The sequence below is a fragment of the Pinus tabuliformis genome, chromosome X (genome assembly GCF_031772625.1).
Source record: "Pinus tabuliformis cultivar Carrire ecotype Pingquan chromosome X, CPIR1, whole genome shotgun sequence".
NCBI classification, from domain to species: Eukaryota; Viridiplantae; Streptophyta; class Pinopsida; order Pinales; family Pinaceae; genus Pinus; species Pinus tabuliformis.
Window position 1 is genome coordinate 1,723,333,785 of NC_142308.1, and position 121,896 is coordinate 1,723,455,680.

General features: G+C 39.6%; 1 protein-coding gene across 1 annotated transcript; it reads right to left on the minus strand.

Annotated features, from left to right (window-relative positions):
• Positions 1-19,170: 19,170 nt before the first annotated feature.
• LOC149146657 (ADP-ribosylation factor 1) lies at positions 19,171-119,971 on the minus strand. The gene is made up of 8 exons (XM_089453255.1): positions 119,584-119,971; positions 119,281-119,319; positions 117,727-117,789; positions 58,817-58,835; positions 27,581-27,692; positions 26,545-26,592; positions 19,866-19,996; positions 19,171-19,538 (listed from the first exon to the last, which is right to left on the minus strand). The coding sequence occupies exons 1-8, from the start codon at positions 119,684-119,686 to the stop codon at positions 19,505-19,507; spliced, it is 549 nt and encodes a 182-aa protein (XP_089309381.1). The 5' UTR covers positions 119,687-119,971; the 3' UTR covers positions 19,171-19,504.
• Between the last annotated feature and the right edge of the window lie 1,925 nt (positions 119,972-121,896).

Below are 121,896 nucleotides of genomic sequence, written 5' to 3' on the forward strand. Positions count from 1 at the left end.
CCACCTACTGCAAAAATCCATCCAGTTTTCCATGTATCGTGCCTCAAGAAAGTGATCGGGAACAATTGCCGAGTTCAAACCAGTCTACCTGAATTGGACGAAGAAGGGTCAATCTGGCTTCAACCTGAACAGGTTCTAGACACAAGAGACAAACACCTGCGTGGTCGCATGATTAAGGAAGTCCTCGTCAAATGGAAAGACACCTCTCCGGAAGATGCAACTTGGGAACCAGCCACTATTCTTCAGCAGTTTCCGCAGCTTCAGCCTTGAGGACAAGGCTAGTCTTAAGGGGGAGGGCATGTTAGGGTCCCACCCTAACCCCCTTATTTATGTCATGGGATCACGTCATAGTCAAGAGTCAAGAAAGCCCATATTAATATTTGTAAGTGGTTAACCCGCAATTAATGACGGGACCACAGTTAGTTGCAAATGGGTCGTGGTATTAGATAGATGGTATTAATAAAACCCACTGTATTGGCCCGTGGTATTGCATGTATGAGTCATATATAAAGGATAGAGACTCCCTGCGAGGAGTATCGTGTCTTATTTTGTAATCGAGCTCTGCTCTATTGGAGGTTGCCCCCTCGAAGAGGCAAGTGAACATTACTCTCAGAATAATAAAATCATTGCTATTCTGTGTTCTGGGTATCTTTTCTTCGCATATTCTGTATTGGGTATCATTTTGCAGGTTAAGAGCATAACAGAAAAATATCACGGGTGCACCCCATGTTGAAATGTTAAGCATAATAAGTCCCTAGTCTAGAAGTTTCAACTACATATGTTGTTCACAAAGTTCTAAAGCTATAATCCTATAAGGTACCTTGGAGATTTTTTCGTGCTATAGTTTAGCTCAATTGTAAAATCAAGCTCTCTCTCAAGAGGAAAACCAAGGATCTCTTGTTGAAAAATTTCCTTGGACTTGGATAACAAGGCTTTGATTTAAGGAGGGCCCTTTTTCTTCACTTAATTCCCCAACCACATATAGTTGACACTCCTTCCTTACATAATGTTTAACTTTCATTGTCGAGATGAAACATAAAGATGCATTTTTGTTGAGACTCTAGACCTGAATTATCCTACCTCCATCTAAACAAAACACTCTTTCCTTCAAGTAATCTAAGAAATCTCAATGGGATTCCATACCAATCATGAGGTCAAATGACCCAAGGATAGTCATGTACAATTTCAACTGAGTAGTACACACCCTATATCTACAAAATATTCTTTGATAATAGATCCTACCACCTACTTCACAACATAGGTCGTTCCAACCATTGTAAAAGCATTGTGCTCATACGATGCCAACCCAAATTTATTTAATGTAAATGGAAAAATAAAACTATATGTTGCATCAAATATCAGCTAAGATTTAAGTTTAACACTTTATTTTTCCTAAAGATTCCACCATAGTAGATTAATACTATATCTAACAATTATAGAATGTTGCATAAATACAATGGTTGTGCCCTAAATTTTTTGTTCGGGACATTCCCCCTCTATACATAAGACCCAACCATGACCATGGATAATTACTCTATAAATGAGAACCTCCAAACCCCCAACAAGCAATGTGGGTTGAGTTTCACTTTGAGATTTATACAATTGGTTCCTTTCCCCTAAATGTACTATCATTTTAAGAGTTCCCTAAGAACATCTATGTGTCTCTTGTGCCTTTGATGTTTATTGTGACAACACATTTATTTCCATAACAATACCTATTTTAGCACCTTTGGGTGTAGCCTTATTTCCATAAGTAGGTGGCCTAAAACTATATCCCCTAGAGAAATTCCAAGGGGCCTCCCCCTACAAATGTTGAATAATAGGAAATTGATGATCACATGCCCCCTGTTTGAGTGCCCCTAGCATCACTAAATTGTTTTACATACAATCATATTATAAGGCCTCGAATCTTATGGTTTAGTATGTGCACAAAGTACACTAGCTAGTGCTCATCATTGTCCCTATGGAAAACATATTTCACTGACTTCATTAGCCTCATCTCATATTCCTCCATAATACCTCGTATTCCTTTCGACCTCCCTAAACCTAGTTCTTTTCATCGCCATAAATCATTTACCTATTTTCCTCTCCCACTCCCAACCAACTAGTGTAAGAAGCTCTAAGAATGGAGGCTAGGGCTTCAAAAGGAATCTCATGGTCATGATAAGGGGCTTCTCATATATTCCTATGTTTCACAACCCTTCTTTTTTCTTGTTTGTTTCTATTTGAAGTTGCCTCATTTTTTTATGGTTTATTGCATGATTAATGAAGTGAAATATCTCCCATTCTACTCATGGAAAATTTTGTGAAGGAATGGAGGGAAAATAATTGTTTACAAATAGAATTCTCTTCATCCTTCTCTAAATTTCTCTTCCGTTATTATTGTTAGTGAAATTTGTTTTCTTTTTATCACTAACAAACTCTCAATTTTTTAAGGAAAGTTTTGGGAAAATTGTCAATTTGTTTCAGAATCTAACAAAACCAAACATGTAATATGAATCAGGGCTTCGATGTCCACTTGAAGCTTTTTATCCTTGATTTTATTATATATTAGATAGGAAATGTTGAAAATGGCAAAACTTCTTTATTTCTATTAAACTTATTTATTTGCAATTTTTATATTTTTGACTTGGGAATTTTTTTATGGGTTTTCATTTTCAACTATTTTATTTTTCTTTGTAGCTCACACAACCAAAACAGGTGTAAAATAGTTCTAGTAGAGTTGCACAATTACTAGCTTTGTTAAGTACATCTACCCCTATTATAAGGAATTTCATGGATTTCATATGTAGGTTGTCATGTGTGGTTTGCCACTTTCCTCGTGATATCTTAGCGTGAGCTCCTTCCTCCCTAGTTCAAAAGTTTAGAGACTCTTAATCTCATTCATGACCTCAATAACTCTAGAAATTTTTCAATTAGTGGTTTTAGTTATTTTATTTTTCTATTTAATTCTTTTTGGTGGTGAGTGTTGGAAAACAAGAAAGGCAGAAAGATTTTCTTATGATGATAATTACTTGTGATATTATTATGTTCTTATTAAATTTCTTATGTTCTTCTTTTATCTTTGTTTCATCAAGCAATTATCAAATACAAAACATGAAGATCGAGGACACCAGATGTAGGTAGAAAAACCCCTATACAGGGGAAAACCTAGTAAACAACTCTTCCTTTAGTAGTTTCACAAGACAAGACGAGATAATCTATGACTCTTTGACCTAGACACAAAATTTCTCCGATCACCAAGTCCGTCCTTCCTTCCTCTTCAAATGATAACCTTCCAGCAACAACTTCGACCTAGTTGCAGTAGTACTTCGACTTGGTAGCAACAACAGAACTTCGACCTCTCAAACAGCAGAACTTCAACCTCTCAAGCAGCAGAACTTCGACTTATCCAGTAGAAGAACTTTGACCTCTCCAGCAGCAGAACTTCAACTTCTCTAGTAGCATATTTTCGACCTCTCTAGTAGCAAAACTTCAACTTCTCCAGTAGTTTCACTTCGACCTCTCTCGCAGCAGAAATTTGACCCCAGCAATAGCCTAGTAACTTCGCATGAGACAGAGATAACCTAAAATCTTTGATCTTGTCCTTCTGTTGTAATTATCCTTCTTCTTTAAGAACTTCACACTTTTTCCGCTCCTCCTTCTTGCGTATCAAACTTCTTTGTAAGTGAGTAAATGAATCGAACCACATTTCTTTATATAGTCTCTTTTGTGGGTCGAATTACCCTAATGTAGGGCCAACTTGGTGTGGAGGTGACACATGACTTATTTGACTCAATAATAATTTTGGGAATCACGATTGTCATTACACCAAAACTCGCAGGTGTTAGTCAACGATCACATCGCCAGAGTAACTTCGCATGAGAGAGAGATAGCGTAAAATCTTTGATCTTGTCCTTCTGTTGTAATTATCCTTCTTCTTTAAGAACTTCACACTTTTTCCACTCCTCCTTCTTGCATATCAAACTTCTTTGTAAGTGAGTAAATGGATCGAACCACATTTCTTTATATAGTCTCTTTTGTGGGTCGAATTACCCTAATGTAGGGCCAACTTGGTGTGGAGGTGACACATGACTTATTTGACTCAATAATAATTTTGGGAATCACGATTGTCGTTACACCAAAACTCGCAGGTGTTAGTCAACGATCGCATCGCCAGAGATAAGGATCCACGAGAGGCGGTTAGTCCATTCATGAAACACATGAGGAGCGTTGGTTTATCCAATGTCCAACAATCTCCCCCCCAACACGATTCAGGTGTGTATCGAACTCATGACCTATGCTCTGATACCACTTGTTGGGAATCACGATTGTCGTTACACCAAAACCTGTAGGTGTTAGGCAATGATCGCATCACCATAGATAAGGATCCATGAGAGGTGGTTAGTCCATGTCGCGTGTAACGAATAAAATATATAAATAATATAAATATAATGTAAATGATAATAATCATAAATAATAATTAGTTAAGTAGTAATTAGGTTGAAGAGACATGGCTAAATGAGACATGACTCTTCATGAAGAGACACTTGCTTGATATATAAGCAAGCCTCTCATTCTCATTGTAAATCATTCTCATTCAATCATTCTTATTCATCCATTTAATATATAATATTTGTATCCTCATGGATATATTTATATTCCAAGTCTTCTAGAGTAATTAATCTGTAGAAGGAACTTTGTTCACTTCATTGGTATCAAATCCTCTCGCCTGTGCTAGTTTCACGCATCCATCCACTGCTGGTTTCACGCATCTATCCACTTCTATCACTGCACTTATCTTCTGCTGCCATACTCACTACCGACACCCTGTCTACGCACTTCCTGCCTGGACTACTCTCGCTGTGCATATTTCACCTTGAGTGATACGCTAAAACATCAGCAGAACCAGGGAAGTGACATGCTGAATCAACAAGACTTCTGTGTTGTTTTTCCTGGGTTCCATTGTGTGGGCTTTGCGGATACGCTGAACCGTCATTTTTCTTCTACCTGTGGTGATAACGCTAAATTTCGGTGTTCCTTTTATTTGCGGTGATAACGCGGAAGCGGACAGGGATAATAACGCGAAAAACAAAACAAATAAAAAACAAAACAAAAAAAACAAAGGGTTTCAACAGTCAACGGTTGACATTTCTGTGTGGACGTGACTGTCCATTACGTGACTTTCCATTCGATTATTTAAAAAAAAAAAGTATTACATATCACATACATGTAATTAAATTAATTATATAGAATTAAAACTATATAATAAAATTTACATATATGTGAGTAATATTAGTTAATTAAAATAATATTTTCATTTTATATATATATAATATCTTTTGATTATTAAAAAAAAATTATTAAAATTTTAAGCTGGCAGATAAATACACGCCCCCGCAAACCCGCTCAATGTCGACAATGACAATGGTGGATTTCCAAAAAATTGTTGGACTCAGAGCATAAGATAAATAACAACCACGATGAGGTCAGTAAAAGATTAGATGAATTCAAGATCAAGCTTGAGGGGCAGGCTGACCAAATAAAAAATCTTCATGATACGACAAATCGAATAGAAATAAAGATGGAAAATCAACATGTCCAAACAGAAGCAGACATTAAAGAGGTCTTAACAATGCTGAAAATTCTGTGTAAAAAGGTGAATTGTACACCTGAACAAATACTAAAAGAAAATGAAGAGAATCAAGAACACATCTCATCAGATTCAACAAAGTCAACAGACTCTCATGAAAAAGTTGAATCCCCAAAAAATCAGCGACACCCCACCAAGAAGTGAGTAATGCAACCCTTACAAACAAGCAACTTTGGGATACCTTTACTAATCAACACCCCTTTTTCGCTCAACCATTAGCAAAATACCAATGAAGGGCAAAAGTCGAGATGCCTAAATTCGATGGAAACGAAAAAAACAATGTTGCATGGATAAATAAAGCGGAAGAATACTTTGAGATATATGACATCAATGACGATGACGAAAAGCTTAGGCACGCATCCATGAAAATGGAAGGAGAAGCATATAATTGGTATATGTGGTGGAAAAAGACAACACATGTCATTAGTTGGAGAAAATTTAAGGATGCATTCTTTAAAAGATTCCAAGGTGTAAAGGAAGAAGAGTTCTTTTCAAAACTCATCAAATTACGACAAAAAGGAAGTGTGGACGAATACACTCAAGAATGGGAGACCTTAGTAACACGAGTACCTGGGTTATCAGAATCTCGTCTAATTCAATCATACGTCTCGGGACTCAAAACCCATTTACAAGTAGAACTTGAGATGCATGACATTACATCAATAGAAGTAGCAAGACGAAAAGCAAAAATAGCCGAAAAGAAATCCGAACCAATATTTTGGTCAAAAGCGGAAAAAACATATTCAAGACGAAGGATACCCCAGTATGTGGACTCAAATAATACGAGATATGTTCCACCACATCGTCGTGAAGATGAAAAATCTAATGTGGAAATGCAAAGGATAAAAGAGGTTAAATGTAAACATTGTGGTGAGAAGTGGGACCCCAAACATAGATGCACTAAAGGAAAAGAACCAAAGAACCTATATAATTGTGAAGCAACCAATGATTCAAACAGTGAAGATTATGACATAGAAGAAATAGAAGATGCCCCAGAATTCTCACCAGAATTAGATGACGGAAGTATTTCGCAAGTGTCACTATCTGCTATGACAGGTATATCACAACCTCAGACCTTAAAGTTAAAAGGACACATAAAGAAGAACAACGTAGTGGTTCTCATCGACTCTGGTAGCACACACAATTTTTTAGATGCAACCGTGGCAAAGAGACTCAATATCTTTTCATTTCCCTTACCAAACATGAAAGTGATGGTAGCTAACGGTAAGAAGATTGAAAAGGTGGGGAAATGCCATAAGGTCAATTTGCAGATTCAAGACTTTAATCTAGAGTCTCCATTCTTCACGGTACCGTTAGGAGGAGTAGATGTAGTCTTAGGTATCCAATGGCTACGAACTTTAGGTACTTATGCCGCCAACCATCAAGTACAATTTATAAAATTCAAATGGGGAGGTTAGAAGTACAAACTACACGGATTCCAAGCACCAAAAAATCAAGTTGTATCATCATCTCAGATGATGAAGCTAAGTCGAAAAGGAGCACCTGCTTATGTAGTACAATGTCACCAATTAGAAATGTTATCTGCAAATATGACCAGTGAAGAGTCACCAGAGATACAAGATTTAATTCAGAAGCATGAAAAAGTATTTCAAGACCTACCTATGGAGATGCCACCTAATAGGGAAATTAAACATACAATAGAAGTCAAGGCAAGGTCAAACCCTATCAACATCAAGCCATACCGATATCCACATCACCAAAAAACTGAACTTGAGAGATTAATCCAAGACCTTTTAAAGTGTGAGACCTTGATCATCTTGGAATGTCTGATCAAGTGGAAGGACTTACCCGAAGAAGACGCTTTCTAGGAGAATGAATCATTCTTGAACAACATACATCGTTACTTATGCTTTGAGGACAAAGCATTCTTTCGAGAGGAATGCAATGTTATGTAAAAAATTAGTTAATTTTAGGTTTAATTAGACGAAAGGGCACAATCATAAGATCATGCCCTTTCCCAAAGGGTGCCCATGGCGGTATATAAGCCAGGAACCCCATTGTAACAATCATCATCTGTCAATTCATCTTTTTAATAAAATATTTATAAATATCCAGTCACAAAAGGTCAAGTTGAAAATAAGGGAACGAATATCGATCCGGTGAATATGACAACTCAAGAAGACAGGTTAGTTGAAGAAGTGACACACTTAGATGTTGCAGTTCAAACAATGGACATCCCAAGTGAATGTTCCATAACCAATTCAACAACATCTTCACCAAAAGAAAATCTAAAAACTTTATATCGGCATCCGAATCACGAGAGTAGACAAATCAACCAGGCTACATATCAGGACCATTCAAACCAAAGACAAAAAATTAATGTTTCAGAGAATAATGATGTAACATCCATCCCGTCTTACGCTGACAAGTCATTACAAAATTCCAGTGATCAGAACACTATACAGAAAATTAATCTGGGATGGTCTGATCCCTTCTCAATGCGACAATTCTGTTTGTCACTAAGAATATCATATCAGTTTGTATCGACGAAGATGACTATTCCAAGAGAGAAAGACTTTCAAAGCCGAAAAAGAGATCAAGCCTTTTTTCATCAACAAGCTTTGAGGACAAAGCTTTTTTAGGAAGGAGGCAATGTAACGAATAAAATATATAAATAATATAAATATAATGTAAATGATAATAATCATAAAAGTTAAGTAGTAATTAGGTTGAAGAAACATGTCTAAATGAGACATGACTCTTCATGAAGAGACGTTTGATATATAAGCAAGCCTCTCATTCTCATTGTAAATCATTCTCATTCAATCATTCTTATTTATACATTTAATATATAATATTTGTATCCTCATGGATATATTTATATTCCAAGCCTTCTGGAGTAATTAATCTGTAGAAGGAACTTTGTTCGCTTCATCGCAAAACACATGGGGAGCGTTGGTTTATCCAATGTCCAACAAATAATTCTTTTTAAATGATTCAAAAGCCCATGAAGGGTCTCATAAAATGAGCATTGACTCTAATGACTCCGGATAAAACCTAGAAATCCTCAATGGGAACTTTGACCTAAAACATGATAACCCAAGCATGAAACCTATGATTTAATAAGTCATCATAATAAAATTATATTTCTTTCTTTTGATAAATACATTTCATTATGACTCAAATACAATTATGAAGACTGAACCTAGTTACATTTTTCAACACTCCCTCTTAACTAGGGAGGTATTCATAATTACACATATATATGTATACAAGTACACACATATATATGAACCATGAAGAGTTTAGGCACGCATGGTGCCACGAACTAGATTCTTGGCCAGGGAAATTTATCTTGGTGGGACTAAGATGGACTAAATCTTTCAGCGACTCTAAGTACCAGCAAGCTTACTTGCTAACAATCAACCCAGAGAACTAGGTGCCTAATGCAAAGTCAAAGCTCTATGGCAAACGCCACCCTCTCTACTTCGGGAACTAGACATCAACATACAGGTCAGTCATATGTCCTCCCAGGAATTTTGTATTACACACAATGCCTCAACACATCAAACATCTCTCAATCAAACAGATCGGCATTATCAAGAATGCTTCCAAAACTTCAAGAGATTTACCTGAACAATCACAACCTCAATCAGTAACAAACTCTCAAATGCATAAGTAAACGCAAGTCTTCAGGGTCTTCAAACATCTTGATGTTGCCTTGATTGTCTCAATTTATTACAGTAGGGCTTAAAGACTTCCCAAATGAATATTGATAAAATTTTCCTCAACCATACAACTTCCTTCACATCCAACAACATATTTTACAACCAAATCTTGCTTTTCTTCTTTCAACAACACCTCACTATACATTCTCCAATTTCTTCTTCAAGGTGTTCATCATGACTATAATATGACCTCCCTCTCAACTTGGGATATATATCCTTTCTTTTATCCAGGCTCCCTCTTAACTTAGGGAGATCAACTACTTTCTATGACATCAGAGAATATTTCATGGCTTCAATCCTTCGTATCAGAGTCATTTTGATCGTCATCATTCATCATGCTTGCCAATCAAGTCAACTTTTCTTATGAATATCTTTAACATCTAGAAGATTACGTACCTACACAACTTAAACAACAAGTACAACCAAATACATATATAGAACCATGAAGTTAACTATATCATAATCATACAATAATTGAAGCATTAGACATCAAATACCTAAACTTAGTTAGGCTCATAATATACAAATACTTCTATAATACTTCAACTTCTTGCTCGGGTTTGGTTATAAACCCTAGATCACATCATTTAAAGTAACTCACTCAAGATATTAGTCCCATTATATATAGGGTCTCAATATTTCTTTCAAAGATATGACAAACTCTTCTTATAATATATTGCAAGCCCTATAAGCAGTTCAAACAAGTACAATTCTACAATGCATCTAACAATTTTCAGAATTTATATGTTAGATTTTGACTAGGATTCAATGCAAACCCTAGATTCCATCTCTGAGAAACTATGCCTTAGATATCATCAAAAACAATTATAATACAATATAAGGTTTCAACAATATTACGAACTCTTTGTAAGCACTAGACTTTATCATCATATCTGAAACAATAACACCATATTCTAGAGTATCAAACCTCTACTAAGGTTTAGTTACAAACCCTAGAATTTACATACTATGAGCATCAACACTTAGGTTAACATATATACATATCTAGGATTTCATGCACAAGCATATCACAACAACAGTTATCAAGCAATCCAAGATACAAACATTTAAAGTTAGACATACAGAAAACCTGATTCGGTTAGGGTTTTGATTAGACAGACAAACATACACCTAGGGTTTTGTTCCTAGGAATTTACTATAGATATTATAAGGGCTTTGCCTGTAAACCCTAATTTACCAAAATCCTAAAGATCTAGGATTTCAATAGACAATAAACCATAAAGGACTAGGGTTCCTATAATGGTATCAAAACCCTAAACATCAAAAGAATAGTCTTTTCTAGATTTCATCAATAACCCTAACTAGACTAGGATTTCATAATCAATATCAACACACCCTTAGGTTAGGGTTTTACAAAGAAAAATTTTAGGGTTCCACAAAAGTGATGAAGGATTTTAATGAGGGTAGTTTCAATCTAATGATTAATCACCCAAATAAGAACCTTTATGATTCAAAGGTCCTAGATATGATGATGTTAGTAATGTAAAGTAGAATTTAAAAGAAATGAATATACCTTTGTTATGAAGAGAACAAAGCTTATGGTCTAAGACATACCTTTGATTTGTTACTTAACAAACCTTGTACGACATTAACCCTTGAAGAAATTTCTTAGCAACATAACTTATGTTATGCTTTGTCTTGTGAGGTCTTCTCCATAACCCTTGAGCATATCAGCAAGCTTTTCCTTAACAAGGAAAATATGAAAAGAAATGTTATTATCATCTAATACAAACACATCTAGATAAGAGAGAGAAACCAAATATAAAAAGGATAATGAGTAAGATACTTATCTTTGGTAAAATGGCGAGGGGTCCCTCTTAATCAAATCTTGAGGGATACCGATAACAGCTCAAATATGTTCTTCCAAAGCATGCTAGACTTACAAGTACTAGAAATCAAAACATAAAGGAAAACAATTCAAAACTTAGAGTAGAAGGATATGTGAGGGATAAAGTCCCTAAGAGGCCCTAGCAAATAGGTCTTTGACTTTGGATCCTTCCATATTGTTCTTCTTTGGTGAACCTTCATTGGCAAAGTTTGCTTGATCCCTATCTCTTCTTTCATTCCTTGGATTCTCAGGACAATTACTTTTATAGTGACCCATCTTGTGACAATTGTAGCATTGAATATTGGATAGGTTTGTCTTCTTCCTTGGCCCTATAGACTTCTTGAAGTTTCCTTTATTCTTGTGATGAGTGGAATAAGCATTCAAGAAATCAATGCTAGATTTTCCCTTCTTCACTCTCCTTATTGCTCACCAAAGGTATTTTGACTTCTTCTTGTCTACATGCATTCCATAATTGCTCGAATGTAGGAGTATCCTTCCAAATATCTTGAGCGGAATATATGTTGGATATATGGGATGAGGTTGTCCTTTATTCCATCCAGTATTAGGCTCATGGCCAATATTTTTGTTTCTCTAAACTATGCTTTCTCTGCTTCACTTGATTCATCTGTAGGCTTCTTTACTTTTCCTTTGACTAGATTCAAGACTTTATTCTTGAGGATGAGATCTATCTTTGTTTTCCATGCCCTGTAATTATAGGCTCCTTCTGATTTTTTCTCCCTTCAATGAGTATGGTTCTTGAAGATAGTAGGCTTGCATCCTTATATGATTTTGATGACCCTTATTCAACTTCTTAAAACTTCTTATTATCCTTTCAATAGATATTCAGGCTTCCTTTTTCCTTCTTCACCTTAGCTCTGATACCATGTTGGAAAATTAGAAAGGCAGAAATATTTTCTTATGATGATAATTACTTTTGATATTCCTTTATTCTACTTAACTTTCTTATGTTCTTCTTTTATCTTTGTTTTATTAAGCAATTATCAAATACAAAACATGAAGATCAGGGACACCAGATGTACGCAGACAGCGAGGGAAAAACCCCTATACAAGTGAAAACCCAATCAACAACTCTTCCGTCAGTAGTTTCACAAGACAAGATGAGATAATCTAAGACTCTTTGACCTAGACACAAACTTGCTCCAATCACCAAGTCAGCCTGTCCTTCCTTTTCAAATGATAATCTTCCAGTAGCAACTTCGACCTAGAAATTCGACCTTGCAGTAGCAAAACTTTGACCTAGTAGCAGTAATACTTTGACTTGGTAGCAACGCAAAACTTCGACCTCCCAAGCAACAAAACTTCGACTTCTCTAGTAGCATAACTTCGACTACTCAAGTAGCAGAACTTCGACTTCTCCAGTAGCAGAACTTCGACCTCTCCAGCAGCAGAACTTTGACCCCAACAATAGTCCAATAACTTCACACGAGAGAGAGAGAGAAAGCCCAAAAACTTCAATCTTGTCCTTCTCCTACAATTCTCCTTCTTCTCTAAGAACTTCACAGTTCATCTGATGCTCCTTATGTATCAAACTTATTTTGTAAGTGAGTAAATGGATCGAACTGTACTTCTATATATAGCCTCTTCTGTGGGTTGAATTACCCTAATGTAGGCCGATATCATCAGGTAAGGGCCGACTTAGTGTGGATGTGACAAATGACTTATTTAACTCAATAATAATCATTTTTACATGATTCAAAAGCCCAAGAAGGGTCTCATAAAATGGACAATGACTCTAATGATTCCATATAAAACTGAGAAGTCCTTAATGGGGACTTTGACCTAAAACATGATGACCCAAGCATGAAACCCATGGTTTAATAAGTCATAATAATAATAATAATAAATTTTTCTTTTTCTTTCTTTTGATAAATACATTTCAATATAATTATGAAGACTGAACCTAGTTACATTTTTCAATAGTGAATTTGTCGTAAAATCTATTGGGAATCATGATTGTCATTAGACCAAAACCTGCAAGTTGTTAGTCAATGGTTGCATCACCAAAGATATGGATCCACGAGAGGCGGTTAGTCCATGTCGCAAACACACGGGGAGCGTTGATTTATGCAATGTCCAAAGATATCCCCCCTAGCGTGAGTCAAGTGTGTATCGAACTTGTGACCTACACTTTGATACCACTTGTTGGGAATCACGATTGTCGTTAGACCAAAAACCACAGGTTGTTAGTCAACAATTGCATCGCCAAAGATAAGGATCCATGAGAGGTTGTTAGTACATGTCGTGAAACAAACGAGGAATGTTGGTTTATGCAATGTCCAACCTAATCATGTTATAAGCTTTTCAAGGTGAATAAAGTTATAATCAATGTAACCTATGGAGGCTACAAGCAATCCACTATGCTTTGTTATTGTAAGTTGCATTAAATTTCATAAGGAAGCCTTCTTGTTACAAGTCTTGCTATTTTGTACTAAATGACTTCATGTTTCCAAAAATATTTTCCCGAAATATCTGGAGAGATCCACCCGAAGGAATCACTTCCCGCCAACTTATTAGCAAAGCCTAATCCTAAGGACGTCAAGGAGAATTGACCTTGTGAGCTCCAATTAGCGAGGTGCTTTTAGTGGCAAGAACTCGACCAATTGAGCTAACCCTCGGGTGTATTCATGTTTCCAATATTGATTAGTGGATTATTTCAATTTCATTTTGCTTTTTCTTGACTTTTTATGCAATTCTTAGTTTCAAAATAAAGATTGCAATTATCCTAGGAGAATTGTATTCGTATTTCCTTCTATCATCACTTATTCATGTTTAGGTTTTTTTATTAGCAACCTTTCTCACAACTATTGATTTTTGCAAATTCAAGCACTCTATTTTATTTAAAATTTAGTTTACCCTAGCAAAACCCACTTGGGGGAAAAACCCAACAACCTTTTCCCTAGATAAATTCTTCAATTCAACAAAAGGGACACCTAGTTACGTTAGTCAATATGATGGTAAAACTGACCTATAATGCAATGGTCAAACTTCCCTCTCGTGAAGCCCAACAAACTCGACCATGTTTGATTTACCTAGGACGAAATTTTGCCTCCCAGGAAATCTGCCCTTTTGCCCAGAATATATTGCCCATAATTTCCGCCCTACTGCCCAAACACTGATGCCCAGAAGTTCGGCCTGCTACCTAGAATATGCCTAGAAAGTCACATGTGCGAAGTGAGAGAGAGATATACTTATGATGAATTCGTCCTTCTTCTTATTCTCTTGGATGCCCAAAATATATCTTGTTGTGTGTGAGATTGAATGGTGCCTTGTGGAGGAGGTTGAGTGCTTTATATATAGTGTTATGCCTGTATGAATGAGTGTATCTCCATTGGGGCGCCAACCTGACAAATTTGGAGCCAAAAATTCAAAATTTGAAATCCTCTTTTGAAACCGACATGAAGAGCATGTTTTATATTAATTATTTCAAGGGTTAATCAATTAAAATGACACGAAGAACACGTCTTACATTTTCATTATATATTTCAAGGGCTAAAACATTAAAAATGAAGACCGACCATAGCTACAAAATTCAACAAATAGATGTTATTAAGGCACAATTTGTAATAATGATAACCAGTTCGAAACCCTATGAGTTGCCCCAATATGTAGCCTTCAAAAAAATCTATTAAATTGATTTTCTAAATGTCCCTTTTATAACCTTTACAATACAAGGTAGCCTTAAGGCCCCACTTTTTAAAATCATAGTATAGTCATTCAAGCCCCACTTTTTAAAATCATAGTATGGCCTTCAAGCCCCAATGTTTAAGCTATAGCTCTAATACCACTTTTCGCACCCATCCCAAGGTTAAATAACCCTAACAAAAATACTATGATATAATTTCTCATTGCAAATTATATATTTTTTCCTTACAAAACCTATATTTCTAATGTTGAATATGATAAAATGAAGGAAAATGAATTTATTATTTTATTTTTATTTTGCAATGTAATGTGCCTTTGTTCTTGCAAAAAACTTGTTTTTGTGTTTATGCTCATAATAAGAATTAAGATCATATCCAATAAACATTCTCATTAAAATAATGGTTATATCTTTAATATGTAGATATAATAATTTCAAAGAAACTCAGCAATATACATATTTTATGGTTTTAATCAACCATCAAAGTGTTTGTGTTCATAACCAAAATTAAGATCACATCCAATAAATGTTATATTTAATACAGTGGTTAAATCTCCAATATAATCATTTCAAGGAAACTTTAATCAAGATAAATAAGAAAATGCACCTATTTTATGATTTTAAGCAGACATTATAGTAAATAACTAGGGAAATACATTTGTAGTTGGTTTTGTATTTTATCAATTGTAGTTTACTCAAGCCAACAAAAAGGCAACTCTAGATCTTCACTCACCACTTGCTCATAGTGGAACAATAATCCTTCCTACCAACCAAACACCTAGCCGACTTCCCAACTCCAAGAAACCACTTTGATTTCCTAGCCCACCATACACAGGGCTCCAAGAACAATAACACATAAATAATCACTCCAATAGAATGTATCCATAATCAATCCCCAACACTTCAAGTTTTCCAACTCTCGAGACAAAGAACCAAATATAGGAACCCTTGAATACTCATTTGTTCCCCCTATTTATCCCCTCTATGCCCATCCTTCCCCACAAAATATTTATAGCCCCCACACAATAACATCACCATATCTAATTTGACTCTCCTTTCAAGGCTCCTTGGGGATGTAGTCAAACCTTATTATCCACTAGGATGATGATCTTATCCTTAAGTTTATAGGTAATAACTAAATAATAAAATGTACAAGGCCTTCAATCACCTACCAACCATCAATATATGTGACATTTACTTCAAAATTAATTACAACAAACCATACTCCAGACCAACCAATTAATAAAATAATTAACCTTAGTTAGTAATTAGTTTCATTACCTCTTCATACCAGTGAACATGTGCCAAGGTGGAATGGCTAACATTTACATACCTCATGCATCTACTTAAAAAATTAACAATCAATGTTTCTCGTGTACATTTTCCTTCTAGCATGCATAGCATTAAATAAATAATACATTATTTACTATTTTGATAAATAAAATAATACATTATTTACTATTTTCATGAACAAAAATCGTGATGACTTAATAAACATGCTATGTAAATAATCACATGACAATGATAAAAAATGGACTATACAAGTATTTTAGATGCCGTAAGTAAATTATTATGACACTAATTCCTATCAGGGCCCCAACCAACTCATAATCACCCTTAAACACCTTATAATCTCTACTTCCACATGTAACGGTAAAAATCATATACAACTAATGCATAAGTAATATCAAATAGGTCAAAATGTCAACATATCAAATGCCTTTATCAATATAGCCAAAGTCTAAACAAACGCTAAGTAAATGAAATACTTCTCTGGGTGAAAATAGAGTTTTAGCCAAAGGCCAACATGTAGGTTGTTATAATCATTTTTTTTATAAAAGTTCATGTTGATATCCTACAAGCCATCCTTGATTCAAGAGAATATCAAGCCTAGGTTATAGGACTTTTGACATAGTGATCTCATGGCTCATAATTTTTTTGTCATTCTTGTTGACTTCTTTAGGTTGTTCTTCGTGTCAAGTCACAAACATAATTCACCCTTACATGTTAAGCAAGTTAAGGTGTCTTCTTTTGCGACCTAGCAAAACTCTAGCAACATACTATAGATTCCTACATTTAGGCAATTTAGAACCATGGTCATTTGCATCATTTTTCGAGTGCCCTACCCTCCCTGACAAATTTTCTCTCTTTAACCATTTCTCAAGTGATTTCACAAAAATGACAAATAACAACAAAACACCTTATTCCCTTTCCTATGCTCTAAATTTCAAGAAATAAAATGATTCTTTTCTTTATTTTTCATGCCCAAACTAAAATAAACTTGCATGTTTTTCTCTCTTTTTAACCATTTCCCAAGTGATTTCACAAAAATGGAAAATAACAACAAAACACCTTATTCCCTTTCCTATGTTCTAAATTTCAAGAAATAAATACTTATTTTCTTTATTTTCCATGCCCAAACTAAAATAAACTGGCATGTTTAAATTCATATGCACACCAGCATGATATGTTCTCTTCAACTTCTCACAACGTCACATGTTTAGCTCTTCAATCTTCATTAACAAACACTTACATTAACTATGTGCATTCGTAGTCCAAACTACACTATTCTCTTTTGGAAATGCCATATTTGATCTTTAGAATCAAATATACACCATTTGAACCTATAAAAACACAATACATATGGAAAAAATGATAAATGTAGATGAAATAGTATGTTGCAACAACACATGACGGGAGACAATGGAATCGCGATGGGCTACCCAATGTGAACCCACCACACTATCTTATGTATCTGATCTTCGATTCAGTCATATATAGAATCCAATGCGAACCCACCGCACTATCTAATGTATCTGATCTTAGATTCAGTCATATATAAAACCCCAATGACTGTTAGATCATAAAACCACCCAACCAACCTTTTAATCAACAACATTATTTATTATTTAACAACATTATTAATTATGTTATTATTTAACATGGCCGAATTAGTACATTAAAATATTAAGTATATTCTGAACTTTATGTCCAAGCTTGTATTCAAATTTTTGTCCTTCCACAACAATGCTCTAATTTTCAAATGACTAAAGGATTCAATACATAAATTTCTTATTTTTTATTGGCAAAAAAATTATTGGCCATAAAATAGTAGGTTGGATGTTCAAACACATGCTAATTGCTTTGATGCATTATTGCAATGTATTTAGAAATTGGATGTTCTAAGACATACTAGTTGCTTTCGTGCATTATTGCAGCGTATTTAGAAAATATTCGTATAGCTGAAGAATTAACCCCCAAAAACACTTTTTCAAATTTATCAATTTAAAAATTTAGTATCTCGTTAAAACTTTGTACCTTCGGATGTAGTTGCTTTCGTGCATTATTGCAGCGTATTTCGAAAATATTCGTATAGCTGAAGAATTAACCCCACAAAAACACTCTTTCAAATTTATCAATTTAAAAATTTAGTATCTCGTTAAAACTTCGTACCTTCGGTTCACCTTTAACATGAAGCGGGTCGATGGATCATTGTTATAACTACGCTTTCGTGACAAATATGTTGCAACCTCTATGAAATGGTATTACAATCTCTTGTTATTTATCTGTATTACCATTTCAAGCTCTTGATCTGTACCTGTATCTTTCAGATTCTTTCTACATCGAGGTCAGGGTAATACGTAGGGCTATACCGCAGAGCTGACAGTGCGACAAAGTTCAGACACCGTTCTAATTGGTGAAAGAAAATTGCATGAAAAAAGTACAATATAAATTCCGAAGGCGGGAAACATACTCCAAGCAAAATGCAATCCAAAAGGAGGAAACATATTACACAGACAACACTGATCTTAGGATATGTTAAGTGAACCATAGGTAGAAACCACGTCGTTGACAAATTGCCAATGAACCTATAAGTTTACGCCATGCATTGTGTAAAATTTGTTCCCTCTAGCCCAGGAATGTGTGAAATGTATGAAGTCGCAACATTCAAATTGCACCATACATAGTATGGTGGACGCATCCAGATCCAATATTCAATGTAAAAAATCTTCCTAGCTGAACAAAACACTAACTAGTAAATTTGGGAAAAAAAAACATATAGAAGAGATTAGATGACATACACCAACTACAGTGCAGTCCAATATTCTATATTGCATTAACCGGAGATAAAAGACATGGACTTCAAATGGCCGATGAACAATCCGTTATAATAGACGGACATATTTACCCACACTTCATTCGAATCCAAATATTTCCCGTTGGACTCGGATAGAATCCAGAATCTCGAGAAAATGCTCCCTTCAACTATATTGTGTCCAGACATTCAATAGAAATTTGAAAAAACAGAGCTCTACATGGAAAGATACTGAACAGAGACTAAATCAACGTCCGAATTTTCTTGAAAAAGTTCCCTTGCCGGGAGAACACGAGAGTAACAATGAAACTCAATAATGCAACATTATCCAAGTGGAGCAAAAATGTAACTATTTAGCATAGGTCAATCTCCCTCAATAGCAAGGTAGCGTTTCAAAATCTTCCACGAGAATGATATCACATGCTGCTCTTAGAAAGGAAATTAAAAGAACTGAATTAAACTAGGAAAACTCTCCTGCAGATCAATCCAAGTAATCACTAAACACTCATATGATCCTCATGTTACATGGGACGCATTTTAGGATAGTCCCTACCATTGAGAAAATTCATGTTAAAAATTATCTCCCGCCAGCTTTAAGCGTATTGCTTAACCTGCATTACACGATGATCAGATCAAAGCATTCAGATTGCCTGTAGGCTTATATAGTTAATTAACAAATTGTTAACAGTCTAGGAACAAAAATTATCACTGGCTGTGCTTCAAAGAATAGATGTTCAAAAATCTAAGAAACAGATAGATGATGCCTATGTGCAGAGGTAAGGAACCTCAAATATCTCATTTCAAAGCATGAAGTTACAATATTTTCTAAATAAGTTTCCCTATTGATTGATTGCAATTTAGCAGCAAACTCAGAACTGGTTGCTTAACTTGAGGTTAAGATCATGCAGATGCAAAATTTGTGAGGTAAGAGTACTTACCAATCCAATCCTTCAAACAAGCCTTCACCCTTTATTGCTGAAGTCTTGAATATAGCCCATTGCCGACTTTTGATCTTGTGCAGTTCGAGAGCCTCAGTTACTGCAGCATCGTCGAGGGCACCTGGGAGATCCTGTGTAGACAAGTAACAGAAAAAGGTAAAATCAAAAACAAAATTTCCTAAACAGCGTATAGACTACTGTAGAGGAATCTCCGTGCTCCTCTTCTCCCTTGTTTCTATGAAAAATTCTCTATATAGCCTACTGTAGAGGAATTGTCTGCTTTTCAGCAAAGTTTGTCATTGAAAGTATGAAAGATAAACTACATATAAGACACTTACGCATAAGGGCACATAAGGGATATATATATTCAGGTTTTTGGAAAGGCAGGTATGGGAATTTCTCGTTTTTCATAAGAAACACTTTTTTTCTGTTTTGACTGCAATTACAGCACATGCAAAATGTAATTTCCATTCTCATATTCATATAATTTCATCATTTAATAAATATTTTTACATTATTCCAACATGGAATATTTTAATTATAAACTTGTTTGTAACATTGGTATCAGAGCAATGATTGGGTGCCAAGTCAAGCGGCCCGTACTTACATTTTCATCACTAGTATTCAAGCTGCCACACACAACAACCATATCTTACCAGTGTACACCAAACCAATCCCCCAATACTGTACAGTGATCAAACTCAGCTCGGCCAGCAGTCAATTACCATATAATGAAGTAATTATAACATTTAAGGATGTTGGATCTGCAAGGAGGAAGAAACTGGTAACCATCGATGAACTGGTAACCATCGATGAAGTCCAAGGGGACATTCAAAGATACAGTGATGAAGTAAACTCTGTTAAAAACCCTTTCAAGGATATCAAACAAGAGCAAAAGGAATTTCAAGAAAAATTAACCAAGCAAGTAGAGGAAGCCAGTCATCGATGGAATAATTTAGTGCTATGGACAGAAGAAGACAACGCCAAGAGTACGCAAAATGATTTGGTGACTAACAGGATACTACAAAGATTAAACAAGCTTAGAGCTAGACCATTAAATTTTCAAAAACCACCAGAAAAGACAAATCCATTCCACAATAGTAACACAAGAAATCAGAAAAACGTGAGAGATCATGATAGCACGTAGTTCTTCAATAAAATAAAAATGGTATGACTGAATATAATGAGGACAATAAAAGGGTCATCATTTTGGTCAATAAAATGGAAGGAATCTTCACATCAAATCCACTACCTTCTGAGAAGGAAATGATAAGGAGAACCTCACATTATTTGAAAGCTATGTTGCAGGAAATGCCACTTCAGGTGCCATACCAGGCATGTTTCTGTACGGAAACATGGAAGCCCATGTGGTTCGGCCTTGAAATGCATTTTCGGCCATCTGAATGCATCCCATGTGTCAGAAACACAATTATACAGCCAGAAATGCATTTCTGAGCCATACTAGCAACTGTATGACACATTTCCATTACTGAATCCGTGTATTTTGACTTGGTTTGACAAGGTTTTTGACTAGGTTTGACCAAAAATGTTGAAAATTAATGCTAATGTTAGATTATTTCCTTAAACTTTCTATCTTTCCTAAGTTGGTGTTGCCTTTATTTTTCATTTTTATCCTTCTACTTAAATTTTTAACATTACCATTAATTGTTTCAAGATGTTTGAGAGTGGATCCAACCTCATCGGACGTCATACGGGGAAGGAATAATTTCATATCCCATTCAAAATTCAGTAGAATTAACAGTTTTCGAGATTTCATGATTCATAAGATTGCACCATTTTCATTGGATTCTAATCACATATGAGGATAGGGGATTGGCATTTAACCAAAACCAACAAGCCTTTTTAGTGTTTGTTAAATTCCTCTATCATGGCATTAGCAAAAATGTACCCTTTGCTCAAATCAATATCATTGATTAGGAATGTTAAGATTTTTCTACCATATTTTAAGGCTTGAAATAGGTTGTTTCATCAAAATTGGGTGATGCTTATCACTGTCCCTAGAAGATTGAGGTAGAGGCAAATGCTAGACAAGAGAGAGTGATAATAATGCTGAGGATCCCAATATAATTGGATGGTTGAACATTGCTTGTCATTTATGTTTCTCATTTTAAATGTTCATTCTCATTTATTCATAATGCTTTCTTTCTAAGTTTCAATATATATATACACATATATATTGCACGGTTTCCAAATTTTTGGGGTGTCGCATTTCTAACATGTTTTCATTTCAGAAACTTGTACCCATTTCCCAGTATCATGTACCTTAGTTTGGGAGGAGAAGCTTAAGATTGGTTCTTGTGATGGTATAAAAGATGTGGTGGATTCTCAATAAATTGCAAAATGTTCACCCACCTAACCAAACAGGGAGCAGTGGGCAAATACACTTATGAATGGAAAGTCCTTGCAACAAGAAAGTCTAGAGTCACAAATACCCAATTACTAAAAATGTGCACTGCAAGAATGAAGAACAGTGTCTGATGAATTTAAACTATGGAAACCTCAGAATGTGAATGGGGCCAAAAGTTAGCAATGCTGATCGAAAGAAAAAACCTCGGTCAACAAAGGGTAGCTTTTCAACCACCATAGAAGACAACTAGTGGTAACCCACAAAACCAACACAACAACAATAAATTCCACCACTTTGAAAGGGACAAAATGAAGAAAAACAGTTGCCACCACTGTGGTCAGAAATGGTTTCCAGGGCACCAACGTGTAGAAAAGCCTCTACGATATTGTAAAATAATGAACAGTAAAGGAGATAGAAATCCAAGAATTAAAAAATGAAATCACTATTGGGTACAAGTCAAAATCCAATAATTGATGTAACCAGGCCCAAATTATCACAGCTACCATGGCATTCACCAAGCAACCTTGAAGGGAAGGAAAAATACTACCCCCAAAAGTTATAGAACATAGTGTAAAATATATTTGATCTCACCTAACGAATATCATAAAACTAAGGATCCAAGAAAAGAACCAAAGAACCTACAATCTGTGTTGCATTGACGTTAAGAAATTTGTAGCGAAGGACTCTAAAATTAAGAGTCGTAAAATTAGGGATGTAACAATACTAGTAGATGCTAGCAGCACAATAGCTGCATATGTTAGCCTGTGGTGTACGGTGTACCTTACCAATCAGTAAGTCTCTTGTCCCCCTTAAGTTGTAATATTCCTTTAGGATAATAGTAATTTATCCTCAAGTGATGACTAAATGATTTAGTTAAGATTGCCTAGCCTAGTCGTCAAGCAAGGTGTTAGGATCTAGAGCAAATCCCTCTTAAGAGTTGGCATCACCTGTTGTACTATATATTTGGAGCTTTGGTGTGAATATAAAATGGGTTCACCAATTTACCTTTTCCGTCAAATTGTTGATCCTATCTTGTGCTCTATATCTTGATTCTTAACATGGTATGCAAGCTCATTTATTGTTAAGGGCGTGATGTCTTCATGGTAGTTTTCCATGAAGGTGGGAAATTCAAGCTTCAAGGTAGTGATCCAGGAACAATTCAAAAATTTGAAGAAATTTTAGAGTCGTATTCACTCGTTAAAACTTAAATCCCATAGGAGCTCGGAAGATAAGAAAAATCTTTGATTCAATAAAGATAACTATAATGTAAATTTAGTTGGTAGACCTGTAGTTTTGAGATCGACATATCGTAGATATGGTAGATCTAATCAAATTTGAGTAAGGCTGGCAACATGTAGCATGGACCTGATCCAACCTCTGTAACATGTAGATTAAGCTCTCATTGCAATATTTAGATCGTTTGCATCCCTTGTACCTGAATCCCCCCCTTGGCAGTGGTGGTGGTAATATTAATTGGACCTTGTGATCATCTGATTTGATTTTTCAACAATTTGGACATTGTGGTCTTTTTTGTTGTCTAGTTCTGGCGAAGAGAAAGGAACAGCTAATGGAATCTCGATCTTCCCACCCACCAAATATTGGCATTGCCATTCTTGCCCCTTAATTTTGATGTCTGACCTTAACCTTCAAACCCTAAATTATCAGTTCTAAACACAAACCTCATTACGTTCTGTCGAACACTAGTAATACAGGTTACCTGCATTTCCTCTCTCATCACAAGTCATGGAATGAATTAATTTACTTTTCTGCAAACTGAACATTCATCCATACTCTACCCAATTTGCAGAGGTGCAAAGAAATCAAACCTACATTACAAGAGAATCGAACCCATTCATGAAATTCCCCGGATAGAAGCACAAATCTACAAGGATATACAACCACATCCAAATTGGATGCTCCTTGCTATTATGGCAGTTGTTTATAGGACCTTCTCAAGATAGGTCACAAGTTTGAATGGTCAAACCATTATCTCAAGAAACTACGAATTGTGGCACGAGAGTTTCTGTAACATTCCTAATAGGAAAATACAGGAAATAATAGAGGCTATGAACTAACTGCAAACTACAATCTCAAAAACAGGCAAGCACAGGAATTAAACACCAAAAATATGAACCGAAGCTCTGAACCATTTTATTAATATGAGCAGAATGGGTACAATAAATGGTAATAGTAGAACCTGGGCTTGCTACAAGCAAACAACGCAAAAATCAGGTGATTATAATGAATCCCAAGTGTTGTAGAAGCTCCTCCCCAATTTCTGTGCTGACCCAATAAATTTCTGCTACTGCTGCCAGATAGCAAATGGAAAATCTGCCCTCAAAAGTGCTCAGAAAATTCTGAAAAATTTGTTGGTGCACTTTCTCAACAAGGCCAACAAAACCCACAAAGGGATTGGCCCCAAACCAACTCATGTGCATTTTGAGTTTATACATTTATGGGTTTTGCAATGTAAAATTTATTTGTGTGACGAAGGTTTCATGGTGAAACTTGTGAATTTCGATTAAATGGATTTACCACATAATTTCTGAAGAAAAATTCTGAGAAAATTGGCCAAATAATTTTTGGTACATTACACATCTCTACCTGATTCAGGTACCAGAACCAGCAATGCTTATCCATCTTCATCAAAGAGATCTTCAACCACAAATATCAATTCTTGCACACCATGCCATGCCTTGGGATAACCATGATGACCACCTAATACTTTCATGTGGATCCATGAGATCAAAACCACAAGCAACGAGTGAAATGTCACATTGCACAAAACAATAGAAGGGTGAGATCTTAGGTCTCTTCTCAGCCTCCCCCTCTGGGGGATCGATAGATATCATCAAGACCAATTTGGCAATGTCGAAATGTACATTAGTTCAACTTCACATGTCCTTAGAGCACTAGAGGGACAAATTCTAGGCAATTCCAGAGCAAGGCACTCTCAACCCGTATGCTATGTCACAAGGTTCGTCGAACTTTAACCTTGAGGTTTGAATTTTGGCGAACCTTAAAAAAAAATTGAGGTTCGGCGAACCTCATCAAACCTCATAGCCATTGACCAAGTCTATAGATCAAAACTCATAACTTCATGTCACAACTCAAGCTTGTAATTTATCCTTGCAGTTCCATGTCTGAGATAGCATTTTTTATGTTTACTGAAGTTGATTTCTTACTATTTTATCCTATAATTCATTTTAAATTAATATAGGTTCGTTTATATATATATATATATATATATGAACCTAATGACGAACCTCATCAAAAAATCTGAACTCAAATCGAACCTAATCATTGTCGAACCCGGACTCGAACCCGAACCATGTGACATTTCCCATATGATTACCTCCCAATTCCATAGGAGTATCGTACGAGTTTCTTTCTTTCAACCTCAGATGTTAGGACTATCCCTCCCTCCTACATCCTCCCCAAGATCATACGAAAAACCCCACCTTTGGTTCTAGGGGACTTTTACAGCGAGCCAATGCCTAATTCGCCCCACTCACCATCAGTCATGAGACTCAAGAGACCTTGACACCCTTAGCTCCATTGCCAAATTTTCCTATCTCACTCATTCTTTCTTGGCAAGCTATTGATTATTTTGTATAGTGCCACGGTTTTTTATAGGTGTGTAGCAGTAGCACCATTACTTGTTTCTTTCTTTCTTTATGTTATTTTCAGCATTTTCTAGGAGTTGTGCTTGCACTCCCACATTGTATTCATATTGATTGTACTCTTCTTCAATCCCATTGACCTACTTTTGTGGTCATTTATTGGACATTAATAAAATCATCTTATCTTATCACATTGTGTAGGGCTTAATCCACCCTAAAGTTAATTTTCTTCAAAATTGTATCATGCAACATTTGATGAGAACTTTGATTTTTATTTTCAGTATACCTTTGGATACAAGTTGAATTGCCATCTTGGTATCTAGGAATATGAACCAAGTTTATTTCCATCAATGTTTGCATGTTAATTGTTAGCCATGACAACCCACGTGATTAGGGTGATGATAGGGGCTAGCAATTGAGCTTCCTTTAATATACAGGAGACAAAAATTGACGCTTTACTATGCACTGGTGTGTCAACACCCAAATATAACTTTTTCAGCTATGGATGGTCTTCAATTGTAACTGGATCTGTAAGTATCATTTTGTAAGTATAAATCTTCGCTACTACACAATTCATTTATCTGTTACATCTATGAGATTTCCCCTATCCATCGTTTGAAAACCAACAACCTATTGCACCTATCTATAACAACTACAATAATTTATCATTATAAATTATTGCAATCACCTGCTTGTTTGCATAAATGAGTACAACTGCTCCCTTCAGTTCCTCCTCCTGCCAAAAGTTCAAGCAGCAGTATGAGACTACCAACAAAAACAAAGCTAGAATAAACATACAATTAGAAATTTATTTAAACAACTAGATATCTACTATCTACAGATAATGAACATTGAATTGACCAAAATGTCAAAATATCAGCAAAGCTATTGCAGGCTGAGCTTTCAACTTCATAGTGAGTATATCAAGTGTCAGATGCATATGTGATTGTCCACCTATCTCATTCACAGGTTCCAGTAAGCCAAAACTGGTGGTACACAACAACCATATTTGTATATGCCTAGTTACCTATACTTTAATATCTGCAGTATGAAAAAGTCAAAACAGTACACATACACATTAGCAAGCACCATATTTACTTATTATGATTCTTTCCAACAGGGGTGACAGTTTTTCACCTCGTTACTGTTTTTAGCTTCAGTTTCTCACGTCCCTTGTAGAGAGTGACTTCTATTGCTCTCTTAAATCAAGCGTACATGTTTAACTTTGTGACTGTTGCCAAAATAACTATGTTATTCAATAGTGAAACTCGTTTTGCTCCAATCCCATACTCCAGTTGCCCTAATCAATATTCTATTTAACAGCCTTCCAGTTTCTACCCAATATCTTCATGCCAATATCCACAACATACGGTTTCCTAATTTAACACCATGTTGTTTGCAATTGTCCTATACATGGGGTTTATCTCATATGTTTACCCGTGTATTTTTCATTTTTATTTATCCTTATTTTTATCCCTAAGAATTACCTTCAGCATTCCCACATTACCGTCACGACTCTGGTAGTTTCTAGTTCCACTGAACTACTTTGGTCATCTGTGAACAATTTCTTTCTTTCTACTATGTATTTCCCTTTGAATTGTAAGCCTGGACCTACTTTCTAACTGTCAATGCCAACAACGAGAGCTTTTTGAAATATTTTAAGAAAGATTTTTAAAGCTCTGATCAGGTAGTGTTCAGAAAATATTTTTGCCCAAAAGACATACCTCCAAAATAGAATGAAATTCATCTTTGGCTGTGACCAATCTCTCAGTATCACTCGAATCAACAACATAGATAACTGCCTGAGTGTTTGGGAAATAACACCGCCAATAGGGCCTTCAAACACGAAGTTAAAATTCGTCAGCTACTATAAGCGCACAAACACAGAAAAGCACAAGAATTTTCATTATATGAAAGAACTATATGAAAGTCAAAAACTGCTGTGAAACTATTCTAATTCAATATGTCATGCACCTATGTAGAAGGTGCATCTGTATTGCATTTGATGTGCATATATTATGAAATACTATTTGTTTAACTTAAATAATCCTTAAAGATCTGGCATCACAATCCTACTAATGAAACGAAAATCTAGGCCTGATAGTTATTAAATCTCATGAATAACAACTGACATTTATTTACAAACTTCATAAATGCTTACAACAGTCAACCAAAAAATACTTAAGTAAATCAATGCCAAATTTAGCAATTGCACAGTCTCACTATCTTACATAATTTAAAATTCTGGTCACCCAAAACAAACCTTGATAACCTAAGGCATTTTTATGTTAAATTATTCACCAAGAGTAGTAAGCATTTCTAATATTTTAGTAACAGCCTAGTCAATACTCCTGTCAAATGATTGTCACAATATAGCCCCGTTTAGTGATATGACTAAGACAGGAAAGGTGGATGGATAGATAGATAATTACCGTGATTACATGTAATCAATACAATTTTAAAGTTTCTATTTTACAGCAATTTTATTACTTTTTATTATTTACAAATTATCTCAAAAAACCCTTTTTTGGGCACAATATTTACTCTTGAATTCCTACGAACATCATGCAAAGATCTTCACCCTCAATGACTTTCACAAGCATGGACCTACAATGGGAAGCATGGACTTTTGCACCATAGACCAAGGTTCCATTTCCCATGGGCTTGTCTAGCACCTCGAGGTAGCCATGGGAATGCCTGAAGGTCGGGGTTGAAGTTTTGAACATATGACAATGTGTAGTGAAAGCACCTCAAGATGGAGTGCCCATACATCTTGCTAGTGTAAGTTGGCATTTACACCAAAAGTCTCTGCAATGGTTTACTCGAGTCAAACAGCAATTGCCCGATATTGTACTTCAATTTGTCAATAGTCCCGAACTCCTTGTCAGACTACTTAACCGGACTTGGTTTCTCCAAATTCAACTAACACAGCAGGAGGTCTAACATTAGGCTCAAACTTATAATCTACAGAGACTATTACTACGCCATATAAACAAACGGAATAGGAATACAACACTGAACAATAATCTGTAGAACCATCACTCAATGGTGAGTCTACCCCAGTATGCCTCTACCTCCAACCACACCTTAAAATATGTAATACATTAGTGTAAAGCTGTGATCTTTCATATAAATTATTGCTTTATATAATTGTATTCACATATACTATTGACTAACCCATTTCATCCTACAATACTCTAACCATATAAAATTAGGTGTCCTACCTAATCACTAAATCATCAATTTGGAGTGTGTAAGATAGGTTAAAGTGTCATTGACAAAAAAACGCCTTAGGTATGACCACACATTCAAGTTGGGCATCAATCAACACATCTTTGAAACACCTTAAGGCTTACAATATTCAATACATTGGTTTATATAGTCACGCAAAGTAGTGATCATTCATATGAATCACTATTTTATATAACTAACCATTAACATATATTATTGACCAACCCATTTCACCCTATAACCTAAGTCACCTAACACAGGGACACAGGACACGAGGATTCAAGTGTCCGACACGGGCAAGTTGATCCCCTGGAACAGGACACGTTATATATTATTTTGTTAAAATATATATATGTATATTAAAAATTAGATATTTCTTACACAACTTCTCATTCATGAAAGAAATTCATTGATCCAAACATAGATATTCATCTAGATGTAAGTTTTACAAAGTAACATTATGCATACAAATACAATTGTGACATATTCATCAATGATCCAATAGGAGAAAGACAAGATATTGTAGTTTTCTCATTAAGTCATCAAAATCAAAATGTGTTACATAGGTAGTAGCAATGCCAATGGCAAATAGAAATAGCAAATACAAAACAACTACAAGCCTCAAGGCAGTAGGTAGCTCATGAGTCATCAATAATCATCATCAAAATCAGCATCATTGTCATCATCATGGTCACCACTGCTCTCCATGTGAGGAGGGAATCTGCGAGAAGCTGTGGAGGATGACCCCTCTACAGTATCACCATCATCAAAAGTGACAGGCTCTAGCACTGGCTCATTAAGATCTAAGTTGGACAATGCCAACTTAACACTGTTGTCCAAACCCATATCATCAAGAAAGACATCCCACATCTTTGTCTTTCCCTTCAACCACTCATTCCTCTGCTTGTAAATAAGACGAAGATTGGTGTGCACATACACCATTGTCTCTGCCCTAGATTGCTCAAGCCTGCTCTTCTTGACACTATACAAATTCCCATATGTGCTCCAATTCCTCTCGCAACAAGAGGATGAAGTTACCTGAGAGATGAGCCTCATTGCTAACTACTGCAGAGGAGGGCTTGTTGCCCCATGAGTTGCCCACGAAGAATAGGGCTTGTTATCCCCCTGTCTCTAATCACATCATATCCTGCAAATCGACCAGTGCCAGTGGAAAACCCTAGAAAGGCATTCTCCACTTCATCAAGGGATGCTCTATCCTAAAAAATCCACCTCAATGCATCCTTCCTCCCCTATGAAATTTCACCATCCATGTGAGGAGGGAATCTACGAGAAGGTCCACCATTCAACCACTCATGGTTGTAGTATTTTGGGTTCAATGAGTGAGCCAAACAGTGCAAAGGTGTGCAATTCTTGGCCCGTCTATTAACAAGAAAATCCTGTATGGTGGTGAAGAAGGCCTCTGATGATGTCTCATACTCGGGGCACTCACTCTGTAAAATAATGCTCCTCGCAGACTCAATCATAGAATCCCATCCCTCATAAACCTCTCCTAGGATGGGTTGGTCTGTATCTGCAAATCGTAGCAAAGAAATGATAGGGTCCGTGATCTTAATAAGTAAACCTACCCTCTACAACCAAGCATCATCTAACACTATGTATTTCAATCTTTCTAGGGTTGCTTGAACTGTCTTTCTCCAAAAAGATCAAAATTTTGAAATAAACATGGCCCCAAGAGTAGCCTTGACCTCCCTCAACCTCTTCAACATGATGAATGAAGAGGTAAACTATGTATCTACAATCTTCAACAATGATAGATTGGTGTACTCCTTGTAGATTGTGAGGGCATTTGTATGATTTTGTACAAAGTTGTGGATATGTCGTGCATCCTCAATAATACTTCCAATCAGAAGCAATAGATTTAAGTGCTAAATTCAAGGAATGGACAATGCAAGGTGTCCAAAATACTTGTGGATATTTAGCTTCCAAAATCATGCCAACAACCTTGCAAACAAGTGCATTATCTATAATGATTTGCACACAAGAATCAATACCTACATCTTCAATAACTTTAATGAACAACTCACCCATATATTGTGCATCCTTGTATTGTCCAAGTGCATCCACTAATTTCAAGAAAATTGGACCATTCAAGGAAGACACCATGAAGTTGATGAGTGAGTGGCATAGTGGATCTGTCCATCCATCCAAAACGATACTAACACTAGATGTTGGCCATGCTGATATAATAGGCTCAAGCATTTTGTCCACCTCTTTCTTTGCCTTAGTTGACAATGTGTTTCTAAGCTTCTCTGACCCAGGAGGCACATACCCTAATGGAGCCCCTTGAGTTAGAGCTCAGCACATCTCAATAAATAAAGGTGAGCATGCAACATTAAAGGATACGAAATTCTGATAGAAAAAGAATGCAATGGTGAGATCAAGCTTTTCCTATTTCTCTTTCTGAAAAATCTTGTCCATTAGACCAACTGCCACTGCCTTTCTTTTTGTTGCTTGTCCCCCACCAAAACTCTCAAATGGAAATTTATTGCTACTTTTCCTCAAGAATGGAAGGGGATCATCATTCTTCTTCTTCTAAAATGTTGCAACCACCTTTGCCATACCAACATTGGCCTCTTTTTCCATTTCTTTCCTCTTAGCTAAAGACACCTGTGTACATGTTGCAATTCCACAACCTAGTAAAGCCAACAAATGAGATTTCACACAGTAATATGTGCTCATGAAATAATTGTTGCAATTCCAAGCAACATTGCCTCCTCCCTTCAACTTGCTACCTGGCCCTTGCTCTCTTGTGACATACTTCCACAAGGGATATTTGTTATCTTGAGCCTGTTGTCTTCCCTCAACATTTGAAGTTGTTGTTGCATCCCCACTTCCAATGGAGGGAACACTTAAAGACCCTGATGAAATTGGAACAGGAGGGGCATCTCCAATGGCGACATTCTTCCCCTTCCTTTGCCCCTTCCCTGTTGCCCTTGATTGAGCCATGCATGCTGTAAAAAAGTAAATAAAAAATGAACAAACTTGTAAAGAAAATGCACATGCAAACTGTTGTAATAAAAATGCAAGAAAAATAGAAACAAAATGCACTTACCTGTTGCTTGAATTGCCTCCAAAATGCTCCCAAACCCTTTGTTATTCGCTCCCACACACCCACAACAAGAGAGACAGTGAAAAGTGAGGGTGAAATTGCCCAAAACTGCCCTTTATGGGCCGCGCATTGTACACCAATCAAGGGGACACATGTCCCAGAATCGGAACACGACGGGCTCGGTCCCTGAACACGATCGAACACAATCAGAGGACACGTGTCCCACCGAATCGTGTTTGATTCGCCCGATTCGGGACACGCAGAGGGTTAAGGTAGAATCTAGTTTCTTTGCCTATAACTACTCTTACCATATAAAATAAGGTGTCTTGCCTAATCATTCAAATCACCAATTTGGTGTAGTGTAATATAGATTAAAGTGTCATTTACACAAAATTGAATTAGGTATAAGTGAGCATTGAATTAGGTATAAGTGAGCATTGAATTAGGCATAAGTGGGCACACATCCAAGTTGGGCATCGCTCAGCACAGAAATTCTTCTTTGACGAAGGAGTCTTTTGTTTCTATCTTTAATATCCTTGATGTGATTTGGCACAAATCCATCTTGTATTCATTAGGATATTGCATCACCACACATTTATGACTAATCACTCCATAAGCACATCCCCATTTTGATGACTTAAATGCATTAGTGTAATTGATCCTCTAATATTAAATTAAAGCATTCATGTCGATTCCTCACCACAACATCCCACACAACAAATAACTTGTTGCAATTGCTAGATATAGATAAGAGCTTGGAGACAAACAATGAACTGTGTCACTTCACTAAATTCCACTAATAAATATTTTTTAATGTCCCCTTCTTCGTAGGTATTGTCAACAACTTATTTATCTCTTCAACTACATTAATTTCGTAGTTGTTCTCTATACAAGGCGACTATAGAGGATATCCACTAACATTGCATCCAAATCACTTGGACCATTTTACCCATTCCCAACACCCCCCCCCCCAACTCCCCTAAGGGACACAACCCCAAGAAGGCATTCTACTTCATGCAATGAGTACTTTTGTCAAATCTATGTATACTCAGAGATATCATAGCCTTAGGATTCCTCTTAGCCAATTCAAGGTTTGCTTTCACCATCTTGGATCAAGACAATTATTAGATTTTGTGGTTAGGGAGGATTTTTCAATTATTCCACTTACAAGAGATTGAGAGAGAGAAATGTGAAAATTTATAAATCTAACACATCAGAAACCCCTACTGCAATATCAGGTTTACTATCTCCTACCTGTTCTTTACATTAACAAGTTATTTAATAACATAAACATCGAAGTAAACATAATTGCAGCCTTCACAAATATACAAATCAACAACTGAAATCAACTGAGACAACACAAGGGACACCTTATTTTCTGGACAATCGTCCCCAGAAAAACCCAATGCGGGAAAACCAGTGCAGCATATATGAGGCTTTTATTATTAAGCAAATTTATGAATACAACTAGGGGGCCAGAAATGGCTCACCCTTCAGAGAATATCCTTGGCAGTAGTACCTCTATCCGGAGACAGATATTCCGGCAAATCAGCAACCGAATGATTAACCCCACAATGACTCTGATTGTTCCTTGTGCTGGACAACGAAAGCTACTCCAAGCACTCCTCTGGAACTGCGTCACCCTCTCTGGAATTGTGTCACCCTCTCCTGGCTGATCTGCTCTCAGTCTGTCCCACAGAACCTCCTCAGAGCAGCCTCTACAGCCCGTTGCATCAGCCTATGTGGCTTTCTGCGTCCTCTGTGTCTGCCTCTACGGCTTCTGCGTGCTCTGCGCTAACCTCCTTAGCCTCTGCGTCAGCCCTCCTAGGCTCTCCGGTGCCTCTTCTGACACTTTCCTACCTCTCTGATATGTATTCTTCAACCTTGGATTGAAATCCCTTGTTGAACTGCCCCTCACTGCAACCGATCTCTAACTCGATTTCCTCAGCAAACCCAGCCCCAGAAAATGGAATTCTTGATCTCTCTTGGTGTGTCTCCAACTGAACCTCAAGCCTCCTCTTATACTTTTCTTGTTGACGATTCAACGGGCGAGATTAAGTCCCTAATCAATGGCTAAGATTAGATCTGGCTTGATCCTCGCCTCTTAGAACTTTCTCACCCATTTTTATTAATACACATTTTTAATTTTCTTATGTTTAGACTTAGGAATGCCATTAAAAATATTAATTATTTTAATCTCTCTTCATCCGGGAGGAATTTCTTCAAACGATTTCTGGGGCTTGGAGATCTCATGTGCCTTAGCCTCTCCACCAATTTTCATGGCTAGAGCACATCCAATGCTACCAAAAATCAACATTTCCTCTTAACGAGGAATGTGCTCTAGTAATGCTTCACCATAGAAACATCACACTAATCTTCTGCATCGGTACCTGTGTTGATGCTTGGCCTGCTGCCCCACATCCACTGCACTGTTGCTTCCTGTACTGTTGCCCATGACACTGCCACTGCCATTGCTACATCTATATTGCAGTTCCCTCTCAACACACTGCATCATGCTGCCCATATCATTGCCACTGCTAACTGTTGCACTGCAACTCAATTACCGAGAAGTAAGTAACTGACTTCACCCAAACACTGACATCTCGGTCAGTCTAGAAGCCTCGTGATGCTGAAGCTACCTCAGCTGTTATCCTGTGCTCCCTCTGCTGCCACTGAGCTGTTGCAAACACCTCTGTGCCCCTCGCACTGCTGCAACCTCCACGACGTTGCCTTCGATTTCTACACTCTAGCACTGCCTTGTCGCTCCATCACACCTTGCTCCACCCAGCACCTGTCATCATACCACTGTCTTTAAGGGCTCCCGTAGTCGGATGTAATCCAAGAGTTTGGGCACCTCAAGGATCCTGCCCTAGCGTGTAGTCCTCTTGACTACAACTCGATGTCTCCCCACCTCTTCTCTAGAGGTGCATGAGCACTCATGGCACAATCGTCATCAGTCTCGACATCCTTCTCCACCTTTGCTGGAGCTACCTTTGAGTCAGAAGCTTCTCCCTTGCCTTTCTTCCTGGGGCACTGAGAGGCATAATGTCCCAACTCCCCACAGTTGAAGCACTTGACCTTGGAGATGTCTTTCTTCTTCCTCTTTTGAACCCCTTGTTGTCCCGCAGATGCTAGAGTTGCATCCTCCTCCTCCTCTTTCTTGACTCGAAGTCCCTTACCGCTACTCCTCGCCTTGGTCAACCTCCTGATCTCTTCCTGTCGAAGAGCTTTCCACATCTCCTCCCAACTGGGGAGAGTCGCTCTGCCGAAAATGCTTTGGACAAACGTCTCCCAGTCCTCGGAGATTGCATTTAGAGCAGTCCTAACCATAAACTCTAGATCCGGTGTAGACCCCACGGAAGTAAGTTGGTCGCGAATTCCTTGCAACCTGAGAAGGAACGGATCTATCTCCTCTCCTTTCTGCATCTGATATGACCTCAATTGATTCTCCAATAACATCTTCCGCTGCACGGAAGAGCCCTAGTACAAGGTGGTCAGGGTCTCCCACATTTCTCTTGTTGTGTTCTTCTCAGCAATATGTGGTATGACATGATCTTTGACCCCGTCTAGGATCATGCATTTCACCTTCGCCTAGGCCTCCTCATACTTCTCATTTGCAGTCGGGTCAACTGGGACAGCAACTGTTTTCAAGGCATAGTCCTTGATGCAATGTTTATCCAGGATTGTCAGGATCTTGGCCTTCCAAATGACAAAATTGGAAGCCCCATCCAATCTGTCCTGATCCTTCAATCCGTTTACTGCCATCTCTGCTCCTCTTCTAGACTCCCTCTGAGTCTCGACTTCCCTCCTGGAAATCCTTCTGCCAACTATCGAATCACTCCTCTCCAATCCCCCTTTGCTGCTGCAACTCGGATCTGGATTTCTTGGCTAGAAATTCGTCGAGGTAGTGCTTCCCTCTACCTTGGTTCCGTCTCCTTAGACATTGTTCTACATAGACAGAAACAGCGTCCCACCAGCTCCTCAAGTCACAATCTACACAGCTCCCTTAGCCATGACAATTGAGGAACCTGAGCCCTTCAGGCTCTGTGCAATCATGGTGTAGGTTGAATCTGCTCCTCCTGACCAACTGCATCAATCCTTCCTAGCTGAGAAGGATGACGTGGCTCTACATGAGCCTGTTCTGCCCCTCTCTACCTCTGCGCTGGCCCTTCTCCTAGCTCAAAATGCTGATGCAGGCTCTGCGTCACCCTCTTTGCACTGCGTCACTCCTCTTGCTTCTTCAGCTCTGTAGCAGTGCTGTCTCTCGGGACAACTGCTTCTCTACTGCAAATTCTCAGATTTATTTGGTTGGTGTCTTCAGTCCTCTTTGATTTGCAATCGCTCTGATACCATGTGAAAAATTCTAAATCTAACACATCAAAAACCCCTATTGCAATATCTGGTTTACTATCTCCTACTTGTTCTTTACATTAACAAGTTATTTAATAACATAAACATCGAAGTAAACCAATTGCGACCTTCACAAATATACAGATCAACAACTAAAATCAACTGAGACAACACAAGGGACACCATTATTTTTTGGACAATCGTCCTTGGAAAAACCCAATGTAAGAAAATTGATGCAACGTATATGAGGGTTTTATTTTTAAGCAGATTTCTGAATACAACTAGGGTGCAAGAAATGGCTCACCCTTTAGAGAATATCCTTGGCAGTAGTACCTCTATCAGGAGACAGATATTCCAGCAAATCAGCAACCAGATGATCAACCCCATAGTGACTCTGACTGTTCCTTGTACTGGACAGCGAAAGTTGCTCCAAGCACTCCTCTGGAACAGCGTCACCCTCTCTCGATTGATCTGCTCTCGGTTTGTCCCGCAGAACCTCATCACTGCCATTGTTTTACAAAACGGGCGGGTTGAAACGGAAACGGTCGTTTCGGACCGTTTCATTAGCCCACAGCTTGACCCGGCCCATGACCCGGCTCGGCTGACCGAGTCAGCGATGACTCGGCCGAGTCATCCAATGACTCGGCCGAGTCATTGCTGACTCGGTCAACCCGGCCGGGTCCGTATTGACTCGGCCGAGTCATGGAAAGGACGGCTGGGCAGCGATTTTAATAAAAAAAATTCATGTTTTTGCTGATATTTGGTAAAGGTAAGTAGGGGTCAAGCAAATTTTCACTTGGATGCATCAGTGGGGTTGCACATCAAAAGAAAATCACACTCAAATAGCCAATGTGATGCAATCTTACACACTCTATGCACTCTTTTGCTACATTGTGCTTCATTTCTTGTTGTTTAAGGTTCCAATCTTTCCTGTTAGTTTGCCATTCACATTTTTTTGCTTGCCCAGTGACCTCTTGCTTACCACTATCTCATGGTATCCTCATTCACCATAGATGCCTATACCACAATCAGTATTTGACGGTATCCTTGCAAACATTTTTGCACAACCTTCAGATATGATCTGTTGGGTAAAATGAAAAACACGCAAACTTATTAATTTCCAGGATGTAAAGCTGGCACTCTTGGTCATACTAGTCTGTGGACTCTATAACAAATTGAAGATTAAAGGAATCAAAGTTAATTGTCTGACACAATCAAAATTAACTGTCTGACACAAGGCAAAGATTAAATGCTAGTCAAATACTCAAGTGCATGGCTCTTTAAAGTCTTTCAGCAAACTAATTCAGGCAGCTTTAGGGAAACCTGATTCAGCATTTGATTTTTGAACCTTCTATCTACTGGATATAACCGTGTGAAATGTTCATTTATGTGACTCACCTCTTAATATGGAATTGAATGGTTGTCTTCCATGTATATTATAATGTTGTGTGTTTGGAAACTTGAATGAAAATCTTTAAAATTATGTTTAAAATATTTAAAATTATGTTTTTTTATAAAAAAAATAAATATTTAATGTATTTTTTACAACGACCGAGTCATTGAAATCGAGCCGGCCGAGTCATTACCGAGTCCGAGTCCGAGTCGGAGTCGATCCTCGGCCGAGTCCGAGTCCGAGTCCGAGTTGTAAAACATTGATCACTGCAGCCTCTTCAACCCAGTGTCAGCCTCTACAGCCCTCTACGTTGTTTGCATCAACCTCTGCGGCTTTCTGCGTCAGCCTCTGCGTAATCTGTGTCTGCCTCTACGGCTTCTGCGTCCTCTGCGCTGCCTCTTCCGACACTTTGTTGCGTCTCTGATATGTATTCTTCAGCCTTGGATCGAAATCCCTTGCTAAACTGCCCCTCACTGCAATTGATCTCTAACTCGATTTCCTCAGCAAACCCAGCCCCAAAAAATCGAATTCTTGATCTCTTGGTGTGTCTCCAACTAACCCTCAAGCCTACTTTTATACTTTTCCTATTGACGATTCAACGACAGAGATTAAGTCCCTAATCAACGACTAAGATTAGATCTAGCTTGATCCTCGTCTCTTAGAACTTTCTCACCCATTTTATATTAATACACATTAATATTTTAATTTTCCTAAGTTTAAACTTAGGAACCCCATTAAAAATATTAATTGTTTTGATATCTCTTCATCCAAGTGGAATTTCTCCAAACGATTTCTGGGTCTTGAAGATCTCATGTGCCTTAGCCTCTCGACCAATTTTAATGGCTAGAGCACATCTGATGCTACCAAAAATCAACAAGTAGCTCACCTTTAGGTGTCCCATTTACCATAAGGTCGAAAGAAGGTTCCATTGCCTCTATTGAGACTTCAGCCATTTCCTCACTACCACCTTCTTCCAAAGATGCATGGCTCTTTTTATGAGAGAGGTATTGGTACGCTAGAGACAAATCTTATGAGGACCTCTCACAATGGACTCCAATAAGCTAAACACTTCTTTTTTTCCTTCTATCTCATTATCAATGGCAACAAGTGGCAAACAAAGACTGAAAACACATCCACCAAGAGATTAGTGATACCACGCACCTCTCAATTTTTTGCTCAAACTACACCACAAAATATCTAGTGAGTTCCCCTTCGATAGTACAATTTGGTTGCCTCCACCCATTTGGAGAACAATCTTTCATCACTAGGTTCTTTGCAACAACCTCAAGTGTTAGGAGAGACCCTATAAATCATTCTCAACTCCCTCCAAGAGTTACATAATTGGGTATAGCCCTCGACTCTCCCTTTAGAACATCGTCAAGCAATGTATTATATCCTTCTATGTGATTGGTGTTATAATAGGGACATTTTATCTCCCTCCTCTACTTTTACTTATACTTCCACTTTTGTTTCTGATGCGATCATTGGGGCTTCCTCTTCCCTTTTGTTTTGCACCTATTTATGATGACGAGTAACCCTTTACCATATTGTATTTATGCTTATGCTTTCGGCTATTTCTCTTTTTCAGTACTTTATTATTTCATTTTCTCCTTTAGATTCTAGGAGTTGCTTTGGCACTCTTGTAGTTTGTCAATATTGAATTGTACTTTTGAGTCCCATTACTTACTTTATTTGGTCATCCATGGGCATTAAAACTTATGTATACCATCATTTTTTCTGTTGTCCTCCCATTTGTCTTCACCTTTCTCATTGCTTACCCTTTTTAAGATTAGAATTCATACCACATTAAATAGCACCGTGCATTTTCAGTTGTCAAACTCATCCCTTTCCTAGTTTTCTTGAAAAGCAAAGGTTGTAATTTGATTGTAGCACTCTTTCCAAAGCTTGATAGATAATGCACATAAATAATAGCAAGCCTGCAAATAGAGAAGAGCAAAAAAGAGCAATTACTTGATATGATTCATATGGTAAATATAAATACATAACGATGCCTCATGAGATAGACAAGTCACATAGAACCACCTTATAAAGTTAGGGCATGACTTAATAGAATTATGACCTAATATTACTTATGACATGTGCCTTTATTAACCTAAGGCACTTAACTTTATTAAATTCCTAACACTAGAGTATTAAACTTTAAAATAGTCATAAGGCCATCATACTAAGCTAAGTCTCATAACTTCCCTTAATGGTCATAAAGCAAACATTTGTCCTATAATACAAACATATTGGACCAAAGGCAATAAAGAAGATGTCAACATCCTACCTTTAAATGGACTTCAGTCTGCAAATATCAGAGTCTAAAGCTACCACCAAATGAGAAGTGATGTTGATTATAGGAATATAATGCAAAACAAGTCACTTTACCAACCTCATCTCTGACCATTGATGTGTCAAACAGATGAGAATCAAAGTTCACTAAAATCTCCATCCCACCTATCACAAATGTAGAAAGTTGATTTCTTGTAGAGTAACTTCACACATACACTTGACACTACCATGTTCTAATCCTTGAACTTCACAATTAGATGTACTTGTGATTCCAAAAGCACAATTCAATTGCAATCCATTGACATTATGATTGTTTTCTTTCTGAGTTTTCTTACTCTAATGGGAGTTATCATATTTCTCACTAGGCACTAATGTTATTAGAACCATTTGAGTTGAAATGACTATAAACTTGACCTTTTTTAGGAAATCACTAGTCCAAGATGAGCATTCAATGCTAGATATATAATCCATGTTTGACTCAATCTAACTCATCCCATTAAAACACTTGCTTCACCAGGTCAGGTTAAAACATGAGTGTTAGTCGCCAAGTCAATGAAGCCCATGCAAAGAATAACTCCATAAAAATGCACATTACAAAGCAAAAACTCTACACTACCTAGACCCTTATCAACCTTACTAAAAGCCCCTCCACACCTTTTCTATCTCATATGGATTGCCGAGAGATGATAAATACCTTGCTTGGCAACTCACTATTGTAGTTGATTTGGCACTAACTTGAAGTTGATTTCGTCACTTAAGACCTCCAAATATCTCTACAATCGATGCAATCTCCTCCTTGGAACACCTATACCAAGGTTGTGATGACTTTGGGTCGCACTCATGGATCGTGGGTAAGTCATTCATCTGTCCTTCCAAACATTCCAACAACCTCATCTCATCAACTTTCATTGGTTGCTGCTCTAGGATATCCCTCAAAATCCTATCTGTCAAAAATTGTCAAAATGTTCTTATGGTCTACCAAGATGTTCTCTACCTTGCCAACCTTCTACTCCAATTCACAAATCCTTTCTCCACATTTGAACATCCTCCTCTTTTGTTTGGGGACACCTCCATCTAGTCCCTAATCATTTCCTCCAACCAGGCACATTGAAGTAACCCATGCTCCTTGTTACCCACTTCAATGGGTAACACCTAGGAGAAAAAACTTCTCCTCTTTTGTCAGCTAACAAGCCTATTATACTCCACAAATAGCTTTGCTTCATATCTCTCCACTTATGCTCTTATCAACGCTCTCTCCTATGTAACATACTTATTGAAGGAAGTTGGGTAATCTATCAAAAGGTACACTAACCATTTCAATAATCATTTGCTTTTATTTAATGTTAAGGGCATTCTAATGTGGATCACAGGTTGAGTTGGACGAGTGACCGTTTTTTATTGTATCCTTGTTCCCACACTTCACCTGGGAGGTTATCATTTGCCCCTAGTCCAATGTGACCTTCCCTAAGGCCTTTTCTTTCCACTGTTCAAGAGCGGCACAAATAGGATCAATAACTGCTACATGTTTAAGGGGCATTTAAAAAGTATAAAGCAAGCTAGTCACCCAAGCTATGCAAGAAAGAAAAGAAAAATCATTAAAGAAAAGGCGCACGAGAGGGGCAAAAAAGTAGGATGAGGAAAGGGGTAACTTGCGCCTTCACGATAGCTTCCTTTTATCATCATTACACTCAAGTTGTTGCACCTCTTTCCGCTAGCACCAAGGCAGTGGCATCTTCCTTAAAGCCTTTCCCATCCATGTACATATTTATCACATGCACCTATGGATTGATGGTCCTACCTAGGAACTATCCTTCTCTTGGAGTACGAGGCACCTAATAGGGTTAATTGTATCATCATCCCTACCACGAGTGTGGTAACTTTCTTACAAATAATCAGCTAGAAAGGCATTTGGAGCCAGGGCTTGTGTGAAGTACTTTTGTGCCCCTAGCATTGAATATGATAGCATAATAGTTTCTTTACCTAATATGTTGATCTCACTTAATCTTGAGGGTTTGTTTCGGGTGGTTTCTTACAGATGCATTATATATCCCTTGAGGGATGGCTTGGCCCTTCTGTAGCATAATTGAGGAGGATGTCTGGCCCAACATGAAAGCACTTGTGACCTTGCATTCCCAAGTATTTCCCCTCCAAATGTGAGCATTGGTCTTGAGGAAGCCCTCACATGGATGAATAACACCTTCCACACCACCATATGCTAAAATGTTAAGCCAAGAAGTCAGGTCGTTGAAAAGATTGATGGTGTGCCTTAGAGGACTCAGGATGCTCCTAGGTTGGGCTCATACCTACTTGATGGGTTTCTTTGTTTTGAAACCTAGATGAGGATGGTGATCACTTGAGACACTTTGGGAGGCTTAGCATGCCTCTTTTGATGCTAATGACATGGCCTATGGTTGCCATATAACCTATGTAAACCCTAGGAAGGTGACACAGAACTTCTTGATGATGACATTTTGGATGAGATATGACTTGGAGATGCACTCTTTCACTTTGATGAGGTGTCGGAGCACTCTTTGACCCAGTTGTAACTCATTAATTGAGGATGGAGTCATTTTGGAGAACTAATTATCCCACACGTGTTGGAAAATATATCTTTTTATTATGTTTCATTATTATGTAAAGCTACCTATAGGTCGGCTTGTGACCTATTAGCCTTCTTGGATGCTTAAAGCAAACTTCTAGGGATTTTGATTGTTAATTAAGATAGATTTGACTCAATTACCCTCATTTAGATAGAGAGGGGTCAAATTCTATTGGATCATGGTCACAAACACTCACTTGATGTCTCTTAAAAGAGTGTGCACTAGTAATCCTTCTTTCGTCTTAGACATTATGGCTAGATAGAGTGTGAATTGTCCTGGGGAAGATATGTTTTGCATGGAAAAGGCTCTCTATGGATTGATGAAGTGAAAATAGCTTGAATGGTGTAAGTTTAATGCTATTTTCTTCCATTTTGCATAAAATTGCTAAAATTAATGTTTGTCATATGAAATATTAAAAAGTAAAATATCTTTCATGAACTTGTTGAAGATGTAACTACGCTCGGTCTTCATAATTATCATTGTACATGTATCTAAATATATCTCTTGTAAAAGAAAAAGAAAATTAATTATTATTATTTTTCAAGCATGGGTTTCATGTGCAAAGTCAAACTAATTTTTAGTTCAAGCATGTTCTTCATGCTTCTAGGGTTTGTCAAGTCAAAAGAAATAGTGTCATGAGTCAAATCAATGTACTTGAGTCAAAGTCCTATTTGGACTCCTCCACAAGACCAAGTCCACCCAGAGAGACACCTATTCAACCTCATGGAAGGGTATAAATACAGTGCAATTCAAACTCATTTGAAGGATCATCACACACTTCGATTTCTATGCCAAGAAGAGAAACAAAAGGAGCGAAAAAATTCAAGAGAAAGAGAAGTCAAAGGAGAGAGAATGAGAGTTTTTTGTCACATGTTTGAACTATGCCCTAGTTTTTGTCACATGTGCGAAGGTACAAGTCTGCTACAGGGATCGAGAATTTCAAGAAGAGTTGCAAGTCCGAAAATCACAATTTGACCAGATTTGTTGACCATTGACCAACATTGACTTTGTTGAATTTGACTTGGTTAGGGAAGGTTGGAAAGAGGGTTGACTTGGGGCTTGTGGAAGGACTTTGTCTTGGTGTTTGGGTCTTGGAATTCTCACTTTGATCTATTCTATAAGAAGAGAAGATTTATGGGTTTTCCCCTTGGAGGGGTTTTGCCCTGGCTTGGAGCCTATCTTTTGTGTTCATTGTCTTTTTGTGATCTTCATAGTTTATGGTTTTGGTAATTGTTTGATGATCAAAACATAATAAAATTAATAAGAAGCCAACACATAATCACAAGCAATTATCAAGTAAAAGAGAAATCAACCCTAATTGTTGCCCTAGTGATTTCTCAACAAAACTCTTGTTTCTTATTATTTATGCAAAATTTGTCATCAATCCATCAAAGGGACTAGATTTGCAAGCTTTGACCTTAAATCTCCTATATAAGAAAGTCACTAGGGTTTTTAAAGGGCTGAGTAATTTGCAAAGAAAGTCATAGAAGCCAGTGCGAGCATGTCATAAACCCCAGCGTGAGTTGTCAAAGAGGGTTCATTTCAGTTGTCGAAGGTCGGATGTTGGTCCGGATGGCAAAGCGAATATTTTCCAGAGGCAGAGGGAGGTTGGACGGCTCAGTTGGAGCGGAGTAGTAGGCAATGCAAATTATCTAGGCCAAGCAGTGCGAATTCTAGGCAGAGCAAGTTTTCCATTGTGGGGTTCGAGCAGGCCAATGGAGGTCGGATTGATTGCAGAAGGGAGAAACCTTCTCCATTTTATTTTTGCCAAATATCTGTCAGACGACTACTAGTTGGGGATCTAGATTATTTTACTCTTCATATTTTGTTGCATAATAATATAATAAACCCTCATTTGTCGCATCGGTTTTCCCTTCGAGGTTTTTTCAGGGACTTTTTAGTCCAAAATAATTGTGTCAATTTTTATGTGCATGCGCATTTATTTCTTAATCCCTGATTTTACTTCCGCAGCATAATTTTTATTGTGAAAAATTGCAGTGTGATTTATTCATTATTTGTCATATAACAAACAAACTACTAATCAATTAGGAGAATAAATTCCAGTTGCTGCAATTTAAGGAAATTTCACATAGTATCAAAGTAATTTTGATCAGACCAAAGGCTTAGAAGCAAGGGAAGCAAAGTTGCACAAGCCAGCCAAGCAGTGAGAATTGTTGGGCAAGAAAATTGATTTCTAGAGGTAGAGTGCAGGAAAAGTCCGATTTTCCCATAACAAAATTCTAGCAGGTGGTGTGGTTGCCAAAAGCAATTCTGGTGAGGATATCAGTTGATTCGTTGAGCAGATATGAGCGCAAAAGATTTGCAGCCAGGACTACAGTTGTAGATCTACGCTGGGCAGGAAGAGAAAAGCACACAGAGGAGATTTCAAAATTACTCAAAGGGTTTCCACTTTTCAATTTCAGGAGGAGATCTAAGATTTCCAGCGGCAGCAGGCTGAAGCAACCAAATTAATTTGCCAGTGCGAGTTTGCCAGAATAGCCAATTCTAGTTGCATAAGTTGCAATTCGTGTGCTAGTTCTTCAAGAAGGACATCTAGAAGGTAAAGCGAGTAGTCGCAATAAGTAGCTAAAGGTAGTTCATTAACCAAAGAAGGATTTTTGGAGGCAGATCTACACATTCCTAAGGGTGTGTGAGTAGCAGAAGGAAGGTCGAGCAGGAAGGAGAAGGAGATTTCCAAATCCAATATCCAATTTATTCGAGTTTTGCAAAGCTGGCTTCAGCAAGACTCAGGGATCAAGATAGACTTGATGGAGCCTCTAATTTTGGCATCTAGAAAGCCATAATGCAACTTTTGTTAGATGAGCATGGCTTGAAGGAGTTCATGACCAACATCAAGGTAGAGTCGACAAATGCACAGCAGTTGAAAAACTTCAAGAAATAGATGGACAAGACTAAGAGGATGGTCCTAAACGAGGTTCGGGATCACATCCCCCATATTGCAGACAAGATTACTACAAAGGACATGCGGGATGCCATTGTAAAGTTGTACGAGAATCCATCAAAGAATCACAAAATGATTCTCAAGAAGAAGTTGAGGACAACGAAGATGCAGAAAGGTGAGAGCGTAACTTCCTATCTCACCATAATTCAAAAAGTTTGTGATGAGCTGGCGGTTGTAGGGAAGAAACCGAAAGACAAGGAGCTTGTGCGAATAGCTCTAAACTGTTTACCAAGGAATGGCAGACCTTTGTTCAGGAGGTCATTGGACGAGATCAACTTCTAAATTGGGAGCGCCTAAGGAGTGACTTCACACAAGAGGAGCTAAGGCTCAGCTTAATCAAAGGTACTACCACCAGCAACAACAAAGGACCAAAAGCTAAGGAGGAAGAAGAAAGTGTCGCCCTTGCAAGGAAAGGGAAGACGAAGAAGGGTCCTAATCAGGGACAGAACGCAAAAGGAGGCGAGAAGAAGAAAAAGGACCTGTAGAAGGTCAAATGCTTCAGGTGCGGTGGGTTTGGCCACTATGTCACCCAGTGTCCAAAGAGGAAGAAGGAAAAGAAGGGGCAATAGCAAACGACTACTTCAACAAAGATAGATGAGTTGACATAGGATGGAGGAATTTGCATTGATAGCAACTATACCTCCAAAAGGAGGAGGGTGATGCTTCAGAGTTGTAGGATCGGGCAGGGTCCCTGGATGAGCGGCAATAGTTGCAGCATACTCATCACATGGATCATCACACTTGCTACAAGGGCTCACAGTATTCAATAGCAAGATGATTAGTGTCAGCAGCCATAGTCAGATCTTGAGGGACAATGAAAAGCTAATTGCAGTCAGAAACAATTGGGCACAGTCAGGTGCTTAGGAGACAGTGCAAAGCTAGTTGCAGTCATAGGACTCAGGAAGTAGTTGCGGAGACAATTGCAGAGCTAGTGCAAGCGCACAATAGATCTATAGAGATCGAGCTTCAAGTTGTAGTTGCAGGAAGCTCATGTGGTTGGAGGTGGCAGTGTGAATTGCCCAAATGCAGGTTGCAGGAGTAGTTCCAGCCAGAGTGAGACTCCATGTGGGAGTTTCCATCCAATAGATATTTCACAGTTCTGTTTCAGAGGGAGATCAAGTGAGATCAAACTCACTATTGCAGTAGTTGTAACAACAATGCAGTGATAGCAGCAACAGTGTGGGGTCAGAGTTGATTCAACTAAAGATGGTAGCAGGTGGATCAAAGTTTGCGCAATAGCATGATGGACAGTGAGAACTAGTTGTATCACAAATGTCAAACATTAGCAACGTGTTTATTCCAACTATAGCATGTTCCCACAGAGTAGCAGGTTGCAAATATACTCACGAAAGCTCTAGGGAGAGCTAAGTTCGTCTACTTCAGAGAAAAAATGGGTGTCGTGGAGAACACCTTCCTCGCTAAGAGTGAATGTTAGTTTATGGATTGTTTCAGTAACATCAGATAACTATTCTAGCCTTGATTTGTGTCTAAGAGGCTCAGGGACATGAGATCTCCAAAACCCAGAAAAAAAGATCGAGAAAAAACACCTAAAGACCACTCAATTAAATTAATTGATCAATAATTAAAAATGTCAAAGTCTAACTAAAGAAAATTGATTAATTAATGGGAATTAATTGGGGAGATCGACTTGTGCTTTAGAGACTTCCAATAAGTGAATTGGATCAAGTCTAAGATGATCTTAGCCATCAATCACGATTAGATCTTGGTCATTGATGCTTCGGCGAGAGATTATAAGAGCAAGTCGAAGGGATGGAGATAGACACGAGGGAGAGAAAATTAGCTAAGTAAAATCGAGCCACCCAGTTGCAGTGATTCAAAAAGGGCGTAGTTTGAGCCAAGGAGAGAATCAGAGAAAGGGAGCAGCAAGAGGAGGATTCCAAAGAGTTTTCCAGCATTTCTCTAGTGGTAGAGAGGAAGGAGAGAGGAGGTTGATTTATCTGCAGAGAAGGTCACAGATGCCAGTGTGAGTTGTCGGAGAAGGTTTGTTTCAGTTGTCAAAGGTCAAATCTTGGTCTAAAAGGCAGAGCAAATATTTTCTAGAGGCAGAGGGAGGTTGGACACCTCAGTAGGAGTCGAGTAATAGGTAGTGTGAATTATCCAGGCCAAGCAATTCGAATTCCAAGCAAAGCAAGTTTTCCATTGTGGGGTTCAAGCAAGCCAATGGCGGCTGGATTGATTGCAGAAGGGAGAAATCTTCTCCTTTTTATTTTTGCCAATTATTTGTTGGAGGATTGCCAGTTGGGCATCCAGATTATTGTACTCATAATATTTTGTTGCATAATAATAAAATAAACCCTGATTTGCTGCGCTGATTTTCCCTTTGGGCTTTTCCCGAGGACTTTTTAGTCCAAAATAATTGTCAATTTTTATGTGTGTGCATCTATTTCTCAGTTCTTGAATTTACTTCCACAACAAAATTTTATTGCAAAGAATTGCAGTGTGATTTATTCGTTATTTATCGTAAAACAAATAAACTACTAATCAATTAAAAGAATAAATTGCAATTGCTGCAATTTAACAAAATTTCACACCTTTCGATTCCCCTACTACTTTAACTCTTTGGCTCCCATAGCATAGGTAATGATCCAACTAAGAAATCACAGCAACTGGATCTAATCTACTAATCAAGCCCTCTTCGCTACGATTTAGATCTTCTTCCTACTCATCCCTCAATACCTGCTCAATCTGGCATACTTGAGTGTCATACTTCTACTCCTCCTAGGGATAATGTTGCAAACATAGCGAATTCATCCACCAACTTGGAGGACAAATCATCATTTTTTGCCGAAGCTAATGTCTGTCTGCCCTTCTTGTCCTTCTTCCTCTCTAGACACTCACTGACGTAGTGACCAAGTTCACCACATCCGAAGCATTTGACCTTCAACAAGTCCTTCTTTTCTCCCTTTGAGTCTTGTCCCCAGTTGGGACCCTTCTTCACTTTTCCCTTCCCTGCAAGAATGACGTTCTCTTCTTCCTTCCCTTCCTTTAGTCCCTTGCCACTGCTGCTAGTATTACCATCGACAAGACTAAGCCTCAATTCCTCCTGAGTGAAGTCCCTCCACAGGTGTTCTCAGTCTGGTAGCATATCCCATCTAATAATCACCTGAACGAAGGTTCGCCATTCCTTGGTAAACTCATTTAGAGCTATATGCAAAAATTTGTCCTCTACCAACTTTTCTCCAACAATAACAAGTTGATCTCTAATCGACTGAACCTAGTGAGATATGACATTACTCCTTCACCCTTGTTCATTTTTATGGTCCTCAGCTTCTCCTTGAGTATCATCTTCCGACTCTTAGAAGGGTCCTAGTATAGCTTGTTGATGGTGTTTCACATCTCCTTCATTGTAGTCTTTTCTACGATATGTGAAACGATATGGTCTCGTACTCTGTCGAGGGCCATCCTCCTAGCCTTGTCCATGTCCTTCCTGTAATCATGTAACAAGATAGGATCTACTTACAGCAACAATTGTTGTCACAAACTCCTTCAGACCATGTTCATCCAATAGGGATAACATCCAAGCCTTCCAGAAGCCAAAGTTGGAGGCTCCATCTAGTCAATCCTGATCTTTGATTCCTGCTGCAGCCATCTCTAGAAAACTTTATGAACCTCAACATATTGGAGAATTAATGAACTAGGAAATCTCCTTCTCCTTTCGGCAAATTAACTCGGCCTTCTCCTTTGCAGCTCACACTGGAAAATTGCTATTGGGAACTCAACTAGTCTCTGAAACCTTTTCTGAAAATTTGCACTACCTAATGCTTCACTCCTGGACAACTCGCTCTACCTCTGGAATCTCCCCTGACATTGGCACACACACTACTAACCCTAAAACATGCATTGGCTTGACTAGTAGTACAAACTGGCAATTTGTACTACCTCAACTCAACCTCTATTGCTGGAAATTTCGGCTCCCTTTCCTCACACTGGAAAAACTGGAAACCCTCTAAAAAATATTTTTTGGGAAATTCTCTCGAAAAACTCTGTGTGCTTTCTCTTCCTTCCCCCTATTGATATGTCACTTTAAAACCCTTTTGTTGCAAACCTCTGCGGTAGATCTACTCTATGAATCTCTGATTTGCTCACTGGAAGCCCTTTCTAGCACCCTTACTCCCTGTTGTTACTACTATGAGACAATTCGCATTTTTCCTCTAAACTTGACTGGAAATTGAATCTTTGCCTCTGCAATTCGCATTGCCTGGCTAGGCCTGGACAAATTTGGTTTATTGTACTTCATATCTCCCTCTGAAATACACAACCCTTTTTTCCTCTGCTCTATAACCTCTCTAATCCAACTCGCTCTGATACCATGTGAAATTTCCACCATTGCAATAACTAGATATTTATCTCCTACCTTATGCTGATTATTTGTCAACTGCAAATTATTTTATGGCAAATAATGATAATTCACTATTGCAGTCTTCACCAATAAAATATGTTATGGAAGATAAAATACGAAACTGAGAAAATATGCACACGCACACACAATAAAAATGACATCGTTATTTTTAGACAATTGTCCCTAAAAAAACCCCCAAGGCAAAACTAGTTATTGTTCAAGGGCTTTACTAGAATATGTTTGCAGATTTGTTGAAAAATAGAGCTACAACAAAGCAAAATAAAGGCACCATGATCCACCTAGAGGAGAAAAGAAGAAAGATCTACCAAAGGTCATGTGCTTCAGATGTGGTGAGTTGGGTCACTATGTCAACCAATGTCTAAAGAGGAAGAAGGGGAAGCAAACAACAACTTCGACAGAAATTAATGACTTGTCCGCTAGATGGGAGGATGAATTCAACTTATTTGCAGCGTTATCCTCATGAGGAGGAGAATGACACTCCAGTATGCCAGTTTTGGGCAGGATCCGAGGGTGGAGCAGCAAGGAGGGCTTGATCAGTAGATTAGGTCCAGTTTTTGTGTGTTTCTCAGTTGGATCAATACCTTTGCTACAGGAGCCCAAAGTAGTTGTGTAGCAGGGGGATCGAAAGGTCAGCAAGGCGCAATCAGATACTTGAAAGGTCATTGCAGAGCCAGTTGCAATGTGTGCAAGGCATAGTCAAATACTCGAGAGACGATTGCAGAACTAGTTGAAATGACACAGTAGGCAATGTGAATTGGCCAGTTGCACAGAGCAAGGCCAAATTCCAACCAGAGAGATTTCCCAGTTATTTTTAGTGGGAGATCGAGACTCAAAGGGAGTCTAGCTTCTGAGGAAGATGCCCTATGGAAGTTTAAATCTTCACGTTCTGAGAGATCAACACACAGTTGTAGTGATAGCAACAGCGTAAAGGCAATGCAGAAGCGCATGGGCATCAACAGTGTGAGATCAGAGTAGCGCAGTGGTGCACATGATGTTTTAGTTATCCCTGATGAATCAAAGATTGTGTTCAGCATGAATCAATTTGGCTATAGCATGTTCCCACAAACCAACAAGTGGTTGATATACTCACAAAGGCCTTGGGGAGGGCAAAGTTTATCTACTTCAAGGAGCAAATGGGTATAGTGGAGAACACCTTCCTCGCTAAGAGGGAGTGTTAGTTTATGGCAGCAACAAACAGGTGTTCTAGTCCCTATGATGTCTAAGAGACTAAGGAACATTGTTGGACACCTAATCCTAAAGGGTTAGTGTGGAAGCCGGAAAGACTAAGCAGTCCAAGAGACCTTGGGATCTGAATCCCAAGAGTCACCTATTGTACTATAAATGTGTATCTTATGTTAATAAAAAAAATGAATTCACTGATTTATCTTTCATATTGTTTGCTGTCCATGTGTGTTTAACATGGTATCAGAGCCATGATGAGTGGCCTGTTTTCCCTGAGCAACTGGTCTGAGTTGCCTTGAATAGTGCTGACTAGAGCTGGCCTAGTCTTCTATAACGCTCCATTAATTCTGCCATCCCTGCGCTGTACCTGCGCCCTACTCTTCTGAAGCTGCATACCAAATGATGTCAGAGCTGAAACGGTAACGCTGCTCCACCTGCATTTAATTCGCTGCCCCTCTGACCTGAATTCGCTGTGCTCTCTGACTGCCAGAGACTGCGCCCTAACGCCTGTCTCAGCAGTAGCAGGCTGCCACAATAACGCTGCATTGTCCCTGCCATTACTGGATAAGCGTTCAACTTCGATTCGATTCCCATTAGAGTCATCCCCTGCTTGAAACGCATGGTGGTAAGATAGCAACCCTTTCACAATCTCTACGCTTGGCTATCACAGTCCAGTCCAAGTTGAGTCGCTGGAATTGGCTGCCGTTCATTCGACAGAAACTTCAATCTTAACCTCTGCTCCCTCGAGTTGAAACTGGAGTATGTATGGTCGTGTTCCTTTCTCCTTTGGAGTCAAGAATTGTCGATTGGCCTGCAGGGGTCTCGATCCTTTTGTTTGATGACGTGAAGTGGAATTGGTTATTGAGGCTGCTGCTGCGCATCGCTGATACAGTATTGTTCTTCACGTGACAGACCCCCGCAGGGAGTTTATCTCTTTCACTCGAAATTGTAGTCTTGTTGGTTCTATTACGAGTTTGCGGTGTTACATGTTTTGGCTATGGTGCTAAGTGGCACGAGTTTGCTCACTGTTTGCTCAGACATCAATGCTTCCGACATAGATAGACGACGTGGCTTCAATCTCTTTTGCATATTGGGAGTAGATCGTATGGTATGGTATTGTATGTTATGCGGACGAATGCATGTTTATCAGTTTTGTGGGGTTTGAGAAAGAGAAAGAGTTTATACCGGAATATCTCCAAAAAATGAAGCGTTTTCCTATCTCTTTGCCATAAGCCTCAGAGGGTTTTCTCACCAACATTATTTATTATATCGGCTTCCAACCAGTAACCTGTTAAAATCATTTTTCGGTTTTTACGCTTGACAATGACTAATTTTGCAATTCTTTCTTCGGGTTGAATAACTTCTTTGAAATGGATGAACGTCAAGGTGGTGCTGTTAGAACAGTCGAACAAAGGTGCATGCGATGGTGGCCTATGTGAATGTTGGTTATGGTGCGGCGAGCATGGAGATGCTTCTTGAAGGTCGCGTGGAATAGAGGAAGGATTGGAGCTGTGAACGATTTAACGCTGATGCAGTGATTGCAAAAACAGTCCTAGGTTTGCTTGTGTAGAAGCTTATAACGTCAGAAATGGCTTTGTCGGTTGGCTGGCATTTGATGTTGTTGGCCGGTAGTTGCTGGTGCATTCCGTTCCAGATTTCAGCAACATCATTGTCGGTTCCCTAGTGACTCTGTATTTAGCGCTCGAGCATCATCGGCTGTATCGATCAAGTGTTTCATCAAGTTAGTATATGACATAAGGGGTTGTGATTCTTTATTCTGTTTAGAAATCTTAAATTGCTGCAAATTTCCAAAGACAGCATCTGTTTTGCCGTCCATTTCAATTACAGGTAAACAAAGCGTGCAGTTTCTGCGAGCGAAACTAATTTCATTGAGCAGCCCTGTGTTTTGAGCAAATTTCACTCTTTACCTCCAGAATTTTAATGACCACCATGAGTGGTATGGATATGTTGCATTGATTTAAGTTGAATAATTTGCAATAAGTTGTACGTTGAAGTTTTTAAATATTTTTTCAAAGCATATGTAAAGATTGAGTTGCGGAATCACCAAATCGGATCTGGTGATACCAAAACTACAGAGCTCGTCCGCCTCTGACCAGAGCTTGAAGGGTTGAAGTTGTGGAGACCCACATAAAACCATATAATGATAACGAGACATTACTCTATTGGGTACTGCTCTTTGTCTCAGTCTTGAGACTATAAAAGGCGGAACTTCCAAGTTTTTACAGGATTTCAAGGAAAATAAGTCTGGTCCTGACAACAATTTGATTGGTCATTTTGGTGTAGGATTCAATACTACTTCTGTCGTTGCTGACAAGATTGTTGTCTCAACAAAAAAAAAAAAAAGCCCAAAGTCTGATCAGCAGCGTGTGTGGGAAGGAAACCATCAACTGGCTTGTGTTTGGGTTTTGAAATTCATACACTGTTCACCACACCACATTTTTTGACAAGATATGTATTTCCTCCATTAGAAAGACCGAGTGCATACTTTGGTGGTTGATAAATTATTGTTGGAAAGTCGAATGCTTTGTATTTTGTACAAGTCCATATTATCTTTGCTGTAGCAGACTCTTTTAGAGATGCCAAGTTGAATTGGTTAAAATGATTTTGGTGATTGAAGTCGAGGAGTTCTTGCCTGTTTATTTTCAGAAACTTTGTTTCAGTTCTGTGGCTTTAATTTGAGAAGACAGTTGGTTCCAGACCTAAAGCAATCTTTCTAAAGTTGGTTCCTGACCTGCATAGGCCAACTTTGTATTTTCTACAGCGACTTCCATAAAGAATGATCTAGCCCCAAGGCTACAAACTTGTATTTTCTGTGGTTACACTTATCTACAGCCACTGTTCTTCCTAACATTTGCTGAATTTAAAGAACAGAACCTCTGAAAGTCTGGTGATATTTGTATAATTTTGACAGTTTCAAGATATCTCTGGTTGATTTTTCCCTTTAAGCTATAGGGCTCTCTTGTGCAACTTGAAGATATTTAGCAGCTTACATTTTTTGTGGGATTTGGAGATTTTTAAGGTGTAGAAAAATGCCTAAGCTTGAAAGAATATTAGAATTATTGAGAACTCTAATCATGTCCACTGCTAACAGCACAGTCAAAGTTAACAAAGAAACTCTCTTTGACATCCAAACCTCTCTGCAAACTGCACATGAGAATATTGAGTTTTTGCAGCTTGAAACAAAGCTACAGCAGGAAGAATTACACCAGTGGAGTCATCATTCTGAACCTGTTTCTGTTCAGAACAATGAAGCAGACTCCCATAAACAGCAAGTCAATAATGTTACAGTTCATTCAGATAAAGCAGCAGCTGTACATGCAGATGCAGAAACTCAGTCTGCACTTCCCAAGCCCATCATCAGACCTTGGGAACAGCTTGTCCACAACAAGCACAGAACTGGTCTTGGATATGACAAGGACTTGTCCTTTCATATTCCAGACTATGCCAAGCCCATTCAGTTTCAGAGTGCTGGATTCATTTATGACAGTTCACCTGCTCCTCATGACAGTTCAGCTCCAGCTGTTCCAGATTCTGCCCCTCTTCCACAGCAACAACAACAACAACAACAGATTGTGAAATGCCAACACTGTGATCGAGTTGGCCATCTGAAAGATCACTGTTTTGATCTTCATCCATGTGAGCACTGTCATAAAACCAGCCATTCTTCACACAGATGCTTCAGAAACAAACGTCCTGCAAGAACAAAGATTCATCTTGGATGGATCGCTTCTTGGCAATGGGCATCAACAGCCAAGAAGATATTCCAAACACATGTCAGAACTTGTTCCAGAGTATTGAACAGTCTTGCAGTTGAGTTTTCTCCATCTTCTCACCTTGTACCTGACAGGGGGGGAAATGATGGTCATCTACAAGCTTCAAAGTCACATCAAGCGAGCCTGAGCCACAACCTGCCACACCAGTTTCAGAGTTGCAGCCAGAGACAAAGATGCCTGAACATGCCTTCAGTTGGCAATCTGGGACACTTCCTCTAGCAGAAGACTCCAGCTTCTTGCCAGTTTTGGAAGAGTTCCAGGAATTACAGAGTTGTTGGTCATCCTTAAACCATCACAGATTGAGAACACTTCCTCTAGCAGAAGACACCAGCTTCTTGCCAGTATTGGAAGAGTTCCAGGAATTGCATTAAGCATTCCAGAGTTGTTGGTCATCCTTAAACCATCACAGATTGAGAACACTTCCTCTAGCAGAAAACTTCAGTTTCTTGCCAGTTTTGGAAGAGTTCCGGGAACTGCACTAAGCGTTCCAGTGTTGGTGGTCATCCTTAAACCACCGCCCTTTTTTACCAACATTTCATAGAGCACATTCAGCCTAGTGCTGCCATGCATTTTTGCACATTTTGTATTACAGCTCTCTTCTTGGACTCATACATAACCCTTCGGATTAAGGGGGGGAATGTTGGACACCTAATCCTAAAGGGTTAGTGTGGAAGCCGGAAAGACTAAGCAGTCCAAGAGACCTTGGGATCTGAATCCCAAGAGTCACCTATTGTACTATAAATGTGTATCTTATGTTAATAAAAAAAATGAATTCACTGATTTATCTTTCATATTGTTTGCTGTCCATGTGTGTTTAACAAACATGATATCTCCAAAACCCCAAAAAGGTTTCGCAAGAAAAGACTTGGAGACACCTTAACTTAATTAATTAGCCAATAATTAAATATTTCCTAAGTCTAACTTAGGAAAAATTGGTTAATTAAAGAGAATTAATTGGGGAAGTTCGATTTTGCTCTAAAGACTTCCAAAAAAGCTAATTGATGGAGTAAATATGATCTTAGCCAATGGTTGAGATGTGATCGTGGTTGTTGAGACTCTAATGACAGATTATAAGAACAAGATGAAGGGTTTGGAGAAGACATCGAGTGAGTCAAGCAATTCGACTTACCCAGTTGCAATATTCAGCAAGGGCACAATTGAAGCTAGGGAGTGAGTCAGTGATGGGGTTTCAGCAATGAGAATTTACAGAGAAATTCTCAAGAGGTTTCTAGTTTTCCAAAGTCTGGAGAGGAGGCTGAGTTTTCCAGAAAGGAGGTCGTATTCAACTAGTGCGAGTAGCCAATTCCCAGTGCGAGTTGCAGGAGCAGCATATCATTGCCAGTTGTTGGAACATGTGTCGAAAGGAAGAGCGAACTGCTCCATGAGACAAAGGAAGGCAGGACAACTTGCAGGGAAGTGTCCCGAACGTTGTACGAATTATCCTCATCCAACAGTGCACATTTCAGGCAGTAGTGTCAGTTGCCAGATGAGGTGCGACTGGCCAAGAGGAGGCCAAATCGATTTGCTAGATGGAAAAGGGTTTTCCCAGATATTTTCTAGTGAGATAAAATTGTCAGGGCTTTACTAAAAAGGCAAACAGTTGTAATTCTCTATTCGCTGAAGATAATATTACAACCCTCATCTATTGCATTGGTTCTTTGGGGATTTTCCAAGGGCAATTGTCCAAAAATAATAGTGTCAATTTTATTGTGTGTGTGCATACTTTTTCAGTTCCAATACTTTATTTTCTACAGCATTTTTATTTGTGAAGATTGCAGTAGTGGATTGTTCATTATTTGTTGTAATATTAATTTACGGAAGACAAATAAATTGCATAAGTTAAGAGAATAATACCCAGTCACTGCAACCATGGAAATTTCACATTAATGTGGCTTGATTGATATGTTTCTTAACACCATTTAAAGGCGTACTCTCCACTGCATTTACACTTTAATAATAATTGAATAAATTTGCTTTCACAAATTGCATCTATCTAGATATTTATGCTATAGCATGGTGATGAATGTGCCTCAACTGTTTGCAAGCATATTGCTTTCATTGAATGACCACCGTTACATGGATGAGTATAATAATTTGAACGCGTAACTTCCCACAGCACAAAGGGATTTTTGATGGGTGACATGTTTTTCCTGTTTACAATAGTAGTAATGCCCTATGATGTCATACACTGAAATCGCTGGTCATTGTTGGACATTAAATAAACAAGCGCTCCCCGCGTGTTTCAAGACATGTTCTTAACCGCCTCTTGTGGATCCATTAAATCTGGCGATGCGTCCGATTATTAACACCTGCGGGTTTTGGTGAAACGGCAATCGTGATTCCAATAAGTGGTATCAGAGCCAAAGATCTCGAGCTCGAATCACACCTGGATTGCGCTGGAGGGGGGTATTGTTAGACATTGGATAAACCAGTGCTCCCCGCATGTTTCGCAATATTGTGCTTCACCGCCTCTTGTGGATCCATTAACTCTGGCGATGCATCTGTTTACTAACACCTGCAGGTTTTGGTGTAACGACAATCGTGATTCCAACAGTCATGACATGCTCTAGAGTGTAAACACGTATAATCTCAAATATTCTCGCTGTTGGCAAATCTTCTCATTACAAAAAGAAAGTTATCATCGTTGGGAGCATTTAAGTCTGATAAAAGAGTTGTGATACTAATTGAAATATTCATCCTCATTATTAAAATGTTACAATAAGTGATCTCTGTTCATTGTCTCATGAACAACAATAACACTTGGTTGAAGTTAAAGATTATATGACCCATTTTCAGTTACATCAGAAATTTATCTGACATAGACTGTGGAATGATATGAATATCACCCTCAGACTGAAATTCACCTCTATTTCAGACTGAAATTCTATGCCCAGAACTGAAGTATAACCTCTTCACCCCACCACAGTCCATTAAAGGAAAGAGCCAATTAACTAGCCACAGTGAATTTCAGATTTATGTCAAAATTATCTCAGGAAAATAATTTTAACCTATGCACAGCAGAGGTAATGTGACCTGAATGTCATTTTTAGCTAATGTTGACATTAATGTAACCTGAGTGTCTTTTGTGTCTTCTTTGTGTAGCAATATTTGAGTTATGTCAACTGAATGCCATTTCTGTCCAGATTGTATCTCCTTTTTGTGGCCCAAAATTTTCTCTGCGTAACATAAAAACTATTGTTTTCTTCTTTCATATTGACACTGATTTAAGCTTTGGGCAAATTGTTAGATAAATAACTATCACTATTTTAACAAAGCCTGAGAATTTCTAGGAAGTCACCCAAAGAAAACCCTTACAAAATACAAGCGGTGTTCATGTACACTTTATTATCTTATAAATAGAAATGACTATTGTTAATTGGGTTTATCTAGAGTGGTTGGGAGGAATGATTGCTATCTTCTCCACACTGGTTTGGTTCCTGCAAGTAACATGATGAGCTCTGTTGTAATGGTTTCAAGCCTTGTTGTTGAGTTTGAGCAGTTCCTTGAGGACCAAAACATGTATAATCCTCATATTCCATATAAAGATATTTCTCATGGAAAAAAAAGAAACAAATAAATAATGAGTAATGGCCATGTATTAACAATGATGTAATGCCATATTTAGATAAAAATTAAATGAGCAGCAACATGGATAGTGACCTGATATTAAAAACTATCTAAGAAGCCTGAACTTGGAGTTACCTGATACTAGTTTGTCCACCTGTTACAATTAAACCAAATCACTGATGTCAGAATGGCAACACTGGCTATAACCAAAAACACGTGATAAGCAGCATTGCACAAAGTCTAAAAATTATGGCAAACAAAATTGGTAGTTAAACTACCTTTTGCATCCAATAGAATAGAATTACCAAATCCACTGAATATCTCTTTTACTATTTACTATTAGGATGTCGTTTTCCCTTGACACATTTCTATTGTTGTGGACTATAATCCTTTCCCATATGTTTTATTTTCCATTGGAAGCCACAAAAGAAAATTTCTAAATTCTAAATTTGAGATTATTGATCTATCTATAAAACTCATCCAATAATACGCAGAGTCCAAATTATATATAAATGTTAATAGTAAGAACTGCTCTCTTCCTCGTTCCCTACAATGTATAGACTTGCATGATTTTGAGAGTTCAAGGGCTTATCGTTAAATTCATGAAAAATTACATTTTTAAGGAAATTCTAAAGCAAAAAATAATATGGAGAATGTAATGTTCCTTTCCCAAAATTCCTTAAATTCCCATCAAATTTTTAAGTTTTTATTGTAATCTTCAGTGTGAGAATTTGTCAAATCAGCTTTGTTAAATTTGGACAACTAGGTCCAAACTCCATGTTCTGATGCTCAGATTAAGAGGCTAATATTTTTGTTGGATTCCTCTTTCTGAGAGGTGTAAAATCCATATAAAAATAGTCTTAATCCGATAAGCAGAACTTATATTTTGAATTTATTATTCTTAATAAATTATATGTGCAAGGTCAGCCAGTTTTGTAATGTAGGCTCACATGCCCAACAGATGTGTCACACACCCTCATTGATGTATATATATACAGGAAAAGTTGGAGAGAATATAATACACTCACATCTTCCTCTCTCATCCTAAAAGTACGAGCTACCTGGAGGACGAATTTCAGCCACACGTGGGAAGGACAAAGAGGATGTTTCTGCTGCTAGGGTTTCGCAGAAGTTTGACCAGCGTTGAGGGTTGTTGTGACACATGCTGGGCTGGCTGACCAAAGGAGACTTTGCTGGTTGAAGCATCCTGTTGACCGCCGAAACGAACACATACATTTTTCTTGTTTCTGATTTGTCTTCTGTAAGATCTGCTTATATGTTCTATCTGCATTTTGCTTATCTACTTGTATGATTGCTGTGAGAAAAGTGAAATTGCTCTTAGCATAGAACATCTACAAAACTTTACATGGTATCAGAGCTGAGGTGAAGACAAACTCTATCTATTACAATCAGGTTGATGAATCTCTACGCCATTCATGGAAACATATAAATTGGAATAGGCAACAATTACATGAATGTATGTGGATACGCAACAACAGCTTCATGAATATATATACGCACAATGCTGGAATACGTTGGGCATAAAAACGCAGGCAGAAACACTTACGTTGTATCTGCGAACTACGAGGCTTTGAGGGTTTCAGTGGAAGGTTTCTGTGGGTTCATTAATTTTTTGGTTTCTGGTAATGGCGACGAATGGAAGAAATTGAAGATCCAGGAGCTGCGTGATGAACTTTCTAAGAGGGATTCGAACCCCAGCGTTCCCGGTCCTTCGTCGAATGAATGCCCGGGAAATTCTTCAGATCTGCCGGAGAATGCCGTAGGCGAGTGCCCTGAGTCGCATGAAAAGCAGGCCGCTCCTCCGTCAGAAGATACACCAGAAAAATCTGAGGCAGTTAACGTGGAAGCGCCTTCCGGAGACGAAGCATCCCAACTCAAATGTGTCACCAAGAAGTGCGAAGATTCGTTAATGGGAGAGTCGGTGGACCCCGTCGAAGCCGTCACGGCCGTCGTGGCATCCGTGGAGAAGCCGTCAAATGAGGGGGAAGATAACGGAGTTGCTAGCGTTGCAGGGCCTTTACAGTTGTCGGACTTGGAAAAGAAGCACCGGCGTGCTGAGAGGTTTGGCTTGGCGTTACAGTTGTCAGAGGAAGAGAAGCGCAATTCGCGAGCAGCAAGTCATATAATAGCCGCTCGTGGATACACGCATCAACGCAGTCATATAATAGCCGCTCGTGGATACACGCATCAACGCAGTCATATAATAGCCGCTCGGGGATACACGCATCAACGCCGTCATATAATAGCCGCTCGTGGAGGCATATACATGCATCACACGCATGATAAACATTGTGTGCAGCCATTGTAAATACATGGAGCTGCAAGAGGAGCTGCAATCTTGAGTTCTAGCCGTCAAGGGAACACAACATCATAGGTTGTCAAGGGATAGCCGCAATCACAAAAGGAACAACTGCAGTCTAAGGTGGAAGATGAGCCGCAGCAAAACACAGTTAATAAAGAGGCCTTTATATGTTATTCATGAAGACTGTAATACGTTATACGCAGATATGGAAACACCTTAAAAGCTGTTGTAGCCACTATGAGGAATGCTGAGAGCCACAGTCGTGATAATGGAGCCAAAATAAGGGTAATGAAACTACAGTCAAGTCATGAGGAAGCCGCAGGCATTTTCGTTGAAGATCTTGACTGCACCTCATGGGTTTATGGTACAGTCAAGCTAGATCTTGGCTGGAAAACGCAGAAGAAACTTTGGATGAGTATGAGGGCAGAGATCCGCACTGCTAGAAGGTGTATACAGGTTTCGGATGGACACAAGATATCCGTGATAAGGTGTGGCGTAGTATTTTGTATAGGTGCAGGCTTTGATGTCTTTCTCAGAGGTCTGAAACAGCAAGCTCAAAGTCTCAAAAGGACCAGTAAGTCTCAACATTTAAATGATGTACCTATCTCAGATGAATGAAGCATTATAAACTTCAGATAACAACATTCTCAGCACTGTCATAATTCTGGTGAGAACAATTCCGATGGATCTATCTCACAGCAGTCAAGGTATATGTATATCCTCACTCTAGATATTGTGTAGTTTGAGATTGCACTATAGCCTAGCTGCTTTGCTAGGCTGCAAGCCATAGCAAGCAGCTAAGGCTAATACACATATAGTTGTATAATGAAGCATCAAGGAGAGTGTTGCAGCATGATGAAGCAACGAGAAGTTATAATAGCAGCATGATGAGCACATTAGCAGGGTAGAATGATGATGAGTTCAGGAGCAACTCAGTCATCAAAGTTCAACACACTATGATGGTACAGCAAGGTGCTACACAGCAGTGCGGCAAATGATTGAGAGGTAGCTCTATGATAGGTGAAGGAGTCACCTTAGAGAATCATTTGAAGTAATATGTCTTCAACTGATCTCTGCAGATATCAAGAGTCAAAGTGTTGACTTCTATTGTAAATGTATTCTCTCTCTTTTATGTTCTGGGTTTTTGGAGAAGGAGAAAACATAAAATACTGCTGTGTACATTCAAAACCGATGCCCTCATTCCGCTTTGGACTCCAAAACTCCCGAAGAGGTTTTCTCTGGTAAGAAACCTGATGTCTCACATTTTAGAATTTTTGGATGTCCTGTCTATTTTCATGTGCCAAAAGAAAAGAGAAGTAAGCTGGATGCTACTGGGAAGAAAGGAATGTTTGTGGGTTACAGTGAGACTTCTAAGGCATATAGAGTCTATGTACCTGGTCAAAGGGAAGTAGAGATAAGCCATGATGTCACTTTTGACGAAGATGCTTCCCTAAAGAAAGTAGTAGATCTTCCTAGATCTGAAGAAAACCATGAAGAAAAGACCTGGAAATCTGGAAGAACCCCAGGATGAGACTATGCCTGATGTTGAAAGGCCAATGGACCCTATTGATCCTTCCCCTTCTCTAGGAAAGAGGCCATCATGGCTCTGGGACACCCTCGAAGATGCTGAGGGTCATGCTGCCCCAAGGGGAACATTCCGAGAAAGCAAGAAGCCGTGTAGATACCAAGGGTATCTAGCTGCCATGAGTACTATTATACAATCTGAACCTGGATCTTTTGAGGAAGCCATCAAGCATCAAGTCTGGAAGGATGCTATGCATGAAGAATATGAGGCTATTATGAAGAATGATGTTTGGGATGTGGTCCCGAGACCGAAGGACAAATCTATTGTCACCGCTAAATGGCTCTACAAGATTAAACATGGATCTGATGGGAGTGCTGAAAAGTTTAAGGCAAGATTTGTTGCCCGTGGCTTCTCTCAAAAGGAAGGAATTGACTATGACGATATATTTGCACCTGTGGCTCGATATACCACCATCCGATCCATCATAGCCCTTGCTGCTACGCAAGGATGGAGTCTTCATCAGATGGATGTCAAGACCGCTTTTCTGCATGGTGCAATAAAGGAAGAGGTGTATGTAGAACAACCTCTGGGATTTGAAGTTCAAGATCGAAGACACTTATGTCTGCAGGTTGAAGAAAGCCCTCTATAGGTTAAAGCAAGCACCCAGAGCTTGGTATGAGAGGATGGATAGTTACTTGATGAAGCTGGGCTTCACTCGAAGCAATGCTGATCCAAACCTTTACTTTAAGGTTGTGGAAGGAAAGCCTCTCATTCTAGTGCTGTATGTGAACGAACTCTTCCTGACAGGTGATGACCCTCTCATTCATCAATGTAAGAGGGAGCTTGCTGCTGAGTTCGAGATGAAAGACCTAGGACTGATGCACTATTTCCTAGGTCTGGAGGTCTGGCAGAGACCTGGAGAGATTTTCCTTTCTCAAGGAAAGTATATTGTGAAGCTTCTGGAAAGATTTGGGATGGTGGACTGTAAGTCCGTGTCGACACCAATGGAACTCAACTTTAAGAAGTTGAGTGGCAGCGCTGCAGGGCCTATCTTGGTCAATCCTACTGAGTATCGTCAACTCATAGGAGCTTTGATGTTCTTAGTGAACACCCGTCCGGACATATGTTTTGCAGTGAATACTTTGAGTCAACAGATGGTTGTGCCTCATCATTTTCACTGGGTTGGTGCCAAGAATCTTTTGAGATATCTTCGGGGCACGATAAACCATGGGCTGAGATACACTGCCGGGAGTGTGATACTCCGGGGATATACTGATGCCGATTGGGCTGGCAGTGTGGTGGATCGTAAGAGCACATCTGGATGCTGTTTCAATCTTGGTTTTGCTTCGATCTCATGGATGAGCAGGAAGCAGAAGTCGGTGGCTTTGAGCACCGCGGAGGCCGAATACATTGCTGCTAGTATGGCCTGCTGTGAAGCAGTTTGGTTGAGGAAGCTCTTTAGTGAGCTGTTCCAACATGTGCTAGATACCACTGTAATACTCTGTGATAATCAGAGTGGGATTCGTATGACTGAGAATCCTGTGTTCCACGACCGATCCAAGCATATTGATATCAGGTACCACTTTATCCGGGATATGGTACAGCGAGGCGCCGTAAGGCTCGATCATATAGGAACTGATGAGCAGGTCGCGGATATTCTCACTAAGCCCCTGGGGAAGGTCAAGTTCCTAACCTTTCGTGAGAGTCTTGGTGTCGTGGAAAGACCCTATGATGTGGGTCCTGTTGGACGATGAGCTCTGGGAGCTCTGGGGGGCTTTGGGGATAGCTTCTCGGAGCTATAAGCACTCATAATGCTTCTACCCCACCCTTGTGATTATTGAGCTGGTTCGCCACTCATTTAATCTGTGCCCCGTATGCATCCTACCCATTGAGTTCAGGGCTCATGGGAAGTACCTCTCATTTGGCCAATGAGGTGTGGAAAAGCTAGAGACTATTAGCAAAGACTGATGGACGCATCAGAGATTGCCGTACTCTCTATCTAGGATGGCATGGTCCAACCACTTGATCTGGGATCAAGATTTGTGAGGTCTGGGACCTCTGGACTGATTATGTCAGTCAGGGAATGATGTCTTTGTGACTGACCCACTTCTGTTCTGAAATAAAGAAGCCAGCAAAGCAAGTTTCGGCGGGATGACTCACGATGTTAATTGCACTAATAGATGGAGTTCTCCCTAGTTGAGAGGGAGTGTTAAATTTGGACAACTAGGTCCAAACTCCATGTTCTGATGCTCAGATTAAGAGGCTAATATTTTTGTTGGATTCCTCTTTCTGAGAGGTGTAAAATCCATATAAAAATAGTCTTAATCCGATAAGCAGAACTTATATTTTGAATTTATTATTCTTAATAAATTATATGTGCAAGGTCAGCCAGTTTTGTAATGTAGGCTCACATGCCCAACAGATGTGTCACACACCCTCATTGATGTATATATATACAGGAAAAGTTGGAGAGAATATAATACACTCACATCTTCCTCTCTCATCCTAAAAGTACGAGCTACCTGGAGGACGAATTTCAGCCACACATGGGAAGGACAAAGAGGATGTTTCTGCTGCTAGGGTTTCGCAGAAGTTTGACCAGCGTTGAGGGTTGTTGTGACACATGCTGGGCTGGCTGACCAAAGGAGACTTTGCTGGTTGAAGCATCCTGTTGACCGCCGAAACGAACACATACATTTTTCTTGTTTCTGATTTGTCTTCTGTAAGATCTGCTTATATGTTCTATCTGCATTTTGCTTATCTACTTGTATGATTGCTGTGAGAAAAGTGAAATTGCTCTTAGCATAGAACATCTACAAAACTTTACAAGCTTGAGTTATTGCTGTTGTCAGGGTAGTTTAAACTTTAAACTAATGTTTGGGCACAATGAGCAATGGTATAATTCATGTATATATGTATAGATTTTCAGACTTCAAACCAGCACTATAATATCACCACTTTCTCATAAATTGTTCATATGAATGGCACTATTAACAAACAGAAATGCACAGGTACTTCATATTAAATTTGTCAAACATTTATTGAGCAGCTTGAGGACAAATGTGCGGCAAGGTTCTGATTTTTTTTTATTAGAGAGAGCAACAACAGAATTTTAGCACCTGGAAGATGCTCCAGCTGATTCGATAATTCCAATTTGATACTCAAAACAATTACCCAGCTGCTACAAGATTATGCCAATACTGACTCTCTTGGACGCCCAAAGTACAATTTGGTCACCTCAACTAATAAGCTGCTACAGCACCCTTTTTTTAAGCCTCTCTGCCTTGATTATGAACTCGGCCCAAGGGAAATTCTCAAATCTGAAATTCACTGTGCATAGTTAGTTGGCTCTTTCCTTTAATGGATTGTGGTTGATTGAAGAGGTTATACTTCAGTTCTGGGCATAGAATTTCAGTCTGAAATAGGGGTGAATTCTGCCCTCACTTTGCCATTACACCTTATGAAATTGAACCCAAGACAAGCAGTCCCTAAATCCATTCGGACTCTTGAGAATACTACTCGGCCCTCCTTGAAAATAAATGCTTGTAACATATGATTTTGACCTCTTGAATTTACTGTTGGTACACAAATGATTCGGCCTCTAATTTCTGGAAGGAGAATGAATGCTTGGCCTCTCTATATGCGTCCTTCGCTTGGCTTCAAAATAAGGAACTCAGCCTCCTAATCCCTTGTAACACATCCCTGCTTGGAGATAATTTGCGCAGTTCATTAACATGCGGGCCAAATTGTTGGGGCAAAAAATTTGATTTTCGGTTGCAGGGTTGCAAAAAAGTCGAATTGCCCGAGATTGTGATTCCAGCAGTCAGAGGGAGTAGCAGCAGCTCAGATTTTCCCTAAGCATATTTTTGGTTGGACGTAGAGGGTTTTGCTGCAGTTTGCAATAGTAGAATCAGTGTCGGGTGGAAGAGAAAAGCACACACAGTAGAGGGAAATTTCTCCCATGGAACTTCGAGTCTCAGAAGTTCGATTTCTCCAGGCAAATTGGCAATAGCAGCTAGCAGATTTGCACATTCCAGGAGAAAGTGCGAGTAGCAGAGCAGCAACCAAGCAGAGGGAAAGAAGGAGTTTTCGACTTGATCAGAGATGGCCACAGCAGGGCTTAGAGATCAAGATAGGTTGGATGGAGCTTCCAACTATGTCATCTGGAAGGCTAGGATGTCCTTCCTTCTAGATGAATATGGCTTGAAAGCCTACATAGATAATGTGGTGGCAGTTCCCTAGGATGTGGATCAGCTGAAGGAATACAGGAAGGAGATGGCGCGGGCGAAGAGGATGATTTTGGATGGAGTCCGAGATCACATAGTCTCGCATATTTCTAGCAAGAATACTGCCAGGGAAATGTGGGTAGCTCTCTCCACACTATACCAAGGTACTTTTGAGCAGCAGAAGATGTTCCTAGAAGAAAAGCTGAGATGCATCAAGATGTAGAAGGGGGAAGGCATAGATCCCTTTCTCACCAGGATTCAGGAGGTCCGAGACCAGCTTGCAGTTGTTGGGGCAGCGCCTCAACCATCAGAGCTAGTGAGGTTGGCACTAAACAGTGTCTCTGAGGATTGGCAAGTCTTTGTCCAAAGTATATTAGGCAGAGACACGCTACCAAGATGGGACAAAATGTGGGCTGACTTACAACAGGAGGAGTTGAGGGGAGCTCTTCTAAAGAGCTCCATCAGTGGTAGCAGTAGCAGCGGATTGAAGGGTGTGAAGGAGGAGGAGAATGTGGCCCTCGCACCAAAGGGTCCCATGTCAGGGGAAAGGGGAGCAAAAGAAGAAGGAGGAGGACCTATCTAAGGTCAAGTGCTTCAGGTGTGGTGAGTTTGGCCACTACAGTACCCGGTGTCCGCTCAGAAAGAAGGACAAGCAGGAGAAGCAGGACCAGGCAGTAGCACATGCTGAGATAGATGACATCCATACCTCCATGTGTGAGGTGGGGTGACTTGGAGTTGTAGCCCCAAAGAGCTACAGAGATTGGGCAGGGTCCTTCAGGAATCCACCTCATGAATCATTACCTTGCTATGGTGGCCCACAGTATTTAGTAGCAGAATGGATCAATGGCAGTCGATGCAATCAGTACCAGAGTGACAGTTGCAGACTGGTTGTGGTCAGATGTTGAGGAGCCCAGTGCAGTGTTGGCAGCAGAGTAGGTGGCTCAATAGCAAAGTTAGTAGCGGCGCAGATTCTTCAGTGAAAGTGCAGATGCTAGTAGCAGTCAAGGACTCCGGAAACAAATGCATCATGATGATCACAGATGATTCAGTGTTTTGGATGCTTCTCAATTGTAGTTGCAGCAGCAATAGATGAGAGGGAGTTGCAGTGCAGATGCAGTACGGCAGAGTCATCAGCAACACAGATGCAGCATCAAAGTTGTGCAATAGTTGGTGGGCAGTAATGGCCAGACATCAGCAACGTGACAGGAAATGATACAGAGACAGGGTGTTGTGGCAAGATGTGCAACACTAGTGAGAACACAGTCCTCGCTAAGACTGAGTGTTAGTTTCTGTAGCAATGCATATGTCCTAGCAACGAAATTCGGTGGAGGCTAGAATACATGAGATTTCCAAAACCCATAAATCGTTTCTGGAAATTCCACCAATAGATGACTTAATTAGATTATTAACCATTTTTTTAATGTTTTCTAAGTCTAAACTTACGAAAACTAGTTAATTACTCATAATTAATTAATTCAATGTGAGAATTCTCTAGAAACTCACACGGATCAATCCAAAAATGATCTGAGCCATCAATTAAAATTTAATCTTGGTCGTTGGAGTCCCAACAGGAAGATATAAGAATCGATCAATGTGGTGATGGAGAATACACTTGAGACACTTGAGCAGTTTGATTTCTTGGCAGATCGATTTCCAAAGTAGAAGCAGTCAATTGCCAGGCAGAGACAGTGAGGTTGAAGGAGGCATTCCAAATCCAACGAGTGCATTTGCAAAGAGGTAGAAGTGCCACAGAGAGGCTGACATTGGGGCAGCCTAGCGGCCTCTAGAGGAAAGATCGATTCGCTGAGAGGAAGAGACGTCTTCAGTTCCAAAGGCCAGAAAGGAGTCCCAAAGTGTCGAAGAAGCATCTTTCCAGTCAGCAAAAGGCAAAACGACTTCATTAGAGACCAGTCAAAGGATTGGCGTCCAGCAAGTTGCACAGAGCAGCACAGAGGCTGACGCAGATGATCAGAGGGCCGAACTTCTGAAGCGTGTCGTGCCGCAAGTTTGCCTGTGGGGTGAGGAAAATTCCTCGCTAGATTTTTGCTAGTATTTTTCTCTGTAGGATTGCCAAATTTTGGCATCTAGTTGTACTCATAATTTCTTATTGTTGCTTAATAATTAAACCTCAACTGTTGCATCAATTTTCCCAAGTGGTGTTTTCCGGGGACTTTGTCCAAAAATTATTGTGTTATTTTTATGTGTGTGTGCTAGCATTTCTCAGTTTCCAGCACATTATTTTTTCCGCAGTATTTTGTTTGTGAAGGTTGCAGTGTATTTATTTCGATATTTGTCGTAGCAAATAAATTGCTAATTAATTAACAATTAGGAGAAATAATATCAGTTGTGGAAATAGGATTCTAGTACCGGAATTTTCACAAAAAGAGCTTCTCGTAACCAGGGACCATATGCTAACAATACATCAAAGAAAATTTGAGGCCTTAAATGGCCCTCATAAGGAAAATAATAAAGTAATAGTTAAAATAATAATATTAGAGTTATGAATTTTCAAAGGGCAAGAAATTTTGAAAAGATAAAACTACCTTTTTATTATGTTTTCGACTTTCCACCTTATAGATTTACCCAAATTTCAATTGTAGGAACTCGCATCCAAAGAGCACGCACTCTGCATATTTTTGATAGACCCACAATGAGATAAATTAAAAATACATGAAAAAATGTGTTCATTTTTTCATGTATTTTCAATTTATCTCACTATGAGCCATGCAGAATTTACTTCCACGTCCAAAAAGTGCCTACACTTAAAATTTGAGTAAATTGATAAGGAAATAAATCGAAAATACAATTTAAAGAAGTAGTTCCTTTTTCCTTTCCCTGCAAAAATAGTTACCCTTATGGTTGACATCATCATCTTGAATCCTATAGGTTCTTTTAAATCTTATGTTGATAGAACATTTTTTCTTTTGGGGCTAACTTTTATGTGATATTTGTTGCACTCAATTTGTCAAAGTTCCAAGGAAGCGGAAGTGCCAAAAATTTTCAACAAGATCGATTAATCTATCAGCAATTTACATGTCATTGTACACCTATTCTGCAAGTTATGTAATGTAAATGATCCTAGTAGGACCTTGAGTATATGTAACAAACTAGGTAAGCCTATGATTTTGATGACGAATTTCATCTTAGGAGGTATTTTAATAAATCAAGTACAATAATGTTTAAGGATACAACCCTAGATGAAGACACCAATCTTCAATCAACCAGGCTCTGACCTGTATGGTGCCAAGCTCTAACTTGGTCTTTATGAGGCTCCAACCCAGTGTTACTTGGGAGCGGGAGCGGGAGCGAAAACGGGTGCGGGAGCGACATTTTCAAAAGCTCCCGGTTTGGGAACGAATCCTGGAGCATTTTTTATATAATATATATATATTTATATTTTGATACATATATGTCAACAAAAACACGTAGAATGATGAACTAGATATAAAAAAAAACATTACAAAAAAAAATTTAAAAAAAAAATAATAGAAACAAAAACAAAACAAAACAAAACAAAAACATAGATTGAACCATATAACAACAATCATCTAGAAGTTATAATCTTCATCAACCACGTCCACAAGTTAGTCACATAGTAACATACAACATATTTAGTCTCATGATTCATCAATCTTAAAGTTTCAAGCTTTCAAAATTTAATATATAACATTTATCATCATTGATCACCAAAGTTGTACTTGTAAGCTAAGTGTAACCATTACAACAAATAATATCTAACATGAAATGAAATGTTATAAAATGAAATGAAACAACTTTCAACTTTCGTGAAGCATCATATTCATAATTCATTACTAATGAGTTATAATTGCCAACTTCAAACTTAAATTGTCATATATTGTTTAAAAAAAATATCATAATAAATATGAAAGAGTCAATAGTTATAAAAACTACTAGAAACTAGAAAAGACAAGTAAATATATTATCTATTGCTTATGCTTGGGCCTCTTGCCACCATGAGAAATGTCTAATTTTTTAGTCTTGTTGGAAAATCAAGATCTTTGTCATTAATATCACCCTTTAAGCATTAATATCCAGAGGTATCTTTGTCATTACCTTTGTATCTGTATAGGGATCTTTGTCATTAATATCACCCTCTAAGCATTAACATAAGATAGAAAAAGCATAGCATGTCAAGTCAAGATTTTGTTTGAGTGATGCGTACATTTTTAGGAGGGTCTTGATAGAGGCGTTCGACAACCAATGTCACTAACATCCAGGTACATAGAGAGATTGGTGTTCTTGATTAAATACGAGTTCCATACCCTAATACATGACAATATTCAATGTAAACATTGCAATCCTGAAAAATGATAAGTCTGTTGGATTTTGAATGAAATCTAAAATTCTACTTTCTCCATATGAAATCCAATGAGGTTGGAACCACTCTCAAACATCTTGAGTCATTTCATGGTAATGTTAAAAATTTAAGTAAAATGATGAAAATGAAAATTAAGGAGAATGTAACTTTTACTTTCGCAATTTAACATTACCATGAATCGCATATCAATACTAGGGCCATAGACTTGATCATTAAGCTGCCCCACTCAAAACTTATTTGTTTCTTTGAAAAACAATTGCATTTGGAACATCATTGCAAAACGGGAAAAACGCTCCCGAAAAGGCAGAGAGTGTTTTTTTTAGGGAGCGCGCTCCTGACCCACTCCCAAGTCGCTCCAGCTAGGAGCACGGAATGGGAGCGGGATTGAGGGGGGGGGCCGCTCCCCCACAACACTGCTCCAACCTCTAGGGCTCCAACCCTATCTTCCACAAGGATCCAACCTTGTCTCTATGAGGCTCCAACCCTCTCCATTGGCACAGGCTCCAACCCATAGCTTCTAGGCAATATAGGGTTTTGGTGAGACTTCCAAAATGTCTTCAGTAAGTCTGTGACTTGGTCTTTATGAATCTCCAAGAATCTCTTCACTAAGCTTCAACACAATGTTGCACGAAGCGGGAGCGAAGCGGAAGCGTTTTTTGGAAGCGGGGACGCGGAAGCGTCATTTTCCAAAAATCTAGGAAGCAAAGCATCCGTGGAAGCGTCTACTATATATATATATATATATATATATATATATATATATATATATATATTATATTTTTTTGCATTTATACTCAAAACAAACATCCCAAATAGCAAATTAATTGTAGAAGACATGAAAACATGCATATTTTTGCATAAATCAAGATAGATATGGCATCCATGATTCCATTGTAGTTACTAGTATGTACAACAATCATCTATATTCTAGCTATTACAAACATACATCAAATTTTTAAGCATATTATAAAACATAAAACATTTAAGCATATTATAAAACATAAAACATAGAGCATATTATGATTTATCTAGCAAGTGAGCAACTGTCAACATTTGTCATGTCCAAAATTCAAATAATAATGTTTACAAAATATGTCACTTGGTCACCGCCAAGACAAAAAAGGTTCAAAATTCAAATTCACAAGCCTACAAGTCTAATGAGTAATCTATGACAAAAAGTAGTAGATTGTGAATATATCTACTAATCTCTCCTCCTTCCACCACGAAGAGAACGTGTCGGCGGGCGGGGGCCTCCACGTGGTGGCAATGAAGAAGATGGTGCTTGTGGAAGTTGTGGCACTGAAACTGATGAAGAAGAACCCCCTGCTGTTGGTGTTGAACCATGGAACCTAGGAACCAGATGGGGGTGGGGGTGGCATATCAACACGATCATCATCATCCTGGAATCGCTCAAAAAATTCATGCAAAAAAAGAAACACTAGTTAACAAAAAAATTAAAAACATGAATTAGAGAAATGCTTTATAAGGAAAAATTGGAAAATTCATACCACAATGGACATACCTGGATAAGAGCATCCTCTAATTGCTCTAATCGCAACACTCCATCCTCCAAATTGGGCTCCTCTAGATTCTTGTCCCAAATCAACAGGTCTTTATTAGACTTTGCATCTTCACAGTAATGGGACAACAATCGCAAGTTGTAATGAACATAAACCAAGCTCTCTGCCCGGTCTAAACTCAACCTGTTCCTTTTAACACTGTGGATGAAAGAATAAGAGCTCCAACACCTCTCTGCAGAAGAAGTGTTTACCACCTGTGATAGCACCCGCAATGCCAAAGCCTGTAGAAGTGGAGTACCCCCTCCATGCATGTTCCACCACTCAAGAGAAGAAAAAGTCTCTCGATCTTTAATTGCATGCATGCTCCCAAATGGACCAGTGTTAAGCGTATAGTTGCTCACCTGTCTCCGTACCAATGTAGCCTCCTCCTCATCAGGGATTAATTTACTCAATGCAGCCATATATTTTTTGTGAACCTCTTGATCTTGGTGTGGTTTTCTCCTGCTTCCCCCCTAGGTGCTAGTGTTGAAAGCCATGATGGATGATAGTATTTAGGTGTCAAAACATATGCTAATGCATGCAATGGAACATTTAGCATTTCCCATTGGTTTTGCACCTCTACACGAATATAATTGTACAAGTTGGTATCTCTAGGCTCAACAATGTCTTTAATCTGCCCCAACATGCTATCCATTTGCTCATACACCTCCCCAATTACTGGTCGATTTGAATCTGCAAACTTGATCATGTAATAAATTGGTTTGGTGAATTGCAAAACATATTTAACCTGTGACCAAAAGTAACTGTCAAGAACATTGTCCTTAACTGCATTAGCACCATCTATGTCAGTGTTAATTTCATCCCATGTTTCAGCACACACCAAATTAGTTAAAGCTTGTCTCACCTTCACTAGCTGCCTAAAGGTGAGGTAATAACTAGCAAATCTTGTCTTTGCAATTTTAAGCAACTGCAACTTGGAGTAAGTGCCATAGAAGTAGTTTACCCTTGTATGCCCTGTGATGAATTTAATGAGCTGCTTCCCTCTCCTGTAAATCTCAGTAATCCACCCACATTCTTTGTGCTTCACAATATCAAGCATCAAAAGGTTCAATGTGTGAACCAGGCACCCAAACCAAAAGATGTGTGGATGAGTACGCTCAATAATTTTTCCTGCTGCCTTACAATTTGCTGCATTATCTGTGATCACTTGAACCACATTATTCGGACCAACATCTTTGATTGATTTCAATAGGAGATCTGCAATGTTTTGTGCAGATGCAGTGATGGAGGAGGAGTCATGACATGTAATAAATATTGCACCACTAGAAGAAACACCAAGAACATTTATCAAATGTTGGTTTCTAATATTTGTCCACCCATCTGATACAATGGATACCCCAAAATCTACCCAGTCATTTGTAAAACATGTCAAAGCTCTTTGAACCTTAGCTTTTTCTCTTTCTAATAACATTGTTCTAGCTTTCTCATAGTTGGGGGCCTTATATCTTTTTGGGGCTTCATTGATGGCCTTTACCATTTCATGTCAATAGGGAAAGCGAAGCACATTGAATGGTACACCGCAAGCACAAAGAAAACGGACTATCTTTCCATCCACATCATCCCTCCCAGCAACATTAAGGAAATCCCCTATTGTTCTTCTACCTCCAGAGCTTGCAGAAGTACCATGAGGAGATGAGCAGCTACCAAATTTAGAGGTTGCACTTGATTCAGAATGAGTTCTTTGTTTCTTGTTTTTTTGTTGTGCAGCCATCTCTATTTGGATGTATTTTCTTCTTTCTTCAGTTGAAATGCTTGGGCAAATTTGTACCCCCGCAGGACCCTTTTTTTCATCACTGTCCAGCACCCCACAAAGATGCCTCCTCAAACGGGTATATGAACCACAATATGGTTTTCCTTCATGACAACCATGAGGGCACACAAATTTGTAAGATCCACCACCCTTTCCCCCATCAAGTTTGGTCACATAGTTTCACAAGGGTGTTGATGTAGCTTTCCCATCTTGTGTTTCAGTGTCCTCTTCAGATTCATCCCCTTCTTCTTCAAACCCTTCCATTTCATCATACATTGGGTCACTCATATTGGAACCACTATCCTCTTGTGTTTCTTCCCTTCTATTCCTATTCCCCTTTGCCATCATTAAAACCAAGAGTGGAATGATACATAGAAGCCAAAAGAACACCATCTTGGAATATGGATATAGGTGGTGGACAACCTGTAAGCAAAGGAGCAAGTAGAAGCAATGGGAAAGAGTAGGAGAGGGAGGAGAAAAATACAAAAAAATTGTCAAAAAAATAAGGGAGTTTGGGGTTTGAACTTATCTCTTTAGCTCTTGTAGATGAAGTCCTCCAAGCTCTCCTCTCTTCTCCTCCCCTTTCCTCTCTTCTCTTCTCCTCTCCTCTCTTCTCTTCTCCAACTCTCATAAACTCAAAGTGAGAAGATGAGGAATGAATGGGGGCTTTATTCTTTTCATTTATCACCTTAATCTCACTCTAACCTCACCCTAACCCACCCCCTTTATGCTAAGTTAACATAACTTAAAAATAAAAAATAAAAAATAAATTGTTTTTTTGCTTTGCGCGCGACCTCCTTCCCGAAGCATACGGAAGCGTACGGGAAGCATACGCTTCCTCCTCCGAAGCGCCACGCTTCTGAGGCCCGAAGCGTCGTACAAAGCGCGCTTCGGAGGCCTGGAAGCGGCGCTTCCATACCGCGCTTCCAAATTTCCAGGAAGCGGTGCTTCCGAATTCGGAAGCGCCGCTTCGGGCCAAGCTTCCTAGGCGCTTCCATATGGGACGCGCTTCGGGGCTTGGAACTGCCGGGGGGCGCTTCGTGCAACATTGCTTCAACAATACATGGGAGTCTGCTACAATGTGTCTTCCAAGAAAAGTCTCCAAGAATACTTCAATAATCAATGACAACTTTGAAAATTGCAAATATGTCTTCAATGCTCTTCATGATGCCCCAAACAAAGTTTCTCCAAAGTTACTTCATGAGGGCTTCAAGTTGTTTCAATAATCAACTCCAAATGATGCTTCAATAATGCTCTTAGATCTGCTTTAATAATACTTCAAAAGGATTACTTGAGCCTGCTCCAATAACTTTAGTCCTTCAAGATGCTCTAAACAATGCTTCAAAAACTGCTCTCAACTGCAACAGCTCTTTAATGAATGTCCCAACAAGTCAACAGGTCTTCAAGAAGTGCTTTCAAGGGGTCTTCAAAGGCTGCTCAAAGTGTTGTTATAGGACTGCTCAGAGATTCTTCAATAGCTGCTCCAAAAACCTCTTTAAATATACTCAAAAATATCACCAAGTTCTGTCTAGGAACTTCCAGGTCTGTTCCAGAATACTTCCAATAGAGAGCTACTTGAAAATGATCTACAAGATCTTCTTCAGGTCTGCTACAAGAGGAGGCTATCAAGACTATTTTAAGATGACCATTAGGAACTGCATCACTATGTCTCCGAGGTCTGTTGCAAAAAGGCTGTAAGTCAGCTTTATGAAGTTGCTCTCTCCTAACACAAGACTTCAATGATGTTGCTTCAACTATACTGCTTCCTATGTCTTGTTGTAACTTCAAGTCTGTTGCAACAGAGTCTTCTAGATAGCTCTCCAAGGTCTGAAATACACTTCAAAACCTGTGCTTCAAAGTTTGGAAGACAAATTCAAAATTGTGCCCAGGTATTGTGCCTTCAAGAAGAGTCTGTAGCAATCCAATAATAAAGGTTTGCAACAAAAATTATGACTCCAACAAAATCTGCAAATGGCACCACAGATCCGCAGGAGAGATTTTTTTCACAGGTCCGCAAGAGATATGGGTATCTTAAGGCGTGTCTCTACAGATCTTCAACAGGTCTGAAAGTTTTGCATTCGCAGATCTCCTCCACAGGTCCAACAGTATGCTTCTACAGATCACAGATACAGGGCCAAGTTACAGGTTTGAAGTTAACTTCTCCACAGCTCAATATTCAAATCGTCCACAGATCTAATTCGTTGTCCAAACAATGATCCACAGCTTCTTCGTTCTTTTTCTCTTTTTTCACTTCAAGTCCGAGCCCTTTTCTCTGAGATTTATTCACCGAAAAGTGGATAAATGAAACGAATGAGCTCAAGCCTGTATTTATAGTTGTTTTCCGCAACGAAATAAGGACATGTCGGTTGACTTAAGGGCCGACATAACTATGAAGAAGCCAACTTGAACTGTGTTTAAAGTTTTTATTTGAAGGCAGCCGACTAGGAGAGGTTTATGTCATTTTTTATGTAATTTTAAAGTCTAGCAACAAGTGAAAGATTTAAAGTTTTTCTTTTCAATTGGGACACGTGGAGGGTTAATATAGATTTTTGTTTTAGACTATTAGGAATATCATATATTAGGAGTTAGGGCAAGAATTTATGTACATGGAATTATAATTTATTAGGAATTAGGATTTCAAGGATTAGAGAGCAAAGGCTAGTTTAAGTTATATGCACTTTTCATGTGACTTTTATTGGAACTAGGTATTATAGTCAAACATGGGGATTAGGGTTAGGACTTTAATGGTTCTTTATATTAGGCTCATCATTTAGGTTTTAGCAATGCATTTTGGCATTAGCGTTTCATCATCATAGCTAGGGTTTCATTATCATAGCTAGGGTTTTTTTTATTTGGGGTAGCATCGGATGTGCCCTATGAATATTTCTGAATCTTTACAAGCAGAAATCCTACTGCAGTCACTGGTTTAGCATCTCCTACTTGTTATTTCATTCAACAAGTTATTTAATTTATAAACAGTGATGAAAAACACTACTTCAGACTACACTGACATACAGATCATAAAATGAAACAATAGATGAGACAAACAAACAAGGGACACCGTTATTTTTGGACATGTCCCCGGAAAAACCCAATGCGGGAAAACCAATGCAACAGATATAGGGTTTGTATTATTAAGCAAGAAGAATCTGAGTACAATAGGTTGCCTCTCACACCGGCTAACCTTTCAGAGAAATCACGGTAGCAAGAAATACATACGAGGGTTTACCTCGTTCTCCAAGTCACAACTGATCCACTGAGTGACCTGACTCCGGCAAACACTGCGAAATCCTAGCGCAATCACTGCTTGGGCCAGCGTCTTGCCTCTAGGAGACTACGTCACCCCTTCTACTGGATTGATTTGCTAGAGGAAGACTATTGTTCAGCCCTCCCGGCTCAAAACCTCGCTTCTCCGGCAAAATCTTGGACTTCTGACGAATACTCTGCACTGCCACTGCAAGAGACCCTCCTAGCCCGCGTCAGCACTGCGTGAGCCCCTTCCTCTACAATGCCTCTTTGATGCTACTGCTGCCTCTCTGCCACATACTCTTTGGCTCAGAACTCCTTTCCGATCCAAATCTCTGCTTCTGCCCCTCTCACTACAACTCAGATCACTTGTTCGATTTTCTCAACAAACCACGCCCTAGAAAAATCAAACTGACTGATCAACTTGGTGTATCTCCAACTGACCCTCAAGCCTCCTCTTATACTTTTCCTGTTGATGAATCAACGGCCAAGATTAAGTCCCTAATCAACGGCTAAGATTAAAACAGACTTGATCCTCGTCTCTTAGAAACTTCTCACCCATATTTTTATTAATACCCATTAATATTTTTATTTTCCTAAGTTTAGACTTAGGAACCCCATTAAAAATATTAATTATTTTAATAAAACACAAACCAGGTGGAATTTCACCAAACGATTTTTGGGTCTTGGAGATCTCATGTATTCTAGCCCCTCCACAAAATTTCGGAGCTAGAGCACATCTGATGCTACCCAAAATCAACACTCCCTCTTAGCGAGGAATGTGCCCTAGCAATACTCCCCAATAGAAGATCACACTGATCCACGACATTAGTCCTCTGCGTTGTTGATGCTCGGCTTGCTACCCCTCATCCACTCCGCTACTGCAACCTGTACTCCTGCCCATGACACTGCCATTGTCACTACCGCATATGTACTACAACTCCCTCTCAATATGTTGCATCATGCTGCCCATGACACTGCCATTGTCACTACCGCATCTGTACTGCAACTCCCTCTCAATATGTTGCATGATGCTGCCACTGCCACTGCAACTCAGTTGCTGAGAAGTAAGCAACTGAAAAGAAGCTACCCAAAAGCTGACATGCTGGTCAATCTGGATAACCCGTGATGCTGAAGCTACCTCTGCTACTAATCTGTGTTGATCCTCCGATGCTACTGCGTTGTTGTTGTTGTTGCATCTGCTCTGTGCCTCCTGCATTGCTGCAACATTCCATTGCGCTGCTTCAGACTTTGGCACTCTAGCTCTGCCACTATTGCTCCATCATCCCTCGCACCAACTAACTCCCCATATTTTGCTACTGTCATTAAGGGCTCCCGTAGTCGTATGTGATCCAAGAGTTTGGGCACCTCAAGGATTTGGATTTCTTTGGTGCTAGAAATCCGCTAAGGAACAAGTTCCTTCTAGACTCCCTCTGAGTCTTGATTTCCTTCACGGAAATCCTCCCGCCAAATAATGTCGAATCACCCCTTCTCCAATCCTCCTTTGTTGCTGCTCAGCAACCCGGACCTAGATTTCTTTAGCAAGAAATCCGTTAAGGAAGTGACTCCCTCTACCTCGGTTTTGTCTCCACAGACACTGCTCTGCAGCGACAGCGTCCCACCAGCACCACAAATCGAATCTGCACTGCTCCTACTGCCTTGACTAATCTAAGCCCCTCAAGCCTTGCGCTGACCCAAAGAGCTGACACAGTCACTGCGTGAGCTCCTCTCAACTACTGCCTCTCCTCCTCCTAGCTCAAAAGCTGACGCAGGCACTGCATGAGCTTCTGCGTCACTCCTTCCGCTGCTCCTCTGGCTCTGAAACAACGCTGACACTCGGGACAGCTACCTCTCTGCAGCAGATTTGCTAGATCTCCTGGTTGATGGCTTAAGTGTCATATGATCTGCAATCCTCTGATACCATGTGAAAATTTATGAATCTTTGCAAACAGAAATCCTACTACAATCACTAGTTTAGCATCTCCTACTTATTATTTCATTCAACAAGTTATTTAATTTATAAACAGTGATGAATAACACTATTGCAGACTACACTGACATGCAGATCATAAACTGAAACAATAGATGAGACAATCACACAATGGACACCGTTATTTTTGGACAACACGTCCCCGGAAAAGCCCAATGCGGGAAAATCGGTGCAGCAGATAGAGGGTTTGTATTATTAAGCAAGCAGAATCTGAGTACAACAGGTTGCCTCTCACACTAGCTAACCTTTCAGAGAAATCACAGCAGCAAGAAATATAAACGAGGGTTTACTTCGTTCTCCAAAGCACAATTGATCCACTGAGTGCCCGACTCCAGCAAACACAGCAAAATCCCAACACAATCACTGCTTGGGCCAGTGTCTTGCCTCTAGGAGACTACATCACCCCTTCTGCTGGATCGATTTGCTGGAGGAACACTGTTGTTCAGCCCTCCCGGCTCAGAACCTCGCTTCTCCGACAAAATCTCGAACTTCTGACAAATACTCCGCACTGCCACTGCAAGAGACCCTCCTGGCCTGCGTGAGTGAGCCCCTTCCTGGGCTGCGTAGGCCTCTGCAATGCCTCTTTGATGCCATTTTCGCCTCTCTGCCACGTACTCTTTGGCTCGGAACTCCTTTCCAATCCAAATCTCTGCTTCTGCCCCTCTCATTACAACTCAGATCACTTGTTCGATTTTCTCAGCAAACCACGCCCCAGAAAAATCGAACTGACTAATCAACTTGGTGCATCTACAACTGACCCTCCAACCTTCTCTTATATTTTTCTTACTGATGAATCAACAGCCGAGATTAAATCCCTAATCAACAACTAAGATTAAAACAGACTTGAGCCTCGTCTCTTAGAAGCTTCTCACCCATATTTTTATTAATACCCATTAATATTTTTATTTTCCTAAGTTTAGACTTAGGAACCCCATTAAAAATATAGATTATTTTAATAAAACACAAACCGGGTGGAATTTCACCAAACGCTTTCTGGGTCTTGGAGATCTCATCTATTCTAGCCCCTCCACAAAATTTCAGTGCTAGAGCACATCCGATGCTACCCAAAATCAACGTGCTCTAGGCCTCAAATTTTGTAGGGAGGCTTGGGCACATGTATTCCAAAGAAACGAGAAAACAATTTGGGAAATTCCACCCATAAATGATTTCATTAAAATAAAATATTTTTAATGGAGTTCCCAAGTCTAAACCTAGGAAAATTAAAATATTAATGGGCATTAATCTAATTGTGGATGTAACTTCTAGAAGAAGACGGAGATCAAGCCAAAATGATTTGAGCCTTTGATTAGGAATTAATCTAGGCTATTGGTTGTCCAACAGAAATATATATGAAAGGGTTTGAGGGTCATTTGGAAAAATACACCAAGAAATCAAGAGATCGAATTTCTGAAGTGAGAAGTTCTCAGGAGGAAATTCAGATCGAGTAGATTTCTTGCAGTTGAGGGGCAGAGATAGTTGGGTTGGAGGATCTTCTCTGGAACCCCAAATACTCAGCAGAGAGGTAAAGAAGCACCAGTGGAGGCAGCACAGACCCAGGAAGTACTAACGATTGGCCAGGAGGGCCCATGCAATGCTTGACGCAGAGCCAGAAGGGCTAGTGCAGAGGCAGAGCTTTCTTCCAGCAGAAGTCTGAAATTTGCCAGGGAGCTACCGGACCAACCGAGAGGGTTGACATCAGAGCTCCAGGAGGCAAGGAGACCCAGCGCAAAGCTGACATGGAGCCTCAGAGAGCTCCACGCAAACCCATGCAGTTACTGCAAAGGGGCAGCACAGTTGTAGCCAGGGACAGTCAGTTCAGCTGTCGAATCAGCCAGGATTTGCCCAGTAGAGTGAGGTAATCTCACTAAGTTTTCTGCCAGTTTCTTTTTCTCTATAACTAGATTGCGTGCATTAGGGTTTCATCATCATAGCTAGGGTTTCATTATCATAGCTAGGGTTTCATGTTGGGGCTTCCAGCACAAGAACTAAGGTTTCTTGAGTCATCATCTTCAACAATGACATCAAGGTTTAGGGTTTTTATATCAAGGCTAGGGTTCCATGTTAGATTATTCCAAATCATTGTTGCTTGGATTCCAAATATTTATATGGTGGATTAACTCTTCCCTAAGGCTATAGTATACATTGGGGTTTCTAAAGTATTTTTAGCCATTCTTCAAAGGAAAAAACTCCATAAAATTATTTTCTCAAAAATTAAAAAAAAAAAAATCAAAACCCTTGTATATTTGTAGATCTTGTGAAGAATTTTGTAGATCTAACTTGTAAATTATTTTTTCTAGCTTGGGTTTTGGGGATTTTTAGCATTTTGTATATGTTTGGGGTCTGGGTGTCTTATTTTCATTTTTGCAGGTTGGATCAAGGGATCAAGTGGAAGAAGAGCTAGATCTAGGGCATTGAGGGTCAGATCTAGTCTCTAAACAATTTTACAAGGCCATTCACTGAGGATTTTTTGGCAAATATTCGACCCAAACAAGGAAAAAAGATTGAGACAAGGGTTTCATTTTTTGGCTCCCCAGGACTAGATCCGTCCCCTCCAAGCCCAGCGTCGGCCTTCTCTTGGCCAGCGTCAACCCTACAGCCCCCAGCATCACATTTTTAGGCCCTTTTAGGGATGACCGTAGCCTCTATGGGCCTTGGCCTTCCCTATTTGGCCCTACGTCAAGGGTTTTAGGCCTTTCTAGGCCTAGCCGTGGGCCTAAGAGGCCTCAACCTGCCTCCTTTACCCTAGACGGCAACCTTCTAGGCTTGTCGTGGTCTTTTTTGCCATTAAAACCTAGCCATTCGGCCCGTTTACCTTCTGTCAAGCCTTTGAGGCTCCTCCTCCTTCAGCATTCCCTTCTTGTGGCTGGTGGGACGCAGTTTTTCTGCAGGCCGTTTTGTTGGGCAAAAAGACGTCAGATTAGAGGAGAAGCACAGTGAGGGAATTTTTCCTCAGAAAACTTCTCGCCAAAAATGCCATTTTCTTATTGGCTAAGCAGCAATAGTAAGAAGAGAAACAATTCGACAATTTTCGTGGCAGAAATGGCAACCAATGGCTTGAGGGATCAGGATAGATTGGACAGAGCATCCAACTATGTCATATGGAAGGCAAGAATGTCATTCCTTCTAGATGAGCATACCCTCAAGACATATGTCGACAGCATGGTGGTTGTGCCGACAAATGCAAATCCGTTGAAGAAGTACAAGGCAGAAATGGCGAAGGCAAAGCGAATGATCCTCGATAGAGTGAAGGATCATGTTGTCTATCACATCGCTAACAGAGGGACTGCTAAGGAGATGTGGGACACGTTGTGTACACTGCATCAGGATCTTCCGAGCAGCGGAAGATGTACCTTGAACAGAAACTGAGATCTGCTCAGATGCAAAAGGGGGAGCCTGTGCATCCATTCCTCATGAAGCTTCAGGAGACCTGAGATGAGTTAACAGTTGTGGGGTCTACACCTCAAGATTCCGAGTTGGTTAGACTGACCCTTAATTCTGTCTCAGATGAGTGGCAAGTCTTTGTCCAGAGTATCCTAGGCAGGGCGACTTTGCTGAATTGGGATGAGATGTGGGCAGCTCTTAAGCAAGAGGAGCTGAGGATAGATCTAGTCAAGTGTAAGCATGACGGAAACAGCAGAAGTGGGTCGGAGGCCAAGGAGGAGGAGGAGGAGAATGCAACCCTTGCATCGAAGGGGCAGCAAGAGCAACGAAGACGTAAGAAGGACGTCTCGAAGATAAAGTGCTTCAGGTGTGGTGAAATGGGTCACTACGCAACACAGTGTCCTCTCAGGAAGAATGACAAAGATGAGAAGCACGATCCAAAAATTGCACCCACAAAGATCGAGGAGGAGAAGTTCGCCATGACAGTCGAAATACCTCCAAGAGGGAGGTGGGCTGATTTGGAGTTGTAGTTCGAAGGAGCTACAGATGGGCAGGATCCTTGAGGAACCCACCTCTCGGATCAATTCCTTGCTACGGGAGCCCAAATCAGAAGTAGCAGGATGGACTAGTGTCGGATGGTGCTGAGGAGTGTCAAAGAGACAGTTGCAGTGGCTAGGAGCGCCAGAGACTGAGCAGCGCAGAGCAAAGTTGGCAGCAGTGCAGATGGCACTGAGCAAAGGTCAGCAGTAGCGCAGAGACTAGCAGCAGTCAGGCTCCAGCATTCACATGGTATCACACTGAACACAGTTAGTTCAGTAATTTGGGATGTTTTTCTGTTGTTGATGCAGTAGCAGCAGCAGTTTGCAGTGCAAGGGCAGTTGGCAGTGGCAGTGCCAGCAGCAGCACGAATGCAAAATTTCAGAGGGAGTTGCAGTACGGATGCAGTGTTGACAATGGTAGGGTCAGCAGCAGTACAAGATGCAGCATTCGCGCAGTGGTTGGTGGACAGTTGGTCAGACATCAACAACGTAGAGGGAGGTGTTACAGAATAGAGTGATGCTTCAGTAGGTTGCATTGCTATAGCACATTCCTCGCTAAGAAGTGTTGATCTTTGGTAGCATCGGATGTGCTCTAAGTCTCAAATTTTGCAGGGAGGATTAGGCACATGTATTCCAAAGAACCCAGAAAGCGTTTTGGGAAATTCCACCTAGAATCAGTTTTATTAAAATAATTAATTATTTTTAGTGGGACCCTAAGTCTAAACTTAGGAAAATAAAATAATTAAAGGGTATTAATATAAACTGTGGGTATAACTTCTAAAAGAAGACGAGGATCAAGCAGAAATTATCTTAGCCATTGATTAGCTTCTAATCTAGCTCGTTGAATGTCAACAAGGAGATTATTTAAGGAGGCTTGAGGGTCATTTGGAAAGACACACAAAGTGAGTTTAGAAGTTCGATTTTCTGAAGCAAAGCAGCTGTCGGGAGAATATCGATAGTGAGCTTTTGCAGTGAGGGGCAGGGATAATTTGGTTGAAGAGTCTTCTCCAAAGCCAAGATACGCAACCAAGAAGCAGAAAGACACTAGAAGGAGGCAGTGCGGTACCCAGGAGGGGTTGACATTGAGCCAGAAGGGCTCATGTAGAGGCAACGCAGTCCTCCCAGCACAAGTTTGAAAATTTGCTGGGGTTTGACGTCTGAACCGAGAGGGTTGACATAAGAGCTCCAGGAGAGCAAATCAACCAGCGCAGAGCTGACGCCGAGCCTTAGAGGCCAATGCAAGGTCCACCCAGAGGCAGCGCAGAAATAGTCGGGGACATGTTGGTTCAGCTGCCAAATCAGCCGAGACTTGTCAGGTAGAGTGAGGTAATCTCACAAATTTCTTCTACCAATTGTATTTCTCTGTAACTGGATTGTCAAGAGGGCATCTAGAGTTGTATTCAGAAAATTACTGCATAATAATAAAAACCCTCAGAGTTGTTGCATCAGTTTTCCCGCATTGGGTTTTTCCGGGAACATTTGTCCAAAAAATGTTGTGTCAATTGTGTTGTATCGTTCTCTATTGTTCTATAATACTTCTATTCTTGTTTTGGGCATATTATTTAATTAGTGTAGGCTACAGTGTATGAGCTTCGATATTTGTTGTAGGAAGCAGTAAATAATTTGTTTCAGTAATTGACAAATACAAAAAGTTTAATTAGTTGTTGCAATAGGGATTCCGGTTTCTAGAATGTTCACACATGGATCCTTAGTTGTTAAAGAAAGACAGTGTTTTCAGCATCGCTTTCAGGACACATTCTCCAAGATGTTGCTCATGGACACTCTTGTCAAACCCATGGTTCTATATGGATCTAAGGTTTGGGGACCAAGTTTATTAAAGTCTAATTGATCCTTAGTAGAGCGAGTACAAGATATCCTCCTAAGTCACTTCATTCAATGCAAATAGATACTTCCTCAACCCATCATCCTCGCACAATTTAGCAATCGCCCCGTTTGACTTAAGGTAGTGTTTAGTCTCATCTCACTTCTACATTGTGTTTGGAGTTTTATTGATACAGCGCAAGGGCATGACATATATACATACTTGGCCTATCGTTCATGAAAGTCCATTGCAATAGCTAGTCCTTCAACTCAGTCTTGATGCTAGTACATCGGAGTCTCAAATCTCCTTACTTCAGTTAGTATCACATTGAACCAACTTCTTCCATTTAGATATTCCTTTTGTGCACCTAACCACCTCTTACCAACCAAACAAGAGATGAATACAATCATTCGTGAGGATATCTACAAGCAATATGTACAGGTCACTTGGATAAACCCTCAAGGTGGGTTATGTCCAAAGATGGCCTTCTATGTTGAGCACTTCATGATGATGAGGGACAGACTAATAGTTTGTCCCCATTACACGCTTCAACATTGGATGCACACCCCTTCAAATTGCCTTAGGATAGTTTAGAGTTGAATCTCATTAACTATTAATTGAGATGGGCCACCAGATAGATCATTTAGATAGGATCTACCAGTAATGTCATCTCCGAGAGATTGAGTCAAAGAAGCACTTCATCTTGTTAATTTTTCATCAATTTGTTCTATGTTGCAACTATAACTTCAACAGTATCCAATAGCATCCAATAACACTTCATCAATTACCCAATGACAGTAGAGCAATAGTAGATAGAACAATTAGACAAATGCACAATGAAAGACAACCAAGAGACAAGAGACACAATATTTGGTCAATGACCAGGTAAAATCCCCACTGGGGAAAAACCCTTGCAAATCTTCTTCTATTAGATTGCCTTCAAGTTCAGCAGAGAGAGTACATCATCCAATATCAATTTCAATATCCAATATCCAATTAGCTAGCCCAAATAGAGATGAAAGAGAGAGAGTCAACAACCGTCAACAAAAGTGCAGATCTGTCCTAGTCAACAACAACAGTCAATGCCCTAACTAGTCAATAGTTCACAGTCAAATCAACCCTTCAACAGCTCGATCTAGGACAATTAAATGCGACCTTTAAAGTTGGTCAAATATTAGTCAAAATAGTCCCAAAACAGATGGTCAAAGTCTACTCTTTTGCTTGCGATCAAATCTACGGTCAAACTTGCAGTTAGCCCTACAGTAAGCCTCGTTCAAAGTGCCCAGAACTTCTCGGTTTGGTGCCAAAAGATGCGGCTTGCAAAAATCAAAATTTTGGTGGAAAAATCGCAATCAAATGATTTGTCAAAGTGCCTGGTCAATGTTGGTCAATGCCTTGCAACAGCTCTGTAATTCGGCCCAGAAAAACAATCCCTTGTCCTTCACACGTGTGAGAAAATCCTTTCTTCTCTGAGTTGTACGAACCAATAGGAAGAGGAGAGATAAGATATGTGTGTGATGATGAAGTGCCAAATGAGGATGAAGGTCACTTGTATTTATATGAATCGATGAGGGTGAAAAGACATGTCGATTGGGCTTTATGAGCCTACATGATGGTGTAGCCGACCTTGCCAATTTGCACATGAGTGGGCTTTAATTTAAAAACACACTTCTCCTTGTCTGATTTGAGTGATCTTTAGGTCGATTTTGGTCCTCTCGAAAAGAGGAATTTAATGCAATAATGATCTCCATCAAATGAGTTTTCCAAAATGGAATTTAACCCTAGTTGCATAATTTAACACATCTTTCATTGCACCATTTACTATGAGATTTGTGGGAGATTTCATTGCCTATTCAAGGGGATCCAGACCCTTTCTAATTTCTTCCAGTAGTCAAACCAAAGATGCCTATCCCTTAAAATGAACAGGGCCCTTAGAATTTGTACCTGCACTCTCCAACCTCCTCCTAGGTCAAATCCTAATCAAAGGATTACCTCCCTTTTCACGGTGCTCCTATCAGCTATGAGCACTAAGAGATAGGTAAATGAAAACACTACTTCTAGCTCTAGATCAGTGCAGACGAAAGGGACCATTCCTCGTCCCCAGAGACCTCAAAGACATCACTAGACCAGACCCCTTACCAACAGGCAAGCCAAATCACATAGACATCAGTAGTGAGTTATAGCAATCAGGCAACAGTGCAGGAGAGGGTCCAAATCTTTCCCTATCTCTTCTTCAAAGCATCATACTATTTTGAGTTTTCTTCTAAGTTGTATGATACAGGGAAATGAGTACGCATTTCTAAATTAGAAACGCACTAGAAATGTGATTCCAAAAATAATTGAAATGGAGAAACACAATACACACACACAACACATTATATTGAAATTTAGAAAGAAATCATTATGAATAAATGAGCAAGAACATTTAAATGACAAACATAAATGAGAAGCAACGTTACACCATTGCATATTGGGATCCTCATCATTAGCATCACTCTTTGCCTCTACCTCAATCCTCTAGGGACAACAATCAACATCACCCAATTTTGATGAGACTACCTAATCCAAGCTTTAAAATATGGTATGAAAAGCTTACCATGCCTAATCAATGAATTTGGTTTGAGTGAAGTGTAGATTTTGCCATGTCCACAACGAAAAAGTCCAACAATCAATATCATTAATATCGAGGTACATAAAGGGCTTGGTGCTCTTGATTAATTGCCAATCCCATACCCTCATACATGATAGAATCTAGTGAAAATCCTACCAATCCTGAAATTTTAAAAACTATTATGTTCGTTGAATTTCAAAAGGGATATGAAATTAAACTTCCTCCATATGAAGTCCAATGAGGTTAGAAACACTCTCAAACATCCTAAAACAATTAATCTAGGCCCAAAGCCTTCACCTTGAACTTGGTTAGCATCAAGAAGAGTCAAGACATATTCTAGTGTTGAAAAAAACCCTCTAGGGGGTATATTCAACAAGTGTGGGATTTGGTGTTACTATTGATATGGAAATTGGGGGGATTTCGAATGAGTAGATCCTCCTAGTGGGATCGGATTTATTGCAAGTGTTCTTAACCAACTTGAGTGGGATAGTCTCACCCTAACGCCTCATTCAATCCTAATCCTCAAGTAAAAGTTGAAAAAGGGAGCATTGTAATCACAAACTTGCAAAGTGGTAATTAAAAGGCCAAGGTAAGCCTCACTCCATCAACTACCTCATTCATAGAATCCAAAATATTCCTTTTTGTTTTATCGACTAGCTTGCTACACAAGTTTTATGATTATCATATATAGTTAATAAATCCTTGGGCAAAAGAACAATTATTTCTAGATCTCAGCCAAGGAATTAATACATCCCTTTTGAGCATATTTTACACATGTATTTCATAAGTGCGTTACATTATTTGCGCAGATCTGCAGTCAGTCATGATTGTGGCACATCATTTCCTGTAGATTTCTCACCATAGAGGATGCATTTTCAAGTAAGTGTTTTATACACACCTTTTTTGTTGGAAAATCAGAAAGGCAGTAAAGATTTTCTCGATCTTGATAATTACTTGTGATGTTTCTTATTATTACAATTCTTTATATCTTCTTTCTTTAGTTCATCAAGCAATTACCAAAAGTAGCAGCACATAAAACAATGAACACAAGATGTAGGCACATGCTAGGGAAAAACCCCCCTCGAGGGGAAAACCCAGTCAAAGTAATTCTTCCTTTCAATAGTATTCTTTGAGACTCTTCACCCTAGACCTTGACCAGACCTTCCCTCCACACCAAGTCAGTCTCCAGAATATTGACCTCTTCCCAGCAACTTTGACTATGCAGCAACTAACAGCAACCAGCAGCTTCCGGCAGCAGTCCAACTTGGAAGACTTCGTTCTCCCAATCCAAAGCACGAAACAGAGTGATACCACCACCAAAATTTCGATTTTTCTCTTCTCCTTAGACTCCCCCAAACTCGCATTCACTTCGGCTTCCCAGCAACAAACTTTCCCAGCTATCCACTTCGCACTTCTGCCCAATAGATGAGAAGTGATGCTCCAAATGAATTCATAGTCCTTCCTTTTATAGGCTTCTTGTGGGGTATAATAGGTCCTTAGGCCGACTTGATCTTCTCTTAGGCCGACATGGTGTGGAGGTTCCATAATTCATATTTGACTCAATACTAAACTGGTTTACATGATTCAAAAACCCAAGAAGGCTCTCTTTAAATGTACAATAATTCTATAGACTCAGAATATATCCTAGAAGTCCTCAATGGGGACTTTGACCTAAAACATGGTGACCCAAGCATGAAACCCATGCTTTAATAAGTCACAACAATAATAATAAAAATTCTTTCCTTTATTCTTTTGACAAGTACATTACATAATGACTCGAGTACATTATTGAAGACCGAACATAGTTACTTTTTCCAACATGTTTTAGCTTCCAAACCGATTTTGCAAGTTACATCATTAATTTGGGGCTAAAAGTAATCATTTCTCATCATTAAGATATTTATATTTTGCCGGTATAATTTTTTGGGTTTGCACATAAGGGGTTTTGACCCATAATTAAGGCCTAGAAGTGGTCCAAAGTGTCTAATCTTCTCTCATGTAGCCTCCCCACTCCTAGATCTTGAATTTACAAGTGTTTAAGCACTTTTGGGTGGTCCTTAAAGTGGATTTCGCTGTTGTTTTCTACAACTTTCTTCAGATTTCGCAGAGTCCAGTGACAGAATAGTAAGCTAAATTGCACAAAAATGCATACAACCGAAGTACTAATCATAAAAATCATTTGAGATATGGTTAGCATATTCTTTGTACACTCATTTTGACTACTCACATGATATATTTTGTTAGATTTGGGTGTCTTTTCTTGCTGGTTTAGTATATTTTTCTGCAAATTTTGCACATTAAGCCAGAAGGCCAGCAGTATATAACTCCTCCACTTCAACCATTAGACCCCATACAAGGCATTGATCTTGTGTTGGTTGGTTGAGGTTATCCAAGGGAAGCCTCCCATAGCCATTTTGGAGGTAGTTGGGCTTAAAATGTGGGGACTTGGACTAAGGTAACAGTGAACCCTTGTCCTATGTGTGCCAGTAGCAAGGATCTTAACAACCTTGCTAATAGAAGCGATAATAGTACCAACTAGAAATATCCAAAGTAAAGGCAAAAATATTATCCAAATATATTGCAGTGAGAAACAGAATAGTGAACACAATGACAACATGAGCCAAAATAAGATACCTTTATTAATATGTAAACAATGTTCACTTGCGTCTTTGAGGGGGCATCCTCTAATAGAGCAAAGCTCCAATTACAAATGATTCTACTCGAGATCTTTTACAATGCTTCTACCTCTATATATATACTAATTATATCCCCTAAGAACATTTTATAGAAGGAAATTTCTAGAAGGCAGAGCCTTCTAGTTGTTGAATTTTTTAGCAAAAAGGGAGAAATTTCCCCAGAAATCACTTTATGTGGTTAACCCCTTTCACCCTTGAATCGAATTATTTCTCGAGAGCAAATTATTTTCATAAGAGCAAATGTTATTTCAAAAATATTTTACAAAGCAATTAGACATGTGCAAAATAAAATCACTTAAGTTATCTAATTCAAATCGATCACTCTAGAAGCTTCCAAAACACTTTATTCGAGGAAGGGATTTTGCCACAAAGATTTCTATATATTGAAGAGAAGCCTTCATTTGCAACACATTGAGTTCTCTCTCTCTCACTTTGGTGATCTAGCTCTCACATTGATGATCAAACCCTCGCAACAGTAATTTATCTCTCTTATTGTCAGTAGCAGATCTATTGCAGATTTGCATATCTCTTATCATCATTGGCAGATCTCTTATTATCAGTAGCAGATCTCTTATTATCAGTTGCAAGTCTATTGCAGATTTGCAGATCTCTTATCATCATAGGCAGATCTGATTATCAGTGGCAGATCTCTTATCATCAGCAGCAGATCTGATTATCAGTGCCAGATCTCTTACCATCAGTGGCAAATCTAATTATCAGTGGCAGATCTCTTATCATCATTAGCAGATCTCTGATTATCAGTGGCAGATCTGATTATCAGTAGCAGATCCCTTATCATCACTGGTGATCTCTTTCGCATTGGTGATAAAGCCCTTGCATCAGTGTTTTATTTCTCGTTGTTAACATATTTATTGCAAGCTTGTTATTTCATTTCATCATTGGGAGATCTAGTGGAGATTTCTCTCTTGCATTTCTGGAGATTTCTTTCTTACATTAATGTTTGAAAGATTTCGTATTATTGGCTAGATCTCTATCTTGTATTATCGTTGGTGGCAAATCTCCCTTGTATCAATTTTTGCAAATCTCATATTACAAGTCTCATCCTCTCGCACCTAGAGGATATTTGCTTATTATTTGTGGCCTAATCATCTTATTGTGAAGGCGTATTGTCTTGGATTTCTAGAATGCATCCGGAGACTTGTCCATCTCATTCGTGAAAGCTAATATTCTTCTCACACTTGTCATATTTGTTGAAGGATTGAAGGATATGTTATTCTATATTTGTGATCCTATCTCACACTTCAGAAAGTCTGTCCTAATGGGGAAATGTTGATGTCATTGAGAAAAGGGTTTTGTACGTTGCTTATGTATCTTTGTTGAACATTTGATGAAGATCTAATAGAAGAATATTCTTCAAGGGTTTTCCCTCGCAGTGGGGTTTTTCCCTGGTTTTGGAACAAATTTGTTGTCTTATTGTTCATTGATTGTCTTCTATATGGTTATTGGTTATTGTCTGCACATAAAGGTTGAATATCTAAGATAATTAATTGCAAAATTTAACATGGCATTAGAGTTGTGGTGAAGATAAGCTCAAGAACAGCAAGTTGAAGGCAATTATCTGCTGAAAGACCTTATTTGCTGCTCAAAATACAACAGTAGATTAGTTCAGAATCCAGATGGCTAAATCCCTCTTCAAAGACAGCGAGATATTGACAGGGGCTTCAAATTATGTTGCTTTTACCTCTAGCAGTACCAAATCTCATGATATCCTGCAGCTAATTCATTCAGATTTGTGTGGACCTATGCCAGTGACATCCATAGGTGGATATTTGCATTATATCACCTTTATGGATGATTTCTCTAGAAAAATGTGGATATACTTTCTATAGATGAAGCCTTTGATATGTTTAAAAATTTCAAAGCATTGATTGAAAACCAAACTGGAAAGAAAATCAAAGTCTTCAGATCAGATAAAGGAGGAGAATTCATTTCAGATGAACTCATTGACTTTTGCAGTGAAGCCGATATCAAGAAAGAGACCATTGTACAATACAATCCTAAACAGAATGGCGTGGTAGAAAGAAAGAATAGTACTATCATGCAATGTTTTAAAACTCTGACTTAGGTTCAAACCGGCCGAGGGTCGACTCCGACTCTGACTCCGCCGATTTGATTTCAATGACTCGGTCCTTGTAAAAAATACATTAAATATTTATTTTTTATGAAAAAACATAATTTTAAATATTTTCATTCATGTTTCCAAGCACAAAGCATTAGAATATAGAGAGAAGACAACATATGATCAAAGTAGGCTCATGAATATATCCATTATATCAAAATAGCACCCAGTGCATTGTACAATACATACATGACATAGAGATCAAAACAAAAACACATAACCAAGGAGGCTCTAAATGGCCTCTACAACAAAACTAACACATCACTAGTCACCAGTACTACTGGCTATTGCTAGAGAAGCCAACATCATCTAGCTCAAACTCTGAATCAGAGTCAGACAAGGAAACCCATGGCTCCTCCTCCTCCTCATCACCATCTCCAACTGCAATTGTAGAAGTAGTAGCACTAGCAGGCGCAGCAGCTGCACACTGAGATAGACGAGATATGTTCATCGTGGCTGAGTAGAGGAAGGGACTGCAACTGGAGGACTTGGGGTTGGGCCTGGTACTAGTGGATCTGCATTCAACTGAACATTATGTTCAACTAATGCCTCCATTTGTAAATCCAAATCGAGACCAATATCCTCATTAGAATCAAACTCTGCTAGATGACTCTCCACTACCCAATCTGATGTTGGATCAATATCTTCCAACACAATGGGCTCTGTATTAGGTCTTTTGCTCAGCAATTGGTTGTGTCCTAGTCGGAGGTTGTATTGGACATAGACTAGATCATTTAACTGTTTTTGTTCCAAACGGTTTCTCTTCTTCATGTGAATCCTCTCAAAGGCAGACCAATTGCTCTCACACCCAGTAGCACTGCAAGTTTGTTAATTTTAGGTATGTTCTATGCTTAGAGCAATTTATTTCAATTTTCACAGTTAGCTCAATATCTTTTCCAGATTAGCAATCACATCAACATAATAGTAAATTGCAGATAGAACATAAACATAAATCGCAAAAGACAAGCCAAGACAAGAGGACACAAGATGTGGCGCTAGCCAGGGACAAACCCCAATGTGGGAAACCCTTGATCAATTCTTCTTATATGTTCTTCAATAGTTCAACAAAGAGAGAGAGAGATAGTACATATACAACAGAAGTCAACACTTTGACTTATCTAAATAAGAGCATAGATCATCTCTAAGAAGATGATACATGAGGTAGCTAAACTCACTTGAAGACATGCTGCTTCAATTGATTCTCCAAGGTGACTCCATTGCCTTGTTGCACCTATCATTGTGTTGTTCCTTATCATCATGTTGCACCTCACTGTGCTGCACCATGCTGCACCCATCATCACTATGTTGCATCTCATCATGCTTCACTAATCATGTTGCATTGTACATCATGCTATGCATTGCTGCTCCTATGTGGACTATGCTGCATTGTACAACATGTACTCATTGTTGTCCTATGTACCATTGTTGCACCAAGTATCATTGTTGTCCCATGTACTATTGTTGTACCAAGTATCATTGTTGTCCCATGTACTATTGTTGTACCAAGTATCATTGTTGTCCCATGTACCATTGTTGCACCTATGGAGGCTCTCGATCACCCAATCAAGCCTCCAACTTGGCTCCCACAGGCTGCTCAACAAACTGATCCAAATCTGGTCACAACATTGACCCAACACACCACACAAACTGCTACTCCAAGTCTGCTTTGCTGTTGTTGTGATAGTGACTGGTTAGGGCACCTTAGACTGCTGCAATAGCCCTCAAACAGTCACCCAAACAGCCCTTAATCTCTGTGGCCTACCCTAGAGTGAACCCTCTGCCTCCATGTTGAAGATTAGGGCACAACATAACCCCAAAACAACCCACGCTATCCCTTGTTGTGGTGGTATGGCCTGCGGCCTACCACACAACCTTGTTGTAGCTTACAGCCCCTTCAAACAGAGTTTCTAGCCCACACATCAAACCCAAAACAACTTGAAACTAACCTCCTTTGCCTCGGTCCTCTAGGAAGGTACCTCGGCCCTCCTAACAGCAACTCAGCCTTCACAAAATGACCCTGAAACAACCTCCAAAACCCATGTTGTTCTGTCCCTCTTTGTTGCGGCTAAGACAGAGCTTCCCTTGCCTCCAACGAGTTCCTTTAGGGCTATCTCCTCCACAATATGACTGCGTCTTCCTTGACAGCGTTAGGGCAGACTGCGTCTTCCTTGATTTAGGTCATGCGTAGAGCTACTAGGGCATCATCTAGGACTGCGTTTAAACTTTAGACTTCAAGTTTAGGCTCCTTCCCTACTGCGTCTAGGGCTTCCTTCTCTTAGACTTCTCTTCCACTAAAACCCAAAGCAAGTGGAGAGAAATCAAGAGTGAAGTGTGTAATCAAATGACTATCAAGTCACCTCCTTTTATACTAAAATGTTGAGAACACATGGGGGTTATGTGGTTGTTGGCCAACCTTGACGAATTGTCCCATAACACAAATAAATTCGTATCTCCATGAATACTTATCGGAATCGGATGATCTTTAGATTAATCCTACACCTCTTGATGAGAGGGATCCAAGAAAAATATCAACTGCCATAAATAAGATGACCCACATGGAGTTTGGCCCTAGTTGCCAATTTTAACAAAGTTTGACTCAAAATACAGATTGCAAACTTCTGTAATTGAGGACAATGGCTACCAAATGCCTCCCACCATTGTGTTGCAAAAACATAGTTGTGTAATGAGTTAGCTCAACAAATTATATCCAACTTTCAAATTATATACAATTTAACAAAATAAGAATTTGAAAATTGAAATTGTTTGTTTACCCGGCTCATTTGCTTCCCTTGCAATCCTTGCTAGGTTCTTGCCAAAGGTACTTGTGGCTCTGCTGAAAAAAGTGATATGTCAGTGTATCTCCAGCTGGTCACTCTTCTTAGGGACCATGCGGTCAATGCAGTCAATCAATCCATCTCTAACCTCCCCAATCAAAGCTTCTGCCTCTAGAGCTTTATAATGATACCTTGGTTTCAGAAAAAACTCAACTGCATAGGGCGACAGAGTTGATTATTCCGTCTTTGATCAATGATTTCCCAAATGGGCCCATACTTAGCCACTCTATCCCTGTATGTTGCATTTATTTGCTCCTTTGCTTGATCCATAACCTCATAAATGAAGCCCATAGCCAATCTTTCCCCATCCACCAACCACAACACCTTAACTAGTGGCTCAGCAACCTTCACAACCTCTGTTGCCTTTTTCCAAAATATTTCTTCATTAACTTTCTTTCTCACATCTTTGCCATCCTGTTTGCGAGACCATTGACATTCATTCCATTCATCATTGGAAAACATCCTTTGCAAGTTTCTATGTTGGGAAAGCATAGATTGCAATGTCAAAAAATGAGTTGCAAATCTAGTGATGGCAGGCCTAATAATATCCTTGCCCCTTGTGTGTTTCCTCATCAGGTTCAAAATCCATGAGTGATTGTAGATATATTTTGTTATGCTTTTGGCATGCTCTACAGTGTTCTTGACCCAATCTATTTTACCAATATCTTCAAGCATGGGGTCTACCCAATGTGCAGCACATGGGGTCCAAAAGATGGTTTTGTGTTTTTCCTCTAACATTTTACCAGCAAAAACATAGTTAGAGGCATTATCTGTAATGATTAGAACAACATTAGCAACCCCCACCTCTTCAACAACCTCATCCAAAAGCTGAAACAAGTGTGCATCTTTCACCCTATCAGATATATCAAATGATTTTAGAAACATGGTTCTCTGTGGGCAAAAGATAAGAAAGTTTATGATGGTACGGCTCCTTCGATCAGTCCATCCATCTAACATGATGGTACATCCTGTTTTTTCCCATGAGCTTTTGAAATCTTTCAAGTATTCATCAATGGACAAAACCTCTTTTTGCAAAAGAGATCACCTTAACTTATACATAGTAGGGTCTTTGAATCCCTTTCCAGCAGCAAATATGGTATCAAACATAGGTTCATAATATGGTGAACGAGAAGCATTGAAGGGGATATCAGCATCATACCACCATCTAGCTATGTAATCACAAACAGTTTCTCTCAATTCTTTCTTCCAATAGTTATCTAAAGTAGGTTGCATTTGAACTCTATTAGCTTGAGGACCATGTGCACTATCAGAGGGTGAGGAGGATGTGAAATAACTTTTGATATCACTCTTCTTTTTCATTTTACCCTTACCCTTTTCTTGAATAAACTCCAAAGAGGGAGGAACATAGCGAAAGGGGTTGGATGCATCAGTGCAAGGGATAGATGAAGAGCCCTCATAATCAAAATTGGGGTTGGCAGCCATCATGTGTTTTATACTCCTCTTCCTCCCAATTTCAGCCTCTATTTCTTTTTGCTTAGCTTTTTCATCCTCAAACTTCTCAAATTTTTCTATCAACTCCTTAATCTCCCCAACTGTTCTGATGGTGCTACACATGGAGCAATTTGACCTCTAAAACCAGTAAAGTGTTGTTTCAGCCTATGAATGCCCCCTCCACCTCCCTTAATTTTTCTATGAGAAAATTTGCAATGCATTTGATTATCAAAAATCTCAGCATATACCCAAGTAGCATCTTTCATTTTAGGAGCCACTTTCTAATATTTAAACTTGGAAATGAAAGGAAACAAATCTGAAAATGGAAAAAAAAAAACAACAACAACAACTCTTCAATGTTCATTTCTTTTACAAAAAAATACTCTTTTCAATTTCCAGATTTGCAAAAAAAAACCACAAGCAAAGGCAGATTTTAGAACTGAGAAAGATAAATAAATAAATAATACCTCTAGGCTCTAAACTCCTCAATGTTGCTCCAATGGCTGCCCAAGAAGCTCCTCAGTGTTACTCCAATGATTGCCCAAGTCTCCTCACTGCTCCTCCAAAAACCAACTCTTCACAAACTCCTCACAAATTCTCACACAAATGCAATGAGATAGATGTAAGGAAATGTGAGGGAGTTGGGTAGCTTTAATAGGCTTGGGAGAGATTAGATGGGCTTCAAGAAAACCTAAAACCAAAAAATAATTGAGTTTGCGGTCCGCATTCTCTCCAAAAAGCGTCGTTGGTCATGCTTGACCGGTTTCAGTGGGACTCGGCTGAGTTGGTTGGTCTATTACCGAACAGGCTGAGTCAGTGACCGGCTCGGCTAGGTCGGTAACAGACTCAGCCAATTCCGATTTGGTCTGGCCAAATTTTAAAACACTGCTATCATGGAGGTTGCTCGTGCCATGCTACATGATCAAAATGTGCCAAAGTTCCTATGGGGAGAAGTTGCCAACGCAGTCATATATGTACAGAACATGACTTCTCATCGAGCATTATATGACAAGACTCCTAAAGAAGTATTCACAGGCAAGAAACCTGATGTCAGTCATTTAAGGATCTTTGGTTGTCCTATTTATTTTCATGTACCAAAAGAAAAGAGGAACAAGCTTGAGGCTTCAGGTAAGAAAGGTATGTTTGTGGGCTATTGTGAAGATTCTAAAGCATTTAGAATTTATATACCTGGTCAAAGAACAATAGACTTCAATAGAGATGTAACATTTGATGAAGATGCAGCTCTTGAAAAAGTAAGAATTAGTCCTCCTATCTCTTCTAAAGAAACAAATGATGATGTGGATCCCTCTACTCATGCACCTAATCATGAGGACCTAGATGAACCTATTGAGCCTATGGATCCATTAGATCCTCCTCCATATAGAACAAGGCCTCTATGGCTTTGTGCTACTCTACAGGATGCTGAAAAACATACTGCTCCCAGGGGCATTTTCAGAGAAAGCAAGAAGTCCAATCAATATCAAAACTATGTTGTTGCTGTGAGTTCTATCATATAGAGTGAACCTCAATCATTTGAAGAAGCAAAAAAGAACCAAGTATTGAAGGATGCCATGACAGAAGAATATGAATCCATTATGCAAAATGATGTATGGGAAGTTGTTCCTAGACCTCAGGGCAAATCAATTGTGACTTCAAAGTGGTTGTTCAAAATAAAACATGGCATGGATGGCAGTATTGAAAAAGCTAAAGCAAGGTTTGTGCCTCAAGGATTCTCTCAAAAAGAGGGAATTGATTATGAAGATAGCTTTGCTTTTGTTGCTTGGTATACCACCATCGCTCTATTATTGCTTTAGCTACTAGTCAAGGGTGGACTCTCCATCAGATGGATGTCAAGACAGCTTTCTACATGGTGCTCTTTAGGAGGAAGTATATGTTGAACAACCTCAAGGCTTTGAAGTACATGACATGAGAACCCATGTATGCAAATTGAAGAAAGCACTTTATGGCTTAAGCAAGCCCTCAGGGCTTGGTATTCTCGCATTGACAGCTACTTAGTAAAGTTGGGATTCATGAGGAGTAGTGTTGATCCAAACCTCTACTTCAAAGTTGTACAAGGTATGCCTTTGATTTTGGTATTATATGTTGACGATATGTTTTTGATAGGTAATGAACTTCTGATGATTCAGTGTAAGAGGGAGCTTGCCTCTGAATTTGAAATGAAAGACCTTGGGATGATGTACTTCTTTTTGGGCCTGGAGGTCTAGCAAAGACCTGGCGAAATTATTCTCTCCCAAGGGAAGTATGTTGTAAAGCTATTGGAAAGGTTTGGAATGATAGAGTGCAAATCCATGAGCACTCCCATGAAGATGAACTTCAAGAAACTCTGTGGTGATGAAGCTGGACCTGATTTATCTAATCCATCTAAGTATCGTCAGTTGATTGGAGCATTGATGTTCCTAGTGAACACTCGTCCTGATATTTGCTATGTTGTAAACACCTTGAGTCAATTCATGACCAAGCCTTTACATAATCAATGCGTAGATATTTGCATGAGACAATTAATTTCGGTCTTCGATATACTACTGGCAACATAAAGTTGCATGGTTATTCTGATGTTGATTTGGTAGGAAACATTGTGGACAGAAAAAGCACTTCAAGATGTTGTTTCAGTTTGGGATCTGCCATGATCTCTTGGATGAGCAAGAAACAAAAATCAGTTGCTCTCAGTTCTACAGAAGCTGAGTATATTGCTACTAGCTTAGCTAGTTGTGAAGTTGTTTGGTTAAGAAAACTCTTTGGAGAGTTATTTGAGCAAGTCCTGGATACTACAATGATATTATGTGATAATATGAGTGGCACCCGATTGTCTGACAATTATGTATTTCATGACATATCCAAGCACATTGAAATCAGATATCATTTCATTCGAGACATGGTACAGAGAGGAGCAGTGAGACTCCACCATATTCAGACTGATGAGCAGATTGTCGATATACTTACCAAAGCACTATCAAAGAAGAAATTTCTAGTCTTCAGAGATATGCTTGGATTAAGGGATGTACCCCTTCCCCCCTAGTTGAGCTCTCAGGGATGAGGAATTGAGTTAGTGACCTCCTTGGGGATGAGGGGCCTCCAATTAGGAGTATGCCCCAGTCATGCATCTTGTTTCCCACCCATCTGGCCAATGGGTGTTGGCTACTTGAGATTCGATGGTGTTAAAATTGGCAACTAGGGCCAAACTCCATGTGAGTTTCAAAAAGATGGTGAGCTCCAGTATTGTAGCAATAATGCTACAACTCTTGGGGCTTCCTGTCTCTCATTTTATCAACCCGGTAGTTCGTACAAACTTGGAAGCGACGGTGCTATATGCACAAGTACTAGCTCTTGTCGCAGCTGTCACTTGGTCAGCTGGCACAAGTCCGCTAGGGCTCAAGCCAACTTCTATGGGCTCTCAGAAGAAGCTTGCTAATTGATGGACGAAAGCTAATCTCAAAGGAAAGCTACTTTACTTGACAGAAATGAACTGAAAGCAAATCAAAGCATGTAAACCTAGGAAACCCTAATTTAACTAATCTGACCTCTACAGTGCAAGGAATGTAAATGCAACTTCTATCAATGCTGTCACTACCTCTAATAAATGAAAATGCATGGATCTAAACTACTTGCATCATGAAAGTTATGTTTTTGTATTTTTCCTTTAAGTGTGTGGAATGATGGTGATCTTGTGCTAACTAGGGTTTGGTTGTGCAGATGGGATGGAGAAGGAAGGAAAGCGTGGGATAGGTTGGGGAGGCTAGGAGAGGTCCCTAGGGATCCTTAGCATCCATCCACAGAGGTTCCTCGCATTCAGATGCTCAGCAACCGAGAGAGTGGCCTCCTACAGGATGGTTGTGGAGGATCCTACAGGATACTCTGTTTTCTACATGATGTCTACAAATGGCTACAGGATGACCTACCGTGAGTGTTTGGAGTGATGGAGGAGTAATGGAATGGTAGGGGGAGATGTGTAAGGTAGGAATAAGGCTGGTGATGGCTTTAGAAGTGGAAGAATAGGATGGGAAGTGAGTGTAGAGAGGAGGATGGAAGGTAAAGGGCTATGTCAACGAAAGGGCTAGAGAATGGAAGTACGTGAGGAGTGAAAGACTTTGGGAGATAACAGAGCGGAGCAGGGGTCAAAGAGATGTCTGCATGCGTGATCAAGATGGAGGACGAAGTGATGGAACGAGAGAGAGCAGTGTAAGTGAAACAAATGCTTATGACTGTCACTCAACCAAAAATGCATTAACCTAAACTACCTGTGCTTGTAAATTCAATGAGCAGCAATCTAAACGCGAAGGAGAATGTGCATGAAGCTGTGGTAAGGGAGTGTGGTGCAGGTGTGAATCATGTGGAAGCATCTAACATAACGTGACTGTGTTTGCAGCAACCATGGAAGAAAGAAATGCGTATTTTTGGTGGTTAGTCATGGACTTCACTCCAATCCCAGATGAGACGGCAGTGAGCCTTAACAACCTTTTTGTTGGAGCTCCAATCGATTATATCTATCCTCTGCTACACTAAGCAAGTGGAAACAAATTCACCATAAGCAATTCCTATCTAACTCATGAAAAAGACCAACTCAACAACCTGTAATTCGAATTGCATGTGCAAATGAAAAGCTCAAAGTGCTGAAATGAAATGGAAACAACACTACAGCAGAGGGGATCTATGGCTCTCAGGTTGGGCCCTAACCTGAGAGCTATAGTCTCCTTAAGAAAAACTCAGAACTAGATCAGAATCTGCCTTCTTTATTCATAATCTGATATCATGCCAAATTGGCTTACAAAAAGGAACGAAAACTGAGCTGTCCTCCAAAATTACAATAGCAATACGAGAGTTTCAACAACCTATCTAAGGCTAAGGCCTCCATACTTATACAAAAACGATGATCCAACAAGTGTCCTTCATTTTAGGAGCTCGGCTGTCCAACTAGAGTTTAACTGCTGATCCTGTAGGATGGTCATAATTGTTGTTCCTGTAGAGCAGTTTATAACTGTTGTTCCTGTAGAACAGCTGGCTGCTTTTAAGCTCGGAGGGGAGATGGATTAGAGCTCGGAGTTCTTGGTGGGAATCACGAGGGATGTCCCTAGAACCGTGGACAACCTCTCCTAAAACCCGTAGTGCCACCTCGTTGTCTCCTTATCTCCTTTTTCGTTGTCTTTTGCTCCCTTTTAATGCCAAAACCTGGAATCATAATGCATTAGTCACGTAGAGAGAGTGCCTACCCTTCTTCCTACAAACAACATGAATAAACTAAGAAATGCATGCATAAGCAATAAAAAATGAATGGTTTGAGCAAGTAGAATAGGCCAAAATGAGCCCAAATTGTACCAAAATTGGGGCTCATCATCACCCCCCAGCTGAACCATTTGCTCATCCTTGAGCAACCTTGCTCCTGCTCCTTGTCCTGGGCCGAGGACTCGGGACCGGAACAGGCTCTTTCTTTTCTGTTTTTGATGGCCCTGCCTTCTCTGCCCCTGGTGGTGATGAGGGTGATGCTTCCTTCCCCTTTTCTATTTCCTTGAGTCGGGCTTCGGAAGGCGACTGGCCTATCTTTCGTGTCCAGGAAGTTATTTTTGGGCTCCCCTTTTCGGGGGTGGCTGATGTTTTAGAGGGGGTCCTTGCACTGGGTGAAGTAGGGACATCCCCTGAAGTGGTTTGGCTGCTGGGTGGAGGCTGTGGCTTGTCCGTGGTCATCCTCTTGCTTCTCCTGGCTTCAGGTGGTAGAGGGGTCTCCCTCTCCCTTTTCTCTTTCGGTTTTGGAGGTGTGCTGAGGGCAGCCAGTGCCACTGCTTCCTCTTTTTCGAGAATGCCAGCCTTCTCTTTCTTGCGTTTTGCTCTCTCGGAGCTCCTTGTAGAGGGCCTCTCCTTTTTAGATTTCGGGCTTCCTGTGGAGGATTCTTTCTTTGTCTTCGGACTCTCTATAGGAGGCTGTTTCTCAATGACCTTCGGGCCTCTTGTAGAAGCCCCTCTTTCCAATCTCGGGCTTCTTGTAGAAGCCCCTGTCTCTGTCTTCGGGCTTCCTGTAGAAGCCTGTGGTTGCACTTTCGGGCTTCCTGTAGAAGCCTCTTTCTCCGTTTTTGGGCCTCCTGTAGAAGCCTGTCCTCCAATGATTTTCGGGCTTCCTGTAGAAGCCTTGGTTGTTGCTCTTGGGCTTCCTGTAGAAGCCTGCTCCTTACTGATCTTCGGGCTTCCTGTAGAAGCCTTTGTCTTTGTTTTCGGGCTTCCTGTAGAAGCCTGTTTTTGTGTTTTCGGGCTTCCTGTAGAAGCCTGTGCTTGCGTTCCTGCAGATGCAACTCTCGCCACCTTTTCTTGCTTGGCTGCATGGATTTTGCTTTTGGCTTTGACTGCAGGAGCTGACAAGGTGCTTGGGCTGGCAGGGACCACCTCAGTTTTGACTGCCCTGCTTTTCAACCTCTGTTCCCTTGCTGACAGGATGGGGTGTCCTCTTTTGCTCTGTCATCCTTTCCCTCCTCCTTCTCCTTTCGTTCTTTCTTCTGTGTTGGAGTCGGGACCTTTTTGCTTTTCCCTTTCTTACTCTTGGCTACGGGCTCTTCTTCTTCAACGGCGCCAAAAAGATGGTGAGCTCCAGTATTGTAGCAATAATGCTACAACTCCTGGGGCTTCCTGTCTCTTATTTTATCAACCCGGTAGTTCGTACAAACTTGGAAGCGACGATGTTATATGCACAAGTACTAGCTCTTGTCGCAGCTGTCACTTGGTCAGCTGGCACAAGTCCGCTAGGGCTCAAGCCAACTTCTATGGGCTCTCAAAAGAAGCTTGCTAATTGATGGACGAAAGCTAATCTCAAAGGAAAGCTACTTTACTTGACAGAAATGAACTGAAAGCAAATCAAAGCATGTAAACCTAGGAAACCCTAATTTAACTAATCTGACCTCTACAGTGCAAGGAATGTAAATGCAACTTCTACCAATGCTGTCACTACCTCTAATAAATGAAAATGCATGGATCTAAACTACTTGCATCATGAAAGTTATGTTTTTGTATTTTTCCTTTAAGTGTGTGGAATGATGGTGATCTTGTGCTAACTAGGGTCTGGTTGTGCAGATGGGATGGAGAAGGAAGGAAAGCGTGGGATAGGTTGGGGAGGCTAGGAGAGATCCCTAGGGATCCTTAGCATCCATCCACAGAGGTTCCTCGCATTCAGATGCTCAGCAACCGAGAGAGTGGCCTCCTACAGGATGGTTGTGGAGGATCCTACAAGATACTCTGTTTTCTACAGGATGTCTACAAATGGCTACAGGATGACCTACCGTGAGTGTTTGGAGTGATGGAGTAATGGAATGGTAGGGGGAGATGTGTAAGGTAGGAATAAGGCTGGTGATGGCTTTAGAAGTGGAAGAATAGGATGGGAAGTGAATGTAGGGAGGAGGATGGAAGGTAAAGGGCTATGTCAACGAAAGGGCTAGAGAATGGAAGTACGTGAGGAGTGAAAGACTTTGGGAGATAACAGAGCGGAGCAGGGGTCAAAGAGATGTCTGCATGCGTGATCAAGATGGAGGACGAAGTGATGGAACGAGAGAGAGCAGTGTAAGTGAAACAAATGCTTATGACTGTCACTCAACCAAAAATGCATTAACATAAACTACCTGTGCTTGTAAATTCAATGAGCAGCAATCTAAACGCGAAGGAGAATGTGCGTGAAGCTGTGGTAAGGGAGTGTGGTGCAGGTGTGAATCATGTGGGGCTCGGCTGATAAGATCACTGAGACGTGTGCTCTTCCCCCCTAGTTGAGCTCCCAGGGATGAGGAATTGAGTTAGTGACCTCCTTGGGGATGAGGGGCCTCCAATTAGGAGTATGCCCCAGTCATGCATCTTGTTTCCCACCCATCTGGCCAATGGGTGTTGGCTACTTGAGATTCGATGGTGTTAAAATTGGCAACTAGGGCCAAACTCCATGTGGGTCATTTTATTAATGGAAACTGATATTTTTCTTGGATCCCTATCATCGAGAGGTGTTGGATTGATTTAAAGATCATCCGATTCCGATAAGTATTCATGGAGATATGAATTTATTTGTGTTATGGGACAATTCGTCAAGGTCGGCCAGCAACCAAATAAACCCCACTTGTGCTCAACGTTTTAGTATAAATAGAGGTGGCTTTCAAGTCATTTCAACACACTTGGGATCTCTTCCTCTCTACTTGTCTTTTGGTTTTAGTAGGAGGAGAGATCCTAAGGGATAACGCTGCACTAATCCAGAGGGCAGAAACCGAGAACAGCCAGAACTGCTGGGAAAAGCCAAAATTGCCAGAACTTGCAGGAATAGCCGGAACTGCCAAAACTGCCAGGAGTAACCGGAATTGCTGAAATTGCCAGAACTGCCAGGAACTACAGGAACTACCGGGAAAAGCTGGAACTGCCGAGAAAAGCCGGAACTGCCAGAATTGCCGGAAATACCAAAATTGCCGGAACTGCCGAAACTATCGGAACTGCCGGGAAAAGCTGGAACTGTCGGGGATTGCCGGAACTGCCGAAATTGTCGGGAACTGCCGGAACTGCCGGGTACAGCCGGAACAACCGGGAACTGCCGGAACTGCCAGAGCATTTGTCTCCAAAGGAGAGCAGCATGCAAGGGACAACTAACTAACATTGGGACAATTGTATGGTACTTAGCAGCAAATACACCAAGCATGCAATGTTACAGCTAGCATGCAAGGGACAGCTAGCATGGACAAAAGCATGCTAGGGACAACAAGCAAGCTAGGTACAACAAGCAAGCAAGATGCAGCCAACACATAGGTCAGCATGGCATCATGGTGCAGCAATGGCACATAATGAAATACAGTGATGGGTACAGTCATGATTAATGAAGCGTGATGAGATGCAGCATAGTGATGATGGGTGCAGCATGGTGCAGCACGGTGAGGTGCAGCATGATGACGAAATGCAACACAACGATAGGTGAAGGAGTCACCTTGGAGAATCAGTTGAAGTAGCATGTCTTCAACTGATCTCATGTATCATCTTCTTAGAGATGATCTATGCTCTTATCTAGATAAGTCAAAGTGTTGACTTCTGTTGTAAACATACTATATCTCTCTCTCTATGCTAAACTATTGAAGAACATATAAGAAGAATTGATCAAGGGTTTCCCCACATTGGGGTTTGTCCCTGGCTAGCGCCACATCTTGTGTCCTCTTGGCTTGGCTTGTCTTCTACAATTTATGTTTATGTTCTATCTGCAATTTACTTTAATGCTGATGTGATTGCTAATATGGAAAAGATATTGAGCTAACTGTGAAAATTGAAATAAATTGCTCTAAGCATAGAACATACCTAACATTAACATGGTATCGAAGCTAACGTGAAGACAATGCCCAAGCAAGAGAGCAATCACTGAAGACAGTTGGGAAAGGACAAAAGGATCAGTGGTTCCTCATCCCTCTTTAAATTCACCGAGGGTGAAGTCGAAGCAGAGAATATTATCATAATGACGCAGCGGAAGTTTCTGATGGCCTACCTAAAGATCACTTCATTGGGAAGTCCGGATCTAAGGGTGGAAGGAAAGGCAAATGCCTTGGTTGCAATAAGTTCGGAGATTATGCGAACGAGTGTCCGAATGGCAGAGACACATCTATTAATGAAGATAACAATCATTCCAGGGACATCTTCAATGGTCAAAGGAATGACAGGTAATGTAGGTCATCAAGGAAATGGCCACCTCTTCAAAGAAAGAAAGGAACCCCAGGTATGAAGAATCAAATGTTGTTTTTGATAAGATGAAGCATTATCTTGTATTGGCCCTCTCCTTCAGATTCTTTGGGAATCTGGATTATTGATTGTAGTGCTTCAAGGCACTTCATCGGATAGAAGGGTGCACTCTCTAATTTGGTAGAGATGGAAACAATAGTGGGATTATACTTGGAGTTGATGCCACCTATCCCGAAAAGGGTGAAGAGAATGTTACCCCTCAATTGAATGAGGGTAACTCGATTCATTTATAGAATCTCTTTTATGTACCTGATCGCAAGAAGAACCTGGTGTCCATTTCGGCAATGGAAGTCAAAGGTTACAGGGTGGCACTCATCGATGGAAAGGCACGTGTTAAAAAATAGAATTTTCAAAGATGCTTTTTCTCATGGGTTCAGGGTTGGCAATTTGTATCAAGTTGCAGGATGGTCCATTGCGGATCATGTCAATTGACATATCACATCTATAACACCGGATGTCTACCTAGGGGGCCCTACCTAATGTGAGTCAGATGGTGATAGGGATGCCTAAATTCAAAAAGAGCATGAAAGTACATGTCTGAGATGTACCGAAGGAAAATCTTACAAGGGGACCATTCCCCTCATGTAGCAGGTCCACAGGTTTGGAACAACCCGAGGGGTTTGAGATTCATGATCAGGAATCTCACATATGCAGGTGGAAGAAAGCCCTCTATGGCTTGAAGCAAAACTCCCCAGGCGTAGTATGAGTGGATTGATAGTTGTCTGATGAAGCTGAGATTCACTAGGAGTGAAACCGATCCAAACCATTACCCAAAGGTTGTGGATGATAGACCTCTCATACCTACACCTTATTAAGACAACCTATTTCTGACAAGGGCAGACCCTCTCATTTGCAAAAGTAAGAGGGAGTTGGATTCCGGATGTGGAATGATAAACTGCAAGCCTGTGACTACCTTGAGGATCTTAACTTTCAAACAACCTATTTCTGACAAGGGCAGACCCTCTCATTTGCAAAAGTAAGAGGGAGTTGGATTCCAGATGTGGAATGATAAACTGCAAGCCTGTGACTACCTTGAGGATCTTAACTTTCAGAAGTTATATGGTAGTGATGTCGAACCAGATTTGGGAAATGCCTCTGAGTTTCATAAACTCATTCGCGTTGACGTTCTTGGTGAACTTCCGTCCAAACATATGTTTTGCAGTTAGCATGGTGAGCTCATATTTGGTTGAGCCTCACTGGATTGGTGCCAAGAATCTTCCGAGATATCTTCGAGGCAGGCAGTGTGGAGGATCACTAGAGCACCTCTCAACGCTGGTTCTCTTTGGGTTCTACTTCGATATCATGGATGAGCAGGAAGCAGAAGTCGATTGCTATAAGCACCGCCGAGACCGAATACATAGCTATGAGTATGATCTCGTGTGAAGCTGCGTGGTTGCAAAAGCTCTTAAGTGAGTTGTTTGTAACTTTGTACACATGATGAATACCACTATGATTCTCTGTGACAACCAGAGGAGGGATTCGATTATTGAGGAATCCCGTATTCGATGATTGCTCCAGCAGATAGACATCAGATATTGCCTTATATGGGATATGGTAAGTCGATGAGCGAGGAGGCTCCATCGCATTGAGACTGATGTACAGGTCATAGATATTTTGTCAAAGCCCCAGGGAAAGGTCAAATCCGTGACTTTCCCGAGCGACTTGGAGTCGTTGAGAGACCTTCTTATAAGGGTCCTGCATGTTGCATGCATTGAGCTCTAGGAGCTTTGGGGGGCTTGGGGTACTTACTGGAGCAACATACGACCACAGGGCGACTCACCCTCCCCTAGTGGTGCACTATGTACAGGATCACAGGTTAAACCTTCCCCTGTGATACCCCGTGGCGACTATGGAACAGGATGATTAGTTCTCCTGTGGCCCGGGATGATTAGTTCTCCCGTGGCAACTATGGAACAGGATGATTAGTTCTCCTGTGGGCTGGGATGATTGGTTCTCCCATGGCAATTGTGGAACAAGATGATTAGTTCTCCTGTGGCGACGGTGGGGCAGGATGATTCGTTCTCCTATGGACAAGATGATTAGTTCTCCTGTCGAGGCATCCTACCCATGCAGTCTGGGACTCATGGGAAGTACCTCTCATCTGATCAATGAGCAGGGAAATGGGGTTAGGGACCATAGTAGTACTATCAATGAATGCGTCGATGTATCTACCGTACTCCCTATGCTAGGATGACCTCCATTGATCTGGGATCAATGAAACTAATCTGGGATCAGTATGAGTGGTTTGAGACACTCTCTTGTGATATTGATCTGGGAACAATAAAACTGACTTCAGGTCAGTAAGAGTGATGTGACACACTCTCTTCAAATGAAACTGACTTCGGGTCAGTAGAGAATGGTATGAGACATTCTCAATCAATTCTTCTTCTTCATGGTTCAGCAAAGCTCAGCAGAGAAGTGTAGGGCATTGATGACAAAGATAGTACAGTCGGACATATGGATCAGCAGATGGAGTTCTCCCTAGTTGAGAGGGAGTGTTAAAATTGGCAACTAGGGCCAAACTCCATGTGGGTCATTTTATTAATGGAAGCTGATATTTTTCTTGGATCCCTATCATCGAGAGGTGTAGGATCAGTGTTGCACAAAGCGCCCCCCCCCCCCCGGTTCGAAGCTCTGAAGCGCGTCCCGTACAGAAGCGCCTAGGAAGATTCATCGGAAGCGGCGCTTCCGAATTCGGAAGCGGCGCTTTGGCTTTTTAAGCCGCTTCCTGGAATTTCCGAAGCGCCGGACGGAAGCGCCGCTTCCATGCCTCCGAAGCGTGCTTCGTACGGCGCTTCGGGCCTCAGAAGCGCGGCGCTTCGGAGCAGGAAGCGCACGCTTCCGTACACTTCGGCCAAACAGGGCACGCGCAAGGGAAAAAGACACTCTTTTTTTAATTTTTTTTTAAGTTATGTTAACTCAGCATTAAGGGGGTGGGTTAGGGTGAGGTTAGAGTGAGGTTAAAGTGAGGAATGAAAAGAATAAAGCCCCCATTCATTCCTCATTTTCTCACTTTGAGTTTATGAGAGTTGGAGAAGAGAAGAGAGGAGAGGAGAAGAGAAGAGAGGAAAGGAGAGGAGAAGAGAGGAGAGCTCGGAGGAGTGAAGAAGGAGGAGCTAGGAGAAGGAGGAGGAGCTTGGAGGACTTCATCTACAAGAGCTAAAGAGGTAAGTTCAAACCCCAAACTCCCTTGTTTTTTTGACAATTTTTTTGTATTTTTCTCCTCCCTCTCCTACTCTTTCCCATTGTTTCTACTTGCTCCTTTATTTACAGGTTGTCCACCACCTATATCCATATTCCAAGATGGTGTTCTTTTGGCTTCTATGTATCATTCCACTCTTGGTTTTAATGATGGCAAAGGTGAATAGGAATAGAAGGGAAGAAACAGAAGAGGACAGTGGTGATGGTCCCAATAGGAGTGACCCAATGTATGATGAGGAGGAAGGGTTTGAAGAGGAAGGGGATGAACCTGAAGGGGACACTGAAACACAAGATGGGAAAGCTACATCAACACCCTTGTGGAACTATGTGACCAAACTTGATGGGGGAAAGGGTGGTGGATCTTACAAATTTGTGTGCCCTCATGGTTGTCATGGAGGAAAACCATATTGTGGTTCATATACCCGTCTGAGGAGGCATCTTTGTGGGGTGCTGGACAGTGATGAAAAAAAGGGTCCTGTGGGGGTACAAATTTGCCCAAACATTTCAACTGAAGAAAGAAGAAATACATCCAAATAGAGATGGTTGCACAACAAAAAAACAAGAAACAAAAAACTCATTCTGAATCAAGTGCAACCTCTAAATTTGGTAGTTGCTCATCTCCTCATGGTACTTCTGCAAACTCTGGAGGTAGAAGAACAATAGGGGATTTCCTTAATGTTGCTGGGAGGGATGATGTGGATGGAAAGATAGTCCGTTTTCTTTGTGCTTGCGGTGTACCATTCAATGTGCTTCGCTCTCCCTATTGGCATGAAATGGTAAAGGCCATCAATGAAGCCCCAAAAGGATACAAGGCCCCCAACTATGAGAAAGCTAGAACAGTGTTATTAGAAAGAGAAAAAGCTAAGGTTCAAAGAGCTTTGACATGTTTTACAAATGAGTGGGTAGATTCTAGGGTATCCATTGTATCAGATGGGTGGACAAATATTAGAAACCAACATTTGATAAATGTTCTTGGTGTTTCTTCTAGTGGTGCAGTATTTATTGCATGTCATGACTCCTCCTCCATCACTGCATCTGCACAAAACATTGCAGATCTCCTATTGAAATCAATCAAAGATGTTGGTCCGAATAATGTGGTTCAAGTGATCACAGATAATGCAGCAAATTGTAAGGCAACAGGAAAAATTATTGAGCGTACTCATCCACACATCTTTTGGTCTGGGTGCCTGGTTCACACATTGAACCTTTTGATGCATGATATTGTGAAACACAAAGAATGTAGGTGGATTGCTGAGGTTTACAGGAGAGGGAAGCAGCTCATTAAATTCATCACAGGGCATACAAGGGTAAACTACTTCTATGGCACTTACTCCAAGTTGCAGTTGCTTAAAATTGCAAAGACAAGATTTGCTAGTTATTACCTCACCTTTAGGCGGCTAGTGAAGGTGAGACAAGCTTTAACTAATCTGATGTGTGCTGAAACATGGGATGAAATTAACACTGACATAGATGGTGCTAATGCAGTCAAGGACACTGTTCTTGACAGTTACTTTTGGGGACAGGTTAAATATGTTTTGCAATTCACCAAACCAATTTATTACATGATCAAGTTTGCAGATTCAGATTGACCAGTAATTGGGGAGGTGTATGAGCAAATGGATAGCATGTTGGGGCAGATTAAAGACATTGTTGAGCCTAGAGATACCACCTTGTACAATTATATTCGTGTAGAGGTGGAAAACCGATGGGAAATGCTAAATGTTCCATTGCATGCATTAGCATATGTTTTGACACCTAAATACTATCATCCATCATGGCTTTCAACACCAGCACCTGGGGGGGAGCAGGAGAAAACCACACCAAGATCAAGAGGTTCACAAAAAATATATGGCTGCATTGAGTAAATTAATCCCTGATGAGGAGGAGGCTGCATTGGTACGGAGACAGGTGAGCAACTATACGCTCAACACTGGTCCATTTGGGAGCATGCCTGCAATTAAAGATCGAGAGACTTTTTCTGCTCGAGTGGTGGAACATGCATGGAGGGGGTACTCCACTTCTACAGAGTTTGGCATTGCGGGTGCTATCACAGGTGGTAAACACTTCTTCTGCAGAGAGGTGTTGGAGCTCTTATTCTTTCACCCACAGTGTTAAAAGGAACAGGTTGAATTTAGACCGGGCAGAGAGCTTGGTTTATGTTCATTACAACTTGCGATTGTTGTCCCATTACTGTGAAGATGCAAAGTCTAATAAAGACTTGTTGATTTGGGACAAGAATCCAGAGGAGCCCAATTTGGAGGATGGAGTGTTGCGATTAGAGCAATTAGAGGATGCTCTTATCCAGGTATGTCCATTGTGGTATGAATTTTCCAATTTTCCCTTATAAAGCATTTCTCTAATTCATGTTTTTAATTTTTTTGTTAACTAGTGTTTTTTTTTTGCATGAATTTTTTGAGCGATTCTAGGATGATGATGACCGTGTTGATATGCCACCCCCACCCCCATCTGGTCCCTTGGTTCCTAGGTTCCATGGTTCAACACCAACAGCAAGGGGTTCTTCTTCATTAGTTTCAGTGCCACGACTTCCACAGGCACCATCTTCTTCATTGCCACCACGTGGAGGCCCGCCACCACGTTCTATTCGTGGTGGAAGGAGGAGAGATTAGTAGATATATTCACAATCTACTACTTTTTGTCATAGATTACTCATTAGACTTGTAGACTTGTGAATTTGAATTTTGAACCTTTTTGGCTTGGTGGTGACCAAGTGACATATTTTGTAAACATTATTATTTGAATTTTGGACATGACAAATGTTGACAGTTGCTCACTTGCTAGATAAATCATAATATGCTCTATGTTTTATGTTTTATAATATGCTTAAATGTTTTATGTTTTATAATATGCTTAAAAATTTGATGTATGTTTGTAATAGCTAGAATATAGATGATTGTTGTACATACTAGTAACTACAATGGAATCATGGATGCCATATCTATCTTGATTTATGCAAAAATATGCATGTTTTCATGTCTTCTACAATTAATTTGGTATTTGGGATGTTTGTTTTGAGTATAAATGCAAAAAAATATAAATATATATATATATAGCAGACGCTTCCGCGGACGCTTCGCTTCTTAGATTTTTGGAAAATGACGCTTCGGCATCCCCGCTTCCAAAAAACGCTTCCGCTTCGCTCCCGCTTCGTGCAACATTGTGTAGGATTGATCTAAAGATCATCCGATTCTGATAATTATTCATGGAGATATGAATTTATTTGTGTTATGGAACAATTCGTAAAGGTTGGCCAGCAACCAAATAAACCCCACTTGTGCTCAACGTTTTAGTATAAATAGAGGTGGCTTTCCAGTCATTTCAACACACTTGGGATCTCTTCCTCTCTACTTGTGTTTGGGTTTTAGTAGGAGGAGAGATCTTAAGGGATAATGCTGCCCTAATCCAGAGGGCAGAAGCCAGGAACAGCCGGGAACCGCTGGGAAAAGTAGGAACTACCGGAACTGTCGGGAGCAGCCGGAATTGCCGGAATTGCCGGGAGCAGCCAAAATTGCTGAGAAATGCCGGAATTGTCGGAATCGCCGAAACTGCATGGAACAGCCGGAATTGTCGGAACTGTCGGGAACTGCCAGAACTGCCGGGAAAAGTTGGAACTACTGGAACTGTCGGGAATTGCCGGAACTGTCGGGAATTGCCGGAACTGTCGGGAATAGCCAGAATAGCCAGAATTGTCGGAACTGCCAGGAATAGTCGGAACTGCCGGGAACAACCAGAATTGCTGGAACTGCTGGGAACTGCTGGCACTGCCAAAGCATCTGTCTCCGAATGAGAGCAGCATGCAAGGGACAACTAACTAACATTGGCACAGTTGTATGGCACTTAGCAGCAAATACACCAAGCATGCATGTTACAGCTAGCATGCAAGGGACAGCTATCATGCAACAGCAAGCATGCTAAGGACAACAAGCATGCTAGGGACAACAAGCAAGAAAGATGCAGCCAACACATAGGTCAGTATGGCAACATGGTGCAGCAATGGCACATAATGCAATACAGTGATGGGTATAGTCATGATTAATGAAGCGTGATGATGGGTGCAGCATGGTGCAACTCACCGCGCTGCACCATGCTGCACCCATCATCACGCTTAATTAATCATGACTGTAACCATCACTGTATTGCATTATGTGCCATTATTGCACCATGTTGCCATACTGACCTATGTGTTGGCTGCATCTTGCTTGCTTGTTGTAAATGCAGCACAACGATAGGTGAAGGAGTCACCTTGGAGAATCAGTTGAAGTAGCATGTCTTCAACTGATCTCATGTATCATCTTCTTAGAGATGATCTATGCTCTTATCTAGATAAGTCAAAGTGTTGACTTCTGTTGTAAACGTACTATCTCTCTCTCTCTGCTGAACTATTGAAAAACATATAAAAAGAATTGATCAAGGGTTTCCCCACATTGGGGTTTGTCCCTGGCTAGCGCCACATCTTGCGTCCTCTTGTCTTGGCTTGTCTTCTGCAATTTATGTTTATGTTCTATCTGCAGTTTACTTTAATGTTGATGTGATTGCTAATATGGAAAAGATATTGAGCTAACTGTGAAAATTGAAATAAATTGCTCTAAGCATAGAACATACCTAAAATTAACATATGGTGATCCTTACCAGTGATGGTAAGTTGTATCTTGCTCAAGTTTGAAGATGTTGGTGTTCTTGAACAGCATGGATTCTTAGCCGAGCTGAGCTATTGCAGATTCTTGGCCTTTGAGCTGAGCTATTGCGGATTCTTGGCCTTTGAGCTGAGCTATTGTGGATTCTTAGCCTTTGAGTTGAGCTATTGTGGATTCTTAGCCTTATTGACTGAGCGGTATTCATTATGGGTGGTAGCATGAGTCTCCCCAATGGTATTTGTTCCAGGTTGTAGCATGTGACTACCTGATGCCAGCTGGAAGCATTTGGCTCCCCGATGATTATTTGGACCAGGTTGAAGCGTGACGCTCCCTGGTGAAGGTTTCTTAGCATTTATTTGGCTGAAATTGGATTCAGGGTGGTAGAATTAGCTCCCCTACCATGAGTATTCTTCTTTAGATTCGAGAATATCTAGCATGAATGATGATGATTTGACAGGTACAGCAGTTTTGGCTTTATTGATGGAAATTCCTGCCTAGTTGAGAGGGAGTGTTGAAATTTTGAGCAATTATGGAGAAATTTCCCTAGAAATCACTTTATGTGGTTAACCCCTTTCACCCTTGAAGCGAATTATTTCTCAAGAGCAAATTATTTTTCATAAGAGCAAAAGTTATTTCAAAAATATTTTATAAAGCAATTAGACATGTGCAAAATAAAATCACTTAAGTTATCTAATTTGAATGGATCACTCTAGGAGCTTCCAAAACACTTAATTTGAGGAAGGGATTTTGCCTCAAAGATTTCTATATATTGAAGAGAAGCCTTCATTTGCAACACATCGAGTTCTCTCTCTCTCGCTTTGGTGATCTAGCTCTCACATTGATGATCAAGCCCTCACATCAGTAATTTATCTCTCTTATTATCAGTAGCAAATCTATTGCATATTTGCAGATCTCTTATCATCATTGGCAGATCTGATTATCAGTGGCAGATCTCTTATCATCAGCGGCAGATTTGATTATCAGTGGCAGATCCCTTATCATCATTGGCAGATCTGATTATCAGTGGAAGATCTCTTATCATCATTGGCAGATCTTTAATTATCAGTGGCAGATCTGATTATCAGTGGCAGATCTCTTATCATCACTGGTGATCTCTTTTGCATTGGTGATAAAGCCCTTGCATCAGTATTTTATCTCTCTCACTGTTAGCAGATTTATTGGAAGCCTGTTATTTCATTTCATCATTGGCAGATCTAGTGGAGATTTCTCTCTTGCATTTCTGGAGATTTCTTTCTTGCATTATTGTTTGACAGATTTCATATTATTGGCTAGATCTCTATCTTGTATTATCATTGGTGGCAGATCTCCCTTGTATCAGTTTTTGCAGATCTCATATTACAAGTCTCATCCTCTCGCACCTGGAGGATATTTACTTATTATTTGTGGCCAGATCATCTTATTGTGAAGGCGTATTGTCTTGGATTTCTAGCACGCATCTGGAGACTTGTCTATCTCATTCGTGAAAGCTAATCTTCTTCTCGCACTTGTAATCTTTGCTGAAGGATTGAAGGATCTGTTATTCTACATTTGTGATCAGATCTCACACTTCAGAAGATCTGTCCTAAAGGGGTAATGTTGCTGTCATTGAGAAAATGGTTTTGTACTCTGCTTATGTATCTCTGCTGAACATTTGATGAAGATCTAATAGAAGAATATTCTTAAAAGGTTTTCCCCCACAGTGGGGTTTTTCCCTGGTCTTGGACCAAATCTGTTGTCTTACTGTTCATTGACTGTCTTCTATATGGTTATTGGTTACTGTCTGCACTTAAAGGTTGAAGATCTAAGATAATTAATTTCAAAATTGCAAAATTTAACACTAGTAAGCCTTCTTACAATAGTTGTGTTCACAATACTAGATAGGCCTTGTTTGCTAATGATGGTCTTCATTACATGACAATACATAGTGTTATATCTACTTTAAGGATTAGGAAGGTTAGGACCCTAACAAACGGAGAGAAAATAGTTTTGGAAAGTTTGGATATGACACTGCCCGGAATGAGCATGTGTATATGTGTGTTCCATGAAAGTTTGGCCTCAGCTAGACCTGTATGGCAGCTCTGCAGTAAGAAATACAGCAGGAACTATGTCTCAGCCTTTATTAAAACTGAAGTCATGTTAGTGCATAATTGCTGGATTAGTATTATTTCAACCATGATTAGTGCATACTGACATGAGACCAAATCCAGAAGTTACAGGCATTCTGCAGAAACAAACTAGCAAGGCTGAAAATCTAAGGTCGTTGAATCTGGAAGCATCACTAACTCTTTAGTAACAGATTATTAATGCATGAGATTAGCTACTGGATTTAGGCAGTCTATCATTATGAACATCATATGCCTGACGTGACAATTATAACTTAGTTGACTTAAGCTGGAAATGACAAGAAATTCTCAGACGCAATGGCAGACTAAATGATCTCATGTCAGATCTGGATATGAATCTCTATCATAGCTGGATCCAAACTGTGCCCTGGCTGGATCCTAGATGGATCCCGTTCCAGATCCGTATTACTGGTTGGATCCTAGGCATATCTGGATCTGCAGATCCTGGAACCTACCCAAACAGATACAGTAACTTAGCAAAAATACTTAAAACAGCATATGTATGTCGTTACAACAAACATGTATAAGGGATCACATGCAGGATGCACTGTTTGTATAGATTGTAATATAGGAAAAGTCAACTCAGAGCACAGCAGTCGCAGAGACAGAATCTTTGATCAGATCACAAAATTATACCAACATTAACCAGAGTTCCTCACTGAGAATAGAAGTATGTAGAATCTAATACCGAAATCCATCCACTTCTATTGTGGCATAGCTTCAAATTACGAGATCAAAATTATAGTAGGAAAAAAAATGCCCTTTTCAACTATAACATCAGATATAATGGTGCTAACCAAGATCCCCTTAGTTGTGATATTGCAAAAGATATTCAGTCCAACATACAGACTTAATATGTCTTAACAAAAAAACTGCTTACCTAAATCCCACACTTGAAACTTGATGTTGTTATACTGGACCGTTTCAACATTGAATCCAATTGCTGCAACATCCACAAAATGGCCAACAGTTTAACAAATTTAATAACGTCAAACTACATAGAATATATCTCATATAGATGACAATGCAAAGCAGAGTATATGGAACAAACAATGGAATTGTAAATTATGCATGCAATTGATTAATAAACGTTTTTCTAAATAGTGACAACTAAGCCTGCAGTTCTAGAAACCTTTGAAACATATCAATATCCTAATAATATAATAAATAATCACACTGCTTACAATGTCCGACAATTCACTACATCATTCTAGATATTTAAATTTTAAAATTCTAAATCAATTTTGATTGTACATTGAATGAGCCCAAGCAAAGTTCCTCCCGGAGTACCATGCATAACTTAAATAACTAAATTTGTACTCTCTAATAAAAATTGATTAGAATAACAGTTTCAAAAGTCACCACTACAAAAAACAATAATGAAACTAAACCAAGAGCTACTATAAACTGCTCAAGGCCCAGCCTTGAGGGTTAATTCAAGTAGTCATGAGCCAGGGTTAATTCGACTCTCTTGATCTTCTTGGGGTTAGGATCCATAATCAGGGCTGACAGTTTAACCTGTTTAGTAAGGGAAAGGTTTTCTGCAAGGTCTTTTCCTTGGAAGTACTAGAAAAAGGTTTTTATGCAAGGTGTTTTCCTTAGAAAAAAACTGCTGAAGGCCCAATTTAGGCAAGAGGATAACTGAAAATAGGCTTACCATAGAGTTTTATATATTTCAGAAGCATTTTGTTAACCTATTTTATTAAGGATGAATCAACTAAAATTGATTAAATGCTACAGAATTCCTTACTCTCTTGAAGAAACTCACAGGGTATTTCAAGACATTTATTTATATTTATGTAATCTACTCCTTTAAGGGTTACATCCGGTACATTTTTATCATAACTTCACTCTAATTAAGTAAGAACTGAGCTTAGTTGAAAGCGAAACCAACTTCACACGGCAACAATCCTATCAATTTGCAGGTGAGACGAAAGTAGTCGACAGATAGTTAAGAAGCTTTGGAGCAACATTAAGAAATGTTAACTCGATACATAATTAAATAGTTACAGTTGTCTTCGACTGTAACAGACGTAATTCAGTGGTAGATCGATGCAATTTCAGTGTTTCTCACATGCGACAGTCGGTGCTGGGCTCAGCCTTTATACATGGGGCATAAAACAATTAAGATGAGCGTAGCATCCAATTTATTTGCCAACAACGAATCTTGGAGAATGTAAACACGTTTTTCTATTCACATAAAAGAGGGGTTATATACATCGATCTAGATCCTCGCATTAACTTCTCTGGCTTTTACAGAAGAGTTTGAATGGGGGAGCATTGATAACTGTTGTGCTGCAAATTGAACAAGTAGAAAATTCTACGTAACCCAATTTCTCATAGTTTATCACGAGCACGCCAAGCATTCCAAGGGAAAAATTTACCGCTAGCGCATCCCAAACTATAAAAGGCACTGAGGACTGAAGATACTTACTTGGAACTGTAGAAACCACTTCTCCCATCTGCAGGCGATCTAAGAGATGAATTAAGGCAGCAATGACATTAAATGCTCTTAGGTATAATCCAAACACTATTGTAACTAATGTTTACATTTGCCCCCGGCACTAAACGATTCAAATTTTACCTGGGACTTGCATTCAACAGAACAAGCCGCAGAAGTCCATACACTTCCAGATCAATTAAATTAAAACGTGAGGGAATAATTTAAGCCTTTAAAAATTAAAATTCAGGTAAGAATTTAAGCCTTTACAAACATGAGACTCTAGCTTAAGGATACAGAGAATGGTGGTTTTCCCGGCATTGTCGAGGCCGAGGACTAGAATGCGAGCCTCCTTGTCTCCGAAGAGTGAAGCAAACAGTCTGGAAAACAGCATTCCCATCTTTAAAACAGCTGCAGATCAGCCGATTAACCCTAGCAGTGAAGGGGGCGATGCCGTTAATTGCATTCCACGCGTGTAAATCCGCTGATTTATCGCCACGAATTGATCATCATCAGATCGCCTGTTCGATTCCCCGGAGAATGAATGGCGAAGCTTGAGATTGCTGTGCAGTCTGGGAGATGGTCGATCGCCCTCCCAGAGTTTCACAAAATCCGTCTGTCCGTCCGTCAGACAATATTTTTATTACCGTCAGCGTTTTCCAGTTTTGGCGTTGGACGACGGAAATTGCCAAGGTCTTGACGAGTCGTCGACTGTGCATATGGCTGGGTAGTGGGTACCACCTGCGTTAGAGGGAGCGGACACCGGTTACGGTCACATGAGGATTCTGAAAGGGAGGCTAAACTTATCATATTCCTTAGTGAGGATTAGAGTGATAATTGTTGTATTTATTTGGGGGAATTTTAGAAGCTATCACTGTTTGATCTTGACTCAATTGTAACAAAAGATTGTCTCTTGTGTGACTTTATGCATATAGTATTGTATTAAAGCTTTGAGGCGTATGATTGTGCTTTTGTTAATTAATTAAAGTTGATTAAATCATATAAATAATGTTTTGTTGATTTTATCTAATAATATTATTATATAACGAAATAGTAAAATAAATTTAATTTTGATGATCTGTTTAAATATATTTATTTTTATTTAAGTTAAATTTGTTTGGAGATATAATTAAGGAATTTGGTGGCAAAACAATTTTAGGATAATTGTGACTAAATAAATAATAATTAAGAAGTATGTTATAATTATCATTTATTAGTTTTGTATTTTTAATATTTTAAACGAAAGTAAGATAATTTATTTGTTTATGGGATGTTGTTATAAGGATGGTGTTGATTTAGATTTATTTATTTACTAGATGTTGTGTTCATTGAGATCTATTTATGTATAGGATGTTGTAATTAGATTAAGATCTATTTACATATGAGATGTTGTGTTGGTCGAGATTTATCTACCTACAAGATGTCGTCACAAGGATTGTGTCATTCAAGACAATCCACTCAAGCCGAGATATCTTACAAGACAATTTTTATCCCCCACAGCTGGCTTTCACCGTAACTTTCCCCATGAAATTTGAACCACTAACTTGATGGAGATTAAACCCCACACAAAGCAACTACTCTACACCTCATGGGTGAATAGAATAACAATATTTATTTAAGAATTGTTTTTTTATCTATGTAAAAACATTTTGAGATATTGGTGCTTTTAAAATTAATTTTTTTAAATACTTAAAATATATATATATATATAAAATATTTTCTCATATTGGATGATTCTGTGATTCATGATTTTAAGTAAAGATCTCCCAAGAAATCACATAGAATTCATAGGGTCGACGCGTTTCGAAGTGAATTTTTACATAAATAGTGAACAAGCACATATTTCTTATTTTAAATTTTTCTAAAATTTAATGATTTTTTTTTTAAAGTGTTCGTTCCATTTATTGATGCGAACTTTGACTATGAAACATTTTCTTGAAGGAGTTTGGTCTCTTTTAAAACAACATACATTATGAAATTTTGAAAAACGATTAAAATAATGTTAAATATTATTTCACTGAAATATAAAATTAATTAAATGCATTCTTGGTTTCCTTTTCTTTTTGTCTCTTTCTCCTTGTGTCTTTACCCTTTTCTTTTTTACTTTAATAGCAGTTGACTTGTTTATTTATTTATTTATTTTGTTTTTTTCATTATTATTTTTTTATTATTATTATTAATCTTAGTTAGGTTTTTATAAGACCCTTCTCTCACATTTACCCAGGTTAACCAGCCCACTGGGGTAAACATGTGACAAGAGACTACTATGATCTGATTCAACTCCCCATGTACAGTTAAGGAAGTGGAACCAACAAAACACAACCAATTTGACCTTCTACACATGTTACAAAACCTTTAGGAGCCAACCAACCCTTCTAAGTGACCAACCCCTAAGGTAACTTGACATTTTACTGACCTAGAGCCTCAGTCGCTCCCATGACATGGGCATGCATGCGACTGGGACCCTCTAATCACTCCCACGGCAAGGGTATGCTAGTGACTAGGACCCTCCAATAACTTCCACAGCAAGGGGATGCCAATGACTAGGGACTTTTTCAGCTAGTTCTGAGCCAGTGACCCCAGATTTTGTGCCACTTTTTTAGGGCTAGG

What these genes read in the sequence shown, in the direction of transcription:
- LOC149146657 (XM_089453255.1), bottom strand. Translation starts at nt 119,686, where the DNA reads ATGGGAATGCTGTTTTCCAGACTGTTTGCTTCACTCTTCGGAGACAAG. An exon ending in AGTGGTTTCTACAGTTCCAA is followed by an intron (nt 117,790 to 119,280) that starts GTAAGTATCTTC and finishes TGGATGTTGCAG; the next exon opens with CAATTGGATTCAATGTTGAA. An exon ending in TCATTTATGCAAACAAGCAG is followed by an intron (nt 19,997 to 26,544) that starts GTGATTGCAATA and finishes TTGTCTACACAG; the next exon opens with GATCTCCCAGGTGCCCTCGA.